This window comes from Patiria miniata, unplaced genomic scaffold (assembly GCF_015706575.1).
Source record: "Patiria miniata isolate m_02_andy unplaced genomic scaffold, ASM1570657v1 HiC_scaffold_20, whole genome shotgun sequence".
Lineage (NCBI taxonomy): Eukaryota > Metazoa > Echinodermata > Asteroidea > Valvatida > Asterinidae > Patiria > Patiria miniata.
Window position 1 is genome coordinate 20,886,207 of NW_024037059.1, and position 114,644 is coordinate 21,000,850.

At 40.5% G+C, this 114,644-nt stretch overlaps 4 protein-coding genes across 5 annotated transcripts; 2 read left to right on the forward strand and 2 right to left on the reverse strand.

Moving 5' to 3' along the window:
* Positions 1-12,293: 12,293 nt before the first annotated feature.
* On the forward strand, positions 12,294-18,371 carry LOC119728317 (DNA polymerase epsilon subunit 4-like). The gene is made up of 4 exons (XM_038200511.1): positions 12,294-12,632; positions 14,423-14,507; positions 15,848-15,889; positions 16,558-18,371. Exons 1-4 carry the CDS (start codon positions 12,423-12,425, stop codon positions 16,569-16,571), a joined length of 351 nt encoding a protein of 116 aa, XP_038056439.1. The 5' UTR covers positions 12,294-12,422; the 3' UTR covers positions 16,572-18,371.
* A 759-nt stretch (positions 18,372-19,130) lies between these two features.
* Positions 19,131-35,663, reverse strand: LOC119728316 (pancreatic triacylglycerol lipase-like). Its single transcript, XM_038200510.1, has 11 exons — positions 35,606-35,663; positions 34,136-34,384; positions 32,936-33,111; positions 31,678-31,786; positions 30,699-30,815; positions 29,893-30,009; positions 29,611-29,709; positions 28,689-28,841; positions 27,897-28,017; positions 19,889-20,086; positions 19,131-19,461 (listed from the first exon to the last, which is right to left on the reverse strand). The coding sequence occupies exons 1-11, from the start codon at positions 35,661-35,663 to the stop codon at positions 19,383-19,385; spliced, it is 1,476 nt and encodes a 491-aa protein (XP_038056438.1). The 3' UTR covers positions 19,131-19,382.
* Positions 35,664-37,987: 2,324 nt separating this feature from the next.
* Positions 37,988-50,118, reverse strand: LOC119729358 (pancreatic triacylglycerol lipase-like). Its single transcript, XM_038201984.1, has 10 exons — positions 50,015-50,118; positions 47,121-47,305; positions 45,807-46,067; positions 44,706-44,814; positions 43,537-43,653; positions 42,920-43,039; positions 41,692-41,937; positions 40,280-40,400; positions 39,040-39,237; positions 37,988-38,392 (listed from the first exon to the last, which is right to left on the reverse strand). Exons 1-10 carry the CDS (start codon positions 50,061-50,063, stop codon positions 38,311-38,313), a joined length of 1,488 nt encoding a protein of 495 aa, XP_038057912.1. The 5' UTR covers positions 50,064-50,118; the 3' UTR covers positions 37,988-38,310.
* Positions 50,119-51,222: 1,104 nt separating this feature from the next.
* LOC119728177 (interleukin-6 receptor subunit beta-like) lies at positions 51,223-110,161 on the forward strand. 2 transcript variants are annotated; one of them, XM_038200265.1, is made up of 13 exons: positions 51,223-51,426; positions 62,112-62,250; positions 65,616-65,763; positions 73,146-73,415; positions 90,654-90,786; positions 91,685-91,845; positions 101,170-101,327; positions 102,301-102,469; positions 102,920-103,005; positions 104,483-104,603; positions 105,568-105,669; positions 106,866-107,008; positions 107,661-110,161. In XM_038200265.1, the coding sequence occupies exons 3-13, from the start codon at positions 65,637-65,639 to the stop codon at positions 108,474-108,476; spliced, it is 2,286 nt and encodes a 761-aa protein (XP_038056193.1). In that variant the 5' UTR covers positions 51,223-51,426; positions 62,112-62,250; positions 65,616-65,636; the 3' UTR covers positions 108,477-110,161. The 2 variants fall into 2 exon arrangements, with proteins under 2 accessions (XP_038056193.1, XP_038056194.1); XM_038200266.1 differs by having other exon boundaries at positions 90,654-90,771.
* Positions 110,162-114,644: the final 4,483 nt, after the last annotated feature.

A 114,644-nucleotide genomic window follows, 5' to 3' on the forward strand; every position in this document is an offset into this window, starting at 1 on the left:
ACAGTATATGACTTCAGCTGTTAAAAAGTATTATTTAAGGACACATAGTAGTACATACTAATAAGATGAGCATCCCAACATTTCTCCTGTATGTTTGCTGTTTTTTTTTTTTTTTTTTATTGGGAATTTTGTCTAAAAGTAAAAGCTTTGATGTTAATTTTTACTGTCAACTATCACAATTCGGCCTTCAGGCCACGATGGTACATTTTTAAATAAACCAAAAGTAATGAATAAATAAAATGTCAGCTTTGAAAGGACTTCAAATTTCACACACCCCCACTGTAGGCTTATAAGACACAATGGTAATGTTTTGTGAATTTATTATCAAAAATGCTGCACGTGTACGCGAGAGTCGGAGTGCAAAGCTAGAGGCACATGTACAGTGTGACAGCAACGACAGCTACAACGTATATGTACATGTACATGTACGACGGCTATGACATCAATGACAGCAAAAACAGTCCTGATGACAGCAACGACAGCTGGGATGATGACTTCGAGGACTACTGGTCATTCCCGTCTGACGGGATCCGCGATGACGTCAGCTTTGAAAGCGACGACACGTACATGTACAAGAGGATACATGGCTACCTGTGGAACGACAGTGACTGAGATGACAGCCACTACATGTACATTAATAATAATTTAAACGAGTCAGGTGTGTTTACAAACACAAATGCCCAGCAACCGTGACTGTTCCCATGACATAATACCACTCTTTTAACATCAACTTACATTCATTGACATCATTAGGTTTTATATGAAATAATCCCTACCGGTATGACCTCAGAATAAATACAAGACTTCTATTGTTTTAGCCACTGTGAACTTGACCCTTGACTTTTCGGCCCAAAATGCAATTTAGGCTTCTTATGATTACCAAAAACAATCCACAAACCAAATTTGAAATTCACATGTAAAGTACATAGTAATTTCCCAAGTTATCGCACTGCCAAGATTTTTATTGTTTTAGCCACTGTGACCTTGACCCTTTACTTTTCGGCCCCAAGTGCAGTAGGCTCCTTAGGATTACGAAGAACAATCCACAAATCAATTTGGAGTTCACATGTAAAGTACTGTATTTCTAAAGTTATCGCGCTGACAAAATTTATTTTGTTTTAGCCACTGTGACCTTGACCCTTGGCCTTTCGGCCCCAAATGCAATAGACTTCTTAGGATTACCAAGAACAATCCACAAACCAAATTTGAAGTTCACATGTACATGTACAGTATTTCACATGTACATTTTGTACATGTACAGTATATCTCGGACACACCCAGCCACCCATCCACCCACCCATCCACCCACCCACAACCACCCACCTGGCACGGAAAGACAAGGCGGAAACAGTATGCCCCTTCAGCTTCGCCGCGGGGAAAAAAAAACTTACTATAAAGCGTATTTTACACAAAGTCCCAATGCGCTGAACAAAAAAAAAAAAAACGTAGTTAGACAAAGATTACAAAAAGTTGTGTAAAACAAGTGTGTTTTAAGGGCTGATTTGAATGTTCCAAGGGTTGATGCTTCTTTGATGCGAGAGGGCAGTTTAGTCCACAGGGCAGGAGAGGTGACGGAGAAGGAAGGATGTCCATAGGATCTTGTAGATGGGAGACACGGGTGAGCAACGACTGGGAGCTGGAGCGGGGGTTTCTTTGTGTTTTGTATGTATTGATCAGTTCCTGGAGGTACATTGTAAGCAGTGGCGAGACCAATCATGCCAATGAAGACATTTGTAGGTGAGGAGAAGCACTTTGAAGATTATCCAAGCTTGATGGCGAGCCAGTGAAGATTACGAAGAATGGGGGATATACATGTACATGCGTATGACGATTCAACAACGTGACTAGCCTTGCGCTGAATTCTAAACACGTTGTAGCTTTGCGATCTGAGACTCAGGTATAGCACTTGGAAGAAACTACAATGCATTGCATAAATCCAAACAAGATGTGTTGAAGGCATAATATACACTTCTCTGTGGTTTGCTTACAAGTCAAGACATTTCCGGATTTGTTCAATTTTGTGAAGGGAAAAGTAAGCAGAGCGACACGTGTCAATGTCCATTTGTAAATTATCTTGGACTGCGACAAATCGGAAACCACAAAGACAGGAGAAACAGGGCAACCGCCGATGAGGATTGGAGGAAGCAGCAAATGATTCCTATGTCATGTATGTCGGGATGATATTATGGAGGATTTCAGTCTTATCTGTGTTTAGTTTCAGCTTATTTGTTGTAGACCACGTGTAAATGTCCCCATGGGCGTCAATCGGAGGGGGGTAGGGGCTCCCACTTTTTAAAGTGGGAGGATAGTATGCCCCCCCCCCCCCACACTTTTGAGAAGCGATTGACGCCCTTGAATGTTCCTCATGCAACACTCATCTATGACAGCTGTAAAGAGGGAAAAATTGTTCAGTTGTTGTTTGAAAGACAGGTCTGTATTTTCTTCATCTGTGCAAGCACCACAATAGAAGAGAATGTGTTTTTTCCAATAAAAAAAACCCAGTAAATTTAACATTAAACAATATAAACACTAAACATGCAGGCCTGCCGATACACTAAATTACACTAAATTACAGTGTACCAACTAGGCCCTTACAGTTAAGGTTCTTTTTAATTTAACATCTTTGTCTCCAAATTTACAATTTCTATTATAAGGAAAAAGAATGTTTATGTTCATTAATACGGGAATAAATGTGTGTTTTACTGTATGTGTATTAAAACACTCTGTTTAAAACTGGTGTGAGTCTGGATGGGTGATACGGTAATTACCTGAGGCGAAGCCAAGGGTAATTATCACCCATCCAGACTCAAACCCGTCTTAAACAGAGTGTTTAATACCGACCGAACACACATTTATTCCCATTCATAAATACCTTTTTGGTCCCCAAAAAAAATCTTTTCGATCCAAAAATCAAAACAAGTCAAAAACTAGACGTTGTTAACCATTTTGTTCAACAATTTTACTTCATGTTTTACGAAACACCCCTATGACTATAATATGGAATGCCCATCCACAATTGCGTGCGCGTCGCGCATTCCACCTCCATGGTTGCGCGTACTGCGCGATGTCGCGCAAAACACAGCTGGGCTGGTGTAGTGTGAATATCGAACTACATGTATGAAATAATGATTCACTGGTAGTATTGCGCATCCATACATGGGAAATTTGAACGTTCAACCAATGAAACGTAAAAGGCACCGGATTTCATGGGAGTCCAACTGTCATGTGACACTGGAAAAGTGTTTAAGACCAGCTAGCCATGTCAAAGACCGGCCACGTGACGGGCTCTCGACCAATAGGAATGTGTAAATGGTCTTAGGTATTTATGAATAGTGTTTAAACTGAAAAAGCGCTGGTTCAATTCAAACTGAAAATGGGATATTCTCATTGGGAAAACTGGTCTTGCTAATTTTTTTGAGCTGCCAGCCCCCCACCTGTATAGTAGGCATAGGTAAAACTTTGGCAGTTTTCATCTGAAATTTGAGACCCACAAATTTAAGTTAGGATAAAATCAGTTGCTTAGAGAATTGCTACCGGGTACCAGTACATGTATTATGTACATGTACATGTATATCAATTTTGTTGTTCAATCATACAGTGTACAGCATTAAGACTGGAGCATTGATGGTTTTCTTACATTATCACTGCTGATCATCAACACGATCAAAGGGTAGTAATCTTACATGATATCGTTTTTCACTTACCGGTAACTGTGTGATACATGTACATGTAGATTGCATGCACTATACACAAGCATCACTACATGTACTGTAAATATTGACCGGTGTATTTTTGTTGAAATGAAGCACTCATTATACATCTTAAAATTTAATGCGCGTCACTCAACTTGCTGTTTCCTGAACTGCCCAAAACTGCATGTTCTTCACTTTTTTTAATTCTATGAGACCGAGAGCTTAGTTTGAACGAGTTTTATATAAATTTACAAATGTACATGTTTATAATTTAAAAGAAAATGAATGTCCAGAAAGATAATGTAATTGCCTGGCTGCATATTTTCCACGAAAAGTAAGCATTATGTTCATATGGGTAAACTTGTTTTGTTTCTTCGGGAATAATAAAAATTTTGGCAAATAATGCAAGTATTCGGCGGTAATGGCGGTGTTTTGTGGGCAGTGAATGGTAATATTAAAAGCATTGCGCGCATTGGCAAACTGCGGTCGTAACAGCTGCAGCCAGATGTCTTTAACATAGGTCATAAGTTACCCAGAATGCCATCCCCACTTTCTTCACAAGATTCTGTGAAGCTCATCAGCGTGTTCCAGCGCCCTGTTGCAGGGCAGGGGGTACGAGCGAACCTGACGCCACTGTCTTTTCATCATTATCTCAACTAGTGCAGTGCCCGTCCAAAATGTGCATGTTCAGGAAGCGCAAATTGCTTTGCCGCTGTGCTGCCGCTGGTATTGGTTGCATGCTTGCAGAGTTTTTGAGAACTACTCGTGCAAACAACGCATGCGATTCAATGGTGTTGTTTTCACAGGTTGAATGTACACTCATGTCAAAGTTTGTGCCAAGTTTGAAGTTGTTTGGGCGAGTGTATGGTTCTCGAAAATGCTGCAAAAAGTAGCGCAGATATTCACCCCTACTGGACAATGGTATCGCCCTGCAGTAAGGTTGCTCAGTCGACTGCAAAAATAATGTGCCCGTGCAGCCACCACGTATGTGTACATACTGAAACATGGTATGCAGTGCTATTCACCCATACTGGACAATGGTATCACCCTACAAAAATGTGCCTGTTCGGAAAGGGGAGTTGAGAACTGCAGCTTATGCAAACAACGCACATTATTCAATGGTGCTTCCACAGGTTGAACCCTTACTCGCAGGTTAAACGCACACATGTCGTCATCCCCTGGCACTGATAGTTACCCTTACTGGACAATATGGTATCGCCCTACAGTAAGAGTTGCTAAGTACGAGTACTAAGTATGAGTACGAGTAGACTCTGTCCTTTACTCCTTGAGCATGCGCACAGAGTCTACTGATGACTGAGTCTGTTGTGCGCTTTCTTGTGATTTGCGCAATCATAAGAATGTGCATGCACATTCTTATGATTGCGCAATGCACATTCTTATGATTGCGCAACCGGATCCTTGCGCAATCTTTGCACAAAAAAAACTCTTCCAGATTGAGCGCACATTCTTAAAAATGCGCCGCAAGATACGGTCTTGTCACTGCCGAGCACCGGCTGCGCATGGCAAGTTAAGCTGCATCCTTGTTCACTGATTCTTAACAATTATACTGTTGCAACGCAAGGTCACTTACCTAGAAAAAAAATTGATGACGAAAAGTAGAGTGGATATGAAAGTATACACGTATTCAGGGACCAGGGAAAAAATAAGAGACATAATATAGTGTAGTGGAAAGAATTCTGATTCCTGGGTTAACAAAAGGGGGGGGGGGCGCGTAAGAATGAAGAATGTGAAGAATGAAGAATGTGAAGAATGAGAATGAATAGTGACATCCCATAGCGCTAATAGTATTTGCCACTTAAATTGCTATCGTTCACACCCCACCATTACGCCGCCGAGTTGGATTGTTGCCGTTTCAGTACCGCACTGTGATGCGAGTGAACCTATTATTAATGCATGAAACAGTCATCGGGTATTTCGCTTCCGCGTCACGTCATGCACCGACCGCAAAAACGCGTAGTACCAGTGAGCTGTACGTGCATGGTAATCGACTGCCGCCATTCATTGTACACAATTTTTTTTGTGCACAAACCAATTGCGGTCCAGGCCATGCCTGCAAGGTTGTCAAGTTAGCGGTTATTCCTCCTGTTTTCACTGCAATTGTAGGCTGAATCTTCATCGTGGATCGTTTTTTACTTCAAGGACCTGTGTAATGGTTATTCCAGGCAAGTTTGGGGTGAGTTGCAGTTGCAATTAGTGTGTAACGGGGACAAAATTGAACATTTTCCAAAAAATTTTGCCTATACTATCGTTTACGAGAAAAACTAGCTCCAGCCCTAAATGACAACCCAATGATAAAACTCAGGGCTGGGTAACTCCAGCTACTCAGAAGTGATAGATGAGACACTTACACTTACACTTAAGATTTGATGGGAATATCAATTATAGGCTTAAGCCTTTTAAGACCCCATATCCAGATTCTTTCAAGTAACTGTCAAATCTATTCTTGAACTGGTTGACATTCATGGCATTTACGACGTAGGTTGGGAGGTTGTTCCAGTTGTTTATTACCCGTTGGGAGAAGAAGTGTTTCCTCAATTGGAGACCTTTATGCATTCTTTTCTTAAACAGCTTCAACCTGTGACCTCGGGTACTCGTACTTGACTTGGAAAAGAACTTTTCTGGATCAATATCGTCAAAGCTATTCAGGATCTTATATGTCTCAATAAGGTCACCCCTTACTCTCCGCACTTCAAGTGGGAATAGGTGTAGCTGCTCCATCCTTTCGCTGTACGGTTTTCTTCTCAATTCTGGTACTAGCTTTGTCGCCCTCCTCTGAACTTTCTCTAGAACCATGATGTCTCTCTTTAGGTAGGGGCTCCATGACTGAACGCTGTACTCAAGATGTGGTCTGATGTAGGCTTTATACAATATCCCAAAGCTCTCTTTGTCAATGTGCTTGAATGTCCTCTTGATGACTCTTAGACTTTGCATTGCTGTAGCTGCTGCTTTGGTGCATTGCAAGCTTGGTTTGCAGTTACTTGTGAGGTGCACACCAAGGTCCTTCTCTTCCTCAACTTCTTGAATGGTTTCTCCATTTAAGGTGTATTCAACCCTCGGGTTATCCTTGCCCATATGCATGCACTTGCATTTCGCAGCATTGAAACGAAGTAGCCATGTTTGAGACCATGTTTCCAGGGTTTGCAGATCTTCTTGAATCTTCTGACTGCCATCTGAGCCATCCTTTCCAACAACATTGTATAGCTTGGTGTCATCTGCAAACAGTTTAGCCGTCGATGAGACAATATCTGGGAGGTCGTTGATATATAGAACAAATAGAGTTGGTCCAAGCACTGACCCTTGTGGAACTCCACTTATGACATCCGCCCATTCCGAGGATTCCCTTCTAACTCCAACTTGCTGCTTCCTGTTTCTCAGAAATTCCTCTACCCACCTTAGTACCTTCCCACCAATTCCATATGCCCTTAGTTTCGATATTAGCCTCTTGTGGGGAACTGTATCGAAGGCTTTGGCATAGTCCAAGTAGATTACATCCACTCCACAGTCTTCATCCAGGCTCTTAGTGATGTCCTCCAGGGTGTCAAGAAGATTTGTCATGCATGACCTGCCCGAGGTAAATCCATGTTGGTCTTTGGATAAGAGCTCATACTTTGAGATATGGCTGAGAATTGAGTCTCTAACTAAGGACTCCATCACTTTACATGGAACACTGGTAAGGCTTACTGGGCGGTAGTTTCCAGCTTGGATCTTGGATCCTTTCTTAAAGATAGGAGCAACCTTTGCACGTCTCTAGTCTTCAGGGATGGTTTCTTCTGCAATCGATTTCTTAAAGATAAGATACAGAGGCGTTGCCATTTCCATTCTGCACTCTCTCAAGACTTGAGGGTGGATCTTGTCAATTCCTGGTGACTTGTCTGGTTTTAGATCTTCAAGCTTCTTGATGACATCCTCTAGGGTAAAGCTAGCTTGTACCAGGTCTTCCATGTCTGTCCTACGAGGCTGGAGTCTTGGAGGCTCCCCTTCGGGTTCTCTGGTGTACACACTTTTGAAGAAGTCGTTCAAAATGTTTGCTGTTTCTATGTCATTCTGCGACAAGCTACCATCCTGCTTTTCTAGCTGAGATATCCCAACTCTTACTTTCTGCTTCGATCTTACATAGCTATAGAAAGCTTTGGGCTTCTTCTTGAATTCTTTCATCAATCTCCTTTCGTGGTCTACCTGTGCTCTTCTAACAACTTTCTTGGTCTGATTGCTCTGCCTTGTATACTCTACATAATCTTTATACCTCCTTGTTTCCTTGTATCTCTGGAAGAGCTTGTATTTCTTCTTGATTGACTTCTTCACCCCGGACTTCAGCCATGGTGGTTTCTTCCTCTTCCTTCTCCTCTCTGGTATATTTGCCTCTACCGTCTGATCGTATTCTTCCTTGAAGTGATCCCATGCCTCCTGGCAAGTGAGATTACCAAGATTGGTTTCCCATAGACATCATAGAATACAATCATATGTAAGAAACGGACCGCAATTTTTACGAAAACGCCCTCAGTAGTGTGCGGTACCACGGTGTGTGGCCAGAGGTTCAGCGCAGCATACTGCGGCCACACTAGTGGGGCTACCGTCTGGACATCGTTTTTTTTTTTGTGACATGCATATGATACAAATAGAGACAGTAACTTGTCTAGCCTAAACAACACACGCACTTCCCAGACTAGTTCCCATGTACTCCATTATTACAAAACTTCCCATACAAAAAGGCCATAGTGGGCAAAAAAGCAATAATAACAGGTTTAGGCCTAATTTGATTCAAATTATCGTAGTTATACGAGTACAGAAGCATACATCATTTTCTTTCCTCGTTATATGAATTATTTCCCCTGTAACGGCTATACATTTTACTTAACATAATTAGGGCCTAGGCCTATAGCCTTGCCATGCAATGTATGTTAAGATTGCGCAAAATTCATAATTTTCATTGGGCACGTGATCACTGATATTCCCATGCAATCTTAGGAATGAGCGCTCATTCTTCAAATCGCGTGCTCATTCTTAAGAACGCGCGCACTTTCTTAAGAATGCGCGCTCATTCTTATACATGTAATATTGCGTGATTTGCAAGAAAGCGCACAAGTCCAGTGCATACATACGTGTACATGCGAGGCTGTACACGACCAAAGAAGCGGCGTCTGGATACATTCTTTTCGATTGGGAATTCAAATTTAGACAGTTTTACAATTTAGACAAAGGCCTACCAAACTCTCGACTTCGTGTATCGTTCCTGTTCCCTTAATGGCCGACATCGTGCTTGATTATGAGCTGTAAACCACCAGTGATGACAGAGAAATTGCTAAAAATGCTAACAAAACTTGACGACCTGTCAAAATCTGCCGCGCCGGTTCAGCACGTAAACATCAAGGTATCAGGTCAACTCGGACCCAAACCAAGTCGGACCCATGCCAAGTCGGACCCATGTCAACTCGGACCCACGCCAACTCGGACCCACTACCAACTCGGAACCACTACCAACTCGGACCCACTACCAAGTCGGACCCACGACCAACTCGGACCCACTACCAACTCGGACCCACTACCAACTCGGACCCAAGCACGACCAACTCGGACCCAACAATGACTCAATCATTAGTTTCAGAGATTATATTTATAGGTGATCTTAATGTTAGTGCTTATAACGAAATTCAAAGGATTATAATTTTCAGTAAAAAATAAATTACTTGTTTGTTTTTGCAGGCCTTTGTGTCGTGTAACAAGTGGTTTTAAGTGGCACATTTTGTTTCAGTGAGGAAGTTATTAATTTGAAATAACCATTTAGGCCTTTCATTTCATGTAATTGTTTGGGTTTTTTTTATTCACATCCTGGCTTTGAATTTTGTGGGATTTTTTTATGAATCTGTTTAAATTTTAATAATTTTTTGATTTAACTTTTTCCCCCCGTGGAACATCATAGTGGAACATACAGGCAGCTACCTGTAAGTCCTTGAAGGATAATCTTCCCAGAGCTCAATACTCCTTTTTTTGATGATTGACATTGCATATTTCTATTTGTAGGGGATTAAACTTGATCATTTTTTAATTCACATGCTGGCTTTGAATTTTGTGGGGGGGGGGGGGTTACGAATCCGATTAACTTTTTATCCTTTTTTGATTTAACTTTTTGTTTAATATGGAACCTTCGTTTTTCTTGCAGTGTATGCAATGGTGTTTATGTGGGTTTTTTAAAATAGAGATTAGAAAAGACTTCGTTTTTATATCTTATTTATTTTATTTATTGGCTTATAATGTTGTAATATTTATTGAGTTAATAATGCTATGTTTGAAAGTGTTTATGTTTTAATGCCATACTTTCCAATTTTATTTTTCTATGAAGATCTGTTCTTAATTTGTATACTCGTTACGTTGAAGTTTGGATTAAAAACGAAATAAATTGCTGTTAAATTTAGCAAGATGGTGTGAACGATGTCAATTAATATGTTTTAATGAAATTAAATAATTGGTTTAACTTTTAAAGCGCAATATGGTTTAATGGAAACAAATAAAAATAATAAATAATTAATTACACTTTTAAAGCGCATTTCAAAATAGCATTACAATGCGCTTTACAACGACAAAAATGTTATACTGCTGCAATACAGATATGAGATAATTTACCTTACAATTACAATGAAAATTTATACTAAACAGCATCACTGTAATAACAGATGAGAAGTGGACAAACTTTATGAAATGAATGATTGAAAACGATGTCGAATGATTGAAAACGATTGTTCCGAGTTGGTCATGCATGGGTCCGAGTTGGTAGTGGGTCCGAGTTGGTTGTGGGTCCGAGTTGGTAGTGGGTCCGAGTTGGTCGTGGGTCCGAGTTGGTAGTGGGTCCGACTTGGCATGGGTCCGAGTTGGTAGTGGGTCCGAGTTGGCATGGGTCCGAGTTGGCTTGGGTCCGAGTTGGTTTGGGTCCGAGTTGGATCGAAAACCAACATCAATATATACAATCAGGGTGACCGTAAGGCCATGGCCAAATTCAGCTAAATGCACTGAAAAAATCTGTCAGATTTAGCAAAAAAATCTGCCAAATTCCCAAGAATTACTCGAAATACTCTATAAACACTTAAAATCACATGCAAATGTTGTAGTATTGCCTTAATTAAAGTTCAAATTACATCATAAACAATCTATGGTCACATATTAAAAATGTAAGGAAATTGCATAAATTTCAGGAAAAATGTGGTTGCGTCACGATCGGTTCCCAGTGATCCTCAGCACCTAGACCAGCCAACCTGTCCATTGTGCAAGGGTTTGTTTGCAAAGACTGAAGCTTTTTTAAACGAATGTACCATTTTTTTTTTCAAATTTGCTATGTTTTCCTGTCAAATAACCATTTTTGCAGAATTCTGCCAGAAATCTTCCAAAAAATCCATTCTGTCAAATTTTCTGTCAAACTCTATCTTCACCAAAAAATGTGTCAAAGTTAGCCGAAAATCGGCTAAAACGGTCGCACTGAATACAATGTACGCGTACCCGTGTACGATGTTAAGCCTCCCTAGCAGCTAGTATAATATATCGATAGTCTCGATACTCTCTATCGTCATCATTATTATATCGATAAACGGTGTAGCGTAAATATACGATACTCCATGAAATGTGGACTCATTGGTAGTATTGCGCATGCGTAAGTACGAGAATATGCTATTTTTAGGATCACATACGGGTGAGTGACCTGTCACGTGCAAGGGATTAAGCAATAATAGGGAAATGGGATTCGATGTTCATAGGAGTCGGATTTTCATATGACAACGGCACGTGATATATATTCGGCTTGGGCAAAAACTTTGAGACTATGTTCAGCTCAATGCTGCATGCTGTGTAATTGCAAAACTAAGATTCAGTGTTTCCAGAGAACTTCAAAGATTTTCTAGATCGACCATTTTTTTGTTGGGGTTGGGGTGGGGGTGCGGGGGTGGGGTGAGGTGAGGGGAGGGGGGGTGGAAGAAGGATTGCCCGAACCCGCGCTTCAAATGCAAATGTAATCTCCCAGTGCTGTTTTCGAATTTTCACCTCGAGAAATAGATTTTGTAATTAGCCAACAAATTTCCAGTGAAACATTGAACAAAAATAAATTTGCTCGTGTTTAGTTATGCAACAATTCAATTGTATTTGCAAGTTTCGAATGATTTGTAGCCAGGATAAATAATTCAGATCCTGAATAATTTCGGGCTACTTAATTATGGCATTCGACAGCCGCTACGTGTATAGCCTTTTTTCAGGGGGTTGCAAATGCTCAAAATAGAACAACAACTCAGAAAGTCGCAGGATTCAAACTCCGTTCCAGTAAATTTCTTTGTTCAACTGTTTTAGTTCAGATTGAGAAGAAAAAAATTGTTGAAAAGCATGGGGACAGCAAAAACATTTTCTTTTGCAAATAGTTTTCACCCCTTCTCCATGTTTTATTGTGCAAGCCATTTTGTTTTTGTATTACTATTGACCACTTTTTCCTTTCCTTTTTTATTCTGGTTTTATTTCCAAAAAAAACACGTCAGTATCGAAGTAAAACAACTAAACACAAATCTACAGTAGCTTAGGCGGTACTTTCTCTTCCCATCATGCATCAGATTTCGCGCCAGTTACGCACTTCATGCCGCGCGCACTTCATTATGAAGTAACACACATTAACAGATTAATGAATGGAATACTGAAATTTGTCAAAAAGTAACACCAAGTTTGATTGAATTGTGTGGGGGAAAGATGGAACCTGATGTGACGGGAAGTCAGCAAAATGGAGAGGGAGATTCTGAGGCCAAAGCAGGAACGGAAGACATGATGAACGCGTCCATGTCAACGAAATCTAACCGGATCACGCGTTTGCCTCTGACCAGAATCAAGAACATCATGAAAACAGACCCGGATGTGACGTTAGCCAGCCAAGAATCAGTTCTTCTCATTGCCAAGGCAACGGTACAGTTCACAGCATCTTCCTCCATGATTGCATTCACTCCTTACCATGCTTACAGCCTGCTTAGTCATGTTAGTCGGGATTTGCTGGGACCAGACATGCCAGATCTGGAAAATATCATTTATTTTTTTCTAAGTAGGCCGGGGGGGGGGGGGGGGGGGGGCCTAGGCCTAATACTTTTATTATAGGCCTAGGTATAGGCTAAGCCCCCCCCCCCCCCCAGCCCGGGCATAGGGAAAGAATGTTGCAACCTGACATGCCTGACGCCACTTCAGCGGTTGTGTACAAACATGACAAAGTTTAAACTTTATGGAGAGTCAAGACTATTTCCTAAAGTATTTCCTAAAAAAAAAATTGGAAATGTTTCTCAGACCATGGAGCTATAAATAGCTCCATGCTCAGACAGTCTTCATATCTTATTCTTAACATCATTTTTGCAATGACTGACCTTCATTGAGATGAAAGTGGCGCAGGTTGCAGCATTCTTTCAAAGTCCCCGCCTAACACTGCCTAACGTTAGTCATTTATGACAAGTTAATCAGACTTGTCTCGGTAAGAATTTTTCTTCTTTCGGGGTCCGGGGGTCTTAAGAAATGTTTATGCAGGCCTAACCATGCTAACCGTCTTAAATCAAGCTGGACTTTATTTAGGCAATTAGCAGATTTTTTTCAGGGGATGTGGAGGACCAACAATAATATGAATAGAATTAGGCCGAGTTCAGGTCAAAAGCCATCGAAAAGGAAATAAATCGAACAACTGCCTGAATTTCAATGTGATAAGTAAGAGTTAAATAACACAAAAGACGGAACAATTCAGGAAGATAGTGAGCAACGTCTATTCCGATCGAGAAGTTTGGTAAGTAGTGCGATGATACAGCATCCTGTCCTACAATGTACATTAGGACTATCCCCATTCTGTGGCCAAGGCACTGAACTCCTTCCAATGTACATGAAGATCATGTCAGGTAGCAGTCTACTCCTAGAACTATGAGGCTCCACGTAGTGGAGCCTCATAGAGTCAGAAGCCCGCAAAATTGTTGTCAACACAAAACACTAATTAAGTACAAAAACGTCCATTCCAAATAAGCTGTTTCCCACAGAACCGCTGCACAGTTTGCCCCTAAACTCCGTATAATACCTCATGACATACTCACGTTATGTGCACCCAACAAACATCGGTGGATTCTGTCTGTTTTTAGGCCAAAATGATGAAAAATATGCCCTTTCCGCACTGAGCCAACCTAACACTTGAAGCGAGCACGCGCGCTGATATCGCAGTCATTTTCGGGTTCGATCGCTCGGAGCGCGCCGCGGGGGGTATGGTGTAGGAGCGGATTGATAGTATGCGCATGCGTACAAGTGCAAGTACGTACCCCCCGCGGCGCGCTCCGAGCGATCGAACCCGAAAATGACTGCGATATCAGCGCGCGTGCTCGCTTCAAGTGTTAGGTTGGCTCAGTGCGGAAAGGGCATATTTTTCATCATTTTGGCCTAAAAACAGACAGAATCCACCGATGTTTGTTGGGTGCACATAACGTGAGTATGTCATGAGGTATTGTACGGAGTTTAGGGGCAAACTGTGCAGCGGTTCTGTGGGAAACAGCTTATTTGGAATGGACGTTTTTGTACTTAATTAGTGTTTTGTGTTGACAACAATTTTGCGGGCTTCTGACTCTATGAGGCTCCACTACGTGGAGCCTCATAGTTCTAGGAGTAGTAGCAGTCAGAGTTATTCTTTGTTGATCACTGTTGTTCATTTTAAATTCTTTTCCATTTTCAACTTCAACTCTCAGGAGATGTTCTTGCAGCACTTTGCCAAAATGTCCTACGGTCACACGGCCAGAAGTAAGCGGAAAACAATCAAAAGACAAGATATTGGTAAGCTTTTGTGCAGACCAGACCAATTAACGAAACCTTTCCATGAATGAATCAGATTTTCACATTAAAACCCTGACTACTGATGAAACTGTCACAAACTCACAAAACCAACCCACTTCCTGTTCTATAGCTGCTAGTCACCAACTGCCAGAACCTCCTATGGATTAACACTCCTATGCAAACATACATTCTGTGCCAAGTTGTCCTTGCAGTCAAAATCAATCAAGTGACTGTTTTCAACCCTTAAGAATTCCCAGCCTACATAAAGCAGGATTGACTGCCTTGGACTGCTTAAGTAACTTGATACAGCTATGCTTTGACTCCCGGAGAGTGATAAAACAGCTGTGACCACAACTTGCCTGCCTTGTCTGTTGACTCAGTTTGACTAGTCACAGTGCTTGCATATGACATGTGATCTGACTGCTGGTGACTAGCCTTTGTTGGAAGTATAGCAGGGGAAGTGGAAGTGAATGTCGACTGTTTGTGAGTGCTTAAATAGCAGGAGGTTTAAACCACATACATGTAACTGTCAAAACATGTTGAAGGGGTTTGATAGATTAGGTGTCCTTGAATACTTCAACAACATTTACTGCCATTCTATAGACCTTATGCTAGCAGCCATTGTCCTCTAATAGAGGGCAGAAGAGGGCAATGCTTTTGTTGTGCTGGGATGTGTATGAGTGAACCTGTTGTGCCTTCATTGTTACTGAATTAAATCAATCATTGCCAGGCACTCAGCAGTACTTAAACCCACCACATCTATTACCGTCAGTCAAGGCATGGTTGACAAAATGGGGCCGTATCATAAGTCCGACGCCTCATAGGTCCGACGCCTCATAAGTCCGAAATTTCGGACTTATGAGGCGTCGGACTTATGAGGCATAAAATTTATTTATTCCGCTTCATAGGTCCGACGCCTCATAAGTCCGACGCCTCATACATGTAAGTCCGACAAATTAAACGCCTCGTTTTTCCGTTGTCGGACTTATGAGGCGTCGGACTTATGAGGCGTCGGACCTATGAGGCGTCGGACTTATGAGGCGTCGGACCTTTGAGGCGTCGGACTTATGGGCCTTTATTTGGTTAGGGGATGCGATTTTGTCGGACTTATGAGGCGTCGGACCTATGAGGCGTCGGACTTATGAGCGGACCCCGACAAAATTGCCACAACGTGTCAATTGTACCAATATGAGCCCAATTTACAAAACTGTTAAAACCTGTCACTTGATAGATTTTGACAGATAGGGTAGGCCCCTATCTCTCTCCATTTTATCACTAAGAGAGGGAGGGTTAATAGCACCTAACAGATAATCATGCATTGTTTTTCCTTTGAATTGCAGATCTTTCTGTTGAAGCTTTGGATGCCTATGCTTTTCTTGAAGGTACAGTGCATGTTGGAATGTCATGGCTTTTATTATGATAACTTGTATAGCGCCTCAGTCCTTTTGGTTAAAGTTAGGGCAGCTGGAGTTGGTACTATGGACTCCATGCCAGAACAGCAAATACCGAAGTCTGTCGCATATTTTGGCTCATAGCTTAACCCTAACCTTCCCAAATCCTCCAAAATGCTCTTGTCAAAATGGAGGATTTTGCAGGATTGAGGTTATATGGCAAAAATGTGTGGCTGATTTTGGAGGGTGCACTGTGTCAATGTCTTGGGGCGGATTTTGTGCTATGAATGCTCAGCCCTAGGTCATTGTAGGTTGGTGGCCCTAGGTTATACTTGAAATCCTCTGTACTGCTCGAGGATGTCACTGGCTCTGCCTCAACGTGTTGACAGTGATTGCTGGAGGATTTTGCAGGATTGAGGCAGTGGTCACCCCTCCAAGGACCACATTCAAGAAATAACGGAGGATTTTGCGGGATTGAGGCTGTATGCAATTTTTACATGGAGGCAGTTGGAGGATTTTGCTGGATTGAGGTTGCATCCTAGCAAAAGTGCCTAGGGAGTTACATTGTGTAGGGTTAATGCATGTCTTTACTAAATAGTTAAATTGCAAGGATCTTCCTCTTTGTAAACCATGTTTGATTTGTCTCATTTGTGTCTCAGGGATGCTTGAATGAAGTGCTGAAACACCTAGTGATTCTTTTGGGATCTTCATGTGACACTTTGGGAATTTCTTGTGTGTCTTGGCCAAGAAGTGACTGATGTCGAACTTGCCGCCTCTGTACAAAGATGCAACAACTTTTACTTGAGAAACCATCTAGAGGAACATCATAGAATTCAAATTTTTGAAATATCGATGCAAGAGATCCGAAAGAACCCAGGCTTGGAAAGGTTTACACCAATGTCCAGCACTGGATAAAAAGTTATCCACATTGGAAACAGCATTAACCAAGATACAACGTAAGTTATTTGTTAATGTTGCTGGCATCATGACCTCCGGCATGATCCCTGGCTAGGTATGGATGGTTTATGGCTTCTGACTTGTGCCTTCTGAACAAAGACATTGACATTATGGGGAACCGCCAACATGGGGCCGGATGGCTCAGTTGATAGAGCGCTGGAACAGCAATCCGGAGGTTCCTGGTTCAATCCCTGCTCCAGTCAATTTCTTTGTTCAAATTTAAAATTATTATAATACATGTAGTCAGTTTCCCATTGTGTGGCTAATTATTTTGATAAATATTCCTCCAATTTCAATCACAAGAAATGCTCCAGCAAAACTAAAATGCACGTGGCACGGTCAGTTTTGAAATTGCCATCTGCAGTGTCAGATTCCTCTAACTAAGAGTGTATTTAGAGAACAAAATTTGAAAATTGTCAATTTTTAGAACCCAATTTAACCTAGACTGGTCCCCACCCCTGATATAAATATGGGGACTGGTAGCTAGTTCCCATTTAAAGCCATTGATTGGATCACCTCTGCGTGTGCGCAGCATGATTGTTAATTTTTGAAACGATACTCGCAGCTTTGTGCTCGGATGACAGTTGAACACATGGCTATAAAAAAACTGACTTTTAGTCTAACCGCAACCAGCAGGCAAAATAGCTAGTGTCTCCAAAAAGGCACTTTCAAGCATTTCAACTGCATACATGTACATGTAGGTTTCAATGTAGGTTTCAAATACTGAAAAGTAGTTGCCCTCTCTTTATTGATAGTTGCCAGAGACACTTTTGAATTCAGCAAGAATCGAAGCTCATCACCACAGAAACTGCACAGTTGTGGCCTGTTTGCCATTTTGCATTAGGCTGGTTCCGTGCAAACGTTATCGTTGTGATTTTGTAATGAGGGATTGCAGGAATCAGACCTACAGTAGTCCTGCATATAATTTGCATACATTAGGAGGAAAACCTAATGCATTCAGGGTTCATTGCTAACTACCTGTCTCTACATTTGAAAGTCCAAAGGACAATGGAGGGACTAAGAAACAGTCTAAATTTAATCTTCTGGGTTTGGTTTGCAATCACTGAGTGTTATTATGGAGTGGTTTTAAACCTAGCATCCAAACTTTACTGTTATATATTTGTAAGCTACAAATCAACACAGTGTGAAGGCGTGGAGGGTATTGAGTACATATGGGTCATTCTGTCATCCTATAAATTTAGGGTCCACTTTCTTACTGCCCACCGTACATCTGATATGTAAATTTGTAAATTCTTTATTCCAAGAGGTATTGTTCAAAGCAACTACCTGCCGACCAAATAATAGACAATTTGGACCCTAAATTTAAAGAATCACCTCTATGTATCCCTTCAAAGGTGATATTATGGATCTTGGAGACTTCTAGTAGATTTTCCTTAAGAACCGAAGTTAGGATTACTCCTGACCTCGGAACAAAACAAAAAAATGAAACATCAAACTGCTAAGAGAAATAACTGCATTAACAGAGATTTTATTATTAAAGGAAAAATGAAGTACATGTACATTGTATGTCTTACTCGTGAACTTCCAAGGTTATGTTGACTCCAGATTTAGTGTTAGGCCAAAAAAAAAAAATATTCAGTCTCTGGTCAGATTAAAGTTCCGGAATTGACGCGGCCATGCGGCTTTTTTTTTTTTTTTTTTTTTTGCTATTTTTTTTTCTTCAAGCTTGGATTGTACAGACAAGGTGGGGTACTATTTTGCTTTTTTGGTGTCCTCATGTGCATTGGTGTCCTCCATAATTTGCCTTGGTGCTTTCGATCATTTGCCTTGGTGCAATTTCCCATTCCTTGGTGCTCTTTGGTAAAAAAAAATTGAGGAGGTGCGGAAATAGAGGGTGCTGTTGGAGCTACCGCGAAACATTTTGGAAAAAAAAAAGATCGACGCGCATGATTAAAATCGACGCGCGCGCTGACCAGAGACCGACTTATTATTTTTTTTGGCCTTAGCCATACAAGTAGGTGGGCCAACTTACATTGAATGCACACCAGTCAATGATGTGGTTGCATTAATGGCCGTCGTTTGCCACATGTTGCAATGTAAGGCAGGAAACTAGAACAGGGTTTTAAATTTGACAAGAAGTTTGGATGAGGATCATTAATCCACTAGTGGTTGACTTTGACATTTGTGACTGTTAAGTTTGCACAGCCATTTTTGCTACAACAATTTCATTTCGGGAGCAACACGTACGTATTCTCTCAATTAGTGTAAGAATGTTCAAGTCACTGATTTGCAAAAAAGAAAAGCACTGCTGTAAATGTTACGAGAGGACATTTTGAATTCTGTATTTGCTTTCCAAGAATTAAACATTTATAGACATACATTGTACCGGTAAGTCAGCAAAGTTTTTCCTTTGTAACATGAGTTTAACTCACTGTTTTTTTGTTAACATTTCTTGAGAAAATATAGGTTAAGTATTTCCAAAACCTTGTTTCAGAATTGGCTTATTTAAATGGTTCTATGCAATAATTATTTCAAGACCGCCCTCTTGTGTCCGTAATGAGCCAGTTCAGCAGTTGGAAACATCAAAGTAGGCCTTGGTATTGCTGTTGATGCCAGTGCTGGGCTTCCTGTTGCACAGTGTGTAACTGGGGGAAAAAAATATGAGAAGCATGGCACGTTTATATCAATAAATTTTCTGCAGCTGGGCACCTTATTTGTTCCAGCTCAACAACTGAGCAACAAAAATCTTCCCCCCATTTTGGGCGTTTATTTCGCTGTGTAAAAAAGACCTTTTTTGTTGCTTATGCGCAGAAATAGTTCCACCCTGTGAGTAGACTAGTTCCAGTCCCCACAGTATAGCTTTAAAAAGAGGTGGGAACCAGTCTAGCCTGCAAGAATTGAATTATAGTTAGGCAGCAATTTGCAATTTGTAAGGTACTTACATGTATTCCATAGCGATTTTTTTTTCTTCAATTTTACGGATTGGCTTGCAAACTTGATTAATTCTCTGATAGGATGCACAGGAAGTTTAATGTACAAAAATAGTTAGAAAGTAAAAAAGCTTCCACCAACCTCTTCTGCCAACGGAGGCCCTTGATTTCAATCTTGGCAATGAATACTTCGACATCGTCAAAGATGGGCCAGTCTCCCGGGTTGAGGAACTCAAAGTCATGGTCCCAGTAGAACTCCAATTGAGTCAGATCTCCCGGATCCGTGTCTGTGGTGAAGATGAAGTTCCTCTCCGTCCCCGGTTTAAAGTTCAGGCTATTCCTGTATGTATCAATGTTAAAATGCTGATGAGTAATAGCATGGTGAGGAAAGTGAACCAGTGGCGCACCAAAGACTTGTTCGAGGGCTTGGGGTAGTCTATGGGAATGGAATATCCCTTTGTGCTTGCACAGCAAAGGTCTGTGATGTACGAGCAGATTTAGTGATTAATTATGCAAAACAAGACTACATCTTCATCTGAAGATTCTGACCATTCAGTGGGCGTCCTCTATTGAGTCTTCTGTAAGCATTGTTGTACACGTACAACAAAAACATGGCAAATTAAAAAATACTAATTTCTTTCTTCAAATGTTTGCTGTACTTTCGACGCGGTGTTTAGAACAGTGCCGTGCCAACGCCATTCAGAACAACGATGCTAAGCACGGCAGCCAAAGGATGCTGCTGAGCTGAGCTCAATTTGCTGGGCCAAATTCTTCTAAACGCCTTGCTGTCGCTGTGCTGAACTGAAAACAAGTCAAATGAATTGAGTTCAGCACAGCAGTATATCATGGCATTTAAAACGGGCCTCACACCAGAATGTTATACAATTCAATTCACAGAAAGTGAGGCCTGTCACATAGCGTATCTTCAAACTGCTTCATAGTGCCTACATGCGGGGCTGCTTACAAACATGCTTACCTGATTTGGTCTTTGTAAATATGGCAGTAATGTAAAACGTACATTAAATGAATTGTACTAAATCTGCAAACATTAAAAAATGAAACTACAAAATTATTATGGAAGTCCTTATTTGACTGTAAATAAGTAATGTTCCCAAACAACCAGTGAATTCAGTGCGCAGTGGTTTGCTGCATTTTCAAGAAAAGTGGAATTTTGTATCATTTCCCAACAATGGTTTAGCGGAACCATAGTTGGAAAAAAACCTGTTTTTTTGTTTTCTATTTTTTTCAAATACTGCCCCCAATTGACTGAATGTATTTAGTCCATATGAAGTTTCATTTGCAATTGGTTACATATCCGTGAACGGGTGCAATCCAGCTAGTCTGGTTCCGGTTCCCTGACCTGACAATTCCCTGATGTCTATAAATTACCTTATGCCACACACATCCTGTCAAACGCTGGTCAAATCCACTGAACTCCATGTAAAAAAAAATGGTCAAAACATGGAGGAAGGGGAAATGTTTCCCATCTCCATAGTCAAAACGACATTACATCTTGATCCTGGCTCCCTGCTGTGCATTGGCTCCATGTGCGATTTGTGAGCAGCGATGGAGCCGAGCCCAGCAGCCTAGCCACTCATCGACTTTGAAAATTCCAAGATGACCGCAAAAGAATTTCCAAGATTTCCAAGATACCGGTACCAGCATTACATGTATACATATCAAAATAGCAGCACCGACCCTATTTTTATGTAAATGGGGCTCACAAAGTGCTTAGATTAACATTAATTTGCACATGCGCAATCCATACTTTCGTGTTCTCGGCTCCAAACGGTCAACTAGAGTTGTCTGACCATCCTTTCGCGAAGTCAGTTGAACTATAGTTATCCATAGTCCTTGCTTGAATTTGCTTTATATTTGCTTTTTAAGAGTTACCTTACTTACAGGCCGGAACAAGGTACATCAGCACATGGACAAACTCTATGCATATCACTCATGAACTATTTATTGATATCTGGCAATTGTTCAAACTTGGTTTTAATTTATACTTCACTCGCCTGTGCTCCATAATTATGGATAATCATCGCCCAAACAAAATTATATTTGATATTTCTAATTCTACTTGAAAATTGAAATGATTTTGTAAAATTTTACAAACATCTCTGCTAAAAATTGCTTCATTTCAGGTGCAACATGTATAATCTCTCATTAATGTAAGAATGTTTAAATTACCACAGAAAAACACCTATAGAAATTGCAAGAGGAAATGTTTTAAAACATTTACAGACAAAAGTCAAGGTCACTCTTTCCCAATACATGGGTTACCATTCACTCAATGTGTTCTTGTAAATGTTAGGCCTATTTCTTGAGAAAATAAAGCTTAAGTATTTCTAGAATTTTGTTTCAGAATTGGTTTATTTATAATGATGCAATGATTTCAAGACCGCCCTCTTGTGTCCATAAGCTCAGCAGTTGGAAACATCAAAGTAGGCCTTTGTATTGCTGTTGATGCCAGTGCTGGGCTTCCTGTTGCACAGTGTGTAACTGGGGGGAAAAACAAACCGTAAGCATGATATGTATTCAGTGGCACAGCCCTGGGGGTACGTGCCCCCCCCCCCCCAAAAAAAATCCCAGTGGCCCCCTGGTGGTCTCCACAAAAAAAAACAACGAAATCCACCCCTCCCCCCCCCCCCGCTGTTTTCTTCAAGCAATTATACAAGAAGGTGTATGTAGATGACTGTTAATAATGCGATGCTAATTTCCTTCACTCTATAATTGTACTTATGAAAAATGAGAATAAGTACAAGTGTTAAGACCAACAAAGAGTGCCCTCTAGCGTCACATGAGGTCCGGTTCCCTAAGCTGGGCAACTTACTTGTGTTGAAACTCGAAATTAGCACAGATAGTAAAACGTAATAAATTGCTATTTTTTTTTCCAGCAATATTTGTACCAAGGCTTTTCACTTTTGAATGATATATAAAACATGGAGTTGAATATAAACATCAGGGGGGAAATGCTACAATAAGTTAAACACATATTATATGATTATAGCACATCTGAAACGTCTCCAAGAAGATGTAACGTTTCGGCAATCGGAACCTTTATTTCAAACTGGAAAATTGGCTCTTTTTTCAATTTCACGGATTTTGTCGTCAACTTTATTCAGTCCTTGAAGGATGAACAGGAAGTTATTAAAAAAATAGTTTCGAAAAGAAAGAGAGTAACAAACTTCCACCAACCTCTTCTGCCAACGGAGGCCCTTGATTTCAATCTTGGGAATGAATACTTCGATATCGTCAAAGATTGGCCAGTCCCAAGGGTTGAGAAACTCAAAGTCATGGTCCCAGTAGAACTCCAATTGAGTCAAATCGCCCGGATCTGTGTCAGTGGTGAAGATAAAGTTCCTCTCCGTCCCCGGTTTAAAGTTCAGGCTTTTCCTGTAGCAATGTAATGCTGATGGTTTAAATGTAATTATTTGGTGAGGGAACTAGGCCTATAGTTGCGCATCCAAGACTTATTTGAGGAGAAAGCTCACGATTGCTCACTAGCATTTCTGTTCTTCGATTGGTGTTATGAAATTTTGTGAAATTCTTCTGTGAAATTTGGTCTATTTTACTTTATATGGACTCTTACCCTTACACATGCCTTATTACATCATTGTCCTGATTAAGTCCCCTAAGGCATGCGCAATACAACAGCTCAGCTGCGTTCGTTTTTCATCATCAACCATGTCAACATCATCATTATCGATGAATGGGAAGTTTGTGATAAAACCATGTGAAGGATATGTTTTTGTGAGTTGTGTGGTTGTGAGAAGAACCAGTTGTTTTAACTCGACGTTTCGAACAGTATGATCTGTTCGTCATCCTGCCGGACTCCTGCTGGTCAAGTAGTTTAAGTAGTGGATGCTAAGTTCAGTGGACCGTTGGGACGGGAGATTCTAGAACAGGGTGTTGAGGTCGGTAAAGCGGCGGCGGAATGCTTGTCAAACTTGGGGGGGGGGGGGGCATCACCAAAAATGGGCACTTGTTCAGAAAAAAGGCACCTTCCATCGGTGTGAAAGAGGAGCAAATTGAGAAACTGTTTTCGTTAAGGCGGGAGATTCTGGAACAGGATGCTACGATGCCGGGTAGGATGCAGAATTGGGCTGTGTGCTCATTGTAAAGCATGTCAGAAGGATGAGCGTACAGCTGCGATGAACATCAAGCAGAGTGCCAAGGGTATAGTGAACCTATAAGCAAAACAAATGAGGGGGGAACTAGGGGGATTGGGTGGGGTCAGTGGGTAAAGAAGACCCATTGGACCTACGATGAAGGAGTGGTCGCCATATATACACGTCTTTTGGAACTGTGCTAAGGTTGGCGCAGCAACTATGGTTCACCACACTGTAAAAACGTTGGGCAAAATGGGTTGATATGTAGACCACCGTTGGTCAACATATCAACAGGTTAAAATCTTGGGCAAAGTTCTTCCCAATAGTTGGACAATTTTTATCCAAATTAGGTAATTTCAAACCAATGTTAATGTTGGGTAAAATTATATTGCCCAACAGTGTTTTGCCCATTATTTTTTTACAGTGCATCCTAGTCTATTCTCTCATCATCATCATCATCGGTCTCCAAATCTAGCTATTGGACGTTGAGCCACTCACACAAACCGATCAGTTAAGGTGTGCCACAGGTCAGGGGCTAACAGAGCATGGTCGGCCTGAAGCTGTCGCACCCAGTTATTTCGGGGGTGGTCGTGGCCATCTAGGGTCAGGCTTGGCTCCCGTAGATAATCAACGGCCAGCTTGAGGGTATCGTGTGCTGGGGTGTTGTTAGGGAGTCCACGAATGTGCCCAAAGATGGAGTGATGCTGTGATGACATGATGGAGCGAATATCCTCCAGCTGGTTTTCTAAAAGATGGCCTCGTTGGTGATAAAATCAGACCGTCTCACCCCAAATATGCGGCATTGACAACGCATATGGAAAGCTTGAAGTCTATGTCCATCCTCCTTGAGGCAACGTCCATGTCTCAGAACATATAAGAGGATTGGTAGGATATAAGTGGTGTAGATCCGGGTATTGGTTTGGAGAGTGAGGCTTTTGTTTCTCCAGACACGCATCCAAGATATGTGAATTTCTCCACTGCATCAACTGCCTGCCCTGCCTCAGTGATGGGAGGGGGGGGGGTGGTCCTGAACCATGTGTTTTTGGCTCTTAGTCTCGGCCCACGAAATATGCATACTCATGGTAGCAGCCTCTTCCTCAAACCTTTGGAGCTCGGATGACCACTGGTTCGGGTTATCTGTGAAGATTTTCCTTTGTCTTCTTTGTTCTTCCCTGTCATCTCTGTTCTTCTATGTCATCTCTGTTCTTCTCTGATATCTCTGTTCTTCTCTGTCATCCATGTTCTTCTCTGTCATCTTTTCTTCTCTGTCATGTTCTTCTCTGTCATCTTTTCTTCTCTGTCATGTTCTCTGTAATTTGGGTTCTCCTCTTTCACCTCTGTTCTTCTCTGTCATCTCTGTACTTCCCTGTCATCTCTGTTCTTCCCTGTCATCTCTGTTCTTATCTGTCATCTCTGTTCTTCCCTGTCATCCCTGTTTTTCTCTGTCATCTCTGTTCTTCCCTGTCATCTCTGTTCTTCTCTGTCATCTCTGTTCTTCCCTGTCATCTCTGTTCTTCCCTGTCATCTCTGTTCTTCTCTGTCATCTCTGTTCTTCCCTGTCATCCCTGTTTTTCTCTGTCATCTCTGTTCTTCCCTGTCATTTCTGTTCTTCTCTGTCATCTCTGTTCTTCCCTGTCATCCCTGTTTTTCTCTGTCATCTCTGTTCTTCCCTGTCATCTCTGTTCTTCTCTGTCATCTCTGTTCTTCCCTGTCATCTCTGTTTTTCTCTGTAATCTCTGTTCTTCCCTGTCATATCTGTTCTTCTCTGTCATCGCTGTTCTTCCCTGTCATCCCTGTTTTTCTTTGTCATCTCTGTTCTTCCCTGTCATCTATGTTCTTTTCTGTCATCTCTGTTCTTCCCTGTCATCTCTGTTTTTCTCTGTAATCTCTGATGTTCTTCCCTGTCATCTCTGTTCTTCTCTGTCATCTCTGTTTTCCCTGTCATCTCTATTTTTCTCTGTCGTCTCTGTTCTGCCCTGTCATCTCTGTTTTTCTCTGTCATCTCTGTTCTTCTCTGTCATCTCTGTTTTTCCCTGTCATCTCTGTTTCTCTCTGTCATCTCTGTTCTTCCCTGTCATCTCTGTTCTTCACTGTCATCTCTGTTCTTCTCTGTCACCTCTATTCTTCCTTGTAATCTCTGTTTTTCTCTGTCATCTCTGTTCTTCCCTGTCATCTCTGTTCTTCTCTGTCATCTTCTCTGTCATCTCTGTTTTTCTCTGTCATCTATGATCTTCTCTGTCGTCTCTGTTCTCTTTCATCTCAGTTCTTCCCACAAGATATTTCTGTTCTTCTCTGTCATTTCTCTTCTTCTCTGTCATTTATGTAAATGTTCTTCTTTGTCATTTCTGTTCTTCCCTTTCATCTCTAGTATACCCTTTCCTTTTCTAAATCCCGTAGCTGTGGCTCATCTCGATGTCTTTTTCAATGATAGGAGTATTCCTATCTTTTAATAATGATCTGCAGCAACACTCTTGAAGCATGTGAAATTAAACCTATGGTCGATGATCACTTCATCCATTGTCATTTAGTGGCTTGCTTTCCTTCGGTATCCTGAAGGTGCTGACAAGAAAATCACGTGGTATCTCGCCAGATCTGTTGATGCAAGTCACAAGTTCTCTCAATTCATTCAATCCCTCATCACCAAGGCATTGGAGGAATTTCGCTGATAATGATATTTTCTCCTGAGGCTTTTCCGTTGGCTGACGTCCTCACTGCAACTTCAATTTCTTCGACACTAATGTTGACTAGCTCATCTTTGTGAGTAGTGTTGGTTTGGGGCCTCGGTTGTTCATTATACAATTCATCACGAACATACTCCTCCCATCTCTGTTTCAGTCAATGGACCTCATAGCCTTAGGTCTTAAGCAGGGAAGGTCGAAACAGAGAGTGATTGGAAGGCGTTTTAAGTTAAAGATTCTAACTCGCTAACCACAAAAAGTCTTGGCATTTAAAACGTACTTACTGTACTCAAGTTTAAGCCCAGTGTTGTAGTCGAGTACTTTAGCAGAGTAACAGGATATATAGCACCTATAGGTATCGAGTACCACTCAAGTACTTTAACATTCAGGAACGAGTACACGTTCTTGTAAGTACTTGTACTTTCTAATACAAGTTTTGTTAAGCCGAGTCTGAGTCCTATACGACTTCAGAGTACGAGTACTTCGGGACCTCCGCAAGGGCGGATCCAGAACACAATTTTGGGGGGGGCCAAAAAAAATTTTGGTATCCCAAAAAAGTGGGTCAAAAAAATTACGGCGTGGGGTTCGGGGCCCGCTTAAGGGCCCCGAAAATTTTTTGGATTCTAGATGCTCTGTGGTGCGATCTGAGGCAATTTCTGACCACTTTACCAATGTTTTTTGAGGAAAAGATGGTGGTGTGCTCATTGCCTGCCTTTATTGCGATGTCACATAAAACAAATAAAAAAAATTTTGGTCCCCCAAAAAAGTGGGTCAAAAAAATTACGGCGTGGGGTTCGGGGCCCGCTTAAGGGCCTCGAAAAAATTGTGGATTCTAGATGCTCTGTGGTGCGATCTGAGGCAATTTCTGACCACTTTAACCAATGTTTTTTGAGGAAAAGATGGTGGTGTACTCATTGCCTGCCTTTATTGCGATGTCACATAAAAAACAAAAAAAATTGGTTTCGTTTTGGGGGGGGGCCATGGCCCCCTTTGGCCCCCCCCTGGATCCGCCCTTGGACCTCCGAGTTTTACAATAAACAGGGATCGGAGGCACTGACACACACCGGACAGCGAAACCACGCGCGCCGCATGTACCGCTGCGCTGCCAAAGTTTGCGGGTCGACCATTCATCACGAACAACTAATTGCTGTGTAGGAGGCACGCCCAATTTAAAGTTCCAAGCTTGAAATACGTACGCACTGTATAGTAGACAAGACCCAAAAAACGCCGTCGCGTTTTCTCCGTAACGTGATTTTCTTTGACCTAGACCTGTGAAATAAGACAAGTAAATAATATCATACACGCAATGTTTGCGAATGTCATCCTCAGCGACTAGCAGATTCCAAATGTCTATACTCACTCGTGAAGCTTGGTTCTCGACGTACTGCCTTTGCCACCAGTGAGCGTCACGAAGGCCCATCCTTTAAACGTCTCGGAAAACCAGGGATCCTCAAAGTACAGACGAATCTGGAAAGGGTTGTCTAAGGGAGAGAAAAAAAAAGCTGAATCATTCAGAGAAGCTCACTTGATGTCGAATTGAAATGGAATTTTCGTAGGGCGTATCTAACCCGAAATGAAAGCTTTTTTAGAAGGTTGGTGACTCAGGAAAAATGAGAAAACAGGCTGAGGGTTCGTTAAAATAACGCACACGTACGATTTTGATAAAAGGAAACAATCAAACGTGTTGAAGAGCATGAACAATAATACCAAAGGGGGATACATGTATATGATTTTTTTTTAAAGTGGTGTAAACGTATTGGGTTCTGAAGTCCAGGATTTGTCGGGGCAGGGGCGGGGGAAGCTTTATAAGGTCTAACTATTGCCGTCAAGGCGCAAGGACCGAAGATGCACTGAATGACGATTTGGCAATATTGAGTGGTCAACTTGGGGAACTAATGACAATTTAGGAATTGTTCCCACTATGTATAACATTGGACAATAGAGGGGGGGGGGGGTTCTTATAATCTGGACCCCAAACTTTCGCCTTGAATCCGACTTTGAGCACATCTGGTTTTTTTACAGTGCATGCCAGATGAAGTTAGGGCAAGGCCAACGCCCTACTGCCACTTTTTTTGAAATATTGCAAAATAACTGAGTTTAATGTGTACATGTATATACATTTTGGCGTGAAATCGTGGCTACTTGGTCTCACCCAAACAGTAAGGCGATTTGTCTGTAGTAGTCGCGTAGTATGTCTGATGTATGACGCCTGAGGCCGGTTTGTTGTTGATGGAATGGAAGCCCATCATCGCTACATCGCCATTGAAGCATTCACCATTGACGAAATTGTCGTAGGTATCTGCAGCTACACGGCGCAAAATAACACACAGAGAGAGAAAAAAACCTTCAAATTTCCGCATTACATTTTCTCTGTAAAACATGAATTTTACGCGTACCGCTTGGTTAAATTAAAGTAGAATCATTAATTGTCATCACATCAGCATTGTCATTCGGCGTTTAAATTTATGTGCGAAACAAAACGCCATCTCTTCATGGCTCTGAAAGTTAAAGAGAGTGTTATTTTTATTTTATTTTTAAGATCTGACTGGAGCTTCTACATGTCACTTGGTGGTCGGTCGGTATTGTCCCCTGAAAATTAACCAAAATAAGGCCCCATAAGTTTCCATCAAAATATAACTACCAAATTCCAATTTTCAAAAAAAGAAACAAAATAAATTAAAAACTTAACAAAAAATGTTTGTAACAATTGGGAAAGCTGTTTATGAAAAGTTTGTAAATAGAGGCAAAATATGTGTAGTAATGTCATAGTCACGTGGTATTTATCACAAATCGCTATAAATTTAGGTATACATCTATAGTATGGTGTTCAATTTGTGCCATCGGCGTCGCATTTTGGTAGATTTCATGCAAGACTTTCATGCAAGACAGTCAGGGCTTATTGTGCACTCGCACTTGTTTTTTCTACATCCCTTTTTGAAAATAGCAATTTGGCACACAAAATTTTAAACTGCATATTTTCACCGGTTTGCCACACTGAAGGCTTGAATGTTAATAAGGTTACAAAAATGTATATTTTCAAAAATGTAAAGTTTCTCAGCCTCTTGTTTACTTACCGTTCGGGCACTTGAAACCATAGATCGGACACTTGTTGATGGAATCGGAGAAGAACTCATGCGCCCTCATGTGGTTGCAAGCCACAAATTTCACCGCCCCTGCTCCAAAACAACAAAAGGTAATCAATGGGGCAGTTGAGCAACAGGTATTCTTATGAAAAACATCGATTTTCCGCGATTAGAAACAAAATCCGCAGTTCTCGGGAAAACGTTGATCTCCTCGTTTCACGTGAAAAAGACCGATTGGTCTTTCACTAATCGTGAGAGAAAGTGTCATCTTACCTCCAATGAGGCCCTCGTCGATAAAGTCCTCGAAGATGGTCTGGTCACAGCCGGGCTGATCACGGCCGCTGTTCGGGTAAAAATCCATGTGACCCACCGGCTGGATCATTCCGAAACCTGTGAGATTACACGGGCATGTTTTTAAAACAAAATACTGTATTTTGCAGATGACAGTGAAACATAATCTAGGTCCAAGAGGATTGTTAAGGAACCTCTCGCCCGACATATTCCATCTCATGAATTATAGTTTGGTTGCGGTACCCGCTGCTATATCAGATTCGAACGAGCTAGTCGACCCTGGCAAGCTCCGTAGTCGAGTGGTAAGACGTCTGCATTAGTAAGCAGGAGGTCATTGGGTCGAGTCCCACCCGAGTAAAGTGGGTTTTTTTCTCTCTCTCTCTCTCACAATTACCCGGGATACCACAAAAACCCAATATTGAATTTAGATCACCCCAACGCGAATTCAATCTTATATATGAGGACTAAAGACAATATTATGCGACTACATTGTGTGACTCGCAGTTAAGAGTATCATTTGCTGGAAGAACAAGGTCTGAGCACCGGCGTCCGGCCCCACCAATTTGATTAGGGGAAGGGGGGCCTGATATTCTGTGATTTTGGGGCTGACGGGACGACGATTTGGCTGACAATAACGAATAATGGGGTGGGGTGGGTAGGGATTGAAACCTTGAGGCGCGCCCTGGGTTAAAGTGTATTTTGCTGTATGATTTTGCTTCGCTTTTGCGTTACGAGTGAACTGGTTTTTACTCCTTAAAACGCTCCACTTAGTAGGGCTTGTTTCTTACCCAGGTCGAGGGTGTGTTGGGCATCAGTGTGGATCGTGTCGACAAAGATAGCATCCGTGGGATCGAGGCGCACCTCTGGCTCAGTGTTTTCAAAACCTGGTCCGGCTGGGTCCAAACCTGTCAAAGGATGTCCACAAATATTATAGTGCATCGAATAATGCGTACAGGTTTTCCTCCAAATAATGCTCCCAGTTCAATATGGGCGGATGCAGATCCATTTGTTTGGCGGAGGGAGACAAACCAGCAAGCCCGACGCAGCAAATTCGAAATGAGTGTGCGTGCACTAAGTATACCCCCCGAAGACTGTCAGACAAAGGGAGAACAACAGATTCTCTGTTGCCCTCGATGGATCATCTGTTATTGAAAACGGTCCTCGTTTATGTTCTTAGTCTATGGGAGTGTGTTATATTACAGGGACAGAGGGAAAGACAATGCCTTGCACTCGACAATTTCAGTATGTATGCTGGCGTTACGTGTACGCGCGTTTGTTTATGGTGTAAATCGAGGACACACACGTGCAACACCATCGATAAATCGAGGACAGAAACCGAATCGAGAACTCCTCGGTTGGAAATCGTGTACAAAACCAATGAGAGCTGTTGCGAAAAAGTTGAAGTACAAACAAAGGTAGAGGGAAGAGCAACAAAAGAAAATCCTCGATTTACACCATAAACAAACGTGTGAATTTGTTTCTGCATTCAATAGGGGACGTTAAACAATAGAGGACAATAGGGTTCCCAATTCCCGAGGGTCCCAAATTTGGCGGCGTGTATAAAACATAATGGGAGGTGTTCCCAACAAGTTAAAGTACAAACAAAAGAGGGACAATATGGGGTCCCCAATTGCAGGCAAATACACACATTGTGTGTGTTTGTGTGTGAGTATGTAAACACCGACAATCGGTGACCTAGGACAAAAGGGTTAGGGCACAAACAATAACATACGATTGAATCTGTATTCTTATACATTCTGTCCTTACCCGTGATTCGGCCCAGGCCAGGCTGTCGTTTCCCGACGTACCCGCCGATCTGTGACCCTAGACTGTGCCCAATGAAATGGAAAGATGCCGCAGATATGCCGTACATTCCCTGCATGCATATACACAGTAATAGTTGATTGATATTTGAATGAGGTGTCAATTCGGACTATCGAACCTTATTGTCCATTCGGACTATCGAACCTTATCGTCAATTCGGACTATCGGACCATATTGTATATTCGGACTATCGAACCTTCGGACTATTTATTAACCTTCTTCTGTTTTCGGACTATTGGGCCCTTCGGACTATCGAAGCTTCTGACTATTGAACCTTCGGACTAACGAACCTTCGGACTAATGACCCTTCGGACTAATGACCCTTCGGACTATCGAACCTTCGGACTATAGGGCTGTAACCGGCGTTACTACCTATACGTGTGAAAAAAATGTCATACTTTTGATTCTAAATAACTCTGTTGTTTACCATTGGAATAGAATTTGAGATCATGTAAACATGGCATGACAAATTTTATGGAGCGAGTTTCATCAGCTTTGTGCAAGAGGGTGAGATTTAAACACCGTATGAAAAAAATACTCGCTTTCAGAATGTTGATATATGCGCTGGGGACAGTGGCGGAAGGCGCGTGCTGCGACCTTCTGAAGGAATGCAGGATCACCCCTGATGTCATTGCACACCTCCTCGATCGTTTGGCGCAACACACGATCGAGGATGTGTGCAATGACGTCAGGGGTGATCCTGCATTCCTTCAGAGGCTTTCGGAAGCTTAATCCTTCTATTCATTTTTGCTTATATCAATGACCCTCCAAATCGACCCATCCTATTGCAAACTACAGCGCGATTCGGGTCTATGATTTCCCAGAGATACGGGCTGATAGTCCTCTTCAGAGTTTGATCCTTCACGTCACCAAAGGAAGAATTTTGACAACGTGCAACATGGTCGGTGTTACCAATTCGGTTTTTTTTTTACCGGGCGGCAGCCAATGACTTTGATGAAGACCCGTTTCAGACTGACCAAATTACATGAACCAAACCAAACTAGACGTGAACTACGAAGATTTGATTGTGTAAAATGTAAAGTTCGATGTCTGCAACAGTCGGGAGCGACAAGGTTGAAAGATGTTACAGATATTAATATAGTCAGTATGAAGTTTACCTTTCTAATAAAACCAAAGTCTGAGTCACACCTGATGATTATTTAGTGTTGTGAGAATCCAAGAAACGGAAGCTATATTTTACCCTGATTGTATCGATGAGTCGTGACGTCTCAGCGCCCACGACCCTCGTGTTGGCCATAGCCTGGGTGTAGGGGAACAACGACCCACTGCCCCAGGCGACACGGATTACATTGTAGTCGTCGTAGTTGAGGAATTCTTGCACCATGTCGGTCATCCAGTAGTCCCACTCTATCACACCTGAAAGCGATAGAAATTTTTTTAAAATCTTTATTTTTTCTTCAATTCATTAAAGGGCCATGCAATGTTATTTTTTAAAATGCAATCCTTGAAAATGCACCTTTGTGACAGTTTGTGTCCCATGTAACTTTATTTTTGCCATTTTATGGGTATTTGGATGCCTTTTTGGTTTTATGCTAATGTGAATTTCCATATTCATGAGCAAAAGTATTATGGCAGTTCAGGCATTATGTTACAGCTACAATTATATATCAACATCAAGTTGAATTTTAGGATTTTTGCTGTCGACATTTTCTTTTCTTTTGCGATTCGCTGTTGTGTCAGTAAGCCAATGAAGAAATTTGTCTCACAAATGTTCAATAAGCAAATTTTTGGGTTTACAATTTCCACAGAAAATTCCTAAACTGAACAGTGTTGCTATGATGTCATTTCCAGAAATGACATCATAGCAACAGCGCCCTCAGTTTGTCCGGAAAAGCACGGACAATTTGAGATGTTTAAAGAAGTGCACTTTTCAATCAACTTTACAACGAAATGTAAAATAGTTTTCGTACATTTTAAGCAGAGTATAAAGTTGCAAAAAAAATGCGTTCCTAAGAAAACAATCACCTCATGAACCCATTAATACTCTGTTCAATCCAAAGAGGGAACATTCGATTGAGAGCGAAATTAGATGGATATGCTATAAAGAATCTCTTCGGTCGAAAGTTAACTAAAAACCACAGCTAGAACTCAAATATTCGCTGGAATGATTTTAACTCTTCCTTCATTCTGGTCGAAGATGCGATGTCTCTGAATAACTTCAGTGAACATAATTTTTATGTAGCACGAAATGTGACGAAAGGGAAGCCCCTTCTTTTGTGTTGGTAATTGCGTTACCAGAATCTCAGGAAATCTGTTGAGATACCGAGGGGGATGTGCTAGCTAACAATAGTCTAAAGGGGATTGGGAGATTGGGGGTACCCTCCTGTCATAATTGTGCTGGTAATATCAGTGAAATCCTTTAGGAGTTCTATATACCCACCACTTTCGATGAAGCCGTGGCATATAAACTTGGTCTCTTTCGTCGAATCGAAGTGGGAGTTGCTGATGGTGGATGGATCGTCGCTGTCCAGCGTCTGAGCTTCGGCCTTGAGCGGGTTGCGCCGGGTGTGCAGCAGGAATCTCGGGTTGATCTTCGAGGGAGACTGCGGCGCCCAGCTCAACGGACGATCGGGGGGATCCAAGAACGGGTAGCCGTAGTCGAAGCAGCCGATGTTGGGGTAGCAAACCTCTGAGGTTCAAGTCGGGATGTTACGAATAAATACATGTACATGTAGGGTGGACTGTTTGTGTTTACAAGCGTGAGTTTTGAAACAAGTTGCGGTCACATTTTCGATTTTGTCACTGGGAGGCAATTGATCGAACTCGGTATGCACTAAATGGCATTAGAAAATGGGGACATTACCATCATATCTTGTATGGTGGGAGTGTGGCCTAGTGGTTCGGGTTTGTGACTCATGATCAGAGGATCAGTGGTTCGAATCCAACTGCTGGTCATAACTATGTTGTGTCCTTTGGCAAGCTGCTTCAACCCCACTCGCCTCTCTCCACCCAGGAGTATAAATGGGTATACCGGCATAAGCTGGGGAGTAACCTGCGACTGACTGGCATCCCGTCCAGGGGGAGTAGAAATATTCTCAGTCGTTTCATGCTACTGAAACCGGAGATAAACGCCGGCCTGATGGGCCACATTGGCTCGTGACAGCCTTTACTGACTTACTTAGCATCATCTATCCAGTGTGACTGATTTTAATACATAAGGCCAAAAAAAAGTCTCCGGTTTCTGGTATGGAGCTTGCCCAAAAAGTGATGCGGCGACGCGGCTTTTTTTTTTTTTTTTACCTGACTTTTTTTGCTTCAAATGTGTGCTGATGACTGCAAATGATGCCCGACTAAACTTAGTGCAAATATATGGGAGTCCAGAGAGGCCACACAAAGCTTATTCTCGACCATAACCCAATCTAAAAACATGTTAAAATTGTGCAACAGTAGTATTCCAGTCAAACCAGTGAGTTTGGCGGTTTTGGGACATCATCTTAATTTCATTACTTTTTTTTTTGGGCCTAAACAGCATTGGCTATTTTTATTTTATCTGGGGGCAAATGGGATTTTATTGTGTTAAAAATTACCAAAAAAAGGTCCCAAATGTTTTTTAATAAGCAGGGTGGGATTGTTCCAAATGCCTTTGAAGTGTTGGAGTTTTCTATGTATACAGGTGTATTACTATTATTTTCCGTTCATGATAGATTCGTGCATCATTAAGTTTTGAAAGAACAACCCTTAGGCCCTAGTCGATTTTCTATAAAGAACAGTTAAAGCTATGTAGTCCCTACATGTACACCACCAAGGCAAAACTGGAAAGACAATTGAAGCGCTCACTATTATGGGCACAACATCAAAGTCTAGTGCCCCTGATCAATCAATCAAACGCGGTTTTTATAACTGCACTTACCACTTGCACCAAACACCAACGGCAACAGAGCCCCAAGTACGACGACTAACGTTCTCATCTTGAAAATCCCTCAAACACTAGTCCTTATTATTCAGCAGAGCCAGAAACTGTTGGACTAGTAGAAGCTCTAGTATGAAGTGGGAAACACGCATTGGTGTGCACCGTTTTATACACTATCGTATAGTTAACATCGCGTGAGACAAATTCAAATCTAGGTTATCAATTGGCTTTTTGTGCTGGATATAACTCGTGGTGCAAGACGGTGGAAAGATTAGTTTTGATATTTGAGTGGCAGCTGTCCATCAACATGGTTTCTTTCATAAAAAAAAGTCGTTTCTTTTATTCAAAACAGACAACTGCATCAACCTTATTTTAGTTTTAAGCTTGTTCCACACCTGTGTTTAAATTTTCCATTTTTGTCTCGCCTGGACTTTGTTCTGGAAAGAGACGATGCAATCACTATGTCGGTGAATTTTTATATATATGTAGTGGTATTTTGGTTAAAGTTTCGTAAAATTGGTGTCATTTCAAAAGTTGAAGTCCAATTGGAACCAAACGTGAATCACAGATGCAACATGGGAACCTTCATATGATAATGATGTCAAAGGTCACACATCAAGTTCATCTGAGGTCAAGTTGTAAAATAGCCTAAGAATGTAAACTTAGTATGTTTCCTTTGAAAAGTTGATTAGTTGAAGTCCGAATTGGAACCAAACTTGGGTCAAAGATGCAACATGGCAACCTTCATATGATAATGATGTTAACGGTCACATACCAAGGCCAAAGGTCATCTGAGGAAAAGTTGTAAAGTTGCTGAATGTGTAAAATTTGTCTTATTTCAAAAGTTGAAGTCCAATTGGAACCAACTGGATGTCAAAGGTGACACACCAAGGTCACCTTTGTTGCTTTTTAAAGATAACCGCGAAAGCTGGCGAGACGCGCGGTTCGAGAACCGACTTGTTAGTGTTAATATCGTTAGCAATGTAATGATACCCTAAAACCAACCCGAGTTTTCAAATTGGACATGTTTGTGTGATAACGTTTTCCCCCATATTGGGTCTATCTCATTAAGGCTCGTGACAGACCCACCTGTGCATCGTTAAATTCTAACCCTACTCGATTTTGATGTGCTATGGTTGACAGAAACCTGGAAGCACACATGATATAGTGTGACAGGAAAATTAAAAGGTGGGAAAAATTAAAGATGGGTATTTAACAAACAATGGAATGTGGATAAAGCACCTTGCTCTGCTGAACATCTTCATATAAAAACACCATAGCCCAACCTCGTCCCCAGGACCTACATTATTTCCAACCGCGTTTCCAATGGGAGCAGGTAGAGTGGGAGCGTACTGCTCGACACCCTGGGAACGAAGTTGACCATGGTCCGTGCGATATGTATTGACTTGTTTCTCTAGTTCTTGAGAACTGACTGCAGCCGCGTATCCAGCTTTTGATGTCGGGGGGGGGGGGGGCAACCGCACATCCGTGGTGAAATGTAGAAATGTTTTTTTCTCCGGACACTTGCCCCCCTGTCCCCCCCCCCCCCCCCTGGATACGCCACTGCCTGACTGGGAATCTATATAAAGTCGCCATACGGAAAATACTCCGAATGTTAAAGCTTTCGACTAGATCCAAGTTCACCGTATAGCTGATGCCATAATCGTAGTATCGGTGGGGATGGGGGGAGGTATCATGTGCCCCACCCACTTTTTCCTGGTCCCAAATAAAAATTTGTTTTTGAAAAGCGGTCAGCGCCCATTGGTGATTCAGTCCATACTCCAGAAAAGATATGTTTACCTATATTTTTCAACTTGCACAAAGATATCGCTGTAATGAAGTTAAACTGTTTAAAAATTGATACTTGCACAGTGTTTACGAGTTTTTTTTTTAATTGAGTGCGATTGATATGAAAAGACGGTATCTGCTTCAATGCTGATCCGTGCAAGCGGATTCACTCGACCCAATTTTAGCTTTCACTTAGGCCTATAGTTTTTTGGGCAATGGTATCGTTGTCCGATGATATTCTGGACCGTTTATGTTGACCTCGTGGGGACAAATTACTTCAGATAAATTATCTTCTTAAGATTCATTAGATTTGCCAAGTTGGGGTTTAGAATAAGATGATTAAGGTTATCTGGATGACGTCAATTAATCAGGTTATCTAGCATGAAACCACAAAAACACTTGGGAAAGTAGATTACTGGAATAGCGGTGTCGTGTCACAGACTCACAGGTGTTGAGAAACCCACGGATGAGGAAAAGTTGTTTAGATCCTAAAGTGGACAACAAAATTTGTTATGTGTTCGATGGCAAAAACATATATACAAAATGCTGGACGGTACACAGTAAAGACATCCACAATAATAGTCCATGCAACCATTTTGACGAATTCCATTTTGTTTTTAAATCATATTTTATTGATATAAAGAAAAATAGACATCTCACTGACTTGTACAATAACGGTCACCGTCCCAAACACGACGACTGATCAAAGATTGATTCGAATTGTTGACTTAAAACGGCAAATGATTTTGGAAGCACAATTTATACGCTATATTTTTAGCTTGTTTATTTTTCATTGGAAAAATGGAATAGTGCCTTCCCTGGAAGCCTTCACTATATGAAAGTTGGTAGTCACGCAAAAAAATGGCATCACGCTCGTCACAGTCGCACGTCACGCTGGCAGAAAGACGTCACACTCGTCAGTCACACTTGTCCACGGGAAAGAAAGCCGCCACGTCTCTGTTTGCTTTGATGGGGTCTTTCTGGCCGCACATGATGTAGCTGTAGAAACCACGCAAAAATGATGACATCATTAAATAGGACAATTGAAGCCTAAAAAAGCTTGTCTCACAGAGCACCAAATTCTTTTCAATGGGCCTTATGCACGAGTCGGGCATATTGAATTGAAAGTGAGATAAAATCTTCATTTTTGAAACTTGCGAAGAGAAATGAAAGCAAAATTACTACTTAATTCAAGCCTGCTTGAATGAATCATTTAAAATTTGTCATTAAACATTCCCTAATGTTTTAAGCCAGATTTTAAAAAATATGACAGTAAAATAAGGCAACATAAATAGTGTGGCACCATCCCATTCAACAGTTAACAATTTATGAAATACATTCGGGGAACTCGACAAAAATGGCCAACTCGTGCATAAGGCCCATTGATTCAGAATGGCTGTTCACTGAACGTCTTTTCAATGCATGTGGTCTTCACAATGGGCCGGATTTAGCTGATTTCTTTGACGTTATGGGGCAATCCTATACAATAGAACTGCCCGGTTCACAAGTGACAGTCAGTCAGTCAGTCAGTCGCCCAGCTCACGGGGAGACTCCCCGTCAGTCGGTCGGGGAGTCAGTCAGTTAGTCAGTCAGATACGTGCACCGAGGACGCAAGGTAAAAGCTAATAGTAAAATTATTGCAATACCTCGTGAAGTCATTCGCCGAGTACACCTCAATCCTGTGCACGTAAAAGTCCGGTTTGGTGAAGATGTCCCACTCCCAGGGCTTGTACCACGCGGTGTCGTACTCCCACTCGAAGTACAGACCCGAGAGAGTGCCCATCGGCGCCCCGGTCACTGCCATGAATCGGTAGTCCTGGCCGGGGCGAAACTCCTGCATGTCACTGGAGAACACAAAGAAACTGGTGTTTACAAAAACTAAGGTGTTTTTTTTTCGAACCCCGGAATCGAATAAAGTTCATCTCTGATTTCAGAACTATTTAGTAGCCATATATTGACCACGCCAGATGAAATTATTCTAAAATTTGCACTCCATATGATGGAATATGTTGGTTTCTGAAGCACAATTAGGAGCCAATATTGATACAGAGCCCATCTCCTTTTTTTTTATATTATAACCTCGAAGGCGGGTCAAGGAGGGGGGGGGCAGTCCTTAGGCCTTTAGTTTCCCCCAGATATCTGTAGGACTCCTTGCCAGAATTAAGGGTGGATCCAGGGGGGCCAACGGGGGCCATGCCCCCCCCCCCCTCTCCAAAACGAACCCATTTTTTTATAAGTGACGTCGCAATAAAGGCAGGCACCACTGCATGCGTACACTACCATCTTTTCCTCAAAAACAATGGTTAAAGTGGTCAGAAATGGCCTCAGATCGCACCACAGAGCATCTAGAATCCCACAATTTTCCGGGGCCCTTAAGCAAGCCCCGAACCCCTCGCCGTAATTTTTTTAACCCACTTTTTGGGGGACCACAAATTTTGTTGGCCCCTAAAAAATTGTGTTCTGGATCCGCCCTTGGCCAGAATTAAGTTTCCCCCTTTCATACTTTAGCGAAATACAAAAAAAAACAATCAGTATTTCTCTTATTCCCTCGCTTTTAACCGCCATGTTTTGGTAATTTTTTCATAGACAAATTAACATTTTATATTAAAAAAAAAAACCCATTGAATCCAGAACCAAATTTTCGAGGGAGAGGTGCAAAAAGATGGGTAAAGGCCTATTTCTTTCAAAAGTGGTAAAGTTGGTTGCATATAAAGGTTGATTGTCAGTGACGAAAATATGATTGAGTAGAATTCAGCTGCATCAATTTAAAAACAGTAGTCTTAATACTCCTCTGATGAAAACCAAATGCATCCGCCTGTGGATGCAGCTTTCTCGGCGTGAAGAAGTGGTGTTGACCCCTCCCCATGAAGTTTATATAATACTAACGCAGTCAACTGCAGTCTTTCCTGGTTTCCACTGGTGCCGATGAGGGTGACGAACAGATTGCCTTTGCCGTTTGCGGCTCTCCACGGGTCGTCAAAGTGTATGTCGAATCGGTAATGAAAACCTGGCAGCACAAAATGTTTAAATAATGAGACGTTGTAAAAAAAAGAAGACATTGTTAGGCCAAAAAAAAAAAGTATTCGGTCTCTGGTCAGCGCGCGCGTCGATTTTAATCATGCGCGTCAACCTTTTTTTTTTCCAAAATGTTCCGCGGTAGCTCCAACAGCGCCCTCTATTGCCGCCCCTCCTCATTTTTTTTTAACCAAAGAGCACCAAGGAATGGGAAATTGCACCAAGGCAAATTATGTAGGACACCAATGTACATGAGGACACCCACAAAGCAAAATAGTACCCCACCTTGTCTGTACAATCCAAGCTTGAAGAAAAAAAAAAAGCCAAAAAAAGAAAAGAAAAAAAGCCGCGTCCCCGCGTCAATTCCGGAACTTTGGTCTGACCAGAGACCGAATATTTTTTTTTTTGGCCTTATACCTATGTCTTGATTACTGTATTTTCATTGGCCTAGAACGATCACGTTTTAAGTTTATAAAAAATCATGGCACACTCCCTGTGGGATATCACGTATAGGCCCTACGTGATATCCCACAGGAGGTGTGCTATGACTTTTACGTACGTATGTACGGTACGTGAAACGCTTATATCGTTGGTACCCACGCAATTTTCACCATGTTTTCACACATGAGTGGGAGCAGCGAACTAGCAGACGATCAGCTGTCTCGAGCACGCGACTTGCATGTGAGTCGGCGTTTGAATGTCATGATTGTTGTGTTTACTGCTGCCTCGGGGCGCATAGCACCCTCGGCTTCGCCTCGGATGCTGTCCGCCTCTCGGGTGTTCAGAACGTCATATCCCACATCACAGCGGTCAACAATTATTGTTAATTGGCCAATTTCTGTTTCTTGATCTGAGCTCAATTTCTTAAAGTTGGTGTATACGTGCTTTTTTTGGGTGTGGCACCTTGAAAAATAGTTTCCAATGAGACATAGCACGAACAAATCAGCCCATGACAAGTGATAATTAATTAATTTCAACTTTTGAATTAAGTACGGGACGTGTGCAATTTTTGACTTGGAGCGCGCCATTTCAAACCAATTTTTAAAACTGTACAAAGGTCTGCAAAAACAAACAAGCTATAATTGATTTGTTACAGGACATTACATTCCTTTAAATTTTGTTCGGAAAAGAAAACCGAAATATTGAAAAAGCACGTATATACAAACTTTAATGTCTGTATGATTACATGTATGTCCCCACGTGTATGACAGTAGAGATGTTCACAGATAATTTGACAACGGTCAAATTTTATCACCGATAGTCGTTCGAAGAAGGCAACCCACCACAGAACGGCTCCTCTCCGATCGTTTTCTGGTAGAACACCAGGTTTTTCGAGTTGTCCGTTGGCTTGTAGAGATCAGCGTGAAATCCCATCTCGGCCACCCGTTGGGTCAACGCGCAGGCCCCTTCGATGAAGTCGGCCACGTACTCGCCCTCGCAGTAATATGCCTCGTGACAGCGCGTACCAACGGAATCAGTGAAGAGTTTATTGACGCGATTGTGGTCGCAAGTTACGAACTGGACTCCTCCTGAAAAATAAGTAAATAAAAGAAATTGTTCCACAAGTTTACATCTTTATTTGATTTACAACATTCTTTTGGTATTGAAGCTGTGGGGTGCTGTGGTCCAATGGTTACGGTGTTCGACTCGCGTGCCGTGGTGGTACATGGATTCGAATCCGTGGAACATGGTGTTGTGCTCTTGAGCAAGGCACTTTACCATTATTGCTTCGTCCTTCGGGCGTAACGTAAAGCCGTAGGTCCCGTGTGTTGTGTAATGTACGTTAAAGAACCCAGTAACACTTATCGCGAAGAGAAGACTCTTGTATTATTATTAAAGCCCAGTAGGCCTATCTAAGTCTGGGGAAAAAAAACACGTTGTGCTTGATCTTGTTTGTTGACTTGTTTATACACTAGTTCGAACACATGCACATCTGTACACCCAGCTCGTTTATACTCATGAGGACCTGATCCTCTCCTTCTTTTGTTCCTTTTGTTTGTACTCTTAACTTTTTCTCGACAGCTCCCATAAGGTTTGTTCACGAATTCTCCCGAGGACCTGGACCCCATCCCAAGTCCTCAGTCTGAATGGATTACAAACCCACTCATTATGGGTGCCCCTTTGAATGGCGAAAGCTATAGACCATGTTGCATTATTTTGTTTGCAAATTAAACGTTTTGTGGTCATAGGCCTATTATTTTAACTTTCAGCAAACTGTTCTCTTTTGCACTGCATGTTTATATCTTGAACTGTGATTGGTATAAAAGTGTTGACGTAAACTGTATGAAATGTGGGCAAAATAACATGCAAAAGATGCTTAATTTGGTTTAATACCGGTACCCGTCGGTTGCTCATCGGTTGCCAGCAGCTGGTATGGCTTCACAGAGTACACGGGTTATTGTTCAGATAATCTTTAACGGGGCAGATGCTTTGTACAATAGCTGGCACAATGCTTTCGCCATTGAAGGGGGCCACCTGGTCTAGAATGCAAACTACACAAAACGCATATACCGTCAATGAAACCACCCTCCGAGATGATATCCTGGGTCACTGATTGGTCACAGCCCGTCTGGTCATCTCCGCCATTCACGTAGAAGTCCAAGTGCCCAGATGGCTGGTAGATGCCCATGCCTTAAGAATGGAGGAAAAGAACAAATCTCTCTAAGCTTGACTTGTAAGAAAGCAAACAAGGGAATTTCCTCAACACTCTATGAACATATTGGGGACCAAAGCCTTGCGATGGATCACAAACACACATACACCCCCACATGTCTCTACTTAGATAACAGGTCAATTTACAAAGTCCAGTTAGCGGATGAATAACAAGAAAGGAAAACCTTTGGCGCAGTTCATTTCGTAACTTGTTAGTTGACTTGGGCCGTATCCTCATAGGTCCGACGCCTCATTTGTCCGCTATTTGGGACTTATGAGACGTCGGACTTATGAGGCATAAAAAGGAATTTACAAAAATGTATTTATTAATTGTCGGACCTACGAGGCGTCGGATCTATGAGAAGCCGGACCTATGAGGCGTCGGACTTATGAGGCGTCGGACCTATAACGAGGCGTCGGACTAATGGGACTAATGGAGCGGAGGGTATGGATGGTGATGGGTTGTGTGGACTTACCCAGGGTCCAGATCGGGTTGACATTAGTGTGGATGACGTCGACGAATTGTGCGTCCGTCTCGTCCAGGCGAACACGCGGGTCCGTGGCCTCATAATACGGTCCAGCTGGGTCCAACCCTGACCGGAAAAGAAACTCGGTGTAAAGGGCAAAATTGCTAATGGAACATGCATCGTCCAAGATCACTTCCAACAAGAGAAGAAACACAGCTTTAAAACAGTTACCTCAAACATAATTATTAGCATGGTTCACTAAAGTGGTATGCTATGGAATCGGTGAAATCAGGGCAAGCCCAGTGGTCACAGAAGGCAAAAAATTCCATTCGATTGAATCAGAATGGCCATTCGCTGGGAATAATCTTTGCATGACTGGGGCTGGGCCTTGTTTAGCCCATTCACTGTAGCTACAGAGTAATCCTATACGATAGCACTGCCCGACTCTATTCACCAGTCTACGACCAGTCTGAGTCACAAGTGGATGACAGTCGGTCAATGTGAGGTAGGTAACCAGACACAAAGACACAGTCATTGATTGAGCCAGTGAAATATTGTTTTACAGAGAGGACAGGCTTGCCCTCTGGCATCATCAAAACTGGACGCACACATTAGATCGCAGGCACTCATTTTCTAAAAGGAGCGTGTCTTCGTAGCTTCATTTTCACCGTCAATTTCCCTTGAAATCGTAGGATTTTTCAAAAAGAACTTTTGACGAATTGGAGATTTCTCCAATCTTACGTCATCATCTTGATATGAAACCCCTAAAGCGCCACCAACTGTCAAATGCGAAAAATTAGAACAAACATGCATGTCAAAACGATTCCTTATATTTTCTTTTTCCAATAAAAATTGTGGATGCGTGCCCCTATATTGTTCTTAAGTAGAGTACAGTGTTATTTCGTTTCCATCATTGAAGTTAGTCTTTAAGAACACGAGAGTGCAGGATGATGCCGTTTTCTTATAATATCGGAGACAAAAAAGGGTTTGAAAACCTAAATCTAAATCTGTATTATTGTTTCTCCAGAGTTTCAACATAAATCTTAAAACAAACAAATCTGACTTCGTCAGTTTTACATTGTCTATTTTCCAATATTTTTTTTCCCGTTCCAGCATCGATTGTTTTCATGAAAAGCTTGTTTTATTTAAAACCAATTATCTTTTCTAGCTAGGCTCACCGGTGATGCGTCCAATGTCCCCTTGTCTTTCCCCAGCGTAGCCCATGACATGCCCGCCCAGGCTGTGCCCGATCAGGTGGATCGATTGTCCGTTGATATTGTACAACGCCTGGAATGCAATGGGAGAAAATAATGATTTATTACTTGGCCTGTTATGCCTCGTATTTAATATTTTAGGCCCGAGCTCTCTTCATTCCTTTATTTTTTTACAGTCAAATGAAATACAAACATTCATAGAAGTTGAAATGTATCGCTTTTTGAAGAGGCTATGGTGACTTTGAATGGACATTAATCAAGGGGCGAATCGAGCGGAGACTACAGTCACTTCGTCAGTGGTCTCTTGTAACCACCGCCCTCAATATTTTTTTTGGGCAACCAAGGCACTGACCATAAAACGCATGCGTCACCATAGATGTCTGTTGTTAATTCATCCCCTTATTTAGAGGGAATTCCTCTGGAGCCATGAAACAGAAGGGGAAAAATGTGAAGTATATTTTATTGAAAGTCAGGACTTGATAAAACGGGGCAGGATCAGGAGGGGAAAAGGTTCGAGAGATTCGAAGCTAGGGTGTTCCTAAAAAAAAAATGCTTTACGCATGCGTATTATGTCAGCTAACTTGACCGGTTGCAGAACAAAACTTAGCGGGCGGTTATTCAACGTGATTAGTCTCTGCTCAATTCATCTCGTGGCTTCCTCGCTCGCCCAAACATCGAGATGATGCCCGAGTCGCGATGACATTATCAAAGGGGCACCAACAGCATTAAACCCACCCAAGGGCGGATCCAGAACACAATTTTGGGGGGGGGGGGCCAACAAAATTTTTGGTCCCCCCAAAAAGTGGTTAAAAAAAATTACGGCGTGGGGTTCGGGGCCCGCTTAAGGGCCCCGAAAATTTTTTGGATTCTAGAAGCTCTGTGGTGCGATCTGAGGCAATTTCTGACCACTTTAACCAATGTTTTTTTGAGGAAAAGATGGTGGTGTACTCATTGCCTGCCTTTATTGCGATGTCACATAAAAAAAAAAAAAATTGGTTTCGTTTTGGGGGGGGGGGGCCATGGCCCCCTTTGGCCCCCCCCCCCTGGATCCGCCCTTGAACCCACCTTGATTCTGTCGATGAGCAGCGATATCTCGGCTCCAACTACCCTCGTGTTGGCCACACTCTTTGAATACAGCGCCAGGGATCCTTCGTTCCAGTTGGTCCTGATCACGTTGTAGTCGCCGTAGTTGAGCAGGGCCATAGCCATGTCCACCACCCACTGCTTGTCGCCGTTCTCCGTGAAACCGTGGCAGATGATCTTGGTTTCTCTGGTAGGATCGAAGTAGGAGCTCAAAAGGGATGTGTTGTCCTTGTTTAACAAAATCTGAATGCAGAGGGGATTAATCAAAGGCAACTTGATCAAGATCACTTAACTCCCCCATGCTTCGGATATAGAAAGTAGTTTGACGTTCAAAATCAGTACACCGTGGAATATTGGCGGGGGAGGCGCGCAACGATGTATAATCTGCCGGACGATTGGTATGGGATTACCTCAATGCCGTCGTTTGTCAATCCGAGCAATTGGGTTGGACTTTTATTGAAGAATTTGCAAGAGAATTAACAAAAACAATAATTGTTTGACATTTTAAAGCATGTCAGACAGTAAGTGTAGTGGACCATGATGATAGAACAGTATCAGTATGTATTGATCCTAAAGTGGGCGTTGTCCCTTTATTTTTTTTTTATTGGGGAGGGGGTAGAACAGACCGTGAACCGAGTGCAGTCATCAATCGCGAGTAACGAAGGCGCAAAGCCCTCCAACGCGCTCTAGGGGTCTCCCCCGAACCCCCCCCCCCCCCATTGAAGCTTATAAAAGCGATTATAAGGCAATTTTTTTATGCATACTTCTCCAACAATAATCATTGCCAAATCCATGCACTGAGTGCCCCTCCAGAAAATTAAGATCCCCAAGTAACCCCTCCCTTTTAAGTTTGACCTTGGTAACGCCACTGCGCAACCGCAACTAAACACAGTTGATCGAGGCCTAGTCTTGGTTAAATTTAGACGTTATTATTCGATATTCTGGATCGGCCGCTGCACGGCTCATTTTCAGAACCTGTCGGTTTATAAAGTAGTGCGCCCTCGGATGACAGACCACTTGCACTCGAGGCCTGGCTCTTCAGATATAGATAATGGAGTAAACTTGAACATAGGAAACTCGGAAAATGTTTGACAAAAATGGAACGCTATTTCTGTTTGCTGTCCTCATCGACGCATTCATTTGTTTCCATTCTGAGCATTTTCGGGCTAAGATTTTGCCAGAAAGTGCAACTAATCTTCCCAATGCATCGAAGATGTTTTTGTTCGTGATGGGTGTAATAGTGCATACATTTCAGGTGATGATCATTTTGGGTATTGATCTTTTAAGCCCACCTACCTGTGCCACCGAGGGATTCTTGCGAGTATTGAGATGGAAGGTGGTAGCGATGGCTTCGGGTGATTCCGGCAAGACGCTGACACCGCGATACGGCGGGTCCAGGAAGGGGTAGGCGGTGCTGAAGCACCCGAGGTCCCCGTAGCATACCTCATCCTCAGCGGCGTCGTCTTTGTCGAAAAGACCGCCTGGAATAGAATCCAAAAATAAAGCCCGTCACCCGCGCGATTTATCCTTTAAACTGAGGGTGCTGAAGTAACTTGAGGCTCAAGCTTTGGCATTTCCCATAATTTTATTTTTGTTATTCTTTTTTTTTTTTTTTAAGTTACAACAAATCTATCTGCATTTCTGTATTCTTTTGGTATGTTGTTTTTGCCTTGGCACCCCAAAAAATTGATGACTGAACTGCATTATTGTCCAATGTCGAGAATTGCCTAAACTTAAGACCTTTCAAAGGCATTATTATTAAATGAAAAAAATTGAAACCCCAAAATCCGTTCAACCTAATAGTAGGCCATATAATTATAATTGATGATGAGCATACAACTTCAGCTGTTTCTTAAAGTAATGTCTACATTCAGTTCAAAGCGAGGGCTCTAGTGCACGTTCAGCAGAGAAGATTAAAAGTTAAAGTGGTCCCTAATGTCTCACAGTGACTCTTAGGCTGGAGAACCTCGGTTTGGCTGCTAATTTTGAAATTCATCAATTCTAACGAAAACAATGATTGCTTGAACGAGAGTAGGGTGTATAGTTCCTTTTATGCAATTTCAAATAATTCAATAGGAAGACAATGTGGAATTAAAGGGAATATACAACATTTGCTTTTGCTGCAATTTTAAAAAAATAAATGGATTTGGAGGATTAGTATGCTATAGAAAATATTGTTAAACTGACTCGTTTCACGTTTTGGGACGGAGATGCTGGGAAATCTAAGAAAACCAACCATGTTCTTGTAGTCTGGTTCCCTGACCCAACTTAAGATGAGACGTTGCAACTTATAGAATTAGGGGAATTGTAAGGTCAGAGAATCAGTCTAGCAGGCCTTCACACATGTGTTATCAATTGCAAAGAAAATGCGGAATAACTAAATATGAAAAGTTGGGAGCACTTTTTGACAAAATGTCAGTTTTCTCCAACGATGGTCGGCCGACCAGTGTCGGAAAAATACAAGTTTTCTTGAAAATGTCAGCATACCAGGAGCCAAGATTTCACAGGATGCTTAATAGACTGTCAATCACTTACAATCGAGTAAGATATTTCGTTATAATTTGATCATTTCGTTTTTTGATGTTGGCAAATGTTGTATCTTCCCTTAAGTGTTAATAACAAGTAAGAGTAAAAGATCATGCAACATTAAACAATTTATAAAACGGTCTCGGAAATCGGAATACAATGTATTATTATAACATAAGAGTTTTAATTTTGCATGGCGAGCCGCGCTAATCAAGTGCACAGTCACCTTGTCTCTTTTCCCCCGTAACATATCCCGAGGGCTTTACTAAAATAGAATTATGTCATGGGACATCACATTAGAAAACGGCAATTACCGTAATTTTCGGAATATAAGCCGCGCGGCGTATAAGCCGCAGTACGCAAAAATCTGCAAATTAAGATTTGAAGTCGGCGTATAAGCCGCACCGGCGTATAAGCCGCACCGACCGCAGTGGTTTCAATTTTGTAGGGCCTCCAAATTCTAGTCAAAATGCTCTGAACCAGTTCCATTTACACTACGAAAGCTATAAAAAGGGCCACAAAAGTTATATCAAATCATTCACAGTTGATACTCTTACAATAATACAAACAAATATGGAAATTGATGATGAGAAATAAACACCAGGAATTACTGCCGGCTGCCCCGTCCGGTCCCCGGCCTAAAACGTAAGCGCATGGCCCAGCAGCTAGCGCCGGCAAATGATAACATTTTCCCCCAGCACTTGAGATATGTGTAACCCACCGTGTGTCGTCTGACTGGAGGCTACAAATGCTGCTTTGTGGCAACAGATGCTGATTTGTTTTGTCCTAAGAATAAACAGGTCCGTTTTTACAACAAAACGTATCAAATTGTTGTGATTACTAACGTCAAAATTCAAGTTGCGATCATAACTTTCTTCGAAAATAGTCAACACGATGCTAAAAATTTTATGGACGAATCCATTCATTTCGTAAGGGGTGATTTTTAGCCCCTGCTTTGAGTTTTACATCGTTTCTTGAATACATTTCAAGAAAAAAATTATATTGTGACATTGAACAACTGATTTTTGAATAGAGAAATATTTGGAACTCCATAAAAAGTATTAGTTATCTTTTTTTCTGTTTTTAAACAGCAAAAATATTGGTAATTATTGTTCCCAAGAAAGTACACCCCTTTATTACAACAAACGGTGTGGTCCATGGGAAAGGCATGCAGCATGCATGCAGCACTAGAATCACGTACGGCCGGTTGTCGATGTCGATGTCAAAGAGACAGCTTTCGCTAGCTAGCCGTACTTTTTACCGCTCGGTACCTTTTCGTTGGACGTGCTTTCGGTTTGTATTATGACTTTCTTAATTGATGGTTCATTTCAGCAACAGATCTTTCCTTATACCAGCACATTAAATATACATTTGAATATCATTTTTATTCTTCACGGCTCGGTGTATAAGCCGCCCTGTGTATAAGCTGCAGTAAACATTTTCATGGGCAAATTCAACGTATAAGCCGCGGCTTATATTCCGAAAATTACGGTATTCGAAAACTGCTTGGCATGATACCAGCTGCGCCAGTGACGAGTAATTTCTTTTACTCCAAGGTTTCAAGTTCCCCTAGGCTGCTCGCTTTTCTTAACGTGTGCCAAAAAAAAATGATTATGATAATATAATAATAAACTTTTCAAGATTATTTTTTTGGATTGACTTACCCGAGACGACGTGAGCCGCAAAAAGCAATAAATGAACGAGTTTCCACATCCTTGGAGTGTTGTGGCGAGCTGGGACAATTTCAGGATTAAAATTGTTGATTTTCCTAACAGCGAAACGCTTATATACACCTCCGGCGTCCTTAGAACAAGGTGACACAACATCATAATCTATAGCATTAAGCTTGATATCATAAAATGATTATGACTTAGAATTAATGCTATTGGATTTAAATCCAGGATGAAAATTAACTAAGATTTACTTAAAGGCCTAATATCTATTTTTGTCTGATATTTTGGTAAACAGTGCACGTAGGGTTTTACCGTGAGTTTGTATTTACGATATTAGTAGTGTATTTTGAAGTAAGCTGTGTGTGAATGTCCCCGAAAACATTGGGTTTTAAAGCAAAGGTGTGATGGTCTTTACAATAAAACAAGTTTATCAATTCGCCCCACGAATACAAAAATAAAAAAGTTTTCAATTTTTGAACTACGAGGGTCCCGCTCTTGATTCAAACCAAAGCACAAAACGAAAACAATATTTTTGTTGTGTATATACTTTGTCAAAGTTTGCTGTCTGTTTTCGTTCGCAATTCAATTTTCTTGCCTGACTCGTTAGCATAGGGAAATCCATTTAATGAATATTCTTTTCAGCGGAACATTGAACTATCAACTTAAAGAGAAGTTAATCGCCACTTCTCTGAAAACAACTTTTTCCCCGCAAAATAAAATATAAAGCTATGTAATAAATGTTTAATATAGCCTAATAACTTCCGCATGCCTGTTCTATGACTTTTCACTAAATGAAACAACTGTCCAAATCGTACACTCTTAATTTTTTGATAGCGCCCTCTGTTGGAAGAAGCCCACCCCCGATAAATTGATGCATGGTGAGACCACTCATTCGGAACGCAGGTCAACAACCAGTCAAGTTACTAAACTTCCACAAGTCGGTCCTTGAAGGAACAAGTACGCTATAAAATGGAGTTTGTAATTTTTGGAAGATATTTGGAAGTCATATTAACATAATAATAATTACTTATATTATCTTTACTTCTGTAAGCGCCTTTGGGAAACTACTTCAGGTATGTTTCTGTAGGCAGTGATTAAAAATAAGTACAAGCGAGACTTGTTTGGCCAGTCTAATAGTTACTCAGCGCGATAAATAGCGGAATGCCTGTGCATTGTGTTGCAATCATGCGTACGGCCGTACCGTACCATACCATGTACCAACGCATACAACGTGCACCTACTATGTAAGTAAGCATTGAAACTAAACGATCGCAAGTGATTATTCGATCGTAAAATGCTGCCAATTTGGACGTCAGTGTTCGGCGATCGTGACTTCCAATCGAAGTTCCAAGTCGGCTAGAACGCAGGGATAGGATCCAGTGTAACTTCTGAGAATTTAAGTGGTAAGTTTGTCTGTACACGATTCGTGTTTTACTGTCAAAGAGTTGGGGGAAAGGGACTGGAATGGTTAACGGAGCCGAGTGAATGCGGCGTTGCTTGATGTTTATCTGTGTAGAACAAACCACAAACTGTACCGTGCTGGTCCCCGTATTGACCCATCGTACCCATTGAGCGGTCAGGGCCGCCGCTGACCGAATGGTTGGACCTTTTTCTGACACGGTGGTCAATTATGATTTAATGCGATTGGCTGAGCAAATGCAGTTTTCTAGTTTGATTGTAATGACAGCTTTGCTTGTCATGCTTGTCACACTGTACATGTACATGTACTAGTCAAAGGGTTCATCTTGTCAAAACTGAGATATCCTGCTGCTGGCTCAGTCATGTCAGTGTGGTAGGCCTAATTTTTTTTTTTATATTTAAAGTAAAAGAAGATGCAGTATACACGATCTTCATTTCTTTTGTACAGAAGTACATACAAAATATCAGCTACCGGTACTCATATAAAATCATCCAACATTCCAAGTCATTAATTATCATAACATTGTTTGATTGGAAAAAATGTTGCAACCTGACACCACTTTTTTCTTCATATTTCATCTCAATGAAGGTCAGTCATTGCAAAAATGATGATAAGACATGAATCTGGGACTGAGAAACATTTCCAATTTTGTTAGGAAATACTTGGACATTTTCTTGACTCTCCATAGACTTTGTACACAATCGCGGAAGTGGCGTCAGGTTGCAACATGTTTTCCATTTGATTACTTAATTTATATTTTACAGTGTAATTCACTTTTATTACAATATAATAATTATATTAAAGTTGTTTGGAATTCTCTTTAAATTAATGTGTTTTTTTAATTGTAAACCGTTTTTTTTTACCTTTGTTAATTACATTATGTATGTTACTGGTTGTAGTTAAAAACAACATTTGTCAATAACATGAATACATGTACGTTTCTGAGCCATTCAATATTTTGAAATGCACAGTTACCAGGTTACACATAAATATGATGATGATGCAGTACATTGTAACAATGTAAGTTTTATGTGATAAAGCAGAAGGAATTCCATACATGGACACGTCACTAAATTTTCCCTGCAACATTTGACCTATTGTCCAGGTATTGAATTTTTTCGGATAAAGCCACTGCACTACACAATATTTTAAAATAAATTGCACTAAATACGACCCTGATGCCATGAATAAATAACAAAATGTTCAGCTTTGTTTCTGATCTATGCAATAACGTTTTCCTATTACTAAGAAAATTTCAGAGGAAACGTATTGCTGCGATATTGCCATTTTTCCACATTTACATCAATTTAAAAGAGGCTGTGTTGTGACAGGCCATGTCCTTTCATTGTGGCACTAGCAGGCCGCTTTCAAATCGATTTATGGCAAACTTCACTATCTTGACAATATATTATTAAGGACAAGTACAATTCAAACCTACTTGGGGCCTGGACACGGATCTGAAGGCGAGGGTCAACTGCATCCAGGCCCTGAACCGGTTTTGATGGGAATATAGGCTACAACATTTGCAAGCATCGAAAAACAAAACTTACACATTTTTACGAAATACCTTACTACATTGTAGGATGTTGATAAATGCCAGTCTAAAGCATCCTGTAAAATTTTGGCACCTGGTGTGAAGTCATTTTCAAGAAAAGTGGTATTTTGTATAAATTTCTAACAGTGGTCGGCCGACCACCGTTGGAAAAACCTAACTATTTTTCAACTACTGCTCCAAATTTACCATTTTTTTCAGTCCAAATTTAGTTTGCTATTGGTTACATGTTCGTGAACGGGTGCAGGCCAGCTAGACTGGTTCCCTTAACTTACAATTTTCCAGCATCTATAAATTGATCCATTTCATCATTAGTGGAGTCAGGGAACCAGACTACTTGAACATTTTTATTTTTCTTGGTTTTTCCAGCATTTTTGAACACAAAACTTCAAACATGTCAGTGTAACAACCTATTTGATCTATTATACTAACCCCTCAAATAGTTCATTTCCGAAAAATTACAGCAAAAGCCAATCATGTACATTCCCTTTAAACATACTTGTTTAATACCGGCCAAGCACATTATTCCCATTCAAAAATACCTTTTGGTCAAAAAGTCAAAACAAGTCAAACATAATAAATACCAATGATTTTGTTCAACAATTTTATTTCATGTTTTGCAACCCCCCCCCCCCCCCCAGATGGCATGTGCCTCTGGTACTGCATGATGTGGCGCAGAATGCGGCTGTGCCAGTGTAGTGTGAATTTAGCTTTTAATTTTATGACTCTACAGTATGAAATACGAACTCTTTGGTACTGTAGTAGGCCTATTGCACATGCCTACATTCTTAGTGACGATTGTGAACGTTCAATCAAATTATAAAAGGGACCAGAAAAGGGAGTCCAAATTCATGTGACACCGGAAAAAAGTGTTTGTTGCTTTATCAACCGTTAAAAACCACCCACGTGACGGGTTCTCGACCAGATAGTAAATATTTATGAATTTCCAATAAAAATCTGAGACATAGGCCTATCTTACAGTTTAATAAGGTTATTATAGTCTGAGAGTTAAGCTGAAGATTTTTCTTTTACTAAAAAGTAACGTCAGAATACTACAGTCTTCCCAACCCTAGGATGCTACATACATGTATACACTTCAAACAAATATTCAGAAAGTAAATTTCTCCGAATCATTTGTCAGCTCGGGCTGGGAAAATTGTTCCAATTTTGATGTGGTTACAACTATGTACTCTAGTACTTTTTCAGTAGTGGAAGACAAACTCACCCTCCCACTAAATAGTGGATCCCAATATTTGTCAAATTTACAGGATACTGTTCATAATTACATTGATCGAAATCTTATTTTTCCATTCTCTGCTTTGGCTATGTTGTGGAAGTCATTGTCCTGTGAGTGTTTAAACTAACTAATAAAAGATGTCTTTTGTCACTAAATTTTGGTCCAGAAAAAATCATAGCAATGAGCCAAAAATACTTACAATCCAAAGATTAGCCTTGTACACATGTATACACCCATCTTAGTACACTTACACTTTTAAGAATGTGGGTTTTTTTTAGTGGTGTGAAGTGTTTCCTTGTGATTTATCTCACAGTGCAATATTTTGGTACATTTATTTTCTGTCTGTATTTTTTCGTAATTTTACTGTTACTGTATTGATACCGGTATCATTTGCTGTTAATAGGCCACAATATACCTGAAATAAAATCCTATCCAATCCCAGGATATGACCTGCACAAAGAGATGATTGAATGATGTATGAAATTCAGCTCCTCCCCCCCCCCCCCCTTTGTCCTTGAAGTATTGACAGAGGGCATTGCAGTTAATTTCATATAGAGGCATTGTATGTTGATGAATATGATTCCAGGCAATGCGAGGAAAACTGTTGGGCCGGGGTGGGGATGGGGTTTGCCTGTGCCCTGTGGATCACATGTGGCACACCTCTGTGCATGCTATACAAACTAAGGGAGTATCATTATCAGCCAATACCCGGTATGAAATTGGTTTTGTACTTTATATCAGTGTTTTTCAAGACCAAGAGAGAGGAAAATAAAAATAAAAAGATTCTAGTGTTTGTGAGAATGTTTTGTGCATGGGAATCAATGTGAAAATGAATTCAAGATTCAAGACCAACTTCGTATACATGTGTATAGGCCTACCGGTACATGGGTCACTCCACCGGGTTGGGACACAATGTGTCACATATGACCATATTATAAGAAGTATGAATGCCTTGCTTGCAGTTGCTCTACATAATAGTTGTTGTTGGGTGTTTGACTACTGCAGAAAGTTTTAAATTATTTGAAAGTATTTTGCCAAAAATATGAGCAAAAATGTCATTAAGACGTAACATTGACACCGTATCAATCCTGTTACGTCAAGATATTATATTTGTACCTTTCTAAAATTTCTGTGAAACATTACCCAAATTCACTTTATGTACTTCTTACTATACGTGCAACACACTAAGAAAAGCTTTTGTTATGGTAGTCACTAGTCAGGTATCAAATGGAGCAGAAATGATAGCTTGGTTCATGGTTGTGGACGTACCGGTAACATTGACACCGTGTCAACCCCAAATGTCACACTTCCGTTAGTGATTTTGACACCGTTACATCCACATTAAGGTATTGTTTCTGCTATATTTGAACCCTGACTAAACCAAAACAAAAGCTTTTTTTGGTGCATTAGGTGTCCAGTTATAAATGTATGCAATGTCAGTTTGGGAAATATTTTACGTGTAAAAAACGGAGGGATGAACTAACAACCGTCGATCAACATTCAACAATTTGGAAAGTTTACCAGTTGGCCGTACTGGACTTACGTGTAATTTGGTCAAGGTGACAACAGTCTCCGTACGTTTTGCAAAAAAAAAGTCCAATGCGGACACAGCTATAATAGTGTAAACTACATGCATGTATCCTACACTCAACCAAAAAAGAAAGTCCCCCCCTTAATACTTTATTGTCTAACTCCAAAACTACTGGGCACATCTTGCTCAAATTACGACTGATCAGTACAGAAATTCCTTAGCAATCCAGCCATACTCTTTGTTTGGCTCAAAACAGTGATAATGTGTACAAAATTATGCAATTTATGACAAATGGCACCGAAAAAAAGTTGCACTTTTGTCATGTTTGTATACGTGCAAGGTGAGTGTGAACCACAACTTGCACGTACACAAAAGTGCAGCTGTTTTCGGTACCATTTGTCATAAATTACATAAATTCGTAAACATTATCACTGTTTTGGGCCAAATGAAGAGTATGGCTGAGTTGCTAAGGAATTTCTGTAAGTACTGATTAGTCGTTATTTGAGTGATAGGTGCTCAGTAGTTATGGAGTTTGACAAAAAGTATTGGAACTTGGGGGGAGGGGGCTTTCTTTTTTGGTTGAGTGTAGCACACATATTTAAAACTACTTGGCTGTTTGAATCTGCCTCCTCTGAGTTTATCCACATGAAACCTGTTGGTCTTGAAAGCAATTGAAATAAACCATGGCTTAGAATTTCAATAATCTACCGGTAGTCATCTTTCCTGCAGGTACGCTATGTAAAATGGGAAAGGTAGAAGAAAGAAACCGAAACAGCAAATACAGGTTGGACTTCCGTATTGCAAGATGTAATTCGAGAATTGTTTCCGGAATCAGACACCAATTCACAAAGCAGTTTCAGTTTCTGCTCTGGACTCAAAAGTAAATTCTTCACGTAATCATCCTTTATATCTTTTGTGTCATTCAAAAGTTTGAAGAGAATCGAAATCGGCTAACAAAACTTTCATCAAGGCTTTCGAAATAATGCACAGATCACCCATGTACCGTGTACATTACTGTAGTTTTGCTTCACTTCTGTGTTCACTGCTAATTGTAAATCCCTATTACTTTTATAGATTTGTGTTTTTATCTCATGAAGGTGATTTGTAGGTTTATGGTAAATTGAGAACCCACACACGTACAACATCATCGATGAATTGAGGACAGGAACCAAATCGAGGACGACCTCGATTAGAAAATGTGCACAAAACTAATATTAGTCATAAGAGCTGTTGCAAAAAAGTTAGTATAAACGAAGGAAAAGGGAAGAGGAACAATAGAAAATTATTGATTGACACCATAAACAAACGTGCTGGTGTGAGTGTGTGGGTTTTTTTTGTGTGTGTGAGGGGGGGGGGGGGGGGGGGGATACATCAGACATACGCCTGTGATAAGTGTGCTTGATGATGTCTAGGGCCGGCTGTGCATACAATGTAGTAGCCGGGTACCCAAGTACCCGACCACTGATGTCAGAAACAGGTTTCAGATTATGGGATCGGGTACCCATAACCAACATTGCAAATTACTGAGTAGCTTTTCAGACAATGAAAGAGAAAGGTTTTGTGTGTCATTTGTGGGGAATTTTCCAAATGAAAACCAGGCTACCGGTACATGGAAAAATAAAACAGGTTTCACACTCGCGGAAGTTGCAGTTTTCACCAGAAAGATGTAGGACAAAGTACGCTGCATTGATGCAACGATGTGGTAGTATTATCGTGTGGACCTTTTGGTTTTTATGAACAACCTGAACAGCAGCTTCCGAGATTTGAATTTTGGGGTTGGGTTTCTTTAACGGGTACCCAAATACCGGTACCTGTGTTTTTTTTCCAAGCAGGTACATGTACATTGTACCCGGCTCCCATACAACCCGTAAATTTATGCGCACCCCTAATGATGTCTTACCAAAGTTAAAGGTATGGTCCATCATTTGTAATTTGTGCATTTTGTTCATTTTTTGAAGTCTCAACAAAAGTGCTCAAGAACTAAAGAAGGGTGCTGAACAACTAACCTGATGAAGTTTCAGCTCAGCTGTAGCTGTATATTTCGAGAAAAACAACAGGATCTCAATTTCAAATCAAAAGTTGCTGAGACACGTTCTCAGCAGCTACGCAATGTCGCGCACTGATCCGACGAATTATAGCAACCGCGTGTGCGTCGTGCCAATGCTTGCGCACGCTTTGGCGAATAACAAAACAAACTACTAATTTGAATTTCCTATGGTGCTTCTTAAAGAGCACCGTTGGAAAGGCCTTCTTTTGTTGATTTCAGCTTGCCAGAAAGAATAATTTCACAGAGAATTTAGTCCCCCTACTATCTTTCAACCAAGTATGTTTTTCAGCAGTAATTATGCCAGTTACTTTTTGTATAGCTGCAAATGATGGACTCTGGCTTTAATACCGGTACTTATAAATTTTGAAACACTTTGCTGATGTGGAAGCAAAGAGTTTATTATACGCAACAAGATGCTTAGCCTACAGTGTGGAATGTTAACTTGCGCGCAATATCTTGCAGCCTTGTACACATGTACACAGTACGGTACATACATGTACATTGTACACTGTACAGTACATGTACATGTACATGTACATCCTATGGACAGTTTGTTCATTGGTGGGCCTCAACACACAGAGTCCATGGTTCACACACAATACCAATATTGAGCCCCTCCATTGTTATGATAAACCAAACCAAACCCACCATGTACACAATTTGCATTTAACTAAACCATCTTTAGAAACCTGCCAGCCCATGCAGGACAGCAGTGTTGCCAGCATGGGGCAGGATGTCCCTTTGTTGGTGTGTTGTTGCAAGGATTTAGGCCATCCAGTAGAGGGAATACTGGTGGGACTCCCAACCACTAAGTATTGATTTTTGTTCTTTAAGTAGGGGTTTCTACCATTGACATTGCCAGTGTACGGTTGACCCTTATTCATAGGGACATGTTGGAACTGTTCTTAAAATAGAATGAGAAAGTCTCCATAATACCATATCCCGTACAATGTACATGTACTTGTGTCAATAAAACATGTACCGCTTAAACGGTACATTTATTTTGTTAAGGAAAAAACACTTACAGTATGTGTACATGTAGTTTCAGTTTTCAGTACAGTATGCAAGTTTATAAACAAGTAGGCCTATAATTTACTTTTCTAAGCACTGTCGATATATTGATATTAAAACTCGATTATTCTATATTATTTTGATATCGATATCGCCGATAGCAATTTTTTAATCATCAAAATTTTCGATATTGAGGAATGATATTGAAAATATCAAAAAATGCGTCAGATTATCTTCAAAATACATGTAAATCTCTTGTTTATGCTTTTACTTTGTGTTTTTAAATCATTTTCTGTAAAATGAAATAAAACTTGGGGGCAACTTGTGCTTGTGACTGAAAAATAAAAACATCGCAAAATGCCAAGCGGCGTCACTTTGTGCTCTGCATTTGCAGGATTTTGCAGTCTCCCCCAGTGTACCTCAAAAGAAACCGCCCGTTCTGGACAAACACTCAGTGCTGAGATTTGTTTTTAAAAGTTTGAGCAATATGCTCCAGAGCAAGCCGTGGAAAATTGGGACTTAAGTTTTTTTTTCTGTAATCAAAGTGTCATCTTTATGGTCTATAACATTTTACATCTAGGACAATTGATATCGAATATTCTCGATATTGGTATCCAATATATCGATTATTGAATATTTTGATATTGACTGTGCTTATAAATACTTTTCCCTTTGAAACATGAGGTGTAACATGTAAGACTTGTACAAAAGCAAACTTGTACAATGAATACCGGTACTTGTACATGAAAATGTGCATGTGATCAAATTTGCTGGGAAAAAAAAGGTTTAAGTTGGATGTGTTGGGATGTTTTTCAAATTGTTGGAAACTTTCTGTAGGCCTGAATAGTTTAAAGTTCCAATACAACGGACCTTTCAACATGTTCAAGAGAAATTTGAGTCCTAAAATAGGGTAATTAATAAATAACAAACAAATTAAAATGTATTGGCGATCTTCAATATAACAATAATCATATTGTTCAATCGCGCATTACACAGAAATTAAAACAAATCAAATCCTATGTTTAAAAAGGGTTTTAAAAAGTAAGTACGTCTAAAATTACTATCAAGACAATAAAATTTAAAATACACTAATAAATAAGCAATGAAATTAGTAAAAAGCCAGTTTAAAAAGAGGCTACTGGTAAGTCTATACTTTACGCTTAAAAAGTCAATGAACTGAGAATGTTGAATGTCAGCAGGCATTAACTTATTCCATAATTTTGGGTTGCCGTTGAAAAGGATGTACTCCCCAGCGTACCTACAGTATAGATTGTAGTCACGGTTGTGCATGTCTTTGCCCAAGTGCTCCCAGAAATGTGGGGGGGGGGGGGGGGGGGGGTTGAAGTCTTACCTGCATGTTGACCATCTCAAAGTTTGCTATAAATCTTGACTCACTAGCCTGAAGGTGAGTTAACTTACGCATGTATGTAAGCTGGCAAATGCTGCACATAAATTTGTGCTCTTCAATGCAAAGTCAGTCACAAGGTTACCCTCCCCCCCCCCAAAAAAAATCTTCATTGTGAATAAAACCTTGAAATTTCATTTAAATACCGGTGTTAATTTACTTTTTCCCAATAAAGTTTAAATTTTAAAGTATATGTCAAACATGTAGCTTGACTTGTTGGAAACACTATAACTTTATTGAACTGTAATGTAGTAAGAAATATTTAGATACCTTTTTGGAATCAAAAATATTGCAGCGATGTATCTTTTGATGTCATCGCGACATCTTCATTCAGCGTACATGCTGCTTTAGTAATGAAGTAGTCAAACAGTATTTACATGTACCTACCCTTCAGGCATAACAAATATTTTGTATAATATTTTTTGCATGTTCAAGTTTTTATGAAGTGCGCCCTGGTGTACAGGGCGAGTCAAAACAAAAGTGACCGGGATTAATGATTGTTTTTTCTTAAAAAGCAAAATTTATACACCAGTGAAGCACACGTGTGCAGGTATTAAACAAGTATACATGTTCTTCCAATCATCTGCAGAAAAAAAGAAGAATGTATAACTGAAATTGATCCTTGCTATCAGAAGTAATGGATGTTTTACTGAGCGAACCCATTTCTACAGCTGTTCATGGAATGTACCGATATTGCTTTGAACTTGAAGCTGTTCAGTTGAGTGGGAACCAGAGATTATGTACAATGTACACGCATATATTTTACACGTAGGCATTCAAATACAAATGAGTCTAATTAGAGTCAAGACTGAAATACTATTTTTACTGTCAGATTTTGTGTTTTGTACGAAGAATAAATCAAGTCTTTTCTGAAATGAGAATTGTGATTTTTGTCTGTTTTCCTTTGTAAGTTTCGTTGATTGCATTTAAAGGGTATTCATCATAGGCATCAGTAAATGATCAGTGGTGGACAGCTAAATTTTGTGGTATTTCTACTAAAATAAGGACTTTTTTGTAACTTGTGAATAGAGTATGCTATTACGTGAAAATGTCATACTAGTCAATAACATGTACCGTACTTTTTTCCTACAGTATGTTATTTTTTATTATTTAATGTAGCAAGCCACATACCGGTATTTAGTATATTTTTTCTAACTCGGTCACTTTCTGTTTTAGACTCGCCCTGTAAATGAATAAACAACTGTCATGCTACATCTATTAGTACAAAATTCAGATCCATATTTTTATGTAAACTAGAGCTTTCGTTCTTGTTTCCCACACTCCGAATATTTTCAAAGGTGTAACCAGTAGCGTTGCATTTTGACGACAGCAAAAACTTTCTTATTTTGGACGATGTTGTTGTCACCATAAAACTTTCTGATTTTGGACGGTGTTGTCGTCACCATAAAACTTTCTGATTTTGGACGATGTTGTCGTCACCATAAAACTTTCTTATTTTGGACGATGTTGTCGTCACCATAAAACTTTCTGATTTTGGACGATGTTGTTGTCACCATTGCTCATTCCAAAGAAAACCAAAGTGAAACAGTACAGAGATAGTTATAATTCTTCTTCAGAGAATGGCTTAGTTGCTTGAATGGAAAGTGAACAGTTATATCTTTTGTTTGCTTCACGTGTCGTCTCACTTTCAGTGACGAATGACATGAGAAATGATTCACTTTTGTTGGGTAATCCCTATTTGTAGTACTGTGTGTACAAGATTTCTGAATGGACGTGACTGACGTTTGATTAAACACCAATCACCGCAACTGGGAATACACAGTACATACTATATAAACAAATACTCATATTTCTATCTTTGGCATATTATTTAGATTATTCTCTGTATTTATTCAGGGTTTTTCTGTTTTATTTCCTGTGACAGATGAATTCAACTAGTAAAAGGACATGCCGCAATAGTCACTGCCGGATTTGGCCACAAAATCAAAAATTACCAAATCACAGTGCGTCTGTACGTCTAATTGCGAAAGCTTAATCAAGAGTCGAGGCTGGATCCCTCATTGGTAAGTACATTTGGAAATCATACATGCCTAGGGCACTCTTACAATGAGTCTAGGACTTTGCCAATTCTGCGGGCTGGCCGTGAGTGAAATTTGTAACAGATACGGACCCAAGGGAGCAATGAAACTGGCAATGGATCCCAATTGGAAATACCGTACAGTGTTGCGTTAAAGGGACGTGAGATGAATTTTACACTGGAATGTATTTTGAGTTAGTTCCATTTCTCTGATACACATGTACCAGTAGCATAACGAGCTTTTAATATTAATGAGTAATGAAAGGTTTGTGGAAACACCATGTGCGAATTGTTTCTCAACTAAGAGAATGGTTCTGAAAAGAACCAGAGGTACATTGTATAAACTCCGGCCTTGAGTGAAATCACTCTGGTTCTTTTCAGAACCATTCTCTTAGTTGAGAAATTATTCGCACATGGTGTTTCTGCAAACCTTTCATTATTTAGTATCTCCACCATGCAAAGCCTCAAATCTTGCTTAATATTAATGAACTTTTTACAAATTTTCCACTTTTGTCTTGTAAGTGGACAACTAAGAATCAAATTGATTGGAATTAACAATGAAATGTAGGAAAACTATGAGAGATCCCATTTTGGTAAGGTTTCATTTTAAAGTTCACTTTTGAAGCATTTGAAAGGTTTTTCCTGTCAACTGAGGGTGCTGTTACTGTATAAATGACATGTGCACACTTTTCAGTTTTGCTCTTTGAAAACATTTGTGCATTGAACTTTGTTCTAATTGACAGGTATACGCTATGTACCGGTAAGTAGGCCTACTGTCACATTGTCGTGTTTGTACTGAATCAACCGTGGTTCATCAAAAACAGAAAGTTTGCAAACAACTCAAAATTGTGGCAGCTAAATTGATACTATAGCTTCAATGTTACAATAAACTTTCTGCCTTAAATGACACCACAGTTTTGCTCATTTATGGAAATGTGCATTCTCATAAAAAAATGAGGCACCAAAAATGCTCTTAAAAAAGGAAATAATTATGAAGATTGAAAATAAAGTAAAAATGGGTCTATTTCATGGCCCTTTAAAGGGAAAATACAACATTTGCAAACATTAAAAAATAAAACTACCAAATCATTTTGAAATACCTTGCTGGACTGTTAGTGAATGACAGTGTAAAGCATCCTGTAAAATCATGGCACCTGGTATACTGTCATTTTCAAGAAAAGTGGTATTTTTGTATCAATTTCCAACGCTGATCGGCCGATCAGCGTTGGAAAAAACTGGCTTTTTTTTCAAATACTGGCCCCAATTGACCATCGCACTTGTTTGCAATCGATTACACACCTATGAACGGGTACAAGCCAGCTAGACTGGTTCCCTGACCTTACAATTTCCCAATGTATGTAAACTGCTCTGTTTCTTATTATATGGAGTCAGGGAGCCAGACTACAGGAAAATGATTGTTTTTCTTGGTTTTTATAGCATTTTCAAACCCAAAACCTCAAAAAAGTCAGTGTAACTATATTTGCTATATATTTCCAACCCCCCAAATCCATCCATTTCTGAAAATTACAGCAAAAGCAAATGATGTATATTCCCTTTAAGTAGAATAAGCGTACATGACTTTAACAGGTGCTCACAGTACGGAGTTTTGCTATTTGCGGTATCAGGTGTATTCCATCACTGGCGACAGCAGAGCTGCTTGATAAATGACATCCCATTGGCATGATTGGTGGTCTGTCTGTCAGGGAAATGTTGTTCCTTTTTTTTTGCAGAGTGCAAACTTGCGTGCATGTATAGGATTTTACTTGGAAGGGAGGGGGAGGGGTAGGGCAGGTATAGTTTTAAAGGAGACACAAAAAATCATGGTAACTTCAATGTAATCAATAATGGCAGAACATTTTTTTTTTAAGTTTTAAAAAAATTACTGATATTTGGAGATTTTACTTGGGGATTTCCTGGACAATGTGAAAAATCCTTCATTAGATTGAAGACACCCAGTATTTACATTTTTGCGTACCTACATGTACAATGTACAAATATGTACGCCGTAATTTAAATAATTTAATGTTTACAAAGTTCTGTTTTTCAATGTGAAGTACATGTACCTGTATACTATGTACACTGTGTAAATTCCATCGAGGTTACATGAACATGTTAAAATTGAAGTTTTAAAAATTATTTTCACAGAGTTACATTGTACATACATGTACAGTATACATGTACTGGAAGCCTTGTGTACTTTATGCATAGTAAATAACTGTACATGTTGAATTGTTGTACATGTTGATGAAATACCAACTGTTGATAATTTCTTGTTCGTGACAACTCCCCATCTGCTAATCTCTGGACGAAGTCAAGAGGATCTACAGAAATTGTTGGCATGTGTTACATGTTTTGCACAATTGCACGCGGACATTCCCCCGGACCTGGCATTGCGATTAACGTGTAAATGCACTTTCAGGTTTTAAATTGTCTTCATCGCTGTTGTTTGTTACAGTGTGTTACCTTTTGCCTGCTGTAGTAGATTCTGGTTGGTATTCCAACTGCGTACGCAATGTACTGGAGTACAAAATTTGCCGGTTTTAGACCATTCAGTTTTTATTATGAGCTAATCCTACATGAGAGCACTGCCCGGATTTCATCATCAGCCTACAACCAGTGCCCTTACATCATTAGGGTGCAAGTCATATAATAACACAGGGGTGTGAAATCTCAGCTTTAAAGCTGATTTCAGCTTTTTTTGTGTTGGATTTCAGCTTTTTTTTCAGCTTTTTCCCCAGCTTTTTCCCTCACTTGCTGTGTACAAAAGTATAGGACATTTCCAAAGTTCAGCTTTTTTACACCTTTTTCAGCTGTTTTCAGCTATTTTTATCAGTGGTCACTCACACCCCTGATAACAACTATTAAAAATAATCATACAATTTCTGGAGTGATATCTTTCAGCAACTCACGTCACAGTAACTGACGTAGCAGTTTGTCCACCCATCTTTGGTACATAAGAAAGTAATATTCAATAAAAAAACTCTTGGCATAAAATATGAACCTTTCTGTCTTCCTTACGTGTACACAAATACTCACAATAAAACTAGAATTGTGCATGTAAAAACAAGGTGCCAAAAAGAGTACCTAAACATGTCAAATCTATAATTTTAGCAAAAAATATAATTTCCCTCCTAAAATAATACACCTATTCCATCTCACTGCCACATCACTCAAATGAAAGGTCTTGTTGCCCCCTTTAATTTGATACCACATTTGATGTTGTGGTGTTTGTCATTTTGAAGGTGTCTTAAAATGTTCCACTTTTCAGCCGTGTCCACATTGCATGGGTTTGCCCGTTTGATGACCTTAATAATGTTACAGATAATTATGTTTATTTCCTTCAATTCACAGAACCCCCAAACAGTCCCAAGGATGTTGTGCCTGAAAGACAGGTCGCATTCTACTCACCTTTGCTTCACCTGCTGGCTGCACTTCATCATCGTTCTGTGTCTGACGGTCAGTGCAAGAGGGTTAAACATGGCCCAGGCCCAGGGCACAGGTAATAAACAATGCTTGTACACAGATTTGCGTTGAACTAGGAAAATAGACTGCACCAGGATTCGAACCAGTGCCCCTCCCTGCAGGTTCAAACTCTTTGGAGTGACGTACCGGTACAAGTGCTTTTGCAACTAAGCTTTCCAGCCCGAGGACCGGTTTGTACTTGGCGTGAATACAAAAGCGATTTTGTGACGATTTTGCGAATTCACAAGAGTTGAATACTCGTTTTTTGACTCACCCATAGGTCCACTCCACCCACAGTCACCTTTTGGTTGGGAATGTGAATGGGATCTGTGAATGGTTTCGATGTGGTAAATTTTGCAATTTTAAAATTGGAATTGGAGAAATGACAGAAAAGGGTGATTATGGACAATTGACTTTGAAAATGTTGACTTTTGGTCAAAGAATTTTCTTACATAATCCATCCCCCCCATCCCCCCCCCCCCCCCCCCCCCCGGCAAAAGTTGGACATTTTAGAAAAACAGGTTTCCAAACAATTTTTACCTTTCAAATCATAAAGTCCCGTCCCCAAAATAAGGGTACAAATTATTAGAAGTTACCCTTAAACTTCCGAAATCAATCAAAATCCATCCCTCAGTTTGGTGGATTTTGGGGGACTTGGGCCTGGAGGCCTAAAGCAAAGCATGCATTGGAAGCAGTGTGATTGATGGATTTTGGCGGACTTGGTCCAGTAAAAGACAGTAGGGAGTAAGGTATAACTTACAAATGTAGTATACAACTCCAAAATGTCAGTCATATGCATACTCGTACACATTTCACTTAAAAAAAAAACCCAAAAAACTGGAAACTATCGAGCATTGAAAGTTTGAAACTAGTTCGACAGGTCCCATGGAAACTAGTTTCACTAGTCCCATTTGGCCTTTTAAATGATGACAGAGGTTATACAAATATGTTGAGAATATGTTGAGAATGCCGGTAATTGCGCAACTAACTTGTAATGTGAAACGTTCCCCTTATCAGATCAATTGCTGTAACTGGCGATGCATTACAGTGGGAAAATCCCTGGCATTGGCAATTTCCTTTATAGGTTTGCAATTTAGATTTGGGCTGTTACTCAGTCTTGCATGCAAAATTGCAAAACAAACCAAGACGGAATGCTTTTTAGACAGCTGTTTCTGTCTTAAGAAAGTGCTTCGCGTGATCCATGAAATGATTTAGTAAAGGAATCTATTTTCTCATAAGCAGATGTGCGTTAACTGTTGCCATAACTCCAGGTACCATCATGTCATGCGGAACAAAATTGCCCTCCCCCCCCCCAGCCTCCCTAAAAAAAACCAAACCTATGGCGTAAGGCTTTGATTGTAAATATAATACAGCGTGTGTCAATAAAAATGAAGCAGTCAATCCCTAACCCTGCTCAATCCAACAGGATCCAACTATTTTACTTTCCGGTCGGGTCATGTTGGATGGAGCAGTAAATCCTTTGTAAACATGTATTTCTGTTGAAATCTGTTGGATTCAGCGGGCAACTGAAAACATTCAGAGCCGGAGTCTGTTGGGTAAGGTACTGGTGAATATCCAGTGGGAAACAGAAAAGTAAGGCACAGTCCGGATTCTGTTGGATTGAGCAGGCCAGTCACTTTATGTTATCAGCTACCCAACAACTTGGCAAGTTGGATTGTGTGGGACTGTGTTGGGTTGGATTGAGCAGGAAACTCATATGAGTACATGTAAACCATCGGACTCTGTGAGATTTAGCAGGGTACCGGTAGTCTTGGGGAACTACTAGGAGGTTAGGGTTAAATATTAAAAATACTAGCACTCTCTAATTGAAAAACTGAAATCTATAGAGTTTGAAGGTAGTACGTACTCTACAAAATGGTTTTTATCCCATCTTTTTTGGACATCCCAGTCCAGAGATACATATAATTTTTCAGACAATTTTGTTGATGGATAGAACTCTTCCGTGTCTTCAGGCTGAAAGATATATCTCCTTTGAGTCACACAAACTGAATGGAGCACATTGTATTGTGTACCGGTACATGCCACCTCTACCGGTAGTTGGGTACACTTATGCGTACAAATAACATGAATAACTGCCAATTTTGGAATTCATCTCCTGAATACACAAACCAAGTTTTCAGGTTTTTTTTCTATCCTACCGTAAATAGGCCTGGGGTGTGAAATCTCAGCTATAACTGATTTCAGCTTTTTGTTTGTTTTGGATTTCAGCTTTTTTTCCTCACTTGCTGTGTACAAAAGTATAGGAGATTTCCAAAGTTCAGCTTTGTTTACACCTTTTCCAGCTGTTTTCAGCGTTTTTTTCAGTGGTCACTCATACCCCTGTAGGCTTTTTAGTTTGGTTCATAAAATCAGGCAAAGTGTGGTCAAGGAAATGTACCGGTACACATACCGTACAGCACATGTACAGTGTACATGTAAGTGAAATCACTGTTCGCCTAGATCATGGAGGAATAAATCATCCATGCCGGAAGAATAAATCCTCCATGCCTAGATGCACATTTCTAGCTGACCAGTGATAAAGTTCAAGTTTCATTGACAAAATGATCTGGTGTTTTGGAATGTGCCAGTTAAATGATACCGGTAGATTGCAGGCTGCTTCTTTGCCGGATGATTTGTGGTTGTGTACAGCCTATTGTACAGTAGGCCTATAGGGTTTGTAAAGATTGTGTCACAAACTTCTATACCTTGTGGTATAACTTTACAGATGAATGCGTTTGGATTTTTCTTTTCATCCAGATTAATGTGTACACATGTAGTACCAGTACATGTACATACAATGTACAACAATGTATGCCCACCCAGATTGTTCATTGAATAGCCCATAACAAATGGTACCTCATATACGGTGTAACGTACCTTGGGTATCGTTATCAAACTGATAGTGGAACCATACATTACATGTACATGTAGGTTAAACCAAGTGTTAGAAAAGTTTTATGCAGATCACATCGCTGTACCCCACAAACGTGTAGAAACATGTACACATGATCTGTCATATTTGTGCAATAATCTACATATGTATACATGTACATGTACATGTATAAAATTTACACATACCGGTACCATGAACTTGTAAGATGCACATGTACACAGTGTGTATGTATACGTGTACATGTACATCATGTACATAATGTACATGGTAAGTAAACTGTACAAAATTGTACAATGTACATGTACAAATGTACACGTCTTCATTAACTTATTCAGTGTGCATACATGTACATTGTACAAATGTATACATTTACAATGTACATGTATTCTGACATTGTATGCTAAATTTCAACTTGTGTGATCTGTGTCATACATGCCATATGTTGATGTAGCAGTTGAACTTTGAGATCAAAGTTTAAGTGGTACACAAATGTATCTATTTGTGCACCACATTTATAAGAAAGTTCAGTGACATTCCCTGCACATGTATTGGTATACCTCTATGATTATTACCTGAATTAAAAGTGTGTACATGTACATGTATTGTACATACATGAATACACAAAAAGACAGCCAAGTGGCATGCTTATGTCCTACAATTTGTATGACTTCACCCACTGCGTGCAAGAGCCAGACCCAGAGGTCAGACCACAAAGAGAAACCTGTCACTAGAAATCTTCAAGTCAAGAGCGTCAGCATCCCACTGCTTTGGTGCCAGCGAGTAAAAGCACTGACTGAGGATCCCAGAAACACATGTAAAAATAATTTGGCCTAATCTGATGAAATCGATTACTTCCTTGTGAACTTGTGGTTGCACTCATGGGGAGTTTCCCCTCTTTGTGGCCTGCCTTTGTAATGTCAACTTGATGAGAGCTATGAGAGGGTGACGTTGTTGCAATGACACACTCAACAACGACACACGTACATGTAGGCCTTCAGTCAAGGCATTTCCTGTTTAAAGTATTTGGCCGTGATGGTCTTTTCAAAATACAATGTGTGTTTATTTTTGGAAACTTTGTTTGCGTACACATGTATCAGGGTGATGCATTGGTCATGTGCGTTGTTTGCATGATATGAGCATTTTGAAATTGCCCCTACCAAACAGGTACATTTCTTGACGGGCCCTGCACTAGTTCTATAAATTTAGAGTCCGAAGTGTGACATTTTGTCTGTCCCTGTGTTTAGTTGGTACTTTGTAAAGTATCATTAACAATGACTTCAAACAATTTTTTATTTGTTTGTTGGGTACCGGTACATGTAGGTACTATTTGGGTCGTTTCACCGGGTTGGGAAGCAGTGCATGTTACATCCATATATTTGATTATATTATTAAAAGTATCAATGCATTCTAAACAATTGCTCAACATAATATTTGTCTTAGGGTGTTTCAATACTTGAGAAAGTTTGAAATCATTTGAAAGTACTTTGACAGAAATATGAGCAAAAATGTATTAATTCGAATGTAACATTGACACCGTGTCAATGATACATCCAAATATTCTTTTTTTTGCCATTTTTTACACGTATGTAAAATATTACCCAAACTGACATTGCATATTTACAACTGGACACCTAAGCATCAAGAAAAGCTTTTGTTTTGGTATAGTCAGGGTTCAAATATAGCAGAAACAATACCTCAAGTGTGGATGTAACTGTGTAAAAATTACTCAATGGAAGTGTGACATTTGGGTTTTACACCGTGTAAATGTTGCGTCCACACAACCAAGCTATCATTTCTGCTCCATTTGATACCTGACTACCAGTACCATAACAAAAGCTTTTTTTATTGTGTTGCATGTATAGTAAGAAGTACGCAAAGTGAATTTGGGTAGTGTTTGGCAGAAATAAAAAAAACAGGTGCAAATGTCATGTTTGGACGTAACACTGACACGGTGTCAATGTTGCGTCCAAAATGACATTTTTTGCTCATAGTTTCGGCAAAATACATTGAAATGATTTCAAACTTTCTGCAGTAGTGAAACACCCAACAACAAGGCTAGCAAGCTAGCAAGGCATTCATGCTTTTCTTAATATGGTCATATGTCACACTTTGATCCCCAACCTGGTGGAATAACCCATTTACCGGTACAATCACTCTTGGAGGACGACTGCATTAAGTGCATCAGAATTTTTCACCCTGTCCCTGTCAGCGTTACAAAATGTACACTGCATCAGACGTCTACCGGTATGATTTCATAATTCTGATGCACTTAATGCAGTCGTCCTCCAAGAGTGATTGTACCGGTAAATGGGTCATTCCACCAGGTTGGGGAACAAAGTGTGACATATGACCATATTAAGAAAAGCATGACGTCTGATGCAGTGTACATTTTGTAACACTGACAGGGACAGGGTGAAAAATGTGGGCCTTATAGAATGACCCACATGTGCTTGTACCTGTATACATGTTTTATTTTATTAGAAGACTTGTACACATGTATACCCCGGTACATGTACATGTACATTGTATGCTTAACCACTTCGTGTCAGAGGACGTGATAACACGCACTGGCTGTTTTTATATACAGGCACGGCTGACGGGTTAGGACGTCAAGATTGCCTCGACTTGCCTCCGGGTGACGTCTAAACACGCTTATCCCGCTTGCCTTTTGTACACACGCATTTTGTAAAATTAATACTCCAGTGCACATCACAGAGTATTGAAACATGAGATTTCGGCAAGAAATATCGTGCAAATACTACTGAAATTACTGTTGCGAATCAGTATTTGTGGCGTTTGGCTGTACATATCAGAAGTCGGCTGGAACAGTTGCCTTTTGCGAAAATGGAAAGTTGTGGCTAAACTAATCCCATCGGGAAGTGGTTAAAAAAAATTTTTTTGTGCAAAATTCCATTCCTTGAAATATCACACATGCTTACTATGCTCTTCGTTTTCTCATAAATATTTCATGCATAAATGAATCATCAAAGCTTATTTGGGCAGGCTTACTAATGCTAGCCGAAAACTGTGACTTTGAAAATTCAAAGTCACGAAAAACTTTATGCAACGTACTTTATTTGTGATGTAATGTACATTGTACACATCATTGAAATTGTGGCTTAAATACATGTAAATGGGTCATTCCAGCGGGTTGGGGGACAATGTGTGACATATGACCATATTAAGAAAAGCATGAATGCCTTGCTAGCAGTTGCTCTACATAATATTTGTTGTTGGGTGTTTCACTACTGCAGAAAGTTTGAAATCATTTCAATGTATTTTGCCAAAAATATGAGCAAAAAATGTCATCTTGGACATAACATTAACACCGTGCCGGTGTTACGTCCAAATATGACATTTGTACCTTTTTTTTAAATTTCTGTCAAACATTACCCAAATTCACTTTGCGTACTTATCACTTTACATGCAACACAACAAGAAAAGCTTTTGTTATGGTAGTCATACAAATGGAGCAGAAATGATAGCTTGGTTGTGTGGACGTAACATTTACACCGTGTAAAACCCAAATGTCACACTTCCATTGAGTGATTTTTACACCCTTACATCCACACTTGAGGTATTGTTTCTGCTATATTTGAACCCTGACTATACCAAAACAAAAGCTTTTCTTGGTGCTTAGGTGTCCAGTTGTAAATACGCAATGTCAGTTTGGGTAATACGGTATTTTACATACGTGTAAAAAATGGCAAAAAAAGAATATTTGGATGTAACATTGACGCGGTGTCAATGTTACGTCCGAATTAATACATTATTGCTCATATTTTTGTCAAAGTACTTTCAAATGATTTCAAACTTTCTCAAGTATTGAAACACCCTAAGACAAACTATATTATGTTGAGCAATTGTTTAGAATGCATTGATACTTTAAATAATATAACCAAATATATGGATGTAACATGCACTGCTTCCCAACCCGGTGGAATGACCCAAATACCGTACGCTACATGTGCTGTATACATGTACGCAGGCCCAATACGAGTATACCGTATACATGTACATGTACACGTGCACGTACATGTACATGTACATACTGGTAGATGTAATTTGTGACCACAACATTTGGCCTGCTTTGTGAAATGAGTCATATTTCACAGGCCATTGGTTGTACAGTATGTAAATTGTGAATGAGCAGAAAAGGAATTGAAAAAATGGACAAGTCATCAACTTGAAGTCAAAGTCAAGTACACATGTGCATTGGGTTAGGATTATTTTTCTCCGTCATTGACAGCCCTGTGGAACTTCTAAAGCTACCGTTCATTCTTTCTGCAACATGCTGAAATTAAAAAAAGAAAGAAAAAACCAATTTACTAGAGTTCATAATTTAAGTTTATTAAAACAGGTGCAGATCCTACAAGTCATTTGTTTTTTGGCTTGTATGCATAGTGGAAAAGCCATTGTTTGTGTTCTGATTTCTTTTCTCCTTTTTCTTTTTGTACTTCTATCTCAAATCCCATTGACTTCATACACATTTTTTGTTGTTGTATTTTTGTTCATTCAATATCCAGTGGAGATCTTTCCCGTGGAGCCCACCATTCTGGCCGGCACCGACTTCAACCTGACGTGCACCATAGGTCAGTCCAGCTCCGTTTTGGCCCAGGACATCAAATGGAAGCGAGGCGGAGAGACGCTTCCTGCCGAGTTGTATAGCGCCCTCGACGACAAGACGTCACAGTTGCAGGTTCGGAAGGCGGAGTTTCAGGACAGCGGCCTCTACGCCTGTGTGTCGGAAAAATCAACGCTTGATGGTGGTAACGAAACACAAGTGTATGTCGGAGGTGTGTAAGGAATTGTTGATCTGTTTTTCTGTTTTATTTTGTCTTTATTAACCCTAACCTCCCTGAATCTTTCAAAATCCTCTTTGCCAAAGTGGAGGAATTTGGAGGATTGAGGTTACTTGGCAAAAGTGCGTTACTGATTTCGCAGGATGCACTTTGTCAAGGTCTTGGGCCGGACCTTGTGTTCTTTGTGCTCAGCCATGCATAAATATAGGCCTGGATTATGCTTGAAATCCTCCGTACTGCTCCAGGATGTCACTGGCCAAGCCTCAACATTTTGACAGTCACTGCCGCAGGATTTTGCAGGATTCAGGCAGTGGTCACCCCTCCACGGACCATATTCAAGAAATAATGGAGGAATATGCAGGATTGAGGCCATATGATATTTTTCCATGAGGTCAATTGGAGAATTTTACAGGATTGAGGATGTATACTGGCAAAATTGGCCTAGCGTCTAGGGAGTTAGGGTTAATAGTGCATCCTGAGAGTGTTTGGTAACTTTTTTGAAAACTTTTTTTTATCTGTGGCTTCTGGTGGTCACAGAGTATGTTCACTCTGTAAATCCCTGTGATTGGTAGAAACATCAAGGGGCTGCGCTTAGCCCTAACCCCCTAGGCCTTTTTTGCTAGGAACAACCTTCAATCCTCTAAAATTTTGCACTTATGTTCAAATGAAGGGTACCCAGTGCCTTAAAAGTGGTGGATGCCAGCAGTCAATTTCGCGAAACAGTGCGGAACTTATGCTGTGCGTAGGATTTATGCAACAAAGTTTGTTGCACAGCTGCACAGTAAACTTACGATCGATTTCACGAAACATTGCGTAGCTGTGCAACATTTAAAATGATTCAAACATCTGGGACAAGGCAAGTAAAAACTCTTCGTGATGGTTGTTTCTGTATGATAGCTGTTCGGTCACAAAACAGTGGTTGAACTACCTCCACCCACCATTTTGAATATGCTTTTTTTCCAGCTACACTAAATACCAGAGGTACATGTAAAATAGCAGTTATTTACTTCAAATACAAAGCTGTGGGTTTCTTATATCAACCTTAATAAGTTGAGCAATGACAGGCTCCACGACGATTCATGAAGAGTCAGTCAAAAAGTCCATCTATAACTGTAAGCCACCTAAAATGATTGCGTAAGTTACACCATAACGTGTTGCATAAGTCGCCGACTTGCACACTGAAAAACTTTCACATACATTTGAGGAAAAACACACCCCAAAAAAACTTGAGACTACAGGAAAACGGTGCATACTGTGGTAAGAAAAAAGTTCCCTTTTTGAGAAGTACAGGAAAACGGTGCATTGTGGTACTGTGGTAAGAAAAAAAGTTCCCCTTTTTTTTTGAAATACAGGCAAACGGTGCGTTCTATGGTAAGAAAACTGTTTCCTTTTTGAGAAATACAGGAAAAATGGTGCATACATTGTACTGTGGTAAGAAAAAGTTCCCTTTTACCGCGGTCTCAGCCGGCTGGCTTAACTAGTCTGATTTTAGCTGGCTGTCGCTCATCTATAAGCCAGCTAAGAGTAATGATTCACGAACAAACGATCCATGGTACAGAGCAGGCTGCAGAACAGTGTATACGGTGGCACGCTTTATAAATTATTTGGGTCATTCCACCGGGTTGGGAAGCAGTGCATGTTACATCCATATATTTGGTTCTACTATTAAAAGTATCAATGCATTCTAAACAAGTGCTCAACATAATATTTGTCTTAAGGTGTTTCAATACTTGAGAAAGTTTGAAATCATTTGAAAGTACTTTGACAAAAATATGAGCAAAAATGTATTAATTCGGATGTAACATTGACACCGTGTCAATGTAACATCCAAATATTCTTTTTTTTGGCCATTTTTTACACGTATGTAAAATATTACCCAATCTGACATTGCATATTACAACTGGACACCTAAGCACCAAGAAAAGCTTTTGTTTGGGTATAGTCAGGGTTCAAATATAGCAGAAACAATACCTCAAATGTGGATGTAACGGTGTAAAAATCACTCAATGGAAGTGTGACATTGGGTTTTACACCGTGTCAATGTTACATCCACACAACCAAGCTATCATTTCTGCTCCATTTGATACCTGACTACCGTAACAAAAGCTTTTTTTATTGTGTTGCATGTATAGCAAGAAGTACGCAAAGTGAATTTGGGTGATGTTTCGCAGAAATTTTTAAAAAAAGGTAGAAATGTCACATTTGGACGTAACACTGAGACGGTGTCAATGTTACATCCAAAATGACATTTTTTGCTCATATTTTTGGCAAAATACATTGAAATGATTTCAAACTTTCTGCATTCGTGAAACACCCAACAACAAATATTATGTAGAGCAACTGCTAGCAAGGCATTCATGCTTTTCTTAATATGGTCATATGTCACACATTGTTCCCGAACCCGGTGGAATGACCCATATCCGTAGCATCTGTCCGTGCATGCAAAATTGCGAGAGTATTGTGTAAACTGTAATTGCAACTACAAAAGAGGCTCCAAGCAAACAATGCCTTCCAGACTTTGCGGAGGCTGTAAAGCTGGCTGTGATCGATAGCTATACAAGTCATCAATAACTATCAACTGAAAAGCCATTCTAGGGACAATTATGTACATGTATGTACATTGTATTTCAAGGGACAGATACACGTACATGTACATGTATGCATTTTAACACGTGTATTATGAATAAAAGAAAATCCAACTATGGGCTCCGTGCGCCAACGAAAGAGGGCGCCCTTTTACCTAGCAACGGCGTCCCATGGGCGGGACATTTAGCTGGTTGACGCGCAACGTTCCTTGTGTGTGCCGCAGCCGAACGTACACCAGGGGATTTGCACAATGTACACGCAGTGGTACGGCCGCTCGTCGCAGGAAAATTGCAGTCAGGCAAGATGACGTCGGTCGGTCACCCCCAACTATGCTCTCTTTGCCGGTGAAGGGGTACTTGTGAATGGAGCTGATAGACCGTTTAAAACCAGTCCGGCCCAGCCCAGGCTAACTTATTTAATAAGACTATCTTGAACTACATTTGACAGACTGCATCATTGCAATGGTCTAACGTACATGTACCGTTATAGACCGACTGACAGCCGTGAGCTTTAAGACTGGATCAAAGACAGCTTTAAGACTGGTTATTGCAGTTCGTCCCAGGTGCCAATGCAGCTTATCACATAATTTTTCTTGTATGTACGGTAGCACAAAAATGTAATTCCTTAGCAATGACAGGTCACCGGCCAAAAAGTCCATTGATGCATTGTATTGTTTCTGACTGGTTCCCAAGCTGTTAAGGAACAAATGTACATATTTAACTTCACTTTTTTTAATGCAGCCATTGCTAACACAAATCAAAGATGCAATTGATCAATAATAACAGGCGTACCACGAATAACTGTGGACACCTCCATTGGTCTACAGAGTTTCATAATTACAGCATGTCTACACTCATGTGATTAGTTTACAGGAACACAGCAAACGAAACAGCAACTCCCACAATCGGTAACAATAAAAGATCAATACCCTTGAAATGGATTCAGGTTTTGCACGCAAACTTCACGCACGGCCGCGCTTACCGCAAAGAGGCGGGGAATGTGGTTTTCATGCCTGGAGGCAGGATGGCATATGCAGTGTTTGTATGCGTGCTGTTTTGTGTGTCAAGTATACTTGGGGTCAATTCATTTTTGACTTTAAAGTGTCCTGAACCCCACATGTACGGTATTGTACTTGCACACGTATACAATAGTTATGTTTTAACCTCCTGCTTTCTGAACAGTCACAGACAGTAAAAATAAAATCAAGCCTCTTCCCCTGCCATGCCTTTTACACAGGCTAGTCACCAACAGTCATGACAGTCAGATCATATTTCAAGCAAGCACTCTGATTAGTCAAATTCAGTCAGCAGACAAAAGCAGGCAAGAAGTAGGTACAGCCGGCTTATCAATCACCTACAGTCAAAGCAAAGCTGTATCAAGTTACATAAACAGTCACAGCCATTCAATCCTGCTTTATGTGCAGTTGGCCGGGAGCTGTTAACTATTAAACACAGTCACCTGATTTTGACTGAAAGAACAACCTTGCGCAGAATGTACCGGTATGTTTGCTATAGGAGGGTTAATGGGAAGTAGCCAATCAGGCAACACCAAGATTAAAAAAAAAGATGGCTCCTTTGCATTATTGCAGTTTTTCTTACTCGCCCTGTATACAACCCCAACCTTGCTGGGTCCATGTACATGAAAACATTTCTAAAACACTTCAATTTAATAAAAAACTTAACTTCTTTCGTCGCCCATCGTAACAACTTTTTTCCTTTCTTTCCTAGTCTCAACTTCTGCCCAGTCAGGCGTCCATTATTCTTTGAAACCAACATTTCTTTATGCGAGTGCTTTGGTGACTCAACTAGAACCTGGTGCAGAGAGTTTTATTTTTGGCACAATGGCCGTTGGTATCGTTCGCGTAGCAAGCCCAGCTGCTGGGAAAAAAGTCTTTTTAATCAAGTTAGGCCATTGTGTAACTAAGCCCCCAGGTACAAAAAAAAAAAAACGAAAAAAAAAGATGGAAAATGTATGCTTTGCACGAATAGTGAGCCAGCTCCATTATCTTGAAAATAGACCGAGCAGTGTACTCTGAGCCTATCGCACCAGGAAGTACAAGCATCTGCATCAGATTGGAGAGTGAACAGGCGTTACCAGGCAGCAAAGAACAAGGGATGTTGACAACTTGGTTTTCCTGTCGGTTACGCTATATAGTTGTTCCTTTGCCCCTTTTCAAGTTGTGCTAAATGGCTTTTTTTGTATTGCAGAAAGTCCCTCCTTTGGTTGATTTTTCAAAAGACTGCAGTTTTCTGACACCCTCTAACATTTTACGCCCAGTTGAACTCACACAAATACTCCGTACATGTACAAATACATATAAGTTGCCTGATGTACATGTACCCTGGGAATGGTCTGCAGAGAACCTCTTTCGGGGTGCAGGCCAGTAAATACTGGAAGCCCCAAATTTGCCTTCGCAGGCTAAATCACGATTTGAAATGCCCTCATGTTTTTTGCTATTAGAGCATTTTGTGGGCTGTGAACTTGAAGGTTTGTAAAAAAAAAAAAGGTGGGTGGAAGCTGTGAACAGGACTGCGAGCTTGAATTTCTGTGAAATTCAGATGAAATTGGGCCCTAAAATTGCTCTTTTTTGCAATGAAGTACAGGTGTCATTTTTCAAAATAGCAATTGGCCACGGGACTACTTTTAGGGGTGATCATGTTTGGATGGAATTTTCTCCCAAAGTCATGGGATTAACCCCACAATAAATGAACAGAAAACGAAAGATGATGAAATGAGCTTTCATTTGATGGGTGTCTCAAACACCTTGGAGAGTTGTGAGCATTTTTCCTGATCTTGAGAAGTGGCGGTATTTACCATTGAGGTCTTCGGCAGTTTATTATCTGGTCTTCAATCTTAGACACTTTGCAATATATCCGATCAATATCGAGGAATCTATTTACAAGATCTGAAACAAAATTCGGTAATCTGTCTGAGGGATCTCTGACTTCAATTTCCCAGGGTTGCAGCAACTGCTAATGGACTGGTAACAGGCGTCGTGACTTCAGGCTGAAAAAACAGGATGATCACGAATTGGAAGACTGCCAACGTAAACCTACATTTGCTGTAGCTTGACCATCTACATTTAAACAAATTGAAATCACAGGGTTTTTAAAGGGAAAAAGCTCTGACAAACCTGTATATAGGTACCAAATTTGTTGAAAGGAAATAGGCTACAAAAGAAGAGATAAATAAATTAAAAAAACACCACCCCCCCCAAAAAAAAACCAAACCCACTCAAACAAACAACTGTATTCAGATTGGTAATGATGGACATGCCATCATTGTCATGTCTCACATTCGTGTATATGACATAAGAACCTGATTGAAGTTGTCAGGAAAACTTAAAGGGAAAATACAACATTTGCAAACATCAAAAAATAAAACTACCAAATCATTTTGAAATACCTTGCTGGACTGTTAGTGAATGACAGTGTAAAGCATCCTGTAAAATCATGGCACCTGGTATACTGTCATTTTCAAGAAAAGTGGTATTTTTGTATCAATTTCCAACGCTGATCGGCCGATCAGCGTTGGAAAAAACTGGCTTTCTTTCAAATACTGGCCCCAGTTGACCATCGCACTTGTTTGCAATCGATTACACACCTATGAACGGGTACAAGCCAGCTAGACTGGTTCCCTGACCTTACAATTCCCCAATATATGTAAACTGCTCTGTTTCTTCTTAAATGGAGTCAGGGAACCAGACTACAGGAAAATGATTGTTTTTCTTGGTTTTTTATACCATTTTCGAACCCAAAACCTCAAAAAAGTCAGTGTAACTATATTTGCTATATATTTCCAACCCCCCAATTCCATCCATTTCTGAAAATTACAGCAAAGGCAAATGATGTATATTCCCTTTAAGTTTAAGAAAATGGCTTTCTTCAAGAGTGCATTTCCTCAAAATTACTGTCATTGCCAAGTAGGTTTATATCTAACGTGACTTTCTGCCGTAAAGTCCAGGGTCCTGATGAATGTATCCCGATGAATGTATACCTCGCGATGTAAGGTACACATACATGTACAAGTGGTCACTCTTTTGTACATGTACCTGTACATGTATATTTGCGTCCCCCTTTCTTTTGTAAATGCACAACACCACCATACAGTAATCGGAGAAATGAAGATTAAATGAAGCAGCTTAAAGGGAATATACAAAACTTGCTTTTGCTGTAATTTTCAGAAATGGATGGATTTGGGGGTTAGTATTTTATAGCAAATATTGTTACACTGACTTGTTTGAAGTTTTGTGTTCGTAGATGCCGGAAAAACCAAGAAAAAACAATAATTTTCTTGTGGTCTGGTTCCCTGACCCCGCTTAAATTGAAGTGTTTAAATTTATAGACATCGGGGAATTGTAAGGTCAGGGAACCAGTCTAGAAGGCTTGTACCCGTTCATGGATGTGTAATCGATTGCAAACAAATTCAGACTAAATAAATATGGTAAATTGGGGGCAGTATTTGAAAAAAGCCAGTTTTTTCCAACGCTGGTCGGCCGACCAGCATTGGAAATTGATACAAAAATACCACTTTTCTTGAAATGACAGCTCACCAGAAGCCATGATTTTACAGGATGATTAGGCTGTCATTCACTAACAGTCCAGTAAGGTTTTTCATAATAATTTGGTATTTTTTTTTTTTTTTTTTGTTTGCAAATGTTGTATATTCCCTTTAAGGTTTCCATGTCAGGCCACCACCTGATAAAGAAAGAATATAGGCCTACATGTACAAATAATGAATGTTTATGAGTGCAATGGTAAGAATAATGTCATGAGGTGACAGATGAAATGTTCCATTCCACGAGACAGATGCCGAGTGGAATGTTCCATTCCATCTGTCACCTCATGCAATTATTCTTTCCATCGCACGAATGTGAAACTTTCATTATTTGCAATGGAACTTTTATTTACCGTGGAATAGAACTTCTATTTTTGCGGTGCGGCGGGGCTGTGGGTTGGGACGAATAATTAACTGACTTGTGATCAACGACCTACCAATCAGTTGACGGGGATTTATTAGGCATTGTATGATAAACAGTATTTAATTTACCGTGCAATGCGATTTTCAAGGGTCCTCTTTATACCCGGTAGGCCTACTGGCAATACAATTGACATTTTCTCATTTATTACTATGGCTCCAATTGAAAATGGACCTGGGGGACAAAAACTCATTATTGTTATATTCTTTTGGATAATTACATTTGTACTCCACCATTTCACTGGGTATAATGAACCTGACCTGAAGGCTAAATATTAAATTTTGAAAAAGCGTGAGTGAACGTAGCGGTTGCTAGATTCCCTAGGTGCACGAGCTTGACGAATGACAATTTGTCGTTAATCTGAATCGTCTCATTGGCTGATATTAACCCTTCTAATAGTTCTATGCAAACATACATTCTGTGCCAAGTACATGTAGTCATTTCACTCTGAGTCAAAACCAAGTGACTGCTTTCATTAGTTAAGAATTTCCAGCCAACATGAAGCAGGATTGACTGGCTGGGACTGTTTAAGGACATACTACCGGTATTTTTGCTTTTACTCCTGGGGAATGATAACAGCTGTGAACACAACTTGCCTGCTTTGTCTGTTGACCCAGTTTGACTAGTCACAGTGCTTGCTTGACATATGATCTGACTGCTGTGACCAGCTTTTGTTACAAGTATAGCAGGGGAATTGGAAATGAATTTTGACTGTCTGTGACTGTTTAAATAGCAGGTGGGTTAGGACTCTGTGCACAAGTGCCACCTCAAGAGTTTCAAGGAGAGAGTTGAAGGAGACCGCACTGGGTGGGACTGGAATGCATTGCTGCGGGTTTGTGTATCCCCTACTGAGTAATGACCAAGCGGCATCTCTTTTTCATGAATACAGGGTGGTTCAAAAAAAAGAACACCCACATTTGACAGCAATTTTCACCTATTTTTAAAAATTATTTTTAACTGTTGATTAGTAGCTATTAAAGTACTGGCCTTTAAGCAAATGTGACGAAAAAAATTGTTGCATTAGCACATTTTGTCGTTGAGCTATGCAAATTTGAATATTTTTTGTGCGAAACCTGTTTGTCCACGGAGGTAATACATTCCCTTCGCTTGACTGAGCTCAGCTATTGGAGCTTTATTTGAAAGGGCATGACATTTGATTGTTATGTTATGTTAGGCCAAAAAAAAAAGTCTCCGGTTTCTGGTATGCGCGCGCGTCGCCGTAGCCATGCGCGTCGGCAAAATGAAAAAGTTTTTTTTTCAATACAAGATGATGTCTCAAAACCGCCAAACTCACTGGTTTGACTGGAATCCTGCTGCTGCACAATTGTAACGTGTTTTTAGATGGGGCTATGATCGAGAATAAGCTTTATGTGGCCTCTCTGGACTCCCATATATTATTTGCACTAAGTTAAGTTGGGCACCATTCGCAGTCATCAGCCGACATTTGAAGCCAAAAAAAAAAAAAAACAGGTAAAAAAAAAAAAAAGCCGCGTCGCCGCACCACTTTTGGGGCAAGCTCCATACCAGAAACCGGAGACTTTTTTTTTTTGGCCTGTAATGTTATGCAACAATTGAACTAGCTGACAGCTCATTGAGTAGATGATCTTAACACTAACATAAATAAATGGACAGCTTCAATAAAAGTTACCACGGCAAAATATGTTTTGGTGGGAAGGTTTTTTAATTTTTATGAACTACGAAAACGTCCAATTTACACAGAATAACCCATGGACAAGACTGATTTTGGTGACTTGTATTTAAATTAGCATAATATCACTATTTTTGCGACTTTTACTAAGCTTTTTTCACCATGCATGGTTAAAGGCCTATACTTTACTGATACATGTATGTGAAGAAATATTTAAAATAAGTTCATTGAGTAGGTGAACATTGCTGTCAAAAGTGGGTGTCCTTTTTTTTTAACCACCCTGTAGAGTCCCTTGTTTTTTAAACTTCTCATAGTTAGCATGAACACTTTCATACGTACATACCGGTACATTGCCATCAAACAGTTTTACTGAGACCATTTTATTAAAAAGTACTGAAACACTGTAATCATACATGTAAAAGGGATAAAATGCAGATTTTTTCTTCAGGATATTCAGAGTTTACGTAATTGCGTATACTTGCAGTGGAGCGTCGCTATACCGAATATTCGGCTATATTGAACATTCCGCTATTCTGAACATCGCCCTTGGCTCCAATTTTTGTGTGTATAAAACGTACTGGACATTGTAGTTGAAAAATGTCAGGAGAAGAGCGACAAGTGGCTGTTATTTCCCCATGGAAAAGAAGGGAAACGCCATCCGTTGCTGTACGTGTAGCTAGTAAGCTCAAAAACTGTGTACATTTGTAATTACATGATTCAGTAGTCGGCACGTGTTTAAAGTCGTCTTTAAGTAACGACCAGGGTGTGCAGGGTGAAGTTCTGAAGGGCGCTATTTATTGAAAAGTGAGTACCGGAGCACCGGCAGCTTAAAATCGCTATACCGAATGATCGCTATTACGAATCATTTCTGTGGATCCCGCGATGTTGGTCATGGCGGCGTTCCACAGTAGTTTGTAAATTTGCGCCTTGAATAGCCAGTTCCTTAGTCCCTGGTTTGTCTGTTGAGTGAATGATGGGGGGTGGGGGAGGGGTTGAAAATGGGGAGGGCACTTTTTGTGTCCTGACCAATCTTTAAAGGTTTCCAGATTCATTACCACAACACTTCAAAGGAGTGGGAAAACAGAGTCTGGAATCCCTCAGAGTCTGCGACCCAATTAAAGGGCAAAGCCTTGCATCTGCCGAAGTGGCAAGTGCCTCGCTTGCTTGTTGACATCTGTCGTGATCTCGGTTACAAATGGCCACTCCTACTCACAGACAGTTATCCAGAGAGAAAAAAACAACCGATCCATATTAAACGTGGCCTGTTATTAAGGATTTGCCAAGCGCTTAGTCGTGCAGACCTGAATGCGCCGTGGGCGTGCGCTAAGATTTATTGTCGTTGCTAATGAATTAACCACAAAGGTAGGAGTCGTGATGTCCCTCTGTTTGTCTAGACCCCACAATGCCTGTAATTGGGCTGCTTAATCATTCTTGACATGCTTATTATCAAAATGCCCGTTATGCCTATGCCCAGCGCCTGTTAACCTTTATGTGAAATCATCCCCACACACATAATATGTTGTGAGATAAATAAAGGCCTCGTTGATCAGTTGTTTTTTTCCCTCTCAATGATTAGTAAAACCCTGTATCTGGTAAACATATTTGTAGATAATTGAAATTCCCTTCTTTCTGAATGCAGTCAATTTTTTAAAGTGTAAAAACCTCTTTTACCATACCCACTTGATGCACTTTAGCAGTAGGTGAAGCCCAGAGAATTTTGTCTTCGTTTGAAACCAATCAGTTATCTCTGTTGAACCTGGTTGTGGGCCAAATTAAAAAAGAGCTACATGTGTACAATACTTGTGTATCATGTCAGAATACTCCTGTTGTACATACATGTACATGTTATGTATAGCAGCAACTTACTTATTGCAGCTACACATCTGTGGCCGATGACTAGCGTTAATATTCACTGTTGCTTTCAATTACTTTGACTGGACACATGGGTACAACGTGCGTAATGTACACTTTGCCATAACAATGAATCACAATAAATCGCTTAGCGAAATGACCGCGTCCAACCTTTTGAAATCTATTTTGATCTTTGCGGTCTTATTTTAAATTGCACCTAGACCACAACAGGAGGCCCAGAATGTACAAAGACACACTTTATAGACACTTTCCCATTCCGGAGGAAAGAATTGCATGTAATATACCTCCATATCTTCCAATTTGTTCCTTTCTGGGACTCTGACAAGCAGACCCTAAGTGGTAATCGGCATTAAATTGTGAAGCCAGACGTAGATATAAATGCCGACATGTCGCTTCCTCCTCAACACTCGGAGGAAGTCCATTAACCAGGCGGTCGGGAGATTTCCTTTCACCGTGCCCGTGTTTTCCATTAGGGCATGCCACGCGTATCAGCAGAGATTAAAGTCTTCTGCCGGTCACTGTTACGTAAATTGTAGTGCCGGTTGAAAACAAAGCTGTGTTTGCCTCCCCCCGGCTGTCGTGGCTGTTGACGTCAAGGAAAGTGAAAGATAAGACCAAGTTTCAATTAGCTCAGCGTGATTAGTCTAGTTAGTTCCTGTGGCAACCTGCCAACCGTGGAGGTGATGGATGTCAGTTGTTTTGCGCACATATACATGTACACTGGTACATGTACATGTACAGTATCCCATACATACAAATGTACATGTATGTATGTGCGTGTTCTACATAACCCCCGAGGACCGACACACTAAGGGAGAACAACAGATCCTTTCAGTCCTCGGGAGTTGGGTCTTTTGTTGGAAACGGTCCTCTTGTGTGCTTAGTCTATGGGAGAGTGTTATATGACAGGGTCAAAGGGAAACACAAAGCATTGTCCTCGAGAGTATAGTAAAACGAGAGTGTCTGCATATACCAGTACATCTTACACTTGTGTTGCAGAACCATAACAATAACTTGTGTACAGGGCGAGTCAAAAAGAAAGTGACCAAATTAGAAAAAAACTATTTAAAAAAAATATGTGGCTCACTCCATTTCATAAAAATAACATACATTGTACATAGGGATAAAGTGCATTGTTATTGACCAGTAACTTTGAAAATTTCACCCTATTTGGGTACTCAATTCCCAAGTTACTTGTATACATCTATTTTAATAATAAAGAATAGCAAAATTCAGCTGCCCACCACTGATCATTTATCGTTCTACGAACTGATGAATACCCATTATAAAATACAATGAAACATGGACATTTTCCCACCTCCATGAATGAACGAAAACTTGCAAAGGAAAGCAGACAAAAATTGCCATCAATATTTCAGGGGGAAAAAAAAGAGTTCACTTGTTCCTCATATTCAAACATCTGACAGTAAAATTAATGTTTCACTTTTAGTCTTTACTGAAATGATTAAAATTCGATTTGTATTTGAATGCCTGTGTGTAGTCTGTAATTCTCACTCAGCTCAATAGCTTTCAATGGCATTCCAGGGACAGCTACAAAAATAGGTTCTTTTAGTAACACATGCACAACTCTAGCATTGATCAACTTTATCCTTCTTTTTTTCAGTTGAGTGGAAGAGCATTCTCTTTTTGAGACATACAAGTCTTTCATTTGAAGATCAAATTGGCTTTTTAAGAAACAAAAATTGTTAATCCAGGTCACTTTCTTTTTTACTCGATCACCCTTTCCAGTTACATGTTTACAGATAATTAATTTATGCTGACCCATGTACATGTACGTACATCATGTACCATTTTATATACACATGTGTATTTTCCAAGAACTTATGAACAGCCAATTATGGAAGCATTTGCGTGGTACATGTTCACTTACAAAAGTTACATGTAAATGTAATACACTTTGACAGGTTGGTGTTTTCCTGTACAATGTATACATGTACATGTACATACGTGTATGTATGTTTTACCAGTACATGAAGGGGGCCACCTGTTTACCACATACACTGTACTGGGTCTACATGTCATAGTTATGGCATGTATGATGACCTTGTACCTGACAATTATGGTAAAACAGTTGAAAACTTCCCCTCAGTACCGCTGCTAATGCACCCAACCACACTGCAGGGGACCCAATTTCACAGAGCTACTTAAGCACAAAATTTGCTTAAGCACGAAAAAACATTGCTTAGTAAAATTAGCTTACCAGCCAAATCTCCAAGTGATGTACATTGTTTGTGACTGGTATTTAGCTGTTGTTTACTTAGCATATCAATCGCATGGAGTTTTGGCTGGTAACATGATTTTATTAAACAAGACGTTGTTGTGCTTAAGCAAATTTTAAGCAGCTTCCATGAAATTGGCCCCTGGTCTGGTCTACCATGGGCCTACATGTACGTACTGACGTACTGTACATGTACATGTACAGGTTTGTTGTACATGTCTTTTATTATTTTCTGTGGACTTTGTACATGGGAACCATGGCTTTTACAAAGACCTGCTTCTACCATAGTGAGCTCCAACTCTCCACCAGTTGACATTGTCTCCAATATTTACATGCCAGCACTATCCTGTTTAGTTTTGTGGTTGTACTGTGTACATGTATGGAGGTTCAAAAGTGAAGTACTGGCATCTGCTTTTCTGCTCATTAGATGAAAGCAGATTTAACATTTTTGTAAAATGCATTTCTACTTTTCTGCTGTACCGGTACATGTACATATTCAATCAGCTTTTCCAGTAGATCTAAAGCCAAAAAGCAGATGTCCGTTTTTGATTTGCTACTGTAGGATAGAAAGTCAAATTTGCCTTTCTGGTAGCAGAAAAGCAGAACAATAGAAAAATACATTTTACAAAAACATTCAATATGCGTTTCTTCGATTCTGTCTAGCAGAAAAGCTGAGGTCCACTTTTGAACCTCCATAAATGTGACAAGAAGTACTCTTTTGTGAGTTTGCATGGTCCTGAAAAGAACCATTTCGATGCGATGCGATGCCGTGCGATGTAATCATTTGACACACTCTTAATAAGTGGTACCAGCATTTATACACGAATCGCAATAAATTGATTCATTTGTAGGGTATAACATCTGAAAGTCTGTATCCGGATTACTTGTGGTTCTTAAACTCTTGAAATGGTCTGAAATAAATTGAAATTCAGATGATTTCATTTATTACAAATTTGATTGCTGCAAATTTTTTTTAAAACATTGACATACATACATGAACCCTAAACCCCTTATAGTTCAATAGGACTACCCTGCTAAATCCAACAGAGTCTGAATGTTTCCTGCTTAATCCAACACAATCCAACACAATCCAACATGCCAAGTTGCTGGGTACCTGGAAATATAAAATTACTGGCTTGCTCAATCCAACAGAATCCAACTGAGCCTTATATTTCTGTTGCCTGCTGAATCCAAAAGAATGTTACACAATCCAACTGTCCGTATTATTGGTTTAACTGCTGAGTCCAACAGAGTCCAACTTGGTTTTATTTACCAGCATCCAACAGAATCTGAGTATGAATGTTTTCAGTTGCTTGCTGAATCCAATAGATTTCAACAGGAATATGTACATGTACATGTACCTGTACACAAGGTCTTTATTGCTCAATCCAACAGGATCCACGGAAATGTGACATACACTCAACCAAAACAGAAAGTCCTGCTTTAATAATACTTTTTTTGTCTTTACTCAAAAACTACTGGGCACAGCTTGCTCAATTTACGACTGATCAGTACAGAAATTCCTTAGCAATCCAGCCATACTCTTTGTTTGGCCCAAAACAGTGATAATGTGTACACAATGACGCAATTTATGACAAATGATACCGAAACAAAAGTTGCTTTTTTGTATACGTGCAAGGTGAGTGTGAACCACAACTTGCACGTATACAAAAGTGTAACTGTTTTCGGTACCATTTGTAATAAATTGCATAAATTTGTACACATTATCAAATATTTGAGCAAGAACTGCTCAGTAGTGTTTCAGTTATACAGAAAAGTATTGAAAGGGGTGGGGGAGACTTTCTTTTTTGATTGAGTGTAGTTGGATCCTGGTGGATTGAGCAGGTTAACATCTTATCCTGCTCTGACCATGATTGCTTATCCTCAACATCAGGAAATGAGTGTATGCATGCCGCGCATTTTCTGGATTCTGTTTTCGCAATCCTGATGCCTCTGAAGTACTTTTTATAGGTCACGCATGCGAACATGAGGCACAGCCATTAAACTAAAAAATCTTTCATAGATGCGACCTGTCGTATAAGAATAAGGCCCACCTTTGACTTTTCAAGTTATATCATGTTAAAGCGCAAATCATTGGCTTTCCAATGATACCAAATTTATTTCTGTACCTTAATTTGTTCCAAAGTTACGCTGCAGGAACTACAACAGTGTCCCGTTGAACTTCGCCGGCCTCATTTTGAGAAAAACGGCTTTGAAAAAAATTACGCATTGCGCTGCCAACAGCAGTGAAAAAGTCTTGCTGGGATTTTTTTCCCAGCAAAAATGCTTAGCGTGAATCTTGGATACCTTAGCTACTTAAAAATACCAAATACTCAAAATGGATTTTGATATGCTTTTTCAAATACATGTACATCCGATTTCAGGTGTTGATTTACTCAAAACACGGTTAATTTGGGGACATTCCTCATTTTGCCAGAGTACGTCACAAATTGCATTAATTTTCAATAACATTTGAAGCTGAGTTTCCACCAGTTCTCTCAGAACCACATGTGTTCATTAGAGAGATTTTCTTTCAGGCAGAATAACTGAGTGCAAACTCGATACCCTTATTGCATTAATTTTGTTGTGCGCTCACAAGCTTGATCCTGCTAATAAGAGTAACTTTCACTGACGCCAGGAAAACTGCTTTTCGCATTTTGATTAAGTACCTCGGTAATCATTTAGACTACATGTACTTGTAGCTAGTGTCTGCCATCTTTCAAACACTAGTTAATGTCGTGACGCGTACGGAGTTTGATCCATCAGCACTAAATTTTAATCAAAAAAATTTGTAGAGCGCAGATAAAATATGGCCATTATTTCAGATACAGGTAACGGTACATGCTATACATGTATCTGTATACATACATGTTCATGTGGTGTTCTGAACAATATGTTTTCCTAGTTTTACAATTTACATGTGCACAGAATTTATTGTCATGACTGTGCAAGACACCATTGGCACAATTTCATTGGTATGGGGGGGAGGGGGACAAAGCCTATATGACTTTTTATTATAATCTCCATCCTAGTGTCTTGTGGATGTTTTGACTCATTGCATATATAATCCAGCGTAGCGTTCAGCCATTTATGCAAATGTCATGGTCAAAGTTGCGATCCATGGTTTCCAAAAAATCTTTTTTGAATGTGAAGCAAATGTACTCATTTGCACTCATTCAGGGACGTTGAATTTCCATGTTCATAATGTGAAATACAAATTGCTCTGTTTGATTGAGCTGTCTCAGTTGTTTGATTTTGTCCAAAATAAAATTGTGTGATTTTACAGTTATGTTTCCTGTGCTATTTTCGAGTTTCATCCAAAAAACATAGATTCCTTTTCTAACATTGCCTCAACCTGATGAAGTTTTAGCTCAGTAAATGCTGTACATAGTATATTCCGAGAAAACAATATTCTAGGATCTCGATTTCAATTCAAAAGTTGCCAAGTCGATGTTTTGAATTGCGCCGGAATTCAGCGTCTGGGACACGTTCTCATTTTTGCCGCTTGCATTTACGCGATGTCATGCACTGAACCGACAAATTGTAGCAACCGCACGCGGGCACGCGCATGTGTGTCATGTCAACGCTTGCATGCACCCATTCACGGCTTCTCCAAATTAGGAAAAAACTACTAACGGAATTAAAAACAAACTTCTAACGGAAATTTCCAGAAACTTAAACGTCTTTAGACGCATCTTTGGCAATAACCTTCTTTGATTGTTTTCTTCAAAATGACAGCATGCCAGAAAGAATAATTTCACAGGCAGTTTAGTGCCATTACTATCTTTAAACCAAGTAAGCTTTTCATCAATAATTTTGTCAGTTACTTTTTAGATAGCTGAAAATAAAATATTCTACCTTTAAGGCTAACTCGTACATAAACCTATTAATCATTTGTGTATCTTACAGAACCCCCGGATGCAGCCCATGGCCTGTTTTGCTACTGCCCCAACTTGTGGGACGTAACTTGCAAATGGGAGCTGGGCAAAGATACGAATCTCAACACAACCTACATGCTGCAGTACAGGTACTACCATATCCAGTAAGACACTTCAGTAATCATCATTTTTTGTTTTATCTACTTGCTACCATTTATTGAGCACATGTGTAGACAATAAAACTGACCTTTGGCTATAGCCCTTTCTACAAACACAGTTTTAGAGAGCTGTGCATGTTTTTTCTTGTATCTAAATAAAGACGGGTCTTTAATGAAGAAAGTTGTGCCGTGTGTTGCACTCATGTCTGTATTATGTGTACATATAAATGTTGGCATTTCCAGTTCATGAAAGCAGTGTCCATGACAGAGCCAGTTAACCATTAAATCTAAGTAATGATGAAGAGAAATGATCCAAAATTCCTAGTCTGTAATCTCCTTGACCATTACTAGATGCTGGATGTATATTTTCATGTGCAAAAGCCTCCAAACAGTATAGTTCTTTTCATGCGGTGTACATCAGGCATGCAACTTTTCCTCGGATCAGCTGATTTCCTCTTTTTTTACTTCCCATGTGTGCCATTGAGAATAGAAAAACACTGTGCAAAGTCTTGGAAAGATTTGAATTTCCTCTTTTTTTGTGAATACCCAGTTGCATGCCTGGTACATGTATCCTACAGAAAATTAAAATTCCAGTAGGGGAGCATGTTCATGAGTACGAGTATGAGTACTTTGATACGGTATGAGTATGAGTAGTTTGCTACGGTATGAGTATGAATACTTTGCTACCGTATAAGTTTGAGTGCTGGTATCTTTTTTTATGTGAGTATGAGTATGGGTACATTCTTGTGAGTGTGAGTTCTGCAATACTGCAATTAATCATTAGCTCTTCGGCACTATTGTGAAGTAAGGTTGAGATCCACGCCATAAGGCTTCAACTAAGTCAGGCAGAATTATTGAAACCTAGACATTTCTGATCATTTGCCATTCCTTGTTTTTCTAACAGTGAAGGCAGCGACTTCGAGGAAGGCAGTTGTTCTTGCTCCGACGAACAGACGTGCACAATGTCGGGATCCATTCATGGGCCAATACAGCTTCGAGTCTTATCAAGTAACAAGTTAGGCCATGCTATCTCCACAGAACTGGCCTTCGACTATGAATCTGAAAGTAAGTACCTGACCTGGTGTAGGAACAGCAGGGATGTACATGTAGTCGAGTCCATCACAAGTCCATCACAAGTCCATCACAAGGCCATCACAAGTCCATCACAAGTCCGTCACAAGTCCATCACAAGTCCATCACAAGTCCATCGCAAGTCCATTGCAAGTCCATCACAAATCCATCACAAGTCATCACAAGTCCATCACAAGTCCATCACAAGTCCATCTTAAGTCCATCACAAGTCCATCACAAGTCCATCACAAGTCCATTGCAAGTCCATTGCAAGTCCATCACAAATCCATCACAAGTCATCACAAGTCCATCACAAGTCCGTCACAAGTCCATCTTAAGTCCATCACAAGTCCATCACAAGTCCATCACAAGTCCATCGCAAGTCCATTGCAAGTCCATCACAAATCCATCACAAGTCCATCACAAGTCATTCACTAGTCCATCACAAGTCCATCACAAGTCCATCACAAGTCATCACAAGTCCATCACAAGTCCGTCACAAGTCCATCTTAAGTCCATCACAAGTCCATCACAAGTCCATCACAAGTCCATTGCAAGTCCATCACAAATCCATCACAAGTCCATCACAAGTCATTCACTAGTCCGTCACAAGTCCATAACAAGTCCATCACAAGTTCATCACAAGTCCATCACAAATCCATCACAAGTCCATCACAAGTCATTCACTAGTCCATCACAAGTCCATCACAAGTCCATCACAAGTCCATTGCAAGTCCATTGCAAGTCCATCACAAATCCATCACAAGTCATCACAAGTCCATCACAAGTCCGTCACAAGTCCATCTTAAGTCCATCACAAGTCCATCACAAGTCCATCGCAAGTCCATTGCAAGTCCATCACAAGTCCATCACAAATCCATCACAAGTCCATCACAAGTCATTCACTAGTCCATCACAAGTCCATAACAAGTCCATCACAAGTTCATCACAAGTCCATCACAAGTCCATCACAAGTCCATTACAAGCCCATCACAAGTCCATCACAAGTCCATCACAAGTCCATCACAAGTCCATCACAAGTCCATCGCAAGTCCATTGCAAGTCCATCACAAATCCATCACAAGTCCATCACAAGTCCATCACAAGTCCATCACAATTCCATCACAAGTCCATCGCAAGTCCATTGCAAGTCCATCACAAATCCATCACAAGTCCATCACAAGTCATTCACTAGTCCATCACAAGTCCATAACAAGTCCATCACAAGTTCATCACAAGTCCATCACAAGTCCATTACAAGCCCATCACAAGTCCATTACAAGCCCATCACAAGTCCATCACAAGTCCATCTTAAGTCCATCACAAGTCCATCACAAGTTCATCACAAGTCCATCACAAGTCCATCACAAGTCCATCGCAAGTCCATTGCAAGTCCATCACAAATCCATCACAAGTCCATCACAAGTCATTCACTAGTCCATCACAAGTCCATCACAAGTCCATCACAAGTCATCACAAATCCATCACAAGTCCATCACAAATCCATAACAAGTCCATCACAAGTTCATCACAAGTCCATAACAAGTCCATTACAAGCCCATCACAAGTCCATCACAAGTCCATCTTAAGTCCATCACAAGTCCATCACAAGTCCATCACAAGTCCATCACAAGTCCATCACAAGTCCATCGCAAGTCCATTGCAAGTCCATCACAAATCCATCACAAGTCCATCACAAGTCATTCACTAGTCCATCACAAGTCCATCACAAGTCCATCACAAGTCATCACAAGTCCATCACAAGTCCGTCACAAGTCCATCTTAAGTCCATCACAAGTCCATCACAAGTCCATCACAAGTCCATTGCAAGTCCATCACAAATCCATCACAAGTCCATCACAAGTCATTCACTAGTCCGTCACAAGTCCATAACAAGTCCATCACAAGATCATCACAAGTCCATCACAAATCCATCACAAGTCCATCACAAGTCATTCACTAGTCCATCACAAGTCCATAACAAGTCCATCACAAGTCCATCACAAGTCCATCACAAGTCCATCTTAAGTCCATCACAAGTCCATCACAAGTCCATCACAAGTCCATTGCAAGTCCATTGCAAGTCCATCACAAATCCATCACAAGTCATCACAAGTCCATCACAAGTCCGTCACAAGTCCATCTTAAGTCCATCACAAGTCCATCACAAGTCCATCACAAGTCCATCGCAAGTCCATTGCAAGTCCATCACAAATCCATCACAAGTCCATCACAAGTCATTCACTAGTCCATCACAAGTCCATCACAAGTCCATCACAAGTCATCACAAGTCCATCACAAGTCCGTCACAAGTCCATCTTAAGTCCATCACAAGTCCATCACAAGTCCATCACAAGTCCATTGCAAGTCCATCACAAATCCATCACAAGTCCATCACAAGTCATTCACTAGTCCGTCACAAGTCCATAACAAGTCCATCACAAGTTCATCACAAGTCCATCACAAATCCATCACAAGTCCATCACAAGTCATTCACTAGTCCATCACAAGTCCATCACAAGTCCATCACAAGTCCATTGCAAGTCCATTGCAAGTCCATCACAAATCCATCACAAGTCATCACAAGTCCATCACAAGTCCGTCACAAGTCCATCTTAAGTCCATCACAAGTCCATCACAAGTCCATCGCAAGTCCATTGCAAGTCCATCACAAGTCCATCACAAATCCATCACAAGTCCATCACAAGTCATTCACTAGTCCATCACAAGTCCATAACAAGTCCATCACAAGTTCATCACAAGTCCATCACAAGTCCATCACAAGTCCATTACAAGCCCATCACAAGTCCATCACAAGTCCATCACAAGTCCATCACAAGTCCATCACAAGTCCATCGCAAGTCCATTGCAAGTCCATCACAAATCCATCACAAGTCCATCACAAGTCCATCACAAGTCCATCACAATTCCATCACAAGTCCATCGCAAGTCCATTGCAAGTCCATCACAAATCCATCACAAGTCCATCACAAGTCATTCACTAGTCCATCACAAGTCCATAACAAGTCCATCACAAGTTCATCACAAGTCCATCACAAGTCCATTACAAGCCCATCACAAGTCCATTACAAGCCCATCACAAGTCCATCACAAGTCCATCTTAAGTCCATCACAAGTCCATCACAAGTTCATCACAAGTCCATCACAAGTCCATCACAAGTCCATCGCAAGTCCATTGCAAGTCCATCACAAATCCATCACAAGTCCATCACAAGTCATTCACTAGTCCATCACAAGTCCATCACAAGTCCATCACAAGTCATCACAAATCCATCACAAGTCCATCACAAATCCATAACAAGTCCATCACAAGTTCATCACAAGTCCATCACAAGTCCATTACAAGCCCATCACAAGTCCATCACAAGTCCATCTTAAGTCCATCACAAGTCCATCACAAGTCCATCACAAGTCCATCACAAGTCCATCACAAGTCCATCGCAAGTCCATTGCAAGTCCATCACAAATCCATCACAAGTCCATCACAAGTCATTCACTAGTCCATCACAAGTCCATCACAAGTCCATCACAAGTCATCACAAGTCCATCACAAGTCCGTCACAAGTCCATCTTAAGTCCATCACAAGTCCATCACAAGTCCATCACAAGTCCATTGCAAGTCCATCACAAATCCATCACAAGTCCATCACAAGTCATTCACTAGTCCGTCACAAGTCCATAACAAGTCCATCACAAGATCATCACAAGTCCATCACAAATCCATCACAAGTCCATCACAAGTCATTCACTAGTCCATCACAAGTCCATAACAAGTCCATCACAAGTTCATCACAAGTCCATCACAAGTCCATCACAAGTCCATTGCAAGTCCATTGCAAGTCCATCACAAATCCATCACAAGTCATCACAAGTCCATCACAAGTCCGTCACAAGTCCATCTTAAGTCCATCACAAGTCCATCACAAGTCCATCGCAAGTCCATTGCAAGTCCATCACAAGTCCATCACAAATCCATCACAAGTCCATCACAAGTCATTCACTAGTCCATCACAAGTCCATCACAAGTCCATCACAAGTCCATCACAAGTCCATCGCAAGTCCATTGCAAGTCCATCACAAATCCATCACAAGTCCATCACAAGTCATTCACTAGTCCATCACAAGTCCATCACAAGTCCATCACAAGTCCATCACAAGTCATCACAAGTCCATCACAAGTCCGTCACAAGTCCATCTTAAGTCCATCACAAGTCCATCACAAGTCCATCACAAGTCCATTGCAAGTCCATCACAAATCCATCACAAGTCCATCACAAGTCATTCACTAGTCCATCACAAGTCCATAACAAGTCCATCACAAGTTCATCACAAGTCCATCACAAATCCATCACAAGTCCATCACAAGTCATTCACTAGTCCATCACAAGTCCATAACAAGTCCATCACAAGTTCATCACAAGTCCATCACAAGTCCATCACAAGTCCATTGCAAGTCCATTGCAAGTCCATCACAAATCCATCACAAGTCATCACAAGTCCATCACAAGTCCGTCACAAGTCCATCTTAAGTCCATCACAAGTCCATCACAAGTCCATCGCAAGTCCATTGCAAGTCCATCACAAGTCCATCACAAATCCATCACAAGTCCATCACAAGTCATTCACTAGTCCATCACAAGTCCATAACAAGTCCATCACAAGTTCATCACAAGTCCATCACAAGTCCATCACAAGTCCATTACAAGCCCATCACAAGTCCATCACAAGTCCATCACAAGTCCATCACAAGTCCATCACAAGTCCATCGCAAGTCCATTGCAAGTCCATCACAAATCCATCACAAGTCCATCACAAGTCCATCACAAGTCCATCACAATTCCATCACAAGTCCATCGCAAGTCCATTGCAAGTCCATCACAAATCCATCACAAGTCCATCACAAGTCATTCACTAGTCCATCACAAGTCCATAACAAGTCCATCACAAGTTCATCACAAGTCCATCACAAGTCCATTACAAGCCCATCACAAGTCCATTACAAGCCCATCACAAGTCCATCACAAGTCCATCTTAAGTCCATCACAAGTCCATCACAAGTTCATCACAAGTCCATCACAAGTCCATCACAAGTCCATCGCAAGTCCATTGCAAGTCCATCACAAATCCATCACAAGTCCATCACAAGTCATTCACTAGTCCATCACAAGTCCATCACAAGTCCATCACAAGTCATCACAAATCCATCACAAGTCCATCACAAATCCATAACAAGTCCATCACAAGTTCATCACAAGTCCATAACAAGTCCATTACAAGCCCATCACAAGTCCATCACAAGTCCATCTTAAGTCCATCACAAGTCCATCACAAGTCCATCACAAGTCCATCACAAGTCCATCACAAGTCCATCGCAAGTCCATTGCAAGTCCATCACAAATCCATCACAAGTCCATCACAAGTCATTCACTAGTCCATCACAAGTCCATCACAAGTCCATCACAAGTCATCACAAGTCCATCACAAGTCCGTCACAAGTCCATCTTAAGTCCATCACAAGTCCATCACAAGTCCATCACAAGTCCATTGCAAGTCCATCACAAATCCATCACAAGTCCATCACAAGTCATTCACTAGTCCGTCACAAGTCCATAACAAGTCCATCACAAGATCATCACAAGTCCATCACAAATCCATCACAAGTCCATCACAAGTCATTCACTAGTCCATCACAAGTCCATAACAAGTCCATCACAAGTCCATCACAAGTCCATCACAAGTCCATCTTAAGTCCATCACAAGTCCATCACAAGTCCATCACAAGTCCATTGCAAGTCCATTGCAAGTCCATCACAAATCCATCACAAGTCATCACAAGTCCATCACAAGTCCGTCACAAGTCCATCTTAAGTCCATCACAAGTCCATCACAAGTCCATCACAAGTCCATCGCAAGTCCATTGCAAGTCCATCACAAATCCATCACAAGTCCATCACAAGTCATTCACTAGTCCATCACAAGTCCATCACAAGTCCATCACAAGTCATCACAAGTCCATCACAAGTCCGTCACAAGTCCATCTTAAGTCCATCACAAGTCCATCACAAGTCCATCACAAGTCCATTGCAAGTCCATCACAAATCCATCACAAGTCCATCACAAGTCATTCACTAGTCCGTCACAAGTCCATAACAAGTCCATCACAAGTTCATCACAAGTCCATCACAAATCCATCACAAGTCCATCACAAGTCATTCACTAGTCCATCACAAGTCCATCACAAGTCCATCACAAGTCCATTGCAAGTCCATTGCAAGTCCATCACAAATCCATCACAAGTCATCACAAGTCCATCACAAGTCCGTCACAAGTCCATCTTAAGTCCATCACAAGTCCATCACAAGTCCATCGCAAGTCCATTGCAAGTCCATCACAAGTCCATCACAAATCCATCACAAGTCCATCACAAGTCATTCACTAGTCCATCACAAGTCCATAACAAGTCCATCACAAGTTCATCACAAGTCCATCACAAGTCCATCACAAGTCCATTACAAGCCCATCACAAGTCCATCACAAGTCCATCACAAGTCCATCACAAGTCCATCACAAGTCCATCGCAAGTCCATTGCAAGTCCATCACAAATCCATCACAAGTCCATCACAAGTCCATCACAAGTCCATCACAATTCCATCACAAGTCCATCGCAAGTCCATTGCAAGTCCATCACAAATCCATCACAAGTCCATCACAAGTCATTCACTAGTCCATCACAAGTCCATAACAAGTCCATCACAAGTTCATCACAAGTCCATCACAAGTCCATTACAAGCCCATCACAAGTCCATTACAAGCCCATCACAAGTCCATCACAAGTCCATCTTAAGTCCATCACAAGTCCATCACAAGTTCATCACAAGTCCATCACAAGTCCATCACAAGTCCATCGCAAGTCCATTGCAAGTCCATCACAAATCCATCACAAGTCCATCACAAGTCATTCACTAGTCCATCACAAGTCCATCACAAGTCCATCACAAGTCATCACAAATCCATCACAAGTCCATCACAAATCCATAACAAGTCCATCACAAGTTCATCACAAGTCCATCACAAGTCCATTACAAGCCCATCACAAGTCCATCACAAGTCCATCTTAAGTCCATCACAAGTCCATCACAAGTCCATCACAAGTCCATCACAAGTCCATCACAAGTCCATCGCAAGTCCATTGCAAGTCCATCACAAATCCATCACAAGTCCATCACAAGTCATTCACTAGTCCATCACAAGTCCATCACAAGTCCATCACAAGTCATCACAAGTCCATCACAAGTCCGTCACAAGTCCATCTTAAGTCCATCACAAGTCCATCACAAGTCCATCACAAGTCCATTGCAAGTCCATCACAAATCCATCACAAGTCCATCACAAGTCATTCACTAGTCCGTCACAAGTCCATAACAAGTCCATCACAAGATCATCACAAGTCCATCACAAATCCATCACAAGTCCATCACAAGTCATTCACTAGTCCATCACAAGTCCATAACAAGTCCATCACAAGTTCATCACAAGTCCATCACAAGTCCATCACAAGTCCATTACAAGTCCATCACAAGTCCATCACAAGTCCATCACAAGTCCATCACAAGTCCATCGCAAGTCCATTGCAAGTCCATCACAAATCCATCACAAGTCCATCACAAGTCATTCACTAGTCCATCACAAGTCCATCACAAGTCCATCACAAGTCCATCACAAGTCATCACAAGTCCATCACAAGTCCGTCACAAGTCCATCTTAAGTCCATCACAAGTCCATCACAAGTCCATCACAAGTCCATTGCAAGTCCATCACAAATCCATCACAAGTCCATCACAAGTCATTCACTAGTCCATCACAAGTCCATAACAAGTCCATCACAAGTTCATCACAAGTCCATCACAAATCCATCACAAGTCCATCACAAGTCATTCACTAGTCCATCACAAGTCCATAACAAGTCCATCACAAGTTCATCACAAGTCCATCACAAGTCCATCACAAGTCCATCACAAGCCCATCACAAGTCCATCACAAGTCCATCTTAAGTCCATCACAAGTCCATCACAAGTCCATCACAAGTCCATCACAAGTCCATCACAAGTCCATCGCAAGTCCATTGCAAGTCCATCACAAGTCCATCACAAGTCCATCACAAGTCCGTCACAAGTCCATCTTAAGTCCATCACAAGTCCATCACAAGTCCATCACAAGTCCATTGCAAGTCCATCACAAATCCATCACAAGTCCATCACAAGTCATTCACTAGTCCATCACAAGTCCATAACAAGTCCATCACAAGTTCATCACAAGTCCATCACAAATCCATCACAAGTCCATCACAAGTCATTCACTAGTCCATCACAAGTCCATAACAAGTCCATCACAAGTTCATCACAAGTCCATCACAAGTCCATCACAAGTCCATTACAAGCCCATCACAAGTCCATCACAAGTCCATCTTAAGTCCATCACAAGTCCATCACAAGTCCATCACAAGTCCATCACAAGTCCATCACAAGTTCATCACAAGTCCATCACAAGTCCATCGCAAGTCCATTGCAAGTCCATCACAAATCCATCACAAGTCCATCACAAGTCATTCACTAGTCCATCACAAGTCCATCACAAGTCCATCACAAGTCCATCACAAGTCCGTCACAAGTCCATCTTAAGTCCATCACAAGTCCATCACAAGTCCATCACAAGTCCATTGCAAGTCCATCACAAATCCATCACAAGTCCATCACAAGTCATTCACTAGTCCATCACAAGTCCATAACAAGTCCATCACAAGTCCATCACAAGTCCATCACAAGTCCATCACAAGTCCATCACAAGTCCATTACAAGTCCATCTTAAGTCCATCACAAGTCCATCACAAGTCCATCACATGTCCATCACAAGTCCATCACAAGTCCATCACAAGTCCATCACAAGTCTTCCAGTCCCAATTCAACTCATGAGCTTTTCATGTACATGTACTTCTTTTAAGGTCATGTAGAACAATGCGCGCGCCATGAATCCCCGACAGCTGGCCCCAGCCTAAATCTCATTGAAACCTGCAGAAATTTGACTGCCGTTGTGCGCCGAGTCCTGCACAGGCGCGCACGCACGACGCGCACAGTGGTATCACGCACGTAACCAGAAATTTGGGGAAGTCATTTATCCTTGTGTACAGGATCTGTGGTAAATCTAATGTTACATGTATCTAAAAAGGTTTCCTGCACATGATCACCCTGTTTTCGTCTCAGAAACCACTGACATATTTGATGTTCCTGTTTCCTCAACAGCTGTTCCTCATCCGCCAAGAAATGTCTCGGCAAATCCCATCCCAAGATCTCGATTGAATGTCACATGGGAACTCCCGCTTGAATGGAAGACGTCTTACAGGGACTACTTGTATTACAAACTTGAATATTACAAAGAAGGCACAAACGTGTGGATGGAGGTATGAACTAAACCCTAATTGTCAGAAATTAACATTGGTGCTCTACATGTTCCGTTAAAAACCAGATGCTTCTCGGCAGAACTTGAAATGGAGACACATCAGTAAAGCAATGTGGGATGGTTTCAGGATTTTTTGGGCAAAATTGCGATCCTGTATGTACATAATATGTATAAAATAAACCATAAATTTTCAGACCATCAATCTCCTTTGGAAGATGGTTCACTGACGTGATTCACAGATGCATGTCAATTCAACAAGTTTATCCCTGTTGGGTTTGGTAACAAGGAAGTTGCCAAAATTGACTGATTTTTAGTGAGTCAATATTAAGTTTTGCCCTAGACCGAGGTTTGAACACTGTATACTCGGTGTGTTACCTCTAGTTGAAAAAAATCACTTGGGTGGGACTCGAACCCACGACCTCCTGCTTTCGAGTGCAGACGTCTTACCACTCGACCACCGAGCTTGCGGGATCAGTTAGCTGGTACATGCACATGTAGCAACGGGTGCCGCAATTAAATTAATCATAAGTTGGAATTGGCGTGATGTAAATCAACATTAGGTTTTGTTCTTCACCGATACATACGTCGGTGAGGGGCAAAACCTTATATTGATATACACGTACATCACCCTATACGCAAATTCTGTGAATGATTTTTAGTGGCATAATTTTAACACAGTCACTGTAATTGAAAAGATCTACATGTAATGCCACAGTATAAAGTTCAAAGGGAGAGTATGTGTGTGCAGGCAGTGCAGTCACTGTGTGGACCTCTGAACAAAAGATGTCCACACAGTGCAGGTAGTGAAGACGTTGTGTGGACTCGCCCACGTCCACACAACATTTCCCCCTCTCTGAAAAACACTTTGGAGGCATTTTTGGGTTTGGGTTATCCATCCCAAAATGAAGAGGAACACTCAAGGAAATAATGATCAAAAATTTGAATTCAATATTGACTTATTGTTGACCTCCCAGTACCCTGGACCTTCGGATGAGTTTATAAATGGGAAGACATACGCCGAACTACCGTCCCCATCCTCGCTGGATGCCTACACCGTTTACTGCGTCAGGGTTGCAGCTAAAATTAAATATGGTTCGTGGAGTCAGTGGTCAGATTTGTCCTGCAGCAGAACGCTGGAACAACGTAAGTTTGAAATATCTCTGTTGATCAGTGTACACATGTATGGACACAGTGCTTTACGGAATACAATGTAAATCTATTTAAAAAAGGACGCCCATTCTGGGCAAACTCTCAGTGCTGAGCTTTGTTTTAAAAAGTTTGCGTAATATGCCCCGAGAAAGCGGTGGAAAATTGGGACTTAAGATTTGTGGGTTTTTTTAATCAAAGTGTCATCGTTATGGTCTTTAACTTTACATGGGATATTCAATATATATTGATTAGGGAAAATTCTGCTAGCAACGGTGCTTACACAGAATATCCTACGTTATCCTGCGTTCCACTTGCACTCGTTGGGAGTTGAGTGCCCATACTAGCCGTGTAGGAATTGTTAAAATCACGTTACAGATGATTGCTGATCACTTTCTTTCTTAAAAGTTACAGTGAATCACATTTGTTTGTCTTGATATTGTTCAGGGCCTGACGCAGAAGTTAATGTCACGTGGAGCTCGCAAGTCAACGCCCAGAATGACTCCCTCCGCGATGTGCTCTTGAAATGGGTGGTAAGTCCATCACGTGTGTCCAGGGGTGTAACTAGGGGTTTGACATGGGTTCCATCAGGCCTTTTCACGCTAGAGACCATTATCATGTTGCGTCCATCTTGATTTTTGCCCATTCAAATCAACATAACCAAAGCGAGGCTAGAAGGAAATAAAGTCTGGTTCCTAGTGTCATTCAGTACTGTTATTGGATACAGGGAACATGACTAAAATGGTGGCAGCATGATAAAGGTCAATTGTCTCGCTCACCAGTGTTGAAATCAACTTGGGTCCACTGTAGGCGGAACCAGGTTCCATCTTACATGGGTACGCAAGGCATATGATTCTACCAGTGTGCACACGGGTCGGCTGTAGATTTTGGATTTTCTACCAAGGTAGACCCTCTTCTCGACCCTGGTCCTGGCCAGGGTTGGATTTTAACCGTGTAGAGCGTCGGACCCTTGTAAAAGCTGTGTCGGATTCTAGCTTGTGTGAAAGGGGTTCTGCTCCAAAGTTGTGTTATAACCAATTGTGTTGTGAGCAACTAAAGCTCCACCAAAACAGATATATATTTAGTTTGAGACAGGCGAACTTTCTCTAAAGATTTTTATGGACTAGATACTGTAGTCCTACTGAATGACTGCAGTGGTCAATCTTGCATGGTAGTCTCTCCTTATTTGTCCAAACTTACATTTTTTTCTTCCAATGTCAATTTTTAATTTTTTTCCCCAATTTGTTTGTCTGATAAACAAAAGCAAAAAGGTGCTACATAATGGATGTCATATGTTCACATACTTCATTTACCTGTCTTTGAATGCATTCTCCACCAGCACTTTGTATCCTTTAAAAAAAACGTGCTGTATAAATAATAATTATTATTATTATAAATTGAAATACTCAAAACAATGTGGTTCAATGTGTGTTTTTCTGCTGAAACCAAGATGACGTACATGTCCTGCAGACCATTGTATTCATATGTTTTTTTAATGGAAGGAATTATTTAAGAAGTCGGGAAGAATTTCCAAGGATGCCTCAATTTCCCCTTCTGAGAAATGAACCAAAAATACAAGAATCCCTGTCCCGTCAACAAACGAAACACCTGAACAGTAACCTCCTTCTTGATTACTTCCCTCATTGGTCTGCTGGGGTTGTGTGAAAATCAGCTGAAATGAATAAAATTCCACAAAAAATGGTTCACGCAATACAACACGGCTTTGTTCTTGAAATCCCACAGATCTATCACAGCGAAATTCTTGAATCTGGCTACAATAATGTTCTCAGCAAGTAAAAGAACGTTCCCGCTACCCAAAAAGACAAGGAACGTTCTGTTGGACCGCAGAACTGTCCTGGGCTGCCTCAAAGCACCCTGCCTATTACGCCCTATTCTGCCCTAAACCACCCTTGTTAGTTGGATTCAGCTGAGAATCAATCCAAAACATTACATTGTTGTTAATCTGAAACCTTGACCTGATTTCCCCCCCCCCCCCTCTTTTTATTTCAGCCTCTTTCACAAGCCAATGCACGTGGTAAAATCCTGGGCTATCGCGTGATCAGAGGCAACCGTAGCCATGAGAATGTGACAACAGTAGACGACCCTTCCACGACAAGCTTGGAAATTCCTGGTGAGTTTGTCTCTTCAGTGTACTTTTTGTTGTTACCGGTACCTACATATTGTTTTCTCTTTAAGTAAACTTGTTTTATTTAGGGCCTTCAACCGATTTCACAAAGCGCTGCCATATGTCGCAACTTAAGTTGCAATGCGTAACACATCGCAAGTAGCGATACGTAGTAGGTCCTTAACAACGTCGGAAGTAACGACATGCCTTTTGGCCATTGAAAAATAAGAAGCGTCTTTGTTTCTGACCCAGTTTGATCGCCTTAGAATTGAATTAATAAAATTATAATACCAAGACATTTTCTTCAAATTTGTAAAAAGAATATGAATTGAAGTAAATATGAATTATAACAGCATGTTTTTTTCCCCTGGAAAACCACCTCATCTCTCCAACATTTTGTTTTAAAAACTTTTTGAGAGAAGACCCAACTCTTTGCTGAATATCATACAACTATTTAATGTGCATAGAATAAATTAGTGTCGCACAACGACGTGTTTTATGAAATGGTTCGCAGGTCAAATTGCAGCCATGATGCGTTGAAGGAATAAGATATATTGTAGCGCTGTAAAGCAGTTTCATGTAATAGTTTCCAGTTGTATTAAAGAGGTTGTGGAATGGTCGAAGACATTTCCGTCATTTTTCGTTTATACTACGCTGCATCGGAAATCCTGTTTAATACGTCACGATTTACTGTGTTTTGTTTGCTGCCCCCAACGACGACTTTTACACAAATTGCACGTTCGGGTCGAAACAGGACCTGAAAAACAGCTCTCAAGAGTACCTTTTGTACTCATTTCAAGACAGACACAATAGTTGTTTTTATTTCATCACACCTTAGGCTACATATCCCCGAAAAATGACGGAAATGTCTTCAAGCATTCCACAACCTCTTTAAAAGAAATCACCAGATTTTTGGGGCTGACAAGACCAGTAGATAACTTAATATACATAAAACATGGACTGTTTGCAGGTTTGGAACGGTACAGAGGATACAGATTTGCCATTGAAGCGTATAATGGTGCCGGCCCCTCACCACGAAGTTTGCTTGACATTGCAGCTGAGCAGAAACCTGGTGAGTACCAATCAGCTACATGTAGGATGTTGTCATCAGTGTTAACCCTCCGAGCAGCTTATAAAAAAATCACACGGTGGAACCACGTGGAGAATTTAATCACCACATGTGTTGATAGGTCAATAACCCTGGCATGCCTGTACATGCACAAGATATAGGTCATTCACATGGCCAGGGATTGTTTACAACCTGTCTGGGCTCCTGGCGGCACGAGGGGTTGACACAAAGGGATTGGCGGCTCTTAGGGGTTGGCCACTAAGATCTCCCATTCCTGCACAAAGGCATTGGGCACCATCTTGGCTTCTGTCTTTTAACACTCCTTACTCCGGAGTGGGTAGGGTCTGGCCAATGGGAGTCTACAGGCTTGTGGTGTATAGTAGGGGTGAGGATTACATGGAAGCTTGGCCTTATTGGCCCATTGAAAAAAAAATTATGCCCATATTTGGAAAATGTGGAGAATGAAATCACCACTTCGCTGCTCAGAGGGTTAATAAGTACTTTTATCCGAGTATCAAGCTATCGGGAACCACTCTTATCTGAGTACTTTGACCAAGGCTTGAGAACGAGTACAGACTCCCCGAGTCCAAGTACGAGTTCTTGGGCCTCCGAGTACCTGTACTTTATGGAGAATTCGGGTGAAAACAATTAAAATCTCAAATAATGGAATTGACACTCAAAACCATCATTTCAGTACTGAATAGTCATTAGTATCGATAAAATGGGGCTTGTGCATCTCATTTTGTTCATTCAAAACTAAATAATTCAATTTCCCCCCCCCCCCCCCCCCCCCCCCCGAGTCCTTATAATTGAGTGAGAGTACTTTGATGATATCGAATAGTCGAGTCCAAGCACTTTGCTTCTCAAGTACGAGTACCATGAATTTAAGTCCTGAGTATTTTGGCATTCGAGTGTGAGCGCTTGTACGAGTATTCTCAAAAAAGACTCGGAGTTGTATTTGAGAACGAGTACGAGTGCTACAACACTGTTATGGCATTCTGTCTTAATCGAGGACAAATTCGAGTAAAAGTAAGTTAAGTGCCCTTATGAAAATCGTCACCGAAAGAGAGTAGGCATCTTTATGTAATTGCACAAAATGGATGGAGCTACCAGAAACCTTTAATACAGGGAACTGCACTCCTTTTACACAGCTCCAATAACTTCTGACTTCGTTGTTTATTTTTTTATTTCCAACCTAGCTCCCTCGTTCATTGTGACAATCATCGTTGCCATTGTGGTTGTGGCTGTTACGTTTGTGGTCATTGCCGTCATCTGGTGTCTCGTCAAACACTACCATCTGCTTAAACCGGTGCCCAGTATCTCCATGATACCTCTTGAAAGGGTAAGATCAAATAGAAATCTTGGTAGATTTTTCATGCCTTCCATACGTTCTTTAACCCTAACTCCCTAGGATGCAACCTCAGTCCTCCAGCTGCCTCCATGTACAAATTGCGTACAGCCTCAATCCTGCAAAATCCTCCGTTGTTTCTTGAATGTGGTCCTTGGAGGTTGACCTTTGCCTCAATCCTGCCAAATACTCCAGCAATCGCTGTCAGATGTTGAGGCAGAGCCAGTGACATCCTGGAGCAGTGTGGAGGATTTCAAGTATAATCTAGGCCCACAGGGCTGAGCATGAATAACACAAGATCCAGCCTAAGACCTTGACACAGTGCATCCTCCATCCAAAATCAGCCACATATTCTTGCCATATAGCCTCAATCCTGCAAAATCCTCCATTTTGCAAAGAGGATTTTGGAAGGTTTGGGAAGGTTAGGGTTAATGCGTGTGGAACACAGGAGCCTGGACTGTCGATGCTTGTTAACAGTTCTCCTGAGGCAATTTTGTTTGACATGTTTTATTAAACTTTCCTCTATACTAGTGCAAACTGCAAAGGGATTGCCACTTGACCACCAAGATTGCTGATGAAAATTGGCTGGTTTGAATGAGATAATCTCGTTCATAATTTGGGAATTTCTTAAAATGTTTCATTCCAGTTTGATAGAGTCATCAGCCGACCAGGGCAGAGAGGAGCCGTTGAGCGTGAGGTCTTTGACGAACCGCGCGGGCATCGCACCCCGAATGGAGTCCTCCCAAATGGAAACATTCCCGGAGGCTCCCACCCACCTGCTGGCGGAGCAGCAGCAAACGCTGCAGAGGACAGCGAACGAGATTATGTACAATTACGGGAACAGGCCAGCCCAGATGAATCCTTCCCACTTCTGCGCAGCAACTCTGGAAACGGGTCTTGCTCAGGGAAGAGCAACTCTTGCAGGAAAATGTCGCAGGGGAGCGTCAACTCCACAAACTCCTCTGGCGTTTGCTCCGATAAGGATCCGGAGTCACCGGGGTCGACAGTTGCGAACTACGGCAAATTTGCCAAGCTGTACGTGCAGATACCGGACTCGGCCTTGTCGGATTCGCAGCATTCTGGTCCGGGCCAGCCCCGACTGGATTCAACGGACTCGGGCTTCGGCGACAACGGCAGCGAGTATCGGATGCCCAGCTACACCAAGCTGTCGACCATCCCGTCGGATCCTGGATCGGTTGAAACGTCGCCCGGTTGGGAAACCGACCCCGAGGGCGACTATAACGGTGGGGACGTTTACCATCGCATTGCTGAAGGAGAACCCGTTGCAAGTAACCAGGATCTGTTACTGGGCCAACCGACGGTGCCTGCCTACACGAGACTCTCATCCATTCCTGCACCTGTGATTAACCCTACGGCGCCCTCTGTTGGCAATGAGGTGCATGTGACCATCTCAGATGGAACAGCGCCCTCGTTTGGAAATTCTGGAGCAGGCAGTGTGTAAAAAAAAGTGTAAATTTTTGAAAAATGTTGTAATATTCAGAGTATTTGTCTGTCCCTTGGGGACAACGTTTTTGTTGGATTACTGAACCGAAATGTGCAAAATTGATGAAATTGCTGCTCTATTAAAATAATTTCCTTATCCTCTTCGACGGTACCGGTACACAATAAAATACTACAATTTCAATAATTTCTTAATGCAATAATACCCAAGTAATCTTCGGGCATGTCTGTTCTGTTTAAAGAATCTATAACTTCAAATGACAAATTTCAAAACTATGGAAGTCTTTATCATTTTTCAGTTTAAAACTCTCATTCTTGTGGATGCAAGTTAAACTTGTGCCTTCTTTATCTGTGGTTATATAAGAAAATGTTTTTCCTTGCAATTTTGCGATAATGTTTTTCTTAATACATAAAAAGAGACACTTCTAACTTTACATTGCGATCAAAGTGTTCTTATGAACAGCTGAAAAATCCAGAACAATTCAAATAAAAAATTTTGATCTCCAAAACTTTATAATTGTAATATAGATTTCTCCTTAATTCCTTTAAAAAAAATTCTTTTACTTTTTTGCACCGAATGTCTGTATTTTCTATTTTTCTATTACTTTGTTATACTTCCAAAATGGACTTGTTTCTTTTTTAATGCTTCCACAAAAATATGAAAATGAATATTTAATCTTCCATTCTCACTTTTCAAATTTCAAAATAAAAGTTAGTATCTTCATGAAATAACATGTATGCAAATCTTGACTTTGCAGATAAGAATTGTCTTTATGATGTTCTATTCTGGATGAAGGAAATCCTATTGTGTGCATGTACATGTACGCAACAGAATGAACTTACATGTACATGTATGCAAAATGCACCATGGGCAGATCAACACGTGGGTTGCATGCATATTGGACTGTATACGTAATTCATTTAACATTTAGCAGCCCGACTGGTGCAGGCTGTTCATGTAGGTGAAAATTTCCTTTTGGGTACAATGTACAACCTGTCTTATTTGGCAAATAAAACCAACTTCCTTGTTTCGTCGGTCCGTGTTTCTCAACATGCAGTTGCAAAATTCAGAATCGTTTGATATACATGTATATAGTAGTGAAATATAAGTAAATGTGTACAATCGTTCCAAGCCTCTTGAGTTATGAGATGTTCTGTTATGATGCACCGGTAGAACACTGCAGTAAACAGGAAAACCCTTCCAATATGGAGTTGCTTGTAATTGTGCTGCATGTACAGTGCATATTTATGTAATAATTCAATCGGATCCAAGGGGGATGTATTGACTCCATGTTCAAGTAACAAAGACAGACAACTACATGAAGGCAGCACTCGTGAATGCATTGCAGCTGTACACCTCCTGCCCTCGCTGCGACAACCTACTTTATTCTGAGTGTGTACAAAGCCATAGTGCCTTCGCGTAAGCATCAGGCGTCGTCGGCAATGTCGCCCCCTGTGGTCTCCCCCCTACTCTCCTTTTCTTACTGTTGTGCACATTTAGAAAGACGTGCGTACATTTGTGTGCCATATGTGTGCCAACAGTCATCATCATCATCTTCCTATACTCGCACATGATGTATACACATCCTTCCTGCCAGAAACACCGGGGCGAACCCCTTCTCTTAGCAATAAGCGTTACTGGGTTCTTTTACGTGCCTTAGGCCTTATACAACACACGGGACCTACGGCTTTACGTCCCATCCGAAGGACGAAACAAGAATGGTTAAGTGCCTTGCTCGAACCCACGTCACTGTTGCCTCTGAAACACCAGAGCACGAGTCCGGTGCTGTCAACCGCTAGGCCATGACACTCCATACATCCATTGTGTTTCGTTTGTGGAGCTCTGACAAGTTAAAAGCAAATCTGTTCACGAACTGTCCATAAACCCAGTAGGTCTCTCTCAAAGATAGCCATCTGTGTAGGAGAACTGCAAAGTTCTACGTATTTTACGCAATCGAGCACGCATTGCGCAGTGTTGAAAATGTTCAAAGCATGCGCACTTGTTGCTCGAAATGTGTTACATTGTATGTGACTTTCTTGTTGAGCTTATTGTATTACATTGTAAATTGTGATAATTCTTGTGATAATTCTTGTGAAAATGAAAAGTGCACATGTAATTGAAATTCAACATACATTTCACTATGTCTTTGTTTCCAAATGCAGAGTAAAATCAAACATGTATTTTCAAACTACATGTACGTGAGTGTAGTAAGATAATTTAGGTTGTGTGCATTCTGTTTTGGTGCCAACATGATATGTGGTACAGAGATGCAATGCTCGTAGATTTTCTTCTTAAGCGTTACATTCAAAGTCTCACTGAGTGTGCAATGATTTTGCTTTAATCTATCCCTAAAGATTCAGGGATATATTTTTGTGTACAATTTTCGCACAATTGTAGATTTTGCTGGATGGTTATTACTTTCGTATTTTGATTTTGGTCTTTCATTGGGAATTTGAATTCACATCTGTGCATTACCAAGGACCAAAAATAAAATAGGCTTAAATAAAATGTTATGTGTATTTCATATTTGACTTCATGGTTTAACATGTATATTCAGAAAATGAATATTAGTCGATGACCAATAATGACTTTTTCTGATCCATACACATGTAGTTACAATGTATTTTAGCTTTAAAGAAATACCCAGGAAAATGTAGCAATTTGTTTTGTTGTACATAAATGGATTTTATGGGGAATAAAGTATGAAATAAACATAAACTTTGTCACACCTCCGCCATGCAAAAAGTGGAATTTTGAACCTTTTAGTCACAGAAATTCAAAATACTCAAGCCCGGCCCGAACACGAGAAACATTGTAATGTCAGTTTCTTGTGTATGGATCAACGATTGGTTCAACAAACAGATGCTGTTCATAAATGATTTTTGGTATGGTTCCTTAACCCTAACTCCCTAGCGTCTTTTACAAGGAACTAGACCAATTCCATCAAAATCCATCAATCACTGTGCGTCTAATACAAAACTGTACATGATATAATGGAATCCACCACTGACACACTGGTTGACATTCATGGACTTGCGAAACCTGGCTTTTTATCACAATAGCAGAACAAGCAAAATCAATCGGATACCCCTAGCACTGCTTCAGGCCATTTGTCCCAATTCCATCAAACTCCATCAATATTTAGTCATGCCAGGCCTTCTGGACCAAGTCCCCCAAAATCTGCCTCAGATTTTGTTGGAGTTGGGGTTATTGAACCTTGAAAGTTTGGATGGCGGTCACAGGAAACGTACATGTAGCAATGGTTGATTTTGTGTTGTTTTTAAAAGTTGATAAACTTTTGGAATTGAAGGGAAAGCTTATTCTCAGACAAGAAACTTTCACAGAAATCAGTGTTATTTTGGGATGAAACCTATTGATATTACCAAACAGTTATTCAAAATGTGCTTCGTGCCTGTATGTTGTGTTTGACTTGAAAAGTGTGAAATTTGGAAATTGGTCACAAAAAAAATCAGGAACATTTGATTTCCTTTTTAATTTTGTTTTAAAATAATTTGAAATAGAATGGCATATGCATTCTCAAGTTCAAAAAAGTGAAGGATGTGGTCTTAATTTTTAATCATGGGAATTTGAACAAGGAAGGCGGCAGTGTTGAATTTCGAAACAAAACTGACCGATGGTTTTGAGAATTATGTAAGGATTAAGCCGGTGTTGAGAAAAGATGGTAAAAGATGAACTTACTCTTGATGGAAAACGAATACTTTTTTTGAGTGACTGATAGAAAACAAAATTCTCAGTTTTCTTTTCTCCGTTGCCAAATTTCGTTGGAAGGAAATCGTTCATAGGAAGAGTAGTCTGTTGGATAATTGTCCTAAGGAGAGGAATATTGTGTAAAGAGGAAAATATTTTGAAAGTTGAACTCAGGGTTAAAAAATCATGTAAATACTAAATTATTTAGACATATTTTTGGCAATTTAAATAGTGCCTGATGTATATAGTGTTGAATGTACATGTACATGTCGAAAAGTCACCACGATGCTGGTAATTTGAAGAATACATGTTTTCAAAGACGGCAGCATTGGTGCTTTTTTATTCTTATTAATATCTGTATGAATATTCATAACCGGTATAATTACTAGTGTCAAATGTTTTGTAAATGTTTATTCATAAGTAATGAGCACTATGAATGCTTCTGTATTCATATCTGTATGAATATTCATAACCGGCATTTAGGGACCGGCATTATACGTGTTCAAATGTTTTATGAATGTTTATTCATAAGTAAATGTGCATATGAATACTTCACTTGTTAATACTTGGGATACTGTTTCTATATTCATTCACTGCTGTTCTCAATTTAATGCAAATTTCATACTTAAATATTCCTGTATAATTATTCCTGTATATGATTCTGGTAATTGTCAAAGATATGTCAAACGTTCTTGTCTAGAGATTTATCTTTAATTATGCAGGATTCTCTTCAAGCTTGCACTCTATCCAAATGTTCATCTCTACCTCTCGCACTGAAACGTGCCTCATAAGTACAATTCACTCAAATTGTTCAGACTTCTTTTAAAGGGAATATACAACATTTGCTTTTGCTGCAATTTTCAGAAATAAATGGATTTGGAGGATTAGTATGTTATAAAATATTGTTAAACTGACTTGTTTCATGTTTTGGGCTTGTAGATGCTGGAAAAACCAAGAAAACCTATCATGTTCTTGTAGTCTGATTCCCTGACCCCACTTAAGATGAAACGAAGCAATTAATACACTTTGGGGAATTGCAAGGTCAGAGAATCAGTCTAGCAGGCTTGTACCCCTTCACAGGTGTGTGATCAATCGCAAAGAAAAGTCAGAATAACTAAATATGAAAAATTAAGAACAGTTTTTGAAAAAAAGCCAGTTTTCTCCAACGCTGGTAGGCCGACCAACGTTGGAAAAATACAGTTTTTCTTGAAACTGTCAGCCCACCAGGAGCCACGATTTTAAAGGATGCTTTAGACTGTCACTCCTTAATAATTCAGTAAGGTATTTCGTGGTAATTTGATCATTTCGTTTTTTGATGTTTGCAAATGTTGTATTTTCCCTTTAAGTACATGTTTCACTGTTTGTTTTGTAAAGTTGACAGATTCACATTTGATATGTGAATTAATGCTAATAAAAAACATTAAAAAATGTTCTTGTTATAATTTTTTTGATTCACGTCTCCGAATTGCACTGAAAAAAATTAGGACTATATTTGCTCTGCAGTGGTGAAATTCGTGCAAGGCACCTTTTCAAAGGAGAGGTTTTAAAACAAAATTAACAAGAATAGTTGTTGGTCATTATTGTTAAACAAGCATTCAATGTTAAGGTTTTTTTTTACTTTTTTAGACTCGGCTGTGCAACACTACTTCAACTGGAACAAAAACAAGATGGAATAGTCCATTACAATTTTTATTTCTTCAAATAGTTCACACAACATTCACACACATGTATATTACAAACAAAAAATACAAAAACGAATTACAATACTCATGATTAAAGACCAAATGTCTTGATTTCAATTCAGTCTTGAGAGAGTCAAAACTCCGAAATTGGATAGGATACATTCTATACCTGGAAACGGAATCATGATTCCACTTTTTTTGTGGAACTGATTCCAGTGGCAACACCTCCAGTTCACCCCCCCCCCCCAAAAAAAAAGATTCAGGCACCTCAAAACTTATCTAAAAGATCTCTTTTAAAGGTACACAGATTCATTTGCTTTTGTTTGAAACAACAAATCTGCTGAAAATCTTATGAAGGGGGCATAGCGACTACTTTGTTGAAGTTGCAGCTCAGTTTATACGATACACGTTACTCTTCCTAAGACACATCTTAGCAATGCACGAAATTGGCCTCCCGACAAAAATACCGGGTCATGTGGCCTATGAAAGGCATATTCAAACAATATTATGACATAGTGATGATCAGCGATATGAGAATTAGTGGCCTAAATGAGTTTTGAGTATTAAAGAACGTCAAGTGTGCTTTTTTTTCTGACAAATAAAAATGCCTTACACTCAGTGCAGATGGGCTAAAGGCAGAGTTGTAACGAGTCACTGATTTTTGTGACTCAAGTCGAGTCATTAGGTCAAGGCGGTCGAGTCGAGTGGAGTCACAGTGTGAAGTCGAGTCAAGTATTTAGCTAGAGTCAATTCAAGTCACAAATATTGGAGCACTATA

Coding starts and splice junctions, on each gene's coding strand:
- LOC119728317 (XM_038200511.1), top strand. CDS start 12,423: ATGGAACCTGATGTGACGGGAAGTCAGCAAAATGGAGAGGGAGATTCT. Junction 12,633..14,422: donor TTCTCATTGCCAAGGCAACG/GTACAGTTCACA, acceptor TTCAACTCTCAG/GAGATGTTCTTGCAGCACTT. Junction 14,508..15,847: donor AATCAAAAGACAAGATATTG/GTAAGCTTTTGT, acceptor TTTGAATTGCAG/ATCTTTCTGTTGAAGCTTTG.
- LOC119728316 (XM_038200510.1), bottom strand. CDS start 35,663: ATGAGAACGTTAGTCGTCGTACTTGGGGCTCTGTTGCCGTTGGTGTTT. Junction 30,010..30,698: donor CCAACACACCCTCGACCTGG/GTAAGAAACAAG, acceptor GTAATCTCACAG/GTTTCGGAATGATCCAGCCG. Junction 28,842..29,610: donor TGGTTTCAAGTGCCCGAACG/GTAAGTAAACAA, acceptor TGCGCCGTGTAG/CTGCAGATACCTACGACAAT.
- LOC119729358 (XM_038201984.1), bottom strand. CDS start 50,063: ATGTGGAAACTCGTTCATTTATTGCTTTTTGCGGCTCACGTCGTCTCG. Junction 44,815..45,806: donor TGCTCATCGACAGAATCAAG/GTGGGTTCAAGG, acceptor ATTGCATTCCAG/GCGTTGTACAATATCAACGG. Junction 43,654..44,705: donor GGACATTGGACGCATCACCG/GTGAGCCTAGCT, acceptor TTTTCCGGTCAG/GGTTGGACCCAGCTGGACCG.
- LOC119728177 (XM_038200265.1), top strand. CDS start 65,637: ATGTTGTGCCTGAAAGACAGGTCGCATTCTACTCACCTTTGCTTCACC. Junction 65,764..73,145: donor GGCCCAGGCCCAGGGCACAG/GTAATAAACAAT, acceptor TTCAATATCCAG/TGGAGATCTTTCCCGTGGAG. Junction 105,670..106,865: donor TGCAGCTGAGCAGAAACCTG/GTGAGTACCAAT, acceptor TTTCCAACCTAG/CTCCCTCGTTCATTGTGACA.